Here is a 119434-nt window from a genome sequence, read left to right on the forward strand (position 1 = left end):
GTTAGACACACAGTGCTTCAGAAGCAATCCTTCAAAAGTCCTGTTCCGCATTGACCGAGCACCACGAGCTAGTCACCCAACCTCTGCCATTCTGCTTGACTGAATTACAACAAACTCTTAGTCCCCTGTCGTCCAGGAAGCCTGGAGGCTCCGGTCAGTTCATTGGACGATTGAGCATCTGTGCACGCGTGGAACTCGGTAGACACTGTGAAAGACACAGATCCATATGTCACAGACTGTCCTCAGGGAACATGATGTTTCTCCTGACATTTCCTTTCCCTTATTTTTTATAGTTTTTCCAATGAGTCTGTTATAACTTCCTAATTAGCAAGAGGTAATACTTTTCAAAGGAGTTCAGGTAAGAGGCGATGGTGACCTGAGCTCCAGTATTAGCCGTGGGGACAAAAAGCGGGACGGCGGTGGCCGACGCGGAAGGTTGGCTTTTAGGATCACAGCCCTGCAGCGTCTTTCTCCATGCGGACCAGTAACACGAGTCTGTTCTGGCCGCAAACGTTGCAACTGCCTTATGGGAGGGGCTGTGTGGACTCACGTTTAAGAGCATCTGCTTGGAGTCCGAAGGCTTGGGTTTGAATTCGATCCTGCCACTGACGAGCCTGGTGACCCCAGCCTCAGTTTCCTCATCTTTAACGTGGGGTTAATAATGCCAAGTCGCCAGGACTGTTGAAATGACTCCATGAGGCAAAGCATTTAACCAGTGAGCAGGATGCTTTCCACGTAGCAGGAGCTCAGCCCAGGCCGCCTGCTGTCTGGAGGATGATCGTCTTGTCCATCCTTTAAGCAAAGACGAGGAGGGAATGGGTGCCTCTAAGTGATGTCCCTCGGCCTCTGGGCCACTGACGGTGGAGACACAGCACTGAAGGGGACAGTAAGAACATGAACGACCAGAGCTACTTGCAAAGTGCCGTCAGCCCCTGCAGCCCCTCACCCGTCTCCGCACTGCTCCAGGTGGCTTCTGTTCTGGACTGTTCTCATGACTGGGCTGCACTGTCCGGACCTCCTGAAACAGGGGGACTGTGCGCTACCCACTGGGCAACCCATCTGCCTATGTCACACACTGAATGTGATGTCTGACTGTGTGTACATGACACCGGCCAGAGCCCTGGGACCCTGGCCTTCCTCGGCCTTCTCCCACGAAGCATTCCGTGTACGCAAGGGTGTTCTCTGTGAAATGGTAAGGCCACAGCCTTGTCTCAGAGCACGTCTAAGGGACGCCAGACGGAAGCATAATTCCTCCCCCTCGGGACCGTCTTGTGTGACAATGTGCACTTCAGGAATCAAAATAGCAGCTTTGTTTACTGCAAACTAAAAGCTGGCCGACAGGAAGTGCTGCCTCTGTATTGTGGCTTTCTGTGACTTTTCTGGATCATAGAATGTTCTACATTATTCACAGCGACCAAACAGAGACATTTCTGTTGTTAGTGTTGAAGGATTACGAGCTCTCTCTCATGGCATAGTACTGACCTTCATTTACCCCAAGGAGAAGTCCATCCCGTTTCACCTGTTATTTCTAATTCTTCTTCCCCATGATGCTGTCCGTCCTCCCTTGCTCCTCTCCAGGTTAATATCCCTCTCAAAGGCAGGAGGACTATCAAACAGGATAGCAAGGGATGAAAATAAATCCACTTTAAAGTGTTTACATGAGATCTCATACCTGCATGGAAGCCCATGCAGGCAAATATTTAGACTGATTATGCTACCTGCATGGTTAAAGGAGGGTTCCCTGAATCAGTAGATAAAGAAACTTATGGGGAGAGAAACTAGAAAAACCACCAACGGTCAGCAGCAGTTTGGCAGTTGAAGAGCCAGTCACGGAATATAGGACCCTCCCTGCTTATTCTGTTGAATTCTTTTTCCACACTTCCCTCCAGAGCAAAGGTAACACCGACCTTTCTTGGAAAGCACCGCGATCTTCAGGCTGTGTTTTGGAGCTGTTCAGGAGATGACAACATCAATAAGACAGGAGGCAAGAGACAGGCGTACGTCTACTGGTTGCTGTTCATGTTCCGGAAACTCCAAATGAAATACTTCTTTCTGGTTAGTGACTGCAGGTGTTGATCGAACAATGGTTTCCCAGCCACACAAGCTAGATGTACCCAGGTGACTTTGTGCTGGACATTGGGGGTATTTGGGCAGAGCTTGACCAATGATTGTATTTCCCTTAGTAAAGGCATAGAGGACTTTGACTTACTGCTCCAAATAGCACAACATACGTATGACAAATATCTCATATGTTGAGTTATGGCACGCCAGAAATCCCCACTCCACGTGACATGACCAACTTCACAATCTAAAGCACGTTTGTCCCAATACCCTAATCCATTAGAGGTGGTGGTAATCCATTAACTAATTAATCCACGCTGCCTCCATTTTCCACACTGACAATATTCTGCAGGCATGGAAACATGGAAAGGCATTCAAATAACAATTGCTGAAATAGCTACACGGAAATCTCATTGTGCACACAAGCCATGTTGATGTGGAAACCCGTATCTCCTCATCAGTCTGAGTAAACTATTACATAACAGCTCAGCTATAATAAAATCCTGATTCCAAATCAAGTCAGTCTCCCAGACTTCGAAAATGAGTCACCAACAGCTTTATAAACATACAAAATACTTGACAAGGAAGTCTCTGATAATTTTTTAGTAATTATGTCTGCAAATTGTTCCTCGCTGACATCACCATCAGAAATGGTTTCCCATAACTTTGCATTGCCTCTTCACATCTGTTCATTAATCACCGATGCTTTGAATGTTTCTATCATTATTAGGTAATTCACGGGGTTTACGTGATTCCTCAGCTCTCTCCTCAGTGGGATTTTTAATGAGTGGAATCAGGGTGATCAAAGCCAGTATAATCACGGTCGCATGTTCCTCGAAGTATTTTGCTAGTGCAGATTCGCAAGTATCGACACACTTGATCCTCAAATCATAATTCTCAAAGATGATGTAAGTTCTAAACATCTCTTTTAAAAGCACAAGGAAGAAAGGAGGGGCAGGGTGGCGGGGGGGAGGGGTCTCTGCCTACGTTGAAAGACATCTCGAAGCACCGGCGTCATCTCTCTATTCGAAAATGAGATTTGAAGTTCTGCTCCGACTTGTGGGTCACAAACCAGCCCGGAGCCAAATCCGAGTGAGAGGTACTGGGTTGCGCGTACTGGGTTGTCTGGCGGTACCGGCGGGAGAGGGCTCTGTCCAACAGCACCGCAGGTCTGGAATAAAGAAAGAACAATCATGCGCCCGGGCACATGGGCTCATCCCGGGCAGGAGGGCCACATGGCAGAAACTCTCAGCCCAAGACCCAGGAAAGCGGTTGGGAACAAAAGGAACTGTTGGCTTCAACGAGGCCGTTTTGGTGGACGTGACCCAGAATAAACTAAGTCCTTGATCTTTCTGTAACTGTACTCATCCAGTGATAAACACTGGCTCCCTAGAAGCCTGAGAAAGTACACTATTTAGAGGAGCTCCAACTCTGTCTCAGTGGGATTTGGATTTCTCCCTAAATGACCTGTGTGGTTGGCATGCCATCTTGCCACTGGAATGAAGGTGGTGGACCCCGTAAAGGCACGGGCACAGGGCTTCCCATGGAAAACTGAATTGCTGCCTCCGCCAGGTCTGAAGCCTTCCGGGTCACATACAGAATAAATACATGGCGCAGATGTTTTCCATGGGAAAATGGAAGTTCCGAGGGTAGGTTTTAGTTGAATACAAAAGAAAGTCCTTTTGCCCGGCCGGTGTGGCTCAGTGGTTGAGCATCGACCCATGAACCAAGAGGTCACCAGTTCTATTGCCGGTCAGGGCACATGCCCAGGTTGTGGGCCTGATCCCCAGTGGGGGGGCATGCAGGAGGCGGCCAGTAGATGTTCTCTCTCATTGATGTTTCTATCTCTTTCCCCCTCTCCCTTCCTCTCTCTCTAACATCAATAAAGAAAAAAATATTAAAAAAACAAAAACAAAAGAAAGGTGTTTTATCACAAAAGCTATCAAACTGGCAAAGCAGTTTCATAGCAGGAGGTGCTCTGGTAGATGCAGGTCAATGTCATGTAGGAGGTTCATTCATTTATTGATTCATCCATGGCATGGTGTTTACGGAGTGCCTGTTAAGCATAAGGTGCTGAGAACACAGATATGGATAAGCTAGAGTCCCTGACATCCAGCAATGACAGAACAGTGGGCAAGCCACCACCAAACAGAAAATTAAGGCATGACATAAGCAAATGGAGACCTGACAACCTGACCCAGCTTTGGGTCACACATACGACCTGACTTTAGAAGGAGCTGGAGAAATATTTCACAGGGCCTCTGATTGGTTGCTTTGATGTGCTTCCAAAAACATTTTTTTAAATAAACTTTCAGATCCATTGGTCATATTACTGAAAAAGAGAATGACACCCACCCCTTTAATGTGAAGAGAAGCTGTAAGTTGGTTTAGAAGAAAAGGAAGAAAATTGTAGAATAATCAGTGCTGCCCAGAAAAATGAATTGGGGGTGGGGGGGATGGTATCAGTAGACCCTTTAAAATCATGCTTTCTATGGCAAAAAGCTTATTCTCTCTCTTCTCTCTGATCCATGAACAAAATATCTTCTCATCGCCCTAATTAGGAGACCCTTCTGACTTTAGGAACTTACACCACCAAAAGAAATTATCTCTCTTTCTCTCTCTCTGTCTCTGTCTCTGTCTCTGTCTATCTCTCTCTTTCTCTCTCTCTCTCTCTCACACACACACACATCCATGCATATGAGCTTATTGCAACAGGCTAACCATAAAAATGATTTAAAAATTAATAGTCGTATAATTTATGACAGAATATTTGAAAATAATTTTCAAACCCAAAGAACAGAGTAAGTAGTAACAGGAAATCCTGTCCCCTGATAAAGAATGAAAGAAGACCAACTCCTTACTTTATACACAATCCCTGGGGATGTGGAAGTCTGAAGATGAGAACCATGAACGTTGTCAACATTTTGCAGGAGGATGAAGACTAGGGAAGGTGACAGAAGGTTGCAGGGAGAGAAATGTGGTTCTGGGCCCAGCTGGCCATGGCTTCACTGAATTAACAAAGAAGTCTTCATGTATTTCCTGCAGTGACAGCTGAGAACTTTGACTGTCCTGGGGAGAACATTTGACGAGCTAAGTTGTGATGTCCCAGGGGGAAAGATGAAGAAATGTGTACTGAAGGAACTGGCTGGTCGGAGACTTCAACTGGTCAAATGACTGTCACCTAAGTGAGGTGGTGATGCAGGGCACTTCACCTAGGAGGAGGACTCTCACAGCGACCCCCCCCCCCCATGCCCTGTTCCCGCGAACATAGTGGTCACTGAGTTAATGCCAGTGCGTGTGACTGCACAGACAGATGAAAAGAAAATGAGAGGGACTCCTGGTCAGTCGGTTACGAGAATTCTGTTCCAAAAGGGATTGTTGTCCATCTGGACCGAAGGGCCGACTAGCACGGTGAAATGTGCTCCCTACGGCGGGTCCTCCAATCATGTCCTTCCCCTCAAGGCCGTGCCGTCGTCATATTGATGAGATGCCCTTGAAGCTTAACGCTTGTTTCTGCCAATTCGCCCAGAGTAAATCCGGTTTCATGATGTGTGGTTTCCCTGCAGTTCCAAGAACCTGTCCGTGACGTTCCGTGTGGACGGACTGTGACACAGACAACTCTGCAGCTGATCTAGAAAAATACCCACTTTCAAAAGTAGAAATGGAGGGAGGTGATTTAAGGGGAAAAAACTTGAAAATAAGCAGAGTAACATCATGACACAGTGCCACTCCTGAAAGCCAATGTGAAATGTCAGTAGTATTAAAAGTAGGATTGAAGGGAGCCCAGCTGGTGTAGCTCAGTGGTTGAGCATCGACCCGTGCACCAAGAGGTCACCGGTTCAATTCCCGGTCAGGACACATGCCCAGGTTGTGGGCCCGATCCCCAGTGAGGGGCATGCAGGAGACAGCCCATGGATGTTCTCTCTCACCGATGTTTCTCTCTCTCTTTCCCTTCCTCTCTTTAAAATCAATAAATAAAAATTATTTTAAAAATACATAAAAGGCCCTGGCCAGTTTGGCTCAGCAGTTGGAGCGTCAGCCTGTGGACCAGAGAGTCCCAGGTTCAGTTCCCGCTAAGGGTACGTACCAAATAAATAAATAAATAAATAAATAAATAAATAAATAAAAGTACAAAGACTAAGGGTAGACCCTTAAACTAGGCGGATTTCAACCAAAGAACTTACATGCACACACGCATAGCCCATGGACACAGACACTAGTTCGATGAAGGCCTGGAAAGGTGTGGGGGTGGAGTCCGTGGGGAGAAAAGGGGGGACATCTGTAATACTTTCAACAATAAAGATACATTTCTCAAACATGTAAGAAGCATTTAAAAGAAAGTAGGCGGATTTCAGTGCCGCCCAAGGAAGACGTTTCTGATACCGAGAGCTGCGGAGCATGAAACGGGTTTTCCGGAGGGTGGGAGGGTGGAGGAGTGACTTCTTCCTTTGTCACTGCGCAGATCTGTGCTGTCCTGTACCATCGCCACTGAACCACATGCACCTGCTGAGCCCCTGCAGTGTGGGTGGTCCAAGTGATGATGTGCTTTGATTGTGTAACACAGCGGACTTGGAAGACCTGGTATGAAAAAGTGAATGTGAGATCTCATAGCCTGCATAATGAGTCCATGCTCATATAATGTAATCTTCGAGACCTGCTGAGGTCAATAAAACATAGGAATAAAACCAATATCACTTAGAAATGTTGAAGTTACATATGTGACTTCATTTCAGGCTCACATTCTATTGCGAGTGGACAGCGCTGGTGTATTGACAGAGGCCGCATAATCATGGACAGTGTGGAGGGAGTTGGCGCATTGGGTAAGAACTGGGTCCATCGCTGAGTCCTTCAGACTCCAAACTTCATGCTGTAAAGCTAAAAACTGCCCCTAGAAACTTAAAAAATATGAACGTGTCCTTGTTGAACTGCACATGTCTTTCTAGCAACTGTCATTCATTGAGAGAAGTCTTGCCGGGCTTAAACCCATCTCCAGAAACACATCGCACAAGCCTCTCTCAATTCTTGGCATTTTTCTGATAGGACCGTCGTGTTGCTCTCTGTAGTGATAGAATCTTAAACTAACACATCATTATCCTTTAAAATAGGCAGCTTTCATAATCGCATTCAAGAATTTTCTGATTCTTACTGCATCTGATAGATACGCCATTTAGGAGTTTAATGAATGAATGGGGGAAAAGCTTCAGGAAAGAACAAAACAAACAAAAAAATCATTCTTGAGTCTTTAGTCTGTGTGTTAAGGGACATGTAGGGGAGTGAGCACTATGTTCATGGATGGCTTTATAACAAGTGTGCTTTATGTCTCAAGGTTGAACTCCATGTCTCCTTAACTAGATTGTTATTGTCACCTTGAAATCGACATGAAGTGTGAGCTTTGCTCGAGAGATCTGTGAGCCGCTAGCCAGCTGCGTGTGGAGATCACAGTGAGGTTCATTATTTGGGGAGACCAGTTCATTTTCAGAGAGGAGTGGACTTTTCAGATAAGTCCAAGAAGCAATATACAAATTGATTTCATTTCAGATCACTGTAAATTCTTTTCTTTATTGATTTTAGAGAGACAGGAAGGAAGAGGGAGGCAGAGATAGAAACATCAATGAGAGAGAATATTGATTAGCAGCCTCCTGCATGCCCCTCAGTGGGGATTTGGCCCACAACCTGGGCATGTGCCCTGATAGGGACTCGAGCCGTCAACCTCTTGGTGCAGGGGTCGATGCTCAGCCACTAGCCATACCGGCTGGGCAGCTCACTGTAAATTCTAACTTCTACCTTCTTCCCTCCAGAAATCGATAAGCACATCCAGGAGTTTATGCTCTAGCTAAGAAGCCACCATCATGAATCACAGGATATTAGGGCTAGAAGAGCCAACCCTGAAACCTACAACTCCTGACTCCATTCTGGACGCCTTAAGTTCCGCCGGTGGGTTACTACCTAGTGTCTGGTATGACTCAGCGTTTTCGGGCCGGGGAGAGATGGTGGCTCGTATTGATGACAATCCCAGAATCGAAATCGTCTGCTTTTCAGTGCGTCGATCCCTGGCGATCTAAAAATTCTGACACAATTCCAGGATCCCAGAGCTCCGCAGTCGCTGTCATTGTTGTGGATTTCGTTTTATAAACTTTGGGCTCAGTGGAAAGCTCACAATGGGCACTGGAAAGTGCAAGGACCAGAGTAATGAAGAATAGCCATGCAGGATGATGTAAAGGCATCTCCATTTCAGACTGGGGAGAGCACGGAAATGTTCTACCTCCTGGATCATAGATAAAAATAGCTGCCCTCAGCTGGTGCCAGGTACTTTACACCGTCCTCTCGCTGACTCCTCACAACCGCTTTCTGAGATGGGTGCTCTGTTATTCCTGCTTCATGCAGGAGGAATCCGAGGCCGGGAGAGGTCTGGCTGCTCGTCAGATGTTACCGTGATCGGGGCTGGAACTGCCGCCTACATTCATCTGATTCCAAAGCCTGCCGTCTGTGCTGATGTGGGGGAGACCGCTCCTCCCAGCAGAGAGCTGAGACTGCCTCAGAGGAGCCCCTGTTTAGATCTTAGTAAACTGTAAATACTAGTTTTCTCTGATGGGGGTGGGGGGCTCCTGAGAGAGCAGGAGAGAGGGACGGTGAACAGCCAAGACCCAGCTTGGCCCCTTGGGGGAGGCGGTGCCTACAAAGTCCCCAAGGACACAGGACCCTGCCCAGAGGAGTCCAGGACCCCATAGCTCTACATCTGACTCAGTAGGGCAACTAAAAAAAAAAGTCACCTAAAATTGGCAGCACCATTTTAGTCTCAGTTTAATCCCTAACTCCCACCAGAAAGAGGCAAACCCCTAACTCTCACTTCCCAATGCAAAGGGCCTCTTCTGTCCCTGTAATTACTATGTTGCTCTTGTGGATTAAAACCCCTTAGGTCCTTGCTGCCTGTGTTTCCTGATCCCCAGGAAGCCATCAAATGAAGGACTCGAAGGACTCGAGCCACAGTCAGAGGCCAGGTCAAAAAGTGCCTGTAAACCCATCACTGAGAAGCCTCGGGGTCCTTAGCCCAACAATGTCGGTTCCTTCTCTCGGGGAAAGAGAAACCAAGCAGGAAAAACAAACAAACAAACAAACAAAAATAATGGCTTTTCTCTCAGAGACAGGAAATCTTCCAGAAAGGTGGGAGGACCCCATGTCATGGCCGGTGTAGACAACATCCCCCCTGCATCAGGCTCTGAACCCAGCCTGAGAAAGAGGAAGGAGGAAGAAGGAAAGATGGCAAACGGATTCCTTGCAGAAGGAAGTTCGAGAAAAACGTGACAAGGAAGGAAGCCAAAGAGCAGGCGCAGCTGGGCTACGGGAATGTCACACAGCGGGTGGTCTCACCTCTCACTGTCCCGGGCCGGGGAGCCAGTGGATTAGACCCACGCAAGGGTTGGGAAGGAAGGAGAAGGACACTATTCAGGTGCTATGATGGGAGGCGAGATCTCTTGTATCGCTAAGGAGACCGGAGGCCAAGGGGATGCCTTGGAAGACTTTACAAACATCTGCAGACCCTCCCAAGAGAAGACAATGTGGACCCCGGTGTGCAACCCGCTCTCCGAGGCACCTGAAGGGGAAAGGACCAGAGAAGAGGCAGGGAAGCCAAGGAGGGGACGAGCCCAGGCAGAAAGGCCCAGTGGGCAGCCAGGCGGAAGCAAAGAAAACTTAGTTCCCGGCTCTGAAGAGTTTATCTTTGCATCTTGACAGAGCCCTTGCCACCTGGTGTACTTGGAGCTACCGGATAGGCGAAGCGGTAATAAATGGGGATCTAAATTAGCCAGCGCTTCAAGGGAGAGTCTGCGGAAGGTCTGAATCACTCTGCTGGAATTCACCTTCAGCAGGAGCAATAACTCAAATGACAGGGCCCAGAAGGGGACAATTTGAAAAAGAATAGAAACTTTCTTCTTCTTTTTTTTAATGTAATTTAATTGGCCCTGGCTGGGGCGGTTCAGTAGTTGGAGCATCGGCCTGCACTCCAAAGGGTCAAGGGTTTGATTCCCGGTCAAGAGCACATACCTGAGCTGCAGGTTCAATCCCTGGCCCCTGTCGGGGCACATTCAGGAAACAACTAATCAAGGTTTCTCTCTCACATCGATGTTTCTCTCTCTCTCCTTCTCCCCCTCCCTCCCTTCCACTGTCTCTGAAAATCAATGGAAAAAATATCCTCAGGTGAGGATTAAAAAGGTTTTTAATTAAATTTTTATTCAATTTATGGGGATGATGACACTGGTTAAAGGATCATATATCAGTTTCAAGTTTACATTTCTATAATACATGACCTGTATATTGCACTGTGTGTCCACCACCCAAAGTCGAATCATCTTCCATCACCACATATTTAACCCCTTTACTCCCCTGTTCCCCCCTCCCTGTGATCACCACTGTCTTCAGGCAGTCAGGGGGGAGTTCAAAGCAAGGGACAGACATCGTAATTATCTCATTTCACGGAGTTAAATGTGTTCTTTGCCCTTGACGGGAAGGAACAGAACTCACAAATACAGCCAGTCGGTAATAACGCACTGCTTAGGGAAAGCAATCAACCCCATATTTAATATCATGTAAAGGTAACGGCTTCATGACGCGCGTGTGAAAATCACGCCTAACCTGCACCGTTATTATTATTATTATTATTTACTCAGAACAGCGGCATGGAACCCAACTTCACAGACGGAGGTCAGCCCCAGATGGATGACTCACAGGCTGATCTACATAAATAGCATGTGCTGAGGTTGCCATCTGGTATAACAATCTACATCACAAGTGTCCACGTTTCCTGTTACCCAGGGTAAGTAAATTTCAAGCATAAGGGAAAATTTTAGCAAGTTTCTCCAAGTACCTTTCCTGAGAGACGAGTGTGGCTTACGCAGGGAGGAGGGAAGGGAAACTGTGAGGTAAAGGTTATTCTCCCCTGCATCTCCCCCTGACGTCCCCTGCGCAGGAGACGAGAGACACCACCTTCGCAATCGAATTTGCCTAATTAGTCAACGCAGGTGCCCAGGCACGTGGGCGTTAGGTGCCCTGCCAGGCTGCGGGGAGACAGCTCTGAAACACCGTTAGAAATGGCCGGTCCTGCAGAGCATTATGCTCAGCGAAATAAGCCAACCAGAGAAAGACAAATACCACCTGATCTCACTTCTTTGTGGAAGATCATGAACAAAATAAGCTGATGAATGAAGTAGACCCAGAGACATAGAAAGGAGTCCGGTTCAGACGACAAACCTCAGAGAAGAGGGGTGGGGGGGATGGATGAGATGAACCAAAGAACTTACATGCATGTAAGTGTAACCAATGGACATAGACAACAATGCTGGGGGGGGGGAGGGATGTATGGGGGGGGATGTATGGGGGGGGGAAGAAGAAACATCTGTAACAAAAATTAATTAATAAAAATGGAAAAACAGCCCTGGCCGGTGTGGCTCAGCAGTTGGAGCGCCGGCCTGCGGTACAGAGAGACCCGGGTTCGGTTCCCGCTAAGGGCACGTACCTTGGTTGCAGTTTGTCCCCAGCCCTGGTTGGTCGTGAGGGTGGCAGCCACTCGATGTGTCCCTTCACATCAATGTTTCTCTCTCTCTCTCTTCCTCCCGCTCTATCTGAACAAAAAATGGAAAAATGTCCTCGGGTGAGGATAAAAAAAATAAAAAAAAAAAAGGAAAAACAAACAAACAAGAATTACTGGTATACATGTGCCAACCTTTCTCCCTTCCCTTCTCTCCCTGCACTTTGTCCTCCCCCTTTGGATAAAGATTTGCACACGTGTCAGGGAACCATCCCAGGGAAGCCGGAGCCCCTGGAGGTAACTCTGGGAGCTGATATTTCCCGTCCACACATCCACACCTGAAGTCCTCCCCTAACCAAGGAATGTTGACCAGGACTGGAACGCTGGGCAGTGCTCGCATATCGTGAAGGACAGTCCTGTGACCAGACGTGTGACTTCTTCCTCATCGCTGGTTATGGGGAGCCCGCACAAGCCAAAAGTCTGTGTGGAGAGAGAAGGAGCAATGCCCCGGGAACACGCCCCACGAGTGTGTGCCTGTGCACAGGCAGCTTAATTTTTGCCTTCCGGACCTGGTTTGTTTATTTATGTATTTAATCTTCACCCCAGGACATTTTTGCATTTATCTTCAGATAGAGCAGGAGGGAGAGAGGGAGAAAGAGAAACATCGACGTGAAAGGGACACATTGAGTGGCTGCCACCCACACGACCCCAACCAGGGCCGGGAACAAACTGCAACCGAGGTACATGCCCGTAGCAGGAACTGAACCCGGGTCTCTCTGGTCCGCAGGCCGATGCTCTAATGACTGAGCCAAACCAGTCAGGGCTATTTATTTATTTTTTTAATTAATCCTCACCTGAGGATACTTTCCCACTGATTTTTAGAGAAAGTGAAAAGGAGGGAGGAGGAGAGAGAGAGAAACATCAGTGCAAGAGAGACACATTGATTGGTTGCTGCCCAGAGCCCCAATCCCCGACCACAGCTGGGGACCACACCTGCAACCCAGATGCTTGCCCTTGATCGAGAATCGAACCCGCAACCCTTTGGTCTTTAGGCCCATGTTCTAACTGCTGAGCCAAACCAGCCAGGGCTAGGACCTCCTTTAACCTGACGTCATATATACCACTTCCACTTAATGAGGGAGCGCACCTTCACACATACAACTTCATGACCGAATGTGTGTGTCTTCACAGCCCACGATCTTCACGGCTGCGCTGTATGTGCAGCCCTTGAAGTTCACGACCGGCAGGAGTTGTTACATTCGGTATAGAAGGAAACAGCAGGTGACCATCCTTCTCTTCCACATGGCTGCAGGCAGACCCTGACTGCACTAAAGATGCTGCAGGTTTCAAATACGAAGGGGATTTCATGGGAGACCCCTCCCCCAACAACCCCTGAGAAACCAGTGACAGGAGATGCCTGACTTACACTCCTGGACATAATGACCCGTGACCAGTAACGATACAAGAGACGCGATCTCTCAAATTATACAGAATTTACGTTCTAAATGTCTTCTTAAATAAGTGCTTCTCCAGCTTCTGTTTGTTGACGATGCATTCCCGTTGCAAAAGAACGAAGTTTTCAGCCTCTTCTTAGCTCTTTCATTTCCTTCTCAGGTTTTCTAAAATAAAACGACAATTGCTCACCTATCCAGCGTTATGCCACCGTCAGCCTTAAAACCTGCTGCAGTATGTTCTGACGAATGTTGTCAACTACCTGATGTCTTTGGTTGTCTCTTGGGGAGGTTTATCGTTTGACTCAGGTGGACTTCTTTTAATCCTCACCCGAGGACATTTTTGCACTTTTATCTTCAGATAGAGCGGGAGCAAGAGAGGGAGGAAGAGAGAGAGAGAAACATCGACTTGAGAGAGACACATTGAGTGGTTGCACCCACACGACCCCAACCGGGGTCAGGGACAAACTGCACCCGAGGTACGTGCCCTTAGCGGGAACCGAACCCCGGCCTCTCTGGTCCAGGGGCCGACGCTCTAACCACTGAGCCAAACCGGCCAGGGCGATTCAGGCGGATTTGATTCCTGAATCTACACGGCGGGAGAAAGTAAAAAGAAAGTGAGAATTTACTTTGTAAAGGATGAGGGGTGTGGGAAGAACTGATTGCAGGAACCAGAGTGCTACCATGACATTGTAACAGCACAGTTTTGATAATGCCACTTCCTGACCCGTCATGGACAAAGGAAGACTCGGTGGCAGCAGCGAAATGGTGCACCTATGAGTAGAGAGATGTAGGCAGCCGACATTTCACAAATTATAATGTAAGATGGAGTGACTTTCTTTCTAAGAGCTCTGTAAGCATTGCACTTGCAAAGATCGAAGTCTTGAAAGCAGAGTGAGGCACCCCTAGAAATTGGAGCAAGAGTGTTCCTTCTGGACTTTGGGGGTCCCGTGCTCTCCGGGCTCCACAGCAGCTACACACCGGGGCTCCCCTCCCTTCCTTTGCATCCTGGGAATTTCTCTAATTTTTCCAGTGGTGATTGTGCTGCCCTGGCTAATATTGGACAGAAATGAGACACAAAATTGAAAATGCTTCAAGAAAAGAAGAAGAACAAAACAGAGAAGTGATGGCCAGGATAATCCAAGAGGTACAGTTACTGTCAAATGTAAGGAAAATGATGGTCCAGCTGAAGAGCATTAATACTTGGTGTGGGAATGGATCACCAAAGGTAGGGAGTCCTCTAACCGAACTCCAGCGAATCCTCAAACGAGTCTCTGCCCTGGGGATAGGCAACAACTCATTCTTTTGGGACATCAGCCTAGATTTAAGACTTTTCTTCACTTGAGGTACAAAGTGGACCATTCCCATCAATGAATGGAGAACTGATTTTATATGTTGAGTCGTGCGAAATGCCAGTGGGGTGAGGAAAAGGAAGAAGAAATACATCGAGAAGGAGGTACCTCTCCCACGTGCCCAGGTCCACGTTGCCTCCAATCAAATCTGCGATTCTATTCCCCACCCGAGCCGGGGCTTACCATAGCCATGGGTCACAAGACGAAATCCTCGATTCCCACGGCAAATCGCATTTGACAAAGATGCTCCACGCCACTAAGGTTTGTTGGGATTTTAATTTTTTCTCCTCTTCACATATGGCAATATTTATCTTCAAAGTCTTCCTCTTTGGCTCACGGCTGCTTTGTAAAAGCTGCTGGCCTTGTGTGGCCTCCCTGTGAGACGAGTTGTTGGGTGATTCAGTAGCCTTGTTTATTTGCACAGTGGTTCAGTGGGATTTATAAACTGCATAAGATCGCTCTGCTGGGCTTTCCTTCTATTAAGAAGCCACATTGGCTCCGACACTCATGACTGGGGTCATAATGAGCTGGAGCATTCAAGGTATTTTCATCCCAACTTCATCGGCTAATTAATGACATAAAACAAAACAAAACACACACACACACACACTCTTGCCTTGAAATGAAGAGATGGAGCAGAACATGGGAAGAGAGAGCTAGAGCGATGAATCAAGTTGAAATCCATCTTTGTTGTCCGTACAAGAGCTTGTTAACAAATACTCAGATGTAACTAATACAAGCTGTAAGTTATTTCTAATTAGTCCTGGCTGTTCTCAGGAAAATCGAGTCAAGCATGGAGTCTGTTAGAAAAGATTCCTTTTGCTATTCTTGGTCTGTCGCTGAGAAACCCTCAGTAAAAGGTCCCAGTGACTTCTCACACGTTCCTTTCATGATGAAATGTTCCCAGGACTGCCAGGCCTATAAAAAGTTCTAAGAGCAATTTGACCTTCCCAGTTAGATGCCTTTATTAAAAAGAAGCTGCATGTGGGGTTTGGGTGGTTTTTTTTTTCCTCTCCCGATCAGAATATTTCTAAATAAAATATGAATGAAATTTTCAAGGGACTTTGGAGGTTAAAAAAAGGATAATTCTAGAATCTGGGGTAGAACTTGAAATCTTACCATGATAAGATATGTTGAAGCTGTAAAGAAAAGCTTGAGGCAAAATAAGGACATCACAGGGGAAAAGCACATTAGCTACTGGTCAAGCATTTTCCAACATGGTGTTGCTTTGGTGTACTTTGGTCCAGTCTTGTTCTCTGTCTTTCAGCCCCACTGTGGACTTTAGCTGCAGTCAGAAACGTGGGAAGACTCATACCCGAAGTTCACTACTGGAGATTAATGTAGAAACCAGAAGATCAATTTACTAATTTATTATGGCAACTTTGGGTCCCTGAATTCTTGCTGTCCCATCTAAGATATCCCTCTCCATGTGCTGAGTAGCTAAGAATCCAGGTTATTAATCTAAAGGTTGCTTGGTTTATCTAAAACTCAAACACGTAGGTAGAAAATGTCTTGAGGATCATGTCATCAAAGCAAAGATGAGCTCAGGAGACGTTTCAATAACCTACAGGACGAATATGATCCTAGTCAGAGCAGGAGGCTTCGAGGACCAGAGTGCTCCCTCCTTACTAGATATGATGTTGCATGAGAACTTGACATCTAAACAGAGTGACAAACTATATCCCAATTACGGAACACATTTCAAAACCACAGTCTCCATAAGCAATGGCATTGCAACCCATGACATAAACCCTTTTTCCATCAGAAGTGCAGGTGAGCAGAAGTCTCTATCATCATCAACAGTCTCGCGTTGCCTCGAAATGCCCAGTGGAACACACCAGCTTGGAGGAAGAAATGGTCATCTTTGCACAATTTGTGCCTTTGCTGGAGACTCTGGGGGGACCAGGGAAAGGCCCTCTGGCAAACTGGCCTGTAAATATTCCATGAAGTCTTCAACAGGCTTATTGTCTCCCAAACTCATTTTGTAATAATTCTGGCAGGAAGTGAGGAGGCCCGGTGAGTCATACAAAAATACATCCTTAAAAAAAAAAAAAAGTAACAAAAACAAAACCAAGTTGACCTTTCCAACATGTTCAGATGTATACCGTTTTAAAATTCTGCTTGTTTCTAATTCGCCAAAACAACAACAACAAAAACAGGTACTGCAGGGAAATAGGGTGTTGGTCGGAGGCGACCCACCAGCCTAGAGGTGGGGGCCAGGAGAAGAAGGGACGTGGAGAAGGGCAGTTAATTCAGAGAGAAAACTGGGATCTCTCTGAAGCCTTTCCCAGCCTTGTTGAGTTGGTTTTAATGTTTTATTTTTTTTTTTTATTTTACTCCTCATCTGGACGGGGGAGCAGCAGTGCAGAAACAGCCCTAATTCAGAAAGTCTGGTCACCAGAGCTTCTGCCGGAAACAGAAGCACGAAAAGAATTCTGTGGTGGGAGGCAAGCTGGACATGTGAGGACCTCTTACCCTCGCCGCAGAGGAAGGCGGTGTCTCCAGTGCAGAAAATCAGAGTAGAAAGCAACTTTCTTCTTCCTGTTCAAACAATATTTTTATTGATTATTAGAAAGAGAGGAAGGGAGATGGAGAAAGAGATACACAGATGTGAGATCGGCTGCCTCCTGCACACCCCCTACCGGGGATGGAGCCTGCAACCTGGGCATGTGCCCTGACGGGGGATTGAACCAGCCACCTTTCGGTGCATGGGACAACGCTCAACCAATGGAGCCACACTGGCCAGGGCTCTTTTTTTAAATTTTTTTATTTCTTTAATATATTTTTATTGATTTTTAGAGAGAGGAAGGAGGAGAGAGAGAGAGAAACATCTATCTGCTGCCTCCTGCATGCCCCCTACTGGATCCTAGGCATGTTCATGAGGGGAAATCAAAACTGCAAACTTGGTGCACGGGACAATGCTCAATCCACTGAGCCACAACAGCCTGGCTCCTTCTCCTCCTCCTCCTCCTCTTCCTCCTCCCCCTCCTCCTCCTCCCCCTCCCCCTCCCCCTCCCCCTCCCCCTCCTCCTAGGTTAGGTTAGGCTTCAGATGGAAACATCATGGGGAAATATTCTCCCACAATTTCTTTCCCCCTCCACTCTCAGATAAAACCATTCATATGCAATGATTCTTTTACACCATAGACAAACGTGAAGGACAATTTTTCCTTTGTCTGAAATCTCTGATCTGCCCCTTCCTTTGACTCCTCTTCTTTCCCATCCATGACCATGGACTTCCTGAAGAAGAAGAAGAAGAAGAAGAAGAAGAAGAAGAAGAAGAAGAAGAAGAAGAAGAAGGAGGAGGAGGAGGAGGAGGAGGAGGAGGAGGAGGAGGAGGAGAAGAAGAAGAGGAAGAAGAAGGAGGAGGAGGAGGAGGAGAAGAAGAAGAAGGAGGAGGAGGAGGAGGAGGTGGAGAAGAAGAAGAGGAAGAAGAAGGAGGAGGAGGAGGAGGAGGAGGAGAAGAAGAAGAAGAAGAAGAAGAAGAAGAAGAAGAAGAAGAAGAAGAAGAAGAAGAAGAAATGCACTCACATCATGACGTCCTCTAGAATAGCTCCAAGAACTATTCTTGGACTGATCTATAAAGAATTTACTCCCCACTCCCTGTGGGATTAAGGAGCATTAACCTTTGGAGTACAGTCTTTGGGTGCAGGTCAGGGTATTTTTAAGAATGGGAAAACCCAGGCTACCGATAAACAACAGGATTCCAAAGGGAGGTTATTTTTAGACCTGAGATTCCGAAGTATATAAAGCTACAGATACCAAAATGGTTCTCGCTCTAGTGCACGGGCACCTCCTGTCACCTTCGCAGATGCTCTCTTGGGTCTGTCGCATTTGTACACACACACGCACACACGCACATACACACACACACCCCTCAGACCTCTATAAAACCCCACAACCCCACTCTCTAATTTCGATCCTAACCCAAACTACAATGAAACGATTTCCCAACGATCAAAGACCATTCTTGCTAAGTCTTCCTCCCAACACTTAAAAACATAAAAATAAAAAAATAATGCTGGGGTGGTTGCAAGTTCCCCCACAAGCATTTAAAGGCCGGTTATTTCTCCAAAGCCATCCTGAAGTCTTGAGGGTGTCATGGGAAAAGGCCCTGGATGGTATCCTTCCCGCCGTCACTGCCCACAGCCGGCCTCTGCAAAGCGGACAGAGAGGCCATTGAAGAGAATGGAAAAAGCCTCCCTTACGTGATACGGTGGGTAAACTTCGCAATGGAAAAGGGAGTCAGGGCCCTTGGAAGGGGAGCTGGCTGGTGCCGTTGCGGAACTCTTCTTAAAGGCTCCGCGCGGACGAGCAGAATCACAACCTTGTTCCCAAACGATGACTCGGTGCAAAATGTGGAGCGCACGTTAATGGGGCTTTTGTTTGCCACTAATCCAGGACACGGGTCACCCCTAAAGGACCACTGGGACCCGAGGACAATGGGAACTGTTTGCCCTATTCTTTTGGAAAGAAAAGCTGCCACCTGGAGGGAATCGATGATCTAATTGGTGTTACCCAAATTGTCTCGGTCTGTTTATGTTCCAGGGAAGTTGTACCGTGATGTTTAAAATCTTAGTCAATGGATACAATTCCTGGGATTTGTTTCCACAAATAACCAATGGGGCGAAGAAGAAAGTGAGCAGAAATGTAGATAAAACAGTTATTATGCCCAGCCAGTGTGGCTCAGTAAGAGGTGGCCGGTTTGATTCCCAGTCAGGACACATGCCCAGTTTTTGGGCCAAATCCCCACTGGGGGGTGTGCAGGAGGCAGCCAATCGATGTTCTCGCTCATCGATGTTTCTCTCTCTCTCCCTCCCCCATCCTCTCTCTCTAAAACTCAATAAAAAGAAGAAAACAATTTAAAAAAATAAAAACAAGACAGTTATCTCGGGAGAGAGGGGACATCATCATTTCTTGTCCTATCATTGCTATTCTTGTGTAGGTTTGACGTTTTCCATAATACGGAGCTTTTTAAAATTGTATGTCGCCATTCATTGATTTTCAGTATCAACCCTTTGAGTGCCTCTTTCAAAACAGCACATTTTCCCCCTTTAACTCCCACCATTAAAGCTCCAACCTAGCCCTGGGGAGGGAGACATTAGGGACAAGAGTCAACAATAAAACACCCAGCAGCCCCGGTCTCGCCTCACCGCTGACTAACAGACGATCTCGGGCAAAGTGGCTCAGGAGTTAATACATCTCCAGCCCCGACACCACAGGTGGGGTGGCTAAGTATGAGTTTGATTTTTAAGCAAAACCACTGATGGAATGAACATAAAACACTGAGTTTATTTCAAACTCCATGGATGCCTCTTAAACAGAACCAGTGTTCATTTAGGCACGTGTTCGACCGACACAGACGAAACACCTTTTGTGGGATTCGATCTGGGCTGGACACAAACAGAATCATACATGATCATTGCTTTATCGGGGATCCCATGGCCTAGTGGTGGACAGAAACGTACATGTATACAACCGGTCTGGGAAAAGCCAAAATAGGAGCATGTGTCCGTGGACATCCGGAGCTCCGGAGTGAGCGCAGCCCAGGAGGGGTCGCTGAGAGGTGAGCCGGGCCCCGGACGAGGACATCCTATGGACCACTCAGCCCTGCTCTGCAGCTTCCCAGGGAACCCAGCCAAGCTCCCGGCCAACCCGGTGCCTCCTGGCCATATCCGAGGTAACCACGACGCAGTGGAGGGGAACCAGGGTAAATACCCTCGGCACACCCTCGGCTTTTAGGACAGTCCCTCTGAACTATTAATAAACAGAACTGTTGGAAGGAACACAGCAGGTCAGAGGGTCCAGCTTGAAGGGCTGAGGTGGGGGACATAATGAGAGCCATGGAATGCAGACGTGAGAGGCTGTTTATGGCTCGTGGGGAGCCAGTTCAGAACCCTGAGGGCATCCCTCTGCCTTTGGTCTGGGGACAAGGAAGACTTGAAAACCCAACAAGACTGAAAAAGTTGGGCTGGTGGTGGAGCAGAGCAAAAGGCCGTCTCCACATAATGTGCTCCTCCTGTGTTCTGTGGGCACTATAAATACCGTCCTGAAACGTTACGGTAACTTCCTGAGTCTCTTTTAGGAAGCGCTTGGTAGTGAGTCAGCTCAGAACTATGTATGAAGCTGTGCACTCTGCCGAGAGTCTGTCCAACTCCTCTGCTGCCTTTTCCTGGGTCTGACTTGAGCCCCCGTTTCTGTGGCTCTGTGCAGACAAGCCACCTTTGCTGCTGGGGTCGCACACGCCGCAGGTACGCCTGCCTGGCCCCCGGGGACTTCCAGGAGAAGATGGGAAAGAGCCTGAAACCTGGATGATACCCCATTTTAGGAAGAGAAGGTAGAGGCTTATTTTAATGGACAAAATGTTTTCAGAACAAGCCCCTTTCCAGACACCAGGCAACAGACACGTGAGAAACGGACCCATGAATCAATGGAAGAGACTTGGGGAGACTGGACCATATCCCCAAATATCCTTGACTCACTTTCCTTTATTGTCCCTGCTGTGCACTGACCAAGCCTCCTGCCTCGGAAGCTGCCGGCACTTCCCCTCAGGTCTCATCCCCTCCTCGGGGCTCCCCAGAAAGTCAGCCACAGAAATCAAGCGCCCACACTGCAAAGCAATCCTGGCAAAATGGTTACATTTCCTTAGAAGAACTGAGGACCTCTGCAGTGACAAGGAGTTCTGACCCCCGCTATGACATGGGCAGTGCTCACTCATCTTAGGTTGTTGATGTCGTTGGATGATTTTGCCTTCTGAATAAAATTATTTGTCAGTAGGACAGTAATCCAGTAACCACTGCACCAGCTCACATGGTCCTGTCCAGTTTAATGAGATGCTGTATTGCTTTTCAGAGACAACAGACCCAAACTGCAAGTCATGCAGCGGAAGCATGTGCAGAGGAGACAACTTTGACCTCCAGCTGCACCCGGAACCAAAGTCTCACCCCTCAACCCCATCCCCACGGAACCAAAAGACCAGGACACAGCTGGAACTTGAACCCCGGAACCCTTTCAGAACCGTGGGGTCTGTTGTCCAGGAAGATCTGCTGCTGAAGCCCCTTAGCTGCAAATGGCCAAGTTCCAAGGCCCTCCAGTTAAAACTTGCCCCACCAGGGCTTCTGCACAGCTGTTCCCCCAACCCCTCGAAACCCTTAACGTAGTCAGTGAGCGAGATGGATGTGAGTCACCAGTAGGTCTCCCAGCTTCTCCGTGGTGCTTTCTCGATAAATCAACCTTTCCTTACTCTAAACTCTGACTTTGAGTTTTGGCCCTTCAGAGCATCAGGCACACACACCAATAGCAATATATGTTTACTGTATGAAGATTCTAAGGCCATAAAACAACACAGAGGTAAGAACTATTATCTCCCCCCTCAGACATAAGAACTATGAGCATTTAGGTACATTGTTTGCTAAATTGCACAGTAATTAAGAGTATAGAGTTAGAGACAGTTCTCTACCTTTTTAAGATATGTTTTTATTAATATTTTTAGAGAGAGAGGAAGGGAGAGAGAGAAAAACATTGATGTAAGAGAGATACATCCATCAGCTGCCTCCTGCACGCCCCCTACTGGGGGTCGAGCCCACAACCGAGGCATGTGCCCTGACTAGAAATCGAACCCAGACCTCTCAGTCCTTGGGACGATACTCAATCCACTGAGCCACACAGGCCGGCCTTACACTGTTTCTTGATCGGGATATTGGACCCAGACAACAGTGTGGTGGTTGCCAGGGGAGAGGGAGTGGGAGGAGGTGAAGAAGGGTGTGGGGGGATAAATGGTGATGACAGAGACTTGACTTGGGGTGGTGAACACACAATGAAGTGTACAGATAGTGTGTCATGGAACGGTGCACCCGAAACCTGTATAATTTTGTTAACGCAAACAAGTTCGATTAAAAAAATTCAAATGAGTACATTTTAATGACCTCACTGGCTTTATCTGGCGATTCACAAATCGGGCAGCACCCAGTTAGGCGACAGAGAGAAGAGAGCTCCGAAGGGGCATACAGTTTGAGAAGGTTTCATAGACTAAAGTGAGCAGGAACGAGGAAGCTTTGCTGGGCAAGATCAGACTGGTTATTGCAAGTTACTTTCTTAGATGGAGCAAAGGGAAGTCTTGGAGTCCTAGCAGCAGGCGAACCGAGCAAGCGAACAGGACTGGGACCCAGGCCCTCCTTTTCTGGGGAAATGAGCATAGAAACTTAGTTGTTTTGTTTGCTGCTATGAGGCTCCGCACGAGGGGTTCCACCTTGGGCCCAGTCTGGTTATCATTCTAACAGACAAAATGCATGAGTTCATTCCCCTTAAGAAGAGAACATGAATTTTAAAATAATGCCAATATTGTGTGTTGATTATGGTATCAGAAGCACTATCTTTCTACAAAGCTTAAAAAAATAAAAAGACAAGATTGCACTGAGCTTCGTAAACATACTCGAAGAATAATTTAAACTGCTTCATCAGCTGTTTACATACCCCAAATGGATGATTAAACTGCGCTCCTCTGTCTTCCTAAAAGTCCCTCAAAGCCTCTGTTATCCGGCAAGTTCTTTATCCCAGAATTGCTGCCCTTGAAATACTTGAGAACATTAATCACATTTTTAAATATCTCAGATTTAGATTTCCTATTCACTTCAACATCTGCATTGATCCTTTCCTATACTTAGAGCTGCAGAAACAGTGAGGGATAAAAATAGGTCCGTGATCAGAATCCGACCCCAACACCATCCATGCAACAGGCTTTCGGGGTGGGGGTGGGGGGGTGAATAGTGGGTTTATGTTGCAAAAAACCATAGAAACCTCAAGATACCATTTTCTTTGTGACGCTTGTCAACTAAGAGTTAACAGGATTTACGGTTCGACAATGACGTCACCCTTTTTCCAAGCGTGACTGTGGTTGACCCTGTAATTTTCGCACTTACCGGCGTATCAGATGACAGTCATGGTCACCATGATGGAGGTGGGAACCGGGAGATTCTTTTCACACCACCTGCAGGGCGCAGCCACGGTGTGAGGGCTGCTTTGGGGCTGACTGTGACCTCACGGGAGGTAAGTTCAAGTTTTCAACTGCTCGGCTCCTTGGAACCATAGCTGAGCTTTTGCAGGTTCGGCCTCAGGAGGGTCGTATCCAAGCGCTGCCCACCATCAGCCACGTGACAATAGTACCCAATAGACCCAGCCTTGGGGGAGGATTAGGCGAGAGAAATGGTGAGAGAGTCGATAGCCCAGCAGACAAGTTGAAGAACTTTCTACTCTCAGGCTCCATGCTTGACTCCAATTGGTTCCCTTTATTGGTAAAGTTTTTCTTTACGGGTTTTTTTTCTGGTCTATTGAGGACTTGACCAATAGCCCATGGAATGTGTCAGCTCTAATTGCCTGTGTGGATTGGCACAAGTTATGCCTCAAAATTGGAAGGTTGTCATATATAACATAGCCCTGCAGAGGGATAAATGTGGCCTGGAAAATGTTTTATGCAAACATTCCTTAAAAGCAATTGGGTTCTGCCCCATGGTAAGGGGCAGACACCCTTCACCGAACCAGCTGAGTGAATTTCCCAGGGTGCAAAGGTTTCAACTGTCAGGACACTGCCACCCCCCACCACCCCTAAAAAAGCAGATTTCTTCTTCCCTCCATGAACATCAGACAAAGGCCCCCTAGTTGCATGCTGGGGGTACTCTGGCAGAGTTGTAACGAGGCCAGCTTTTCCAAAATAAGTGGGTAATTGAAGAGGTACAAAGACAGACGAGGATCTATGGACCTGGGCTTGCTCTGGGGTGAGCCTCCTAATTGATGAGCGATGTACACACGTGTTGCCTGATTGACAGGTAAGAGCCGTCAAACAAGCCAAGACGAAGTTGCTCTTCTTATCATGAGAGATTGAGCTGATTGGAGACCCAGAGCAAAGCCATGTTGGAACAGGTTGGAAGAAAGCTCAGAAGCTGTCTGCAGGGCGGAATTTGCCACTAAGAACAATGCCACGAGGTAAAGATGGAATCCGACTGGGGAGATGAAGAAAGTTCTTTCTTCTATTGATCATCTATTAGGTGCCAGGCACTGAGCTGGCATTTTTACCCATTTTATCTCAGGAGGCCACAGGTCAAGCACGCACATTCTCAGACAGGATCTGTCTTCTGTAGAAATAAGTCATGGCCACCTGGCTCCCATGGACCACTGATCAGTAAAGACTGAGCAGAAGACAAATCAGCTTTTCACTTCTTTGTTCTGTTTCTTTCTGCACCTGGCAGACCTATGCGGAGGGAGGGAAACCGATGCTTGAACCACATGCTCTCACCTTCCGGGGAAAACATTCATTTCATACGTCATCAAGTCAGATAATGTTTCTCTTGCTGCAGAAACGCTCCTCGTTAAAGGTGCAGACCCCAAAGCATTATTGGAAAAATCAAAAAAGAAACACTAGTCACTTTGACTACCGAAGACTCATCAACCGGTTGAGTGATGGAATTGTTGGGAACATTAGCAAAACTAAGTTGCTCTTCTTACCATGAGAGGTTGAGCTGACTGGAGACTCCTAGCAAAGCCAGAACTCTGTATCAGTTGGGGACAATCAAGAGTTACCACCAGAGAAGGAGTCTACAGGAGAAACTCTCAAGAAAGTTCCCATAGAAAAAGTCGGGCCCACAGGAAATGTCTAGTTGAGATGACGGATCCCAGACCATCCCACTTCCCAAGCTTTTCTTTCAGGCACTGTCATGAGAAGAAACAATTCTTCTTGCGTCCTGGGATACATCTGTTTTGGGAAATGACAAGCTGTGGTCTTCCAAACATTTCATGTTGGATATTTGACATTTTCCCAAGAGACCCAACTCTACCCTCACCATGCAATCCAATGGAGATGAAGATGCTTCTTTTCTTTTCTTTTTTAAATGTTGCTTTTAGAGAGCTAGACAGATATACAAGCATCTCCTAGGAGAGAATGAAGCTGAGACTATCGAGGTCCCTGGAGATGTGAGGGTGAGTCTGTTACCACACGATGTTATTGATACTCATTTTCTGGTTGATGGTCTTTCACATATTTGTTGTGTCTGGAAACTATCCCTCATTGGGATGGTCCCATTTTAATGAACACTTTGTCATAAATGTATACTCATTTGTTTAGACAGTAATTGACAAATGCTGGCATTGGACGGTGTCAGGTTTGTCTGAAAGAGATGTCCCCCACCCCATAAAATCTCCTTCCCATCTCCAAAAATTATCTGATTCAATAGGTCTGGGTCAGACATGGGACTCTGTCATTTCACAAAGTTCTCTGTTGTGTACCCTGCTTTGGGATTGCCGAGTGTAGTAAAGTGCCCATCCGCATGGGAGGGGGAGAATTTGCTCTGCCCTACAATTGCAGACTCTTCAAAATGCCCTACAAAGGACACAGGGTAACAGAATTTGGTCTAATTTATTCCCATCATACTCTATTTTTGGCAGAAATATCTGACCATTAGCGGATTGGCCAAGTCCGTTTTGTGTACAGTTTATTGTTCCTTGAACTTCCCCGGGAATAATTAGTCACTCTCCTCTGTACTTCAGAGTTGAACGGGTAGGGGTTGAATTGTGTTCCTCAAAAAGAGACAGGATGGAGTTCTAACCCCCGGCACCTCAGAACATGACCTTATTTGGAGATCGAGTCTTTATAGAAGTACTGAGGTTCAAATGGAGTCCCTAGGGTGGTCCCTGATCCACAAGGTATGGAGTCCTTGTTTAAAGAGGAAATTTGGGCACCGAGACAGACATGCTTAGAAGGAAGACAAAGTGGAGAGTCGCCAGGACGAGACGGCCATCCTTAACAAGTGCAGAGACCTGGAATGGATGCTTCCCTCACAGCCATCAGAAAGAACTAACCCTGCGACATCTCGATTTCGAGCTTCTAGCCTCCAGAACTGTGAGACAATAAAGCTATGTCCCTAGCCGCCCCGTTGGCGATGCTTTCTTACCGCCGCCCTAGGAAACGAATACATCCCCACTCGTCATTATTTGGTGGCCCAGCCTCCATCTCCTTCCTGACACACCTCACTTCCTCCTGTGTGATCAGTGCTTCCCTAGTGTACGCAGAGTTGCTGGGAGGACTCACTGCAGCTCCTCCCACCCACAGAACCAAGGGAACCAGTTCTTCCTCTAAAAATCCCACGTGCCAGCCAAGGAATTGGCACATGACCAAAGTCCAACCAATCGGATGCTTTCTTCTGGAAATTTCCATCTTGAGTGAGGGAGGCACGGATGGAGAAGGCATTAGGAAGTCATTCTCATAACCCGCGCTATGTCTGCAATAGAAGATCGGTTCCTCCTTTCTGCCTCCAGCCCCTCCAGGGCTCCCTTGATCCCCACTCATCCCCAAATTGGGTCGCCTGTTGATTCTGTGAGCCTCACACCAGATGGTCAATGGTCAACCTTTTTTTGCTGACCTACCACAAGAGCAGTTTCAGATGGTTCAACCTCATAATTCTGCCAGAGTCATTTGCTGTCGTTACTGAAACCTTGACATCTCACACACAGAAAAGAATAACCTGCTCGAATCACTCGCATGTGTTCGTCTTCCCAACACCACTGTTTCCAACGCCCGTGGAATGCCTATCACGTCGTAGGTGCTCGATCAATATTCGATGAATGAATTGCTCTCCACGCCCAGATTGCGCTTGTTATTTGTATGTCTATCTCTTTCAGAAGGTTGTGAGAACCTGGTGCCCGGATATTGTGAGTTTCTCATCTCTGAATCACCAGAGATGTACAAAGTTCCTGGTAATATAAGATGTTGCTAAATGACTGTCCTCACCCAAAAGTTTATTTTAGAGCAAACATGGTCCATGTAGGTCATCTAAGTTCTCTTATTGACAGAGATTCTTAGTTTAATTAGTCATTTAAAAGTCATGCATGTAATTCTTCATTACAAAGGCAAGCACAGCCATCGTCTAGTAATCTTTGCTGTGTGACCGATCACCCGAAATCGGTGGCTTCAATTAGCAATAATTTATTATTATTATTTGGTAATTTTATGATGATCTTTTGTGGTTTGGGGTATTAACTGGACTTAGCTAAGCAATTTTTGCTTGTGGTTCTTTGAGCAGAAAGTCAGTGGCTGGGACTAGCACTTGGGCAGAGGCCTTTGGTTGGGACACTTAAATAGGATCCCTCCCTCCCCCGTGGTGTGGGTTTTCTCACAGCTTCAGGTGCCAGCAGCCCAGAGACAGGCCCCCTCTGACACTGGTCCCTGGTAACACTGCTTCGTCTCTTGTCCCTCTGCCTTAGGGGTGGCCCTAGCTTCCTGCTGTTGCTGGCCTTCGATCGCCTTCACGTCCCCTGATTGGTTTCTCGGCTCTTTCACCCCCTGGGTAGTCAGTTGGGTACATCAAATTCCTACCTCAAATGCTACTGGTTTTCCTTTTCCTGCCTGGACCCTATTTGATGTAGAAGGCCCTGTCCAAGTTCTGATGGTTCTGATGCACCCCAGAGGCCAGTGAAACAGAAAAGCACTTCAGATCTGTCATGCCCCTCCTGTAGGCCCCACAAGGTAAGGAGGCCACCCCCGAGAGCCACGTGCTACTCAGGGAACAGGGGAAACACAGTGGTGTGCAGATGGGACCAAAAACGGGCCGAGGGCTTAGCCAAAAGGGACAGCCTTCAGACCGAAGCGAGGTGGCTGCCTCGGCCTGGCTGCGTTGTCTGCCACCCAGACGAAATGAGAGGCTCCTGAGTTAGGTGGAATCGGCCATAGAAACATGAAGCGCCTTTGCCCGTATCTGAATACGCGGTCTTCACATGCATGTCGACCCCGTGGAGGGTTAAGGTGTGCAGTCTCTGTAATGGGAGTGTGCCGAAGGGCCTGAAGCATGGGCTGACATGTTCCAGCATTGCTTGACAAAGATCCTCTTGCTGCTGCGTGAAGAGTGTCCTGGAAGGGACAAGGCAGACCCGGTTCTTCTCAGAACAGTGTCAGCGGAGGCGCCCAGGAGTGGTCTTTTTTAAGGGTTCAAGCAATATGCAGTCTTGGGGAGGACAACGTTCTGTACCCTCCAACAAATGTTTCTGTTAATAAAGATGATGATACGACTCCCTTTTCTTAGTGATCAAGTACAGATCCCAAAACCATGTCTTTAAAGACTGTGAAGAAGACCGTGTAAAGATGAAGTCAGCCCTGCCCGTGTGGCTCCATGGACTGAGCATCATCCCATGAACTGAGAGGTCCCGGTTCGATTCCCTGTCAGGGCACATGTCCCAGTTGTGGGCTCGATCCCCAGTAGGGGGCGTGCAGGAGGCGGCCGATCGATGTTTCTCTCTCACATCGATGTTTCTATCTCTCTCTTCCTCCCTCTCTTTCTACAAAATCAATAAAAACATATTTAAAAAAAAAAGATGAACCCACAATCTAAGACACGGAAGCCGACTTTCCATCAAAGACCTACGGCTTCCGCTTTCTAAATCACACACGAAAGCAGACTTCACTGTAAGAGACCCTCTGGTGAAGGTCAAGGTCGATGTTTCCAGAGACAGTCTCCCTTCTGCTCTGGGTGAGGGTTCTCGTCAGTGTCAGTCACTCCTGACTTATGCAAATGTGTTCATGGTTCTTCACTGTCTTGTGAAATAACTTGATAGCTACCAAATGCAGATGTTTTTATCTGGATCCGAGCTCCTCCGTCTCTCTGATGTTGACATATTGGGAGAGATCGTTCTCTCTGGAGGGACCCTGTGCTGTGATAAGAACACTTGGCTCTGCCCACTGAACTCACCGGTCTTCCCTGACCCGTCACAACCAAACACGGCTCCAGATCCTGTCACGTGTCCTGGCTGGGACAAGTCAGCTGTGGGCAGTAAATCAAGACACACACGCTGAGTAAGTCGTGGTGATGATTTTGTGGGATGCTACTCCTGGCAACAAAAATCATGATAATAAAAATAATTTGGTTACGGTTTTTTTTTTTTTTTTTGGTTCAGTCCATGTGTCTTTCCATCCAAGCATTGAGCTCCTGGGGAGCAGACCTGGTTCCCACTGACCGTCGAGAAGGATTGTGGGTAGTAAGATGACCATCCGAACCTTTTCCTTCTCCACTCTCTTCCAAATCGTGCCGAATCGTGGCTCGTCGACCCTGCCTTCACTGGAGATGGTGAACCAGGTCTCAGGGTGTGACAGCATCTTCCAGGTTTTCCCTGGAGTGAAATCCCCACGCAAACGTAATCTACTGATTTTGTTCACTTTTGTGAACCTAGAACCTGAAACCTGAAACACAATCTGGTCTGTAAGATAATCTTCGTAATTATTATTTGTTGAAGGAATGAATTAATGAATAGATGCTTCTTGCTCCCTGGTACAATCATAGAAAAACACATGAGGGCAGCCTATGAATCAGAAGAAAGAGAAAACCATTACAAAGGGCTCTATAGATCCCTAATCCAACACATTTAGTTGAAAGAGACACCAAGGATGTTGAGTGATTTCTCTGGGTCCCGGACAGTAAATCATAGCAGAGTTGGGGCTCTAATCCCACCCCTTGTCTTTGCTTAACTGAATAAATGCTCATTAAATGGCCATGAGCTAAATTATGGACTAGGTGCTGGAAACAAGATAAAGAAAGAGTTCTCCAGAGTAGGAAACACGAGATTGGGGGGGCCCACTGTTCTGAGGAAGACCCGCGGGGTGGAATGCGACCCTTCCCCAAACCCAGCACAGTGGGGCAGGACAGAGAACAAAGAGGCATTTCTTCTGGTCACCTCACCCGTGCGGACAGCTCGTTGGCTTTCCAAGGCCCTAAGAAAGACAAGGGCCCAGTGGGATTCCTCCTTCAACTCTTTTGCCGGAGATTTAAGCCTGGCAGAGCAATTTGTTCTGTATTTCTCAGGACATTCGGTTAAGTTGCTTTGGTGTCATACACAGACATCAAACTCTTGACGAAATATGCCCTGCACAGAAAGTAGGTGCTCCATGCACCCCTTCCCTCCACTGTGTCCCCTCCCCCCTCCACTTCCATGGTGCCCTGAGTGTTCGCTGGTCTCATTATTTCACATCCCCAGTGAAGAGCAAATATATCGAAATCAATCCTAGCAGGCTCGACACACAGAGCAGGCTGGTGGTTGCCAGGGGGTCGCGGGTTGCAGGGAGGGGTGAGAAGGGTGAAGGGATTAAGAAGCACAAATAGGCAGTTACGAAACAGTCACAGGGATGTAAAGTACAGCGTAGGGAATACAGTCAATAATGTTGTAATGACTCTGCACGGCGCCAGGTGGACACTGGACGTATCTGGGGGAACACTTTGCAAAGCATACGACTGTCTAACCACTCTGCTGTACACCTGAAACTAATACAAAACAAAGTGGAATGTGCAATGTAATTGCAAGACAAACTCTTTAAAAAAAAAAAATCAATCCTGGTGCCTTTGGGTTGGAATTGCTTCCTGTGCTACACCACTGGCAATATTGAAATTTAAAAATTTCACTCACCCCCCCCCACAGACACACACAGAGGCACACCTCATTCCATTGCACTTTGCAGGCATCTTTTTATTTATTTATTTATTATTTTTTTACAAATGAAGAGCTGGTGGCAGCTCTGCAGCGGGCAAGTCTATCGGCATCGTTTGTTCCCACGGTGTTTGCTCCCTTCGTGTCCGTGGGTCAGGCACCCCCCAGGTTTGCATTAGTGTTCTCTACGCTTTTCACACGATGATGCACTCACCTGGCCACGCGTTTCTCCGACCGTATCCCTGCCAGTGAACGACACGTGTGCACGTGTATGTGTACACGTCTCTCCCTAGGGGAGTCCTACAGGAATAATTCCGCCCTGCTCGTGGTCAGAGCCTGTAACGAGCGGGCCGCATCCGGGGGGCAGCACCCCAGCTCCCACCTGGGTTTCTCCTTTCCCAGGCATCGGGACACCCCCAGTGGTTTCTTGGAGCACCGGGATCTGAGCTGGGGGAACATCTTCCACCAAACGAACCACCACGGCTCAGTTTCAGGTTCTGCTCAGATTTCTGTTCTGTTGAAGTTTGTTTTAAATGAAGAAATGAGTGTCCCACCCATACTTGACAACGAGCCCGACTACATGTGTTCACATTGCCTTCGGAGAAGAATTGGGGTGCTTAGCGTCGCAGCCTGCTTGCTCCCCACACCCTGAGACTCGGAACTTTCTATATGATTCAGAGCGGAGGTTTGGGCCTGGGCAGGTGTCCATGGCCAGGGCCGGCCAGACCTTCATGATGTCACCTGAGCGTCACATCTGTGTTTCTTTAGTTGGGCCAACATCTCCGGGACAGTCCACTTTGCGGGGAAAAGCCTGAGAGATTATTTGGGGCCTTTTTCTTTACCACGAATGTTCTGCCTTGCTGTTTAATTACGTCTGTTCGCGGAGGGGGGAGGATTTCCTCATTTCGATCACAGAGCACGGAGTCTCCGTCAGTACGTTCTGTTCCTTGTACTCGGTCCCTGCCCAGTTGTAGGAACACACTCATCCCTCCTCCAAACAGCCATGACTGGCTGAATGAAAGAAACCGGCTACAAAGTATCTCAGGGGAACACAGACACTCCAGGGAGAAACCAAAGCAATTCTTTCATTTGAAAAAGGTAAGTGAGAAAAGCATGCATTTGCAATTTCAGGTGACGCTGCTCATAGCGATTGAGCCGATGATCTAAAATGTTTGCAAACGGGTTGTCCCACCTCACAAGACCTACTTAGGCTGTTTCAAAAGAGGTATCCAGATGACATGTTCTCTGTTGCCTGTGGCCTGGCATGTTAGTAAAACCAGGGTCTTCTCTTGCTTGTTCAGCACAGAAGATGTGTTCGCAAAGACCAAAGGGCAGAGATCAGGCACGACAGATCGTGTAGATAAGCAACAGACATGGGATCTAGATTTTGCTAGAATTACAAGGTAAGTCCATTGGAAACACAGGCATGTGTTAGCTTAAAGCGCAGAGACCGGTTTGCAGTCTCGCTCGGGGAAGTTTACAGTGTTTTGGCTTTTAGCTTTTATGGGTCCTTTCTAGGGCTCTGAGTCTAATTTTGTACTTGTAATTTTGATTCTTAAAAAAAAAAAAAAAAAGAACCACAAACCCTCACTTTTATAAGCAAGCCACGAGTGTAATTTTAAATACTCGGGTAATCACTAAAAAAGTAAAATGGCACAGGAGAAATTAATTTTAGTAATATTCTGTATTTAATCCCATAGATCTCAAACAGTCTTGTTTCGATGTGCAGTCACTATGAAGATCATTGCGTCATTTTCCATGATTCCATGTTCAAAATCCGATGCGTATCTCATACCTCGGCCCAGCTCAGCTCAGATTAGCATATTTCTATATTTCAATTGCTCGAAGGCCACCCATGGCTAGTAGCTAGTGTTTGGACAAGTCATTCTAGACCCTCTTCTTATAAACAGAGTGGCCCTGTGAGGTGGGCAGTTAGAGAGACACGAGCAGAGGGAGCATGATGGGCCAGAGACAGAAGGTCACCAGGGTGAAACCCCAGGTGCCTAGAACAGACAATCGTAGGAAAGGACCTGGTCCCCAGGGTGAACTTTCCTCCCTTGCTTGTGGCTGGTCCTGTGGCTTGGACCCCTGACCTTTCAGATCGCTCATCATGACTCCTTGACCTTTCCCCCTAGAAATGACATCGAGGCCTCGGTTGTATTTCAGCTCCAGGCCCAGAAAAACAGCAAAACCAGACAAGCGAGGCCAGGCTGACCTCAGGACCAGCTGCATCGGATAGTGACCCTCTGCCCTGGTGCTGACCATCCAATCAGCGGAGACACTGACCCTGACAGAACACACCGGGAAGCTGCTGAGTAGTCCCTTGAAATCTTCCCCTGGGACCTCCCTAAACTCTCCACCCTTAAAACCCTCAGGGCGGAGGATCTGGATGCTCCTCCTCCTGGGAGCACGCTCTCGCCTGTCCCCGCCCCTTCCCCTCCCCCAGGCTCCTTACCATTATTTTCACTTCTAAGCTCCAAGGGCCCTTCCTTTACCTGTATAACTTGTGTCCTAAACCCATTTCTTTTATGGACTAGTTCTACCTCTGCAATTTTCCAAATAAATGTTCTCCTATAGTTGGAGTCTTGGCTCTGAATTCTTTCCTAGCCAGAACTCAAGTACCAAGGTTGCTGAACCCAGGTCCCATCTGACCCTCCCCCCCCCCCCGCCTGCCCCCAGGTCTAACACCTGGTGCCATTCCTGGTGCCCCAACACTTGGACATGTAATGTAACCCTTCTGTCTGCTCACTGCCGGTAAAAATTGAGTTTATATTTCTTCTAAATCCTACATCATGGGGTGAAATGGGGTTCACTAGGTCCACAGAGAACAGTCCCTAGTAGGTGCTCAGCAAACCACAGTCACCGTTAGGACGTGCAAGCCATATAAAAATCTTAGGCAACGGTCATCTGGCTAAACACTTGGCCTCTTTAATTTTGGATTTTAGTTGGTGGACTTAAGCAAAGTGTAATGTGAACATTTCCCCACTATGTTAAGCAATTTCTGGGCAGTCATGTTACCAAAAGGTTAACCATTAGGTCACGGAATATTCTCAAGAATAGCTGGTGGCTTGATCCGTTGAGGTTGAGGTCTGGAGGGGTTGCACCTTCAGTGTCAAGGTGGAAATCTATGGGCCCAGGTTCCAGCCTGACTATAAAAACTCACCACAAAGCCCAAAGTAGAATCGGATGGGAAACAGTGTGAAGACTACCACTTACTGATCATCAGTGGCAGCCCAACAGCCCAACACTAAGCAAAGTACTTTTTACATATACATTCACTTAACAACAAAAGAACTCAACACACAAAAGCCCGGAGAGCAGGTATTCTCATCCTTTTTTTTTTTTTTTAAATTAATCCTCACCTGAGGATACTTTTTTCATTGATTTGTAGAGAGAGTGGAAAGATGGGAGGGAGGGAGAGAGAGAGAAAGAGAAACATCGATGTGAGAAAAACACATTGATTGATTCCCTCCCCCACGTGCCCCAACTGGGACCAGGGATCGAACCTGCAACCCAGGCACATGCTATTGACTGGGAATCGAACCCGAGACCCTTTGGTCCAAGGGCTGACACTCTAACCACTGAGCCACATCAGCCAGGGCACATCCTCATTTTAAAGATAAAGAAACAGAGGTTCAGAATGGCTGACAAATTTGCCAAAGTTGATACAGCTGTTAGGTGACTCCTTCTATTACCCTGTGATGATGCCTCCTGGTCTCACTCAGCACTCACAGGTGACGTGGGCTGGGCTGATCTGCCTGGGCCTGGCCCTCTGCGGAGAAGCATGAACTAACTGTTGTGAAGGCAAACACTTCCTCTGTCCATGAGTTGAGTATAAAAGTAGAAACACAGTTTGTAGAAAAAGGGACCCTTGTCTAGTCTACCTAAACATTTGCATCAGCAGTTTGTTTCGATGTGATGCTTAGGCACTAGGTACACATTTATTCTCTCATTAGATAAAGCAAGGCAACCAGATGGAGCCATGACTGCTTTTTTATTAGTGCTATTTATTAAGAGTTTGGCAACTCACTTGCAGAGTCTGGTCCTGTAGGCAGCAGCCAGGGGAGTTGTGGGAGACAGGGTTTTTGGTGCAGCGGTATGGGTGAAGAGGGGAGTGGCAGACCCGGAGACCAACCCCAAAGAGCACGTGGCTCTTGTTATATCTGGCTGGCTCAGCAACTATCCAAGTTATGGGGCTTCAGGGGATGCTGTCTAGACCAGTTCTTTTGGCCCTGGGGTTGGCAGAACACAGAACCAGAAAGCCAAAGCATGGTCCAAGCGCTCTGCATTTTTTTTCTGGTAGACAGTCAAGCTGGATGGAAACGAAATCTCAAACAATGACCAAATAGCAATAAACAAGAGAAGACAAAGCCGGCACAAGACTGTCTTCAGTGCTTGATAGGCAAGGCCTGGCTCTTGAGCTAGAAAGCAGGTCATTTCTGAAGTGCGGGTCCTGGAGGGAAGGGCACCATGGTAAAGATGGTCTGGCCTTTTGCAGCTTGAGGTCCCTGGGTCACTGCGTAGAGGGTTCGCTAGCCTCGGTGACGGTGCCACGACAGGAAACACACACAGATGTGTAATTGAAATAATTTATTTACCACTAGAGCACCACAAAAACAGACATACATCGTGTTAAAATACAGCGTAATCAGTCATCAAAGTACAAAACAGCTATTCTTATATTCCATTGTTTTTAAACCATGTCAACCATAAAAGTGAACTGCTGCTTAAAACATTAAAAACTGCCCCGCCCCTGCCCCACCCTGCCCCGCCCCGCCCTGCATACTAACATTTCCCCTGCCCCTCCCCCTCCCTCCCACGGCAATATTTACTTATGGGAAATAAAGACCTTATAGAACCCCCAAACTAAAAAAAAAAGATTCAAGAGATCTTAAAATAGAGCATTTAAAATATTATCAGTGCATTCATGAGGAGAGACAAAATAATACAAAACAAAATGTCATTTCTATCTGAGAAGAAAATACCTGCAGATATAAAAAGTGATTTACATAGAATTCATAGAAAAGTGGAAGAGAAAATGATTCAACACACTCAGATCCGGGCCTGGGTTCCGTCCACCACGAGGGTTGTTTACTACGATGCCATTTATCTCTCGCCTTTCCAGTTTTCCAACTTGTAAGTCCAATTCGTCACTTTCATTAATGGTCAGGAAATTGCAAAAAATAAAGTTTACTGTGTCAAACAACTTCCCGTGGGATTTACTCTCACCGTGCTGCTTTTGAAGTGAAACTGCAAATATTCCATTGTTTGACCTATGAATTTTCATCTTAACGCTAAATAAGGGACAATTGACGTGTTCTACAAACTCTGACATGAGCTTACCTCCTCGGCAATGATGTAGCAAATCATTTATTAATTCAAAGTAAATTCTAACCTCAGATCTAGAGAACTCTCGTTTGTGGGGGGAAAAGTATTTTCTGATCACGGGAGAATTTAGTCTGTGACTGTTCAACCTTCATAGAACATCTATAAAAATCTTAACTTCAGTGAAATAAACTAGATGACTTATGCTGACCTGTTTTGCTTTTTCTCTCCCTTAAAAAAAAAAAATCAATGAGAAGGTAAATCTCTCCACTTCCCCCAGAACACCTAAAGACTGATTAAAGTAAAAGATGTTTCCTATGAACTGTCTACTTTTTAGTTACAATAGGATTCTGTGAAAATTCAGATTGAATCAAGTTAGAGGAACCTTCCTTAACTCAGTCATCAGATCCTTGAGCCATTGCTAAAATAAAAACATTTACCTCAGTGATCTCTGTATCTATAATATTCCCCAATTTTCCTAAAACAGAAGCTTTTTAATGTCTGAGTTGATTAGTGATGATGCTTTGAGGATGAAGGAAGACAACTGAACGCAAATATATCTTTTTTTTTTTTTTTTTTTGTAAAAGAAAAAAGGACAAGTGGACTCAGGTAGCTTATGTCATAATAATGGATAATTTATGAAGCACAGTGGAGCAAATACTATAAAACCTGTATTTTTAGTGCAAGTCAAAATCTAGGGTCTTTACTCAAAAATAATAGCCAGCTAAAGGAAACACACAATTCTGAGTGATCATTAAACAAAAAGCCCCAATTTATATCCAATCCAAATCATAGTTGACATTATTACAGAACATGAAAAATATGGTAAAAATTTACACATTACATGCAAAGTAGTTAATGTTTTGATTTAATAGTTTGCAAAAAAAACGATTTGCAGCTGTGTTTCCAATTACACTGGCTTCTACATCCATCTATTGCAATAACATAGGTATGGTTACATATACCGAAACTAAGAAGAACCTATAGCAAAACTATACAGCAATACTTACAGGTCTGAAGTTTGACCAGTATGTATCAAAACATGGCAACATTTCACTGGTGGGCTAAACTGACAAAGAACCATTTACCATTAGAAAGAAGAAAAAATCTTCCAGACTTATTCTGACGGAAAGTTTCCTTTATTGACAGGCATTTTGGCTTTGAACCTTACAACCAGCTTCCTTAGGCAGTTGGTACATAGTGTTTCTCAGGGTCTTTATCTTAACACAGACTTGCATGGTCATAGAATAACTCACCTGGGTTTTCATCCCACTCATATGACCTCTCTTTTTTTCTGGCTCGTTTGAGTTCAAATTCCTTAAACCATCCACGAGTTTCTGGCAAAGGATTTGGTCTCCACTTTATACACCTGTTTTATTTTCCAAGGGCAATGAAATGTTCATTATATAGTAACACACAATAAATAACTCACTGTTAACTCTAAGAGTGAAAAGGGGAAGGGTTTCTATTGCATAGCAATACAGAAAAATCAAGGGAGGCCCGGGACAGGAACGTATGTACAACTCCACTCAACGGGATTTTTCCTGTTTTGTTTTGTTTTTGTTTTTGTTTTTTTTTCTTTCACATAATTAACACTAACAAATTCTTCCAGTGTTTATTTTTTTCTTAAAAAAAAAAAAAAAAGGTTTTGCTTCTTGCCTCTCTCACTTACAGAGGAGGCGAAATGTAGAATAAAGCCTTCAACGTGTTTTTTGTGTTGTGTTGTGTTGTTTCGGATGCCAGTTTTAACAAACGGAACACCGACTTCCAAAGTGTCTGAACTAGTACCGCTTTTTCAAAGAATTTTTTTTTTAACACTGATGAAGCAAGGCTCTCTTATGTTTCTTGTTACATTGTTATTGTTGTCATATCATCATCATCATCATCATCATCATCATCCTTGTGTGATGATCATCTTGCCACTTTTCCAAGAATCTTAGCTGCATTTGCAAGACTTGACGATCATGTTGGAGAGCTGTTCGATCTTGGGGGTCTTGCCAATGTAGTAGAGAATGGTTAAGGGTTCTAAATCCTGGGACACACAGCAAGGAGAAGCAGATGCTTCTGGATTGATGGTGTTATAAAGGCTGAGAACCTGAAAGGACACGGGAGAGAAATGACGTCAACAGAGAAAGGCAATTAATTTTTTTTTTTAATCCTCACCCGAGGATATTTTTCCATTTTTTTTCAGACAGAGTAGGAGGAAGAGAGAGAGAGAAACATCGATGAGCAAGAGACACATCTATTGGCTGTCTCCCGCATGACCCCGACCAGGGCCGGGAACCAAACCGCAACCCAGGTACGTGCCGTTGACTGGAATCGAACCCTCAACTCTTTGGTCCATGGGCCGATGCTCTAACCTCTGAGCCAAATCAGCCACGGCAAGGCAATTAATTTTTAAAGAAACATTCCCTATTCTTATCATCAGTCATGGCCCTGAATGGGCAATTTAAAGGATTTTTGTTTACAATTTCCTTTTGCTTACAATTTCCCCAGTTATGATCAAAATGGTGTGTCCCTAGTAATCAGTGAAGTCATCATTTTCCTACAGAATCCTTTACTCATAGGAACAGACTGACACACCTCAGAGGGAAAGGGGGCGGGGCAGGAAGAGATTAACCAAATGCCTGATGCACAACCAATAGGCACAGACCACGGAGCGGGGGAGGGGTGTCCACGGGGAGAACATGAAGGAAATCCGTAATACTTTCAACTATAAAGATATAAAAACCCATTCACTACACTAAATACTGTCTGACAAAGTGAAGACATCCAATAAGTGAAACTAATTATTCTTAAAAATGGCAGATTGAACAAAATCGCTCACTTGACAGATTTCACAGTTTTCCCAGTATCTTCCTTTTGACCCCCATCCCGGGCCCCTAGAAAATGGATTTCTTGGTATTTGGGGTTGTCTCCACACTTCTATGGAACTCAAATTGTGTCACGAGTGTTTATTCTCAATTCTCGTGCAGAGAGAGAGTTCCCATAAGGTCAGGCACGCTTTTTTGTCATCATTGTTGTTGATCCTCACCCAAGGATACTTTTTGATTTTTAGAGAAAGGGGGGAGGGTCATTCACATGAGAGAGACACATCGATTGGTTGCCTCCCAAACTTGCCATGACCAGGGCCAGGGATCAAACCTGCAACCCAGGTATGTGCCCTTGACCCGGAATCAAACCTGCAGGCTGATGCTCTAACCGCTGAGCAACACTGGCCAGGGCTACGGAGTTTGTTTTTTACCTTATAGCCCTAGTAATTCTTGTCTGGGCAAAGAAGACTCGTGCTTGGTGAAGAAATGAATCCATGGATAAGTAGAAGAATAAAATGTCACAAGAATGCCCATCAGAGCTTTCATGTACCCTTAGGTGGAGAAAAAGACACCTGTGTGCAGTGTGGCATTTTCTATGTGGCCTGCTCAGGCCAAACTAATGTCACCCGAACTTCCATTTAAAAGAAAAAAAAAAGATAAAAGTATTTGCATTTATCATTGCTTTATGAATACAATGACATGAAAAGCAATCCACATTTTTTGTTGTTCACTTCCTTCCATTTTGCTTTAGAACAATAATAATAATAATAACAATAATCAGCCCTCTATTTAGCACTCCAGTGGCTAGCCAGACCTCAGAGAGAACGAGGAAGCAGCTCTATCGTTGGCCCTGCAGCTTTAACCCCGTTCCTTATCGGAGGGGAATGTGACTTTTACCCTTGGAGGCACGCAGGTTCCCCAGTGATGATAAAGTGTCATTTCTAAGGATGCATTAATGTGTTAGTCAAACAGCAAGTGACCTTTTCCTCGAGATTCACTGTGATTTTTTTCAGCCGAAGACAGAAGACCTGTTCAGTTCAGCAACACTGGTTACTTTATTGAGCTACCTCTGGGTTCTTGGGGAACTGTCCAAAACACATGCTTGTGACCACGACAGTTATTCTTCCTCTCTCCTTGAAAAACAAGCACGGTCTCTGCCTTCACACACTCCCTCTGTGTATCTGGGAGGAGGAATTATGTTTCTACTTGGCAACGGGACCTTGCCCACATTACAGCTACTGTTGCCACAGCCCAGATGAAGCTGCCTGGCTAGAGAGCCGGGACAAAGGGACAGGCATGAGCAAGCTTCCCTCACATGGCCAAGCGCATGGTCGGCTCCGAGTGCCAAAGGCTACGGGGGGAGGGGGGGTCTGTGAAAACGGCTGAGGGCAGGGGAGCCTAGCATATGTAGGCACTTAGACATAAACAGACTCCGTGTTCCGCTCACACATGATTTTTCATAGGAATTAAAGAGGAATTGGATGGTACGGATTGGCTAACATAATTGATAACCCTGATCCTCTTGAGTTCGGCTGAATGTGTTATGTGATCTTGTTGGCAGTGGATTCGTTTTCCTACCCTGCAGTGAAGGCAGTTTTTCTAATGCCTCTTTAATACGGGGATTTACAGAGGCATAACCCCGATGGGAAACCACACTTCAGGAATGAAACGCAGCAAGACAGAGCAAACGGAGACAAAGCAAGGAGTCTGCCTTCCAGGGTTTGGTTTGTCACCAGCTGTTGGATCTTGGGAAAGTCACCTATATGATCCAGCTTCCCCTTTCTTTAGAAAAGTAAACAGTCTGGACAAGATGACTTATACAGTCCTGTCCATCATCAGGCATCGGGAAGAAGCATCTGAACAGATATCGTTATTACGTAGAAAAAGTCTTTGCTAGTCTGGGTCGGGAACCCCTAGCATCTAATCTAGAGTTTGCCTTCTGAATTGGCCTTCGATCCTCATTGAGGTAACTTGGTGACATTTTCAGGGTCTCGTTCACTTTGGGTTATATTGGAAAAGACTTAGAGATACTAATTTTCAAATCATTTTCACACGCATCACCTTTTTGTTTTCCACATCAACTCTCAAGTTTGGCATTATTTATTCTAGACACAACTTTTAATGGAGACGTTCCTTTTTGCTGATAAGAAATTGAGTTTCAAAGCAGTGAAATGACTTTCTAATTGTCACGCGCTAGTGACTCACTCTGCCAAAGCACCTCCTGAAGCCCAGTGTTCCTTCGTTCAATGCTGACGTAGGCACCAGGACGGTGAGAATTCACCTGGAAATACAGTTGACCCTTGAACCGCGTGGGTCCACTGATATGCAATATGTTTCAATACATATACAGTCATCCCTCTGGATCCCAGATTTTGCATCTGCGGATTCAACCAACTGTAGATGCAGAAGACCAACGGTAGACACTGCTCTTCTCTATATTATATAAATGACTGAAGCATCTGCATTTTTTGGTATCCATGAAGGGTCCTGGAATGAATACCCTGCCAATGCAGAGGGATGGCTGCAATGAAGTTTTGGGGGAGTCAAAAGTTATGCGTGGATTTTCTATTACGTGGGATTTTCTATATCGTTCAAGGGTCAACTATTATCATCAGGTGTACATAAGCAACCCCAAAAGAGAAAAAGACAAGTCAACCAAATGCTTACCCTACTATGCTGAGTGTCTGAACTCCATAAATACGGGCATGCCCCAGCACAGAAGTTGGCATTGTACCCTTTGGGTTCATGGATCCATTTCCACCCAAGATCCCTCTTGAAATCAATGTAAAGTGGACGTAGGCAGCAATTATCCTGCACATTTCTGTGAAAAGAAGAGCAATGGAGATTTTAAAGCCGATTTCTCCCCTTGTCCCTTACCCCAAACCAGAAAAGGGACTCATGCCTTCATTCAACAATATCTATAAGCACAGATCAGGGGCCAGGTCTTCATGGTTTTATTGTCATTGAAGTGACTTTCATGGTGAGGTGTATGGTAATTTGCTAGGGTGACTTTCCCTTTTTAATTCTATACCCTGACCCCCTATCTGTGATCTTCAAAATCAAGTCTTACCCCTGAATGATGAGGTACAAGCAGAGAGGTGGTTGATGGAGACCAACCTCAACAAGCAGCACTGCACAGTGTTGCCAGGCAGCCTCTACTGCCCTTTCCAATACAAAATGATGAAATACAGCAGCTGTTCTCAAAGCTCCATCTAAGGCATTTTCCTCTGAAAAGGAACCCTTTCTTTCATCTCATGCTTCTTGAGGAACGAACTGAAGATCAAGAAACATGGAGTCTTGCTTAGTGCAAATACTGGCCCTGGCAACCCCAAAGGCCATGTCACTTGTGAACTCTGACACTTGGAGCATTTTGTCAGTGAGGACGCCTCACTGCCCCATTCTGGGAAGACAGAGTCTCTCTCTGCGCAGGCTTGATAAGAAACCACGGAAGAACATTCGCATTCCTCCTCCGTGAACTCACGTGGGAACGGGAGATACATGTGTGCATCCTCACTTCTTGCAGATTCTGCAGCTAAAGACATGACCCATGACCCCTCTTCCACACCTCTCATCTCTGTTACTGTGTCAGCGCTAGGACCATGGGCAGTCCGTGTAAGGACAAAGGTTTCCCACAGATGGGAGTCTCCCTAATTAAAAAGTCACCATCATGCCCTCCAAATAAGTTTCCACTGGCTTTAGGGAGCAGAGAGCTTATTTTCTTCTTCAGCCCCAAAGTGCTTCAGAAAGATTGGGGCGGGGGGGTGGTTCAGGGAGCTAGTTTTCTCCCTTGAAACTCCATTCACTGGTAGAGAGATGATGACTACAACACAGAAATAACTATATCGGGCCTCTGGGGGGAATGCTGTTAAGAAATGAGGCGGCCACACTCCTCTAGCCCTAAGCATGAGCGCAGGTCAAGTCAGGCTGTAGTCAAAGAATGGGCAAAGGCAGTCAAAGGGTAACCAGACGCAATGACTTTGTTTTCATTGTATTTTCTTTACCTAAAGCAATAGGCTGCATCCAAAGCACGCTTCTTCCGCCGGTTGGGCTGTTGTGACTCAAGTCTGTAGGAGGGTAACAACATTAGCAGGAGATGTGGGGTCTTCCCACTGTTTTTTTTCCTAGTGGACTTTATAGTTTTCTGATCACCACTGGTATATGTGGAGGTGCCATCAATACCTTAAAGAAATGCATTTGGGTAATAAACATTTAGCTTTACCTTCATCAGATGTTATCAGCCATATTTCTTTCTACGGTCACAAATAGCAGTGATGACCACAACGTCAGCCAAGCTGGTAACGGTCATTCCCCACAGTCCTGGCACAACAGGGCTAAGCAGGTGACAATGGACACTTCTAAATGGGGCTCTCGTCAGGAGGCAGTTCAGGTCCAAGACAGGGCTTGTAGGTTATGAAAGTCACTGCAGAAGTCTTTGACCTCTAGTCCAAGGGCAATCTAGGCAGTTAATTTGAGTCGATCCTCAGTTCAGGTTGTGTTCAAACCCCTCCACAACCGAACACACAGCGATAGAACCTGCCTTGTCACCCTCTGGGTTGCTCTCTTCTTGGGACTAAAACTTTCCTAATGAACATAAACTAAGACTTACACTAAATTGCAGGGAGTTCGGTTCAAATGAAACAGAAGTCACCCTTACCGAATGCTATTTGGGGAAGCTGGGAAGAAAGGGCTTTTTCATTTGGTTTATGGCATCCTCGATACTTTCCTGATTCCATCTGAGATTTAGAAACTCAAGCTCCCCAAAGCACGCTCGGGAGACTGCCAGTTTAAGCATTTAATCTCCACACCCTAGAGAATCATGATGAGGTTAGAGACTGAAATAAATCTCCTGACCTCTGGGAGTATTTTTCCATGGGCTAGGGCCACTATCGCCCTTCTGCAAGTGGATGGAGGTCCCAGGTGGTATCACTTAGGGATGGGAACTCGGCATCCTGACCTGGGGGTGCAGGGACAATGCTATACATGCAGCCAGCACCCACTTCTCTCCCAACCTCTCATCGCCCAGTGACGCATTATCCAACACGTCATCGGATGATGAGAGAGGAGAAGTCTCCATGATGGGCATCTTCTCATTCCCCTGGACGTTTGGCTAATTCACTAACAGGTGAGCCAGAGTCTGGGGAAGACCCAAACCTTGTGATGAGTTTGTAAACTATTATAAAAGTCTAATAAGGAAGATGCTCAAAATAATGGGCACCAGCTGGAAAAATAAAATGGTTCCCAGGCGTTTCAGGTTCAAGGGGCTGTGGGACGAGGGGACTTCCTTCTTCAGTTGTGGGTTCCTGACACTGGTTTGGGGGATTTCCTTGGATGCATGCAATCTTCTTCTCTGGCGATATTAGCATAGATGGGAAACCGGTTTGCTTAAATGGAGAAGAAAGAGCTTAACTATTTAATAGTTTGTGGGATGGTTGAGTCAGTCAGTTGGTATTGACAAGTCATTGGGCAGCAGAAACTAGGAACCAATCCCTTTCTTCCAATCCTTTCTGCTTTCAGTATCTTTCTCGAACCACATCTTTACCCCAACAAACGAAGCTCCCCAGGCCTCGCCAAACGATGCCATTTTCACATGCAAACTGACGTCATCACCCACGAGATGATCAACAGAGGCCCTCCCCTCCCCCACCCCGTATGACCAAGTTTCAATTACCTGCAAATCTTGCTTCTAGTTCTTCGCTTTTATTGGGGATGATGTAATTATTAGATGGCACAAAGGTGCAGCAGGGACAGTGTAAACTTATTTTAAATCCCAGGTTCCTGTCTGGAAAACATTAAGCCAAGGAGGTCATTCGAACGTGTGTCGATGCCCTTCCACCTGCAATCAACTCGCAATAATTTAGGGTCGCTGGGCAGCTAGAGAGGGAAAGAGAGGAGGATGGGTGTAACCTTTATGGTGCAGCCACTCGTGAACGGCGTCGGTGACGTCAAAGGAGAGCCACTCCCCCTCCGCTCTGGTTTTCACGACTTTGCTGTCGATGTAGCGCTGCATTGGAGACGTCAGGTCTTTGGATTTGAGGATCTGGAGGCGGGAAGAGCGAGAGAAAGCGCTCAGTTGGCCTACGGACAGCACAAGGCAACCGAAGCTGCGAACCGTCTTCCAGTTCATTACCCAAATTTAGCTCCGCGCCAGTGAAGCCATGTAGCTCCTCTCCAAAACATGGCCACACGCAGGAAGACAGAACACCAGGCTCTTCGCCATGAAAAACAGAGCTACTAAATCAGCTGTGTGTTATGATAGAGGTGACAGCACCCATAAACCCGGGTGTCTAAAAGAAAGTGACAGTAATTATTTTACTTTGCTGACATAAGCTTTGCAAGACTTCAGCCATAAATTCTATGCTATTAAGTTAATGGTTTTGTTATTCGGCTTCCCGGCTTATTTAATTTGGGGAGTTGGGATGTGGGGAGGGGTCCGGTTCAGAGGACACATGCTCACCCTCTGCGGGCCCCTGAATTATAAATCTCCTGGTAATAAAGAGAGAAAGGTCCTAACCCTGGGTCCTAAATCCACTGGCATTAAAAACCATGGCATGCCTCCGCTTCGGAGGTAAGTCTCCAGCTGGGATGTTTACTCTCGGCGTGACTTGTTAGGATTTATAAAGATATTCCATATCCCGCGGACTAAGAATGGATTGGGGCAGGAGAAGCCTGGCCCAGGGTGTCGTGAGAACCTGAAAAAATTTTAAAAATCAGCCTGAACGCAGATTTAGGAGAAGGTACTTGTTTCCAATAAGTAAAGAGCCATTGCAGTATGTTCCTGAATTTCTGCAGGCAGTCAAACCAAGATCCTCAGTCTCCCAGTGTTATAGTAACTCCCTACCCGGACCCATCGCTTCCTTCCCCCTTGGTGCAGGGGCTCAAGCCCTGTGTTTTACACAGTCACCCGCGGCCATCTCCCCCAGATGGCTCCGGTCTCTCCAACAGGTCGGTAAGCTTCCCCGGGATCGTGTCTCCAACCTCACGTCTTTCAAAGCATAGCTCTCCGTCTAAGTAAGTGACTAGCCGAGTGTCTAGAAGATTTATTTACTGTCCTTGTAAAACAAACACGCATCATCTCCCTCTGGTCTGAAAGTGCACTCCTCTGCGAAGTGTATGTGAGTGGTCTCAGGTCATTTGGCAACAACTGCGTCCTAGAATATTTGGCACGATAGTAGACTTTTCTTTTTTTTTTTTTTCTGGATTAAGTAAGTTTACAAAAGGCAAGAGATTCATACGATTGGACTCTGAGGTGCCGGCATGAATTTTAGACACACCCTACCCTACAGATCCCTCAAGTCCAACAAACCACACCGAGTGGACAGAATCGGATCATGGTTCCCCCAACAGGCAAGAGATGCTCTTTGTGAATTAAAGGGCTGGGCCATGCTGGGTTCTGGGCTCGGCACATGTTATTTAATTTCATTTAATCCTCAAAACATTGCTGTCAGTTAGATTACGTAGACTGAACTCCAAGAGGTTAAGTAGCTGGCCCAGTGTCTCGCAGGGAACAGGGCGGAGAGCAGCAACCCCATCATCTCCCGCGTCAGCACTGGGTTCAAGACCCAGGAGTGCGGAGTCGGGACTGGAATGTGGGTCGCCCTTACCTTCTTCCAAGAAATGCAGAACAGAATGACGGAGGCGGGGCTTTTGAAGGAGATTACAGTCAATGTCGGTACTGGGTGGAAATAGAAAGTGTGGAATGTGTACACAGTTAATGCTGACATGAACCTGTAACTTTAAAAACACAGCTTAACGTCCGCCTGTGGTCCGGAGAGACCCGGGTTCGGTTCCCGCTAAGGGCATGTACTTCGGTTGCAGTTTGTCCCCGGCCCTGGTTGGTCGTGTGGGTGGCAGCCACTCGATGTGTCCCTTTCACATCGATGTTTCCCTCTCTCTCTCTTCCTCTCTCTCCCTCCCACTCTGTCTGTACAAAAAATGGAAAAATGTCCTCGGGTGAGGATAAAAAAAAATAATAAAATAAAAATAAAAACACAGTTTAAGCCCTGGCCAGCTTAAGCCCAGCAGTTAGAGTGTTGGCCCGCGGACCAGAGAGACCCGGGTTCGGTTCCCGCTAAGGGCACGTACCTCGGTTGCAGTTTGTCCCCGACCCCGGATGGGGTCGTGTGGGTGGCAACCAGTTGATGTGTCTCTCTCACATCGATGTTTCTCTCTCTCCTCCTCCCTCTCTCCCTCCTCTATCTGAAGATAATGTCCTCGGATGAGGATTTATACACACACACACACACACACACACACAGAGCTTAACCTCAGCCAGTTGTCTGGAAATCAAACGTCGCTTGGAAAACTCTTCCAGTTGGACAAAGAAGACTCCACTTATCCCATTCAGAATAAATGGTATAATTAACTTAACCTGGGGTAACAATGATAAAACAATAGTCAACATGTTTTCAGGCATTTCCATCTGCCTCATCGCCTAAAAAACCACCAACATACCCAGGACTCATTTTTTTGTCTTTGAATTTCTTCCCCTAGATGACCTCCTGTAATGATGTGTCATTTTATGTAATGTTTTGTAGCACAGTGTGTATCTTATTCATGTTTCTATCCTTAACACTTAGACACACTGTCGCTAGAGCAAAACACTTTTTATTGTGAAATTAATTACATATGATACATACTAATATAGCTATATCTATCAGATATATACACAACATATAACTATAACTATAAATATAAGTATGTCCTGTCTCACTGAAGACACAGAATTTAAAAAACAAAACAAAACAAAATATCATGACCATTTTGACCAAATAGGCAATACACACACAGGAAAATCTATGGAGATTCTTCACCTCATAGGGAAGGAATCAATCTAAATTATCTTGCTTTTAAAGTGGACCAAAGAGACCCGGGTTCAGTTCCCACTAAGGGCATGTACCTCAGTTGCAGTTTGTCCCCGGCCCGGTTGGGGTCGTGTGGGTGGCAGCCACTGGATGTGTCTCTCACGTTGATGTTTCTCTCCCCCCACCTCTCCCGCTCTATCTGAAGATAAATGCAAAAATGTCCTCGGGTGAGGATCAAAAAAATAAAAAATAAAGTGGACCAAGGAGAGCAAAACTCTTCTGAAACATTTTTCTTTGTGAAATCCCTTTAGAAAGTAAGTGTGTCCTCAGCCACCTCAGCCACAGAGCCAACACTGGTAGGTTCTAACGACGGACAATTTTGCATTGTCACATGGGGAAAGGTCTCCCATATTTTTTTATTAGTTCAAGACCAAGCCCATTTAAACCACCCAAGAAAGACAGCTAACCAGCCACCTGATTGTGAAACGCGGACATGACTCCGGTCTGGTGGGTTCGCCGTCTCGAACTTTCTGGGCAGGACGTTCTCAGGCTGCTTCTTGCGGTCTACCTTCACCCTTGTCATCCAGTCCTGTGCGCAGACAGGACACAGCTGCTCCCCATCAGTCAGAGACTGTCCCTCAGACTCTCGGAGGCTATTATTAAGTCCTCCTCTCTAAGCTAAATAAACCCAGTTTCTGTAGCTCATACTTAGAGGGGCATTTTCCCAAACCTTTCATCACGTGGGTCGCTAACAAGGGTGAGTGATGCTACAGAAAAGCGCTCCTCCTACGGTTTCGTGAGTTTGCCCCAGAACTGGCTAGAAAACCTTCTAATCACATCTCCGAGTCTCGCATCTTGACTTCAAAGGTGTCTTCTAGCTAAGAATAGGCACAGCCTCCCTTGCCCCGGTTTATCTTCCATTTGTCACCCACGCTAATTTAAACTGTAAGGGAAGAAAACCCATCAGTCCCTGCTTCGATGCAAGAGTTTATACAAAAGTGACCAGGTCAGTCAACTTCCCCTTCTATTTTAGCCTTTATTGTCCCTGCCTGGCTCTCATCTCCCAGCAACACAGCCGTCGAGTGTTGACAGTTGTGAATATACAGCTGTTTTCTGTAGAAACACAGTTGGTTCTAAACCCCTTGATGTGTCTTTACACGACAGAGTAAATTTAGAGGGACGCTCTCTCCATTTGACTGGCCAGCTCCACCAGCAACCTCCCTTTGTCCCGAAGTGCACATTGGCTGATGCCCACTGGGTGCTGGGCCCCCCTGCTGGCAAGCTGCATGCGGCAGGTTCCAAGCCCTCTGCTCGCCAGGTGAGTTGTACGCTCAGCAGGTATCTACTGTATACGTTTCCAAACCTGTTGACGCTCGTTGGACTTGATATTGTAATTACACGAGTTAATGAAATGGTCTAGAAACTGACGAAATACGGGACCCGAAGGCCAGAGAGCGGTTGCTGATGCACACGCCAAGTGAAGTGCTTTGGAAAATCTCCAGAAAGACAAGTTGCTTTAACAAATTGGGGGGACGGAGGAGGGTAAGTCTGGTGATTCCTCAAAGAACAGGAAGCGGGGACTCAGGGACTTGTACACCAATGTTCACAGCAACATTATTCAGTGTCCAAAGGTGGAAACAACCTAAGTGTCCATCAGTAGATATACAGGTGAACAAAAGGTCATAAATACATACAATAGGATTTTTTTTCGGCCATACAAACGGATGACAGGCTGATGCCTATAACAACACGGCTGAATCTTGGAAACATTACGCTAAGGGAAATAACGCAAGCACGGAAGGACAAATACTGTATGATTTCACTTATCTGCGGTCCCTAGAGCAGGCAATGCGTAGAACTAGACAGTAGTAGAGAGGTCAGCAGGGGCTGGGGGTCGGGATAATGGGGAGTTATAGTTTAATGCACACAGAGTGTCTGGGATGATGGAGAAGCTTTGGAGATAGATAATGGTGATGATATCACTGTTATCCCAGGTTAAGTTCATTATACCATTTATTCCGACTGCGCTACAACATTGGGAATGTACTCAATGCCATTGAGTTGTATAGTCAAAAGGTAAATTTTACGTTATGCATATTTTACCGCAATATTTTTTCTATTTTTAGATGTGGCAGAGACTCTGCCATAAAAGAAATAGCAAAAGGAATAATATGATAAATGCCCAGAAGGATCCTGCATTCACAAGGCAATGGTCCTGAAACTGTTCTCTTCTTCAAAGAAAGTAAAAACTAGGAATTGTAGGTGGTGCACCATGGATGTGGGTCATGCAAAAAATACAAGGATTGGCAGTAGGCAGAGTCACAGTCAAGAAGTTGTTGGCGCCCTGGGTGGTTTGGCTCAGCGGTTAGAGCATCCACCTGCAGTCCGGAGAGACCCGGGTTTGGTTCCCGCTAAGGGCACGTACCTTGGTTGCAGTTTGTCCCCGGCCCTGGTTGGGGTCATGTGAGTGGCAACCACTTGATGTGTCTCTCTCATGTCGATGTTTCTCTCTCTCTCTTCCTCTCTCCCTCTCACTCTATCTGAAGATTCATGCAAAAAAAAAAAAGAAGTTGTTGGCCTTTTATAAAAATGTCAGTGTGTAAATTGTGTGTGTGTGTACATATATACACATATATATTTTAGTGAAAATATTTAAGATCTGCATTCTCTCTCGCTCTCTCTCTCATCTTTCTATAATCCCTGGCTTTAATTGACATTTTTTTTCTCTAAATAACAGACCAACAACCATTCCTTAGTGAACACGAAAAGAGAGCTTCTATTATATTGGAAATGAGATTCAGCTGTCTATCACTGAGCTACCACCCACAGTGATTTTAAATGTTACCTTCATTACATTATTGGTATATACACATTCTCTATGTCATGTGCAAAATACCCACACATCACCCTTGGCGCGGCTCTAAGCTCTTCACTGAGTTACAAAACTCCCTGCACAAAAGGGTCCATTCATCTCTCTACCACTGGGAAGCAGCCAATCAGGAGTGGAGAGAGGCAAAAGTCACCGGTGTTACCCAACAGTTCTGGGGCAATAAGTAAATAAAAGAAATAGGAGTCTAGATGCAAAAGTATAGCCAGAGGACATCTCCGTCTGCGAGAATGATGCCGTAAATCAACTCGGGATTGGGTTTGGCCATGACGGCGGGACACCTCTTCCACTCCCATGAGACACTGCAGAGTTAGAAGAAAGTGCTGGGACTCCATTTGCATATTCAGACATCCACAGACCTACCAGGGCCACGAGACCACTGCAACCAGACTCCTAATGCAAAGGGAAACTGAACATAGAGCTATAGAGAAAAACCCATACCAGCTTAGCTAGAGTAAGCCCCCTGTTACTATCTTCAAATGCATTTCATGTCTTTAAGTATTTAATGGGAATATTTGCAGTGACTTGCTGGGATTAACGAACGTTGAACTAAACGTTCAGTCTGTTGGCTGTGAGCACCATCCTCTCAGATCTGCCTGACATTGAGTTATGAACCTCAGTAGCATGAAATGCTAGCGTTAGAAAGACACCGAGAAGTCATCTGCTCCAAAGCAACACGATGTGCTCTCCAACAGCTCTGTCCTTGAAGATTTCTCGGGACGATGACCTCACTACTTTTTGAGAAAGGCCATTACTCTTTGGGACAATGTGTATGTCGCAATTCTTCTTTCTCTTGGACTTAACATTTCCATCAACTGTCCTGGTTAATAATAGTACCTCTGCCTCATATACATACCGTCATTTTAGTTTTTCAAATATTTGAACATTTTCTTGTTTTTTAGTTTTCACAGAAACCCTGTGAGGTGCTTCTCTACGGACGAAGGACAAGAAGCCTTAAGTGCTAAGCTGGGTGACCAAAGCCCTATAGGAAAAACCTGGGTTAACATCTTGCCAGAGAAAGAGAGAGAGAAAGAGGCACAAAAAGGGAGGGAGGGAGGAAGGAAGGTGGAATTTTCTAGCCCAGTGATTCCCTGAATTTAGCCTGCCCTGGAAAGAAACATCTAGAAGGCTTAACACACAGATCGCTGAGCCCCATGCCCAGTTTGTGATTTAATAGGGATCGGGCCCGAGAGTTTGCATTTCTGACGTTCCTGAGCATCCCACAAACTGCTGGCCCGGGGACTGAGAAGCACAGCTTTAGTCTATACCCAGTTCAGTGTTTGAACCTAAATGCAAATTACACCTATATCGTTAAAATTGGAACTTCTCCTTTGACCTTCATTTGGAGCCTTTTGGAATCTCTCTGAATCTGAAGTTTGCTATTCATCCTATCAGCTGTCCTTCCCAGCCACCCAGCCGCCATCATCAGCAGGTTGATGACAAGAACCTGAATTCCGTAGGCCACAGACATACCTGTCGCTGGGCCCCAGGTACTTCTTCCCCGGTTGCCCCTGTGTCTTCCGTGGACACTCTTACGTGGTACAGAGCAGAAAAAGGAGAACGTCAGTAGTGTCCGTGAGTGTGAGGGCCAGCCCTGCCCATCTTTACCAACTGACGACCTTTCATTTCCTCGGTGGTCCCGGAGATTCTCAGAAAAACCCACGTGCGTGTAGAAATCACTAGTGTCGTGAACGTGGATCCTGGGCTTCGAGGTCAGGCGATCGCGAACCGTCAGCCACGGAATCTGTGACGTTCTCATGTACGAAAGGGCTGCTAAAACCCACCTCGTGTGTTTTCTAGAGAATTGAATGACTCAGAGAAAGCAAAGCGCCTGCTGCATTGCCTGGTATTCAGTCTTCGTGAATTCTTATTATAATCGTGCTTCTTGACTGGTCAAAACCTTCCAGAGGCTTCTACAGTCTGGTGAATAAACTCCAGATTCCTTAGATCGGTATTTAAGACACCTGGCCACCAGCCTGTCACCCCAGAGGTGCCCAGTGTGGAAGCCGAGGCTAGACCCCCGTCCCTAAACTACGCAGTACATGTCCTCAACGCTGTGGTTGGATTAGTAGCCCTATCACAATCCTGCCTCCGCTGTTCACCTAAAAACAAAACAACTTTCTATTATTTCTTCAATCGAGCTGAAAAAATAAGGCTTAAAAAATTTCAATTAAAAAAAAAAAGTTACTTTTACTCTGAAGTCAGTTCCCTAGCAATTACTGGTGATCCGAGCGGTCCGGCCTCAGGGAGCCGGGTGATCCGCGTTGGGCGGTGTCGTGTTCACCTCTCTCAATGGGATGAAGGCTCCAGAGACAGAGGGAAACTGCGACATTTAAATCTCACAGACCCTGTGTTCGGCTTTGCTGACGCCGCTTCAAGAAGACGTGTTCCTTGACGTGATTTGGGGGGATCTGCCTCCCTGGCTTGAAATCTCGAGGATACAACATTTGCCCCTGCAGGCGGAGAGCCCACTCCGGAGGTGTGTCGTGGCTTACCCACGGGAGACACAACCGACCCTCCCCGTGTCTCCCACACGGCAGTATTCACACGCCGGGGAAGCCTTTGCCCTCGTGACAAAAAGACCACAAACAAACAACAACAACAAAAAAACCTACATCTACTGTAATGTTTGATACGCTCAACTCATTCATGTCGCCATCACTCATTCACAGAATAATCGCTGCATTAGAAACCCCTGGAAGGCTTATTCGAAGGCCGATCGAATGCACCTGACCCCTCCCTCGAGGGTTTCCTCTTTGAATTCATCATATAGCTCACTCCCTGCGGCTCGGGCCAGCGAGATCAAGCACCAGCGGCCAGCAAGGCACTGCTCCCGTGGCCCAGGACAGGAAGCCGGCCCCTCTCTGTCAGGAGTTCATGCTGGACTAAGAGAACTCAGACGTCTCGACAGAGACTTAAAATCCTGTGTTCCCAGGGCCCCGCGAGGTCACCGGGCTGGGGAGCTCGCCTCGTCTAGGGAGCCCAGGGAAGGTTTCTCTGGAGGCCTGAGAAGGTGGAAAGACAACGAGCAACGTTCGAGGAGCTGGCAGGGATACGGGGCACCCCGAGAAAAGGGTCCGGGTGCAGAGGGGTGCTGGCCACTGCAGAGAGAACCCATGAACCCATCCCCTTCCTCTTCTGGGCCCTTTCGTGCCTTCTTGGCTCTATGGGACTCAGGGAGATTTCCCATCATCAGGACACTGGTCATAGAGGATCAGGACCCCCCCACACACACTCCAGGATGACCACATTTGAACTTAACTAATTACATCTTCAACAGTGCTATTTCCAAATAAGGTCATGTCCTGAGGTGCTGAGGGTTAAGGCTCCAACGCCTATTTTTCAAGGGGACACAATCAACCTAGGACAGTTGGTGTTCACACATCGCGCTGGGCGGAATACGTTTGAAACACTCAACCTCCATGTGATTCTGCCAAGCAGAGAACGTTCTGACCCTTCCCCATTCTCCCAGGGTCTCTCCCCTCCTCTGTACACGGTCCTGCTGCACCAACAGACTCCATCAGAGAGACACACATGCTCAAGGACAAAGAAGCCCACATTCTACAGTGATGAGTAGAAACCACTTCTTGGAATTTTACATACATGTAAACACACGCGCACACCACAGAGATATTATATATATGTGTGTGTGTGTATATATATATATGTATGTGTATATATATATATATATACACTCTGTATAATATATATAAATAAATAACAAAAAGAATCACAGATAGCATAAGCCATTTTATACTGTATTTTACCCTTTGCAGTTCATCTACTTCATTTTGAAGTAAAAATTAGGGAGAAAAACCAGGAAAGAGAATTTCCAAATACTAGCAAGTGGGGCTTCCGGGGAATCAGAACTTAGCGGAAGGACTTTTCCTCCCCTGAGGCAGGAACGTAGCTCTGGGCTCCGGATCAACGGCAACCTGGACCGATGCAGGGTCCCTCTGGGGGTGCCGAACAGGCCGACACGCGGCCTGAGGACCCTCCAGGACGTATCTGGCTCCCCTCAGTGCCATGTCCTGTCATCGCCAGGGCTCCTTTGGAATTGCGCCCCTCTGAGAGGTCCCTCACAGGAGTCCCCCCACAGCCTGCAGAGTCCTGGGGGATACACCCCAGCTTCGAAAGAAAGACACGCGTAAAAGTACAGCCTCTCACCCTGGCTGGTTGTTCAGTGGTTATAGCATCAGCCCACGCACTGAAGGGTCTCGGGTTTGATGCCCAGTCAAGGGCATGTACCTGGGTTGCAGGTTCGATCCCTGGCCTAGTTGGGGCACGTTTGGGAGACAAGCAATCGATGTGTCTCTCTCATGTGAATGTTTCTCTCTCCCCTCCGCCCACTCCCTCCCTTCCGCTCTCTTTGAAAATCAGTGGGAAACCTTGCCGTGTGGCTCAGTGGATTGAGCATCGTCCCATGGACTGAGGGGTCCGGGTTCAATTCCCAGTCAGGGCGCATGCCCGGGGTGCAGGCTCGATCCCCAGGAGGGGGCGTGCAGGAGGCAGCCAATCAATGTTTCTCTCTCAAATCCTATTTTTTTAAAAAAAAGAAAATTAGTGGGGAAAATATCCTGGAGCCTGGGTGCCTCCATTACGATGTCACTCTATTAACTCTCTCCATGTAGCACATAGTTCCACATGGCGTCTACCCGTGTGCAAGAAGGATCGAGTGTGGCATCTAGACAGCTGTATGAAAATGTCACCAGGTGCATCTTAGACACACACAGGAAAGCCTCTCGGTGGTGATGAAAACACCTTGTAATTCTCTATTGTTCCTTCTCTTTCTTCTTCTTCTTTCTCTACAGACGGGCCTTTGTGCTGATGTCACATGCGCGCGAACAGGTGAGTTCCTTTCTGCAGGTCAAGGGATGAAGGGCCCTTTGTGTGATCAGAAGCCTCTTGCAAGCTGCGGCTCCATCACCTGCCCAAGACCGTGATCTGTACATCACAGGGCAGAGGAAGAGCCCAGACCGGCCGAAGTTCTCATCAGCGCAGGCAAAGGGGGAGGCGTCTGCTATGCCGTCGATGGCGGAATCTGAGGGGAAACTAAGTCAGGTCCCTGAGTCAAGTCTGTCCTTAAGGCTGGGACCGGGGACTTTGATAACGCCAGCTACTTTCTGCCATGAGGAGGTGGGGCGGGGTAGTCTCCTCAGCAAGACTTCAAGCTCTTCGGGGTCATATCTTCTGATTTTCTTATTTGATCTTTCCAATCCCACGCTGTGGACACTCACGCTGGGGAACTCACGTCTGACACCTTTTCCTACTTCCTGGCTACCAGTAAGAGTGTGGCCTTTCTGTAATCTAAGTCCCTGCTTACATTCAGCCGAGCACTTTGATTTAGGGGGTGTGACTATGGAGTAAGGAGTCTAAAAAAATGATATCGTGTCTGGTTTTTCTACAAACATACGGAGTGTATGGGTTACCCAAGAATATCAGTTTCGTTCATTTATTATATACTTTTCTTACCTACAGGATTATTCACTTAACCAACATTAGCTCTGAATAAATAACAGAGAATGTGTATGTGTGTGTGTGTGTGTGTGTGTGTGTGTGTTTCTTTTTCTTATAAATAATTAGATGTATAGCTTTAAAACAAATTGAGCAGAAATTCTAAATCTCAATAAAGGACTAGCCACTGCCCATAACCCTGCTCTGCTCCTCTGATAATGAGAAATGGGTCCGAGACCTTGGCTGACCACAGATGAAGGACGTCATTACGGCATCATGTCATAATCACAAGCCAGCTCCCGGGGAACTGTCGGCCGTGCTCTAGATGACAAAGCCCTGACAATCAGCCACCCCTTACACACCCAACATGCCAGACGCTGCATACTTTCCCTCCCGGAAACTCCTTCGACAGGACCGGTTATCAACATTGTACGATGGAAAACCAAGGCTCGGATTGATGAGTGATCAGTGAGACCAGAAAGCTAATATAAAAAAGTAGAAGGTGAACCTAGGACTGGCAGGGAGCGATGTTTCCTCTTCTTCGCTGTCTGGGGTGCCCACTGGCAACTGAATGAGAACATCACGTGCCCGTGAGTTGAAAATATGATTTAAGGAGAGTCTGAAGCAAACTCCTGGACAGCCCTGGAGACCCCCAGACCCTGCATCGGGCCACAGTGAGTCTTCATTTTTAAGTGATTTTTAAGTGATTTTGAGCAGATCGTACATTTAAGAGGCTGTTTCTTATAAATGGTTAAACTCAGTGCTTTGGAAACAGTAGTAGTAGTAGTAGTAGTAGAAGTAGTAGTAGTAGTAGTAGTAGTAGTAGTAGTAGTAATTGAGCCACATTCTGCAAGGAGTTTCCACGTATTCAATGTCTTACAAAATCCTTGCCAGGTAGGGGCTTTTATCCACATTGCTCTGGTGTGAAAACCGTCTCAGTGATGTGACTTTCTTAGACTGCGCAAAGGGGCAAAGCCACACTTAAATGCACACTGGCCCGACTCCAAAGCCTGTGCTCTATTTGCTAGTGTGTCAAGAGTATGGTCTCTGGGGCCAGACTGTCTGGGTTCAAATCCTGCCTCTGCCTCTTCCTGGCTACAGGACCAAGGCAAGTCCCTTAACGTGTCTGTGGTGTTCCCATCTGTAAGATGAAAATGATAACAGAATCCACCTTACAGGGTTACTCTAAGCACTTCAAATAGTGCGCAGCACACGGGAAACTGTGTCAGCAATGATTAGCAACATTGTTACTGAATCACATAGCAGAAAGGAACGCAGAATACTAGTTGCAATTGCAGGATTATGAACATGTCTTTGAATACAGTGTGGCAGAAGTACTGTTCACATGGGGTCCTGTCTGCTCACAGGTTAACAGACCCAGGGTAACGTCATACCCACTGCAAACGATAAGGATCCGATTTCCCCAGGAGGCGAGCCTGTCATTCGATCAGGTTGAAAAATACCTGAGATATTAATAGCCTCGTGCAAACAAAGTGTTTATTATACCTCATGGCTCTTTTTATTTTTATTTTTTTAAGTGGGTTACTGTACTGTGTGTGTCTCCAACGTGGGGCTGGGGTTAGGATCGGTATTAAGGAGATTGCATGCTGTAAAAGTCTGTATAACAGCACAGTCTAACTTTTTTTTTCCCCCATAGCACTTTCTGCAAAGTCTAATTGAACAGACAGTCGGTTTTCTTGGCTGACTTTTTATTTTATACGCCCTTGGGCAATATGAGAAATGAAAGCTGAACTCTGTGTGTGTGTGTGTGTGTGTGTGTGTGTGTGTGGCGTGCACACGCATGGGATTAAGGTTAGGAAAAGGGAGCTACTTTCATTAACACCATTAGTGCCATACTTCCCAAAATGTTAGGATCCCCAACCTTCTTTTTGCAGCAAAAGCAGCCCTTAAAAAACAGACCTACACCATCAACCTTGAATTTTTACTCTAAAGCCTTAGGGGTGTGTATAGTTTAAAATCTTTTGCAGAGAATATATGTGTGTGTGTGTGTGTGTGTGTGCATGTGTGTGTAAAATGTTCACTAAAGTGACGTGATTTGCTTCTCCCACTAAAATCTTTGTTTACTTATTTTACTCCGTAATCATCAATTCACCCTTTTATCCTCAAATAGGAAACATTTAACATTTAACATTCAGTTTGAAGCCACAAATAAATGAGTATAAACGGCGTAGGATTTAGCCAGAGTCTCTCTTCCTCCTCTGCCTTCATCCACCCGAGGGCCTTGCCCCTCATATGCCCTCCGATGCCCTATAGACTGGCTGTGCCTCATTCACACCCCAGTTCCACGTAACAAATCGGAGCCAGCCGGAGGAGAGCAGGTGTCATCTGACTGCCGTTTCCGAGTCCGGCGGACTGGTCTGTCGAGGGGAGAGGAGTGAGAACCCCAAGTCCCCTTGTCAGGAAACAGGTGCCTTGCACAGGCCCCGTGTCATACTTCTCCCAGGCGGGCGGATCAAAGGTACCCAGCCCTGGACAGACTCGTCACGGAAATGCTATCCTAGGTCCTTCCGGCCTCGGACTCTGGAGGTCGGACCTATCTCCTGTATGGGACGAAGTGACTCCGGACATGTGGGATGTGCCTTACATCTGGTTCTGACGGAAGGATGCGGACGGATGGCGTTGAAATCAGAGCTTTCTCAGACCACGTCTGCCCGCCGTCCGTGCCTGTTCGCTCCGGGAAGAATGAGTCTCCAGCCCAGGGGCTGTGGGCAGCCCTTCTAGAAGCTCCCCTAGGGCTTTCCTACGTGGGGGACTGCCTGCACCCACTTGTGAGCTTGTGTACACACACACACACACTGTCACACGCACACACTCACACACATACATGCACAGTCACACACTCACTCACACTCACACACTCACACACACACACTCACTCCTCTTGCTTAGACTCATTTTCCTGAGGAATCCCTATAAACCGTCCAACCCGTTCCCCCCCAGCCCTGCTACCGTCCTTCCCCGAGGGACTAGAGTGCCGACTGTGTGTAAGTGGCCGAGTGACCAGGGGGCACCTAGAAATCCCCAAGGCTTTGTTCCTCCGGACAGGAGAGCTCTCCAAACGGCTAAAGATCTGCCCATTTCAGCACCAAGCCTTCTCCCCCACCAAAAATACATAAATAACATTTCAGAAATTTTAGATATGAAACCCTCTAAAATGTGATTGCTTACATTTCGTTTCCGGGTATCATTTAGCCTCACCCTCCTAATTCAAGGCTCTTATCATGAGCATAGATTTCTGTACTGGGGCTGAAAGAGGGGTTCACTGCTGAAGCCTGCAGAGGCCTCCAAATGGCCGGTAAGTCCAGGAGAAATTGGAGAGTGGGACCCCAAACAAAGAGGCCACAGAGGAGGTCAGCAGCGAGACAGGGTGCGACAGGGATAAAGAACCGGGTAACCACAAACCGGGTAAGATTTGGGGAGACTGTCCACAACAGGCTGGCATTGAGAATGGGCAGAAGTCTCAAAGTCCAAAGGGTGATTTGCCCCTGTCAGCACCTCCCTCCAGGCCCCCACCTTAATCCAGGGCTTCTAATTTCGGGGGGCCCCGGAGAGAACCCGCCCCATGAGACCAGAACGCAGGGCCGGTGGCTGCCTCTTTGGAGCCGGCGACCTGATGCGTTGTGTCTCCTGCCGGGAGGTCCTGGGGTCTCTGACTTACTTTCTGGACCTCGGCTGTATTTCAGGGGGTTAGACTGCTGTCCGGCTGAGCTGCAGCCAGAGAAGAAGCTGTTATTCTTCTTCATTTTTCCTCTAAACCACCTCTGGATTCCCGTGCTCGGTGACCATGAGGAAGCCCACGCTCGCCCTCCCCAGAGAGTAAGCTTCCATCCTGGGTGTCCCTTTTCTGGGGGCGGGGGCTCCAGTCTGGGAAGATCTTGTTGCTCAGACATGGGGCAGCCAGTGACCTCTGAGAAGGTAGAGTCACTAAGAACTCACTAAGGTCCTCCAAACTGCCAGCCCCAGGGGACATGACACGCCCCCTCCCGGAGACCAGCCGGCCTCGGGGAGTCAGGCAAGCTCTCAGTAACCTCTAACGGAGGCCACTCCTCAGGGCAGAAGGTCAGGGCCGAAGAACAACAGCGACCGAGCAGCTCGTGTTACAGGCCAGGGGACAGCCCGTGAGGCCGTTGCCCGAACACAGAGACATGTCAGAGTGATTTAAGTGAAAAAGAAGAGAGGACACCTAATCATGGTTCTGTTATTTTTTAAAATCACCTTGAAATGCATCTGACTACCTTTTGATCTAGCTTTTTTTTCCCCCCCGAGAACCCAGGCTTTGCTTCCCTTCCAAATAGCACTCCACTCTCTGGCCCGCCGAGGGTTTAACATTTTTTCTTCCCTTCTGGCTGATACTGAGGCAGAGAGGGAGAAAGACCGGCCACCGACAGCATCGTGAGTGGTGGAAAGGGGGAGACAGGCGTCCCAGCCTTCGCTGAGTGCCCCTGGCCACGGAACTTAATTTCTGTGCGACTCAGCGTCTTTCTCTGTAAAACGGAGAAAAAGTCCAGCAGTAGAAAGAGGACCTTAAATGAGTAAAAGTGGTCACAGGCACAAACTTCCAGTTAGAAGAAAAATAAGGCCTGGGATGCAATGCACAGCATGGTGACTCCAGTTAACAGCACGGTACTGGGCAGTTGGAAGTTGCCGGGAGTAGGTCTTACGAGTTCTCATCACAAGGAGGAAAAATGTGTAACGACATGAGGTGATGGGTGTGAACTAGACTTATCGTGGGGATCACTCTGCAATACGTCCAAAATCATGTCATTATGCTATACACCTAAAACTAATGGGATGGTCCATGTCAATGGCATCGTAATACATGTGGAAACGTAAGACGACTTCATCATGCAAACTTCACAGTACGGCTGTGAGTGTTCACTGGGGCAACAGCCATGGAGTGGGTACCAGCGGGGCTGATCCTCTGCTAGGCATCAGGAAGCTCCGACGCCACCTGGGTCACTGCGCCACGCAAGGTGTTCTCGGAGAAGTTCTCCAAGGCAAGGTCCTTGAGGACTCGTTTTAATAAGCGAGAACTATTTCTCATGCACTCGCGTGTAAACTGGCCTTGGAAAACTGTTTGAAACCCTGAAATGTCGTGTCTGAGGTCTCGCGCACACAGTGTTTCGCATGGCAATTCATGCTCGTGAGAAAGGCAAAGAACGTTCTCGTCCAGGTTTCCGAACGGCTGGGATCCAGGACAACCAGAGGTTTCCACGTCCCGCGTCCATTCCTTTCTTCCCTGGAAGTAAGCCCACTCTTAGTGCGCACTGTCGTACATGCCTACTCCTTGACATGGGGGCTCTCGGGGGGTCTGTTCTTGATCCCCTTTAGTCTCCCTGGAGGGACAACCGTCTCCCCATCTCTCCTCGCCCCTAGACACTGAGTATCCCTTCAAGACCCTGTCTCTGTCCAAGCTGTTCCTTCCGCCAAGCGCCCAATGATCCTGTCTAAACAGACTCTTCTCGAGGCCCCGCCAAGTGTCGTCACCACCCTCAGTGCTTCATATTCAACACTGACGCTGAAGTGACCTGCTCACAGGCCTGCCTCACCCCCCAGGCTCAGGGCTGCCATGCGCACGACAGTCACCTGGAGGTCTTGTTAAAAAGGTAGGTCTGACTCAGCGAGTCCGGGTGGGGCCTGAGAATCGGCATTTCTCACAGCTCCCGGGTGATGCTGATGCCTCCGCCTCGCTGATGGCTTCAAGAACATCTCCGACATCTCAGTCCCTCGGCCCTGGGTCCCTGTCATCAGCTTTTGACACCCCTGCCCAGTGACTGTGTTAGGGAGATGAGGGAGAGGACAGGGTGGGCCGAAGACAGGAGCAGACAGAGGGTGTGTGCGGGGTGGACAGGTGGAGTGGGCTGGAGAGAGCGGGTGGAGTTGGGATGAGGTCAGGGAAGAGAGGAAGGAAAAAGAACGAAGAGGGAGAGAGAAGACAGTAAGAAGGAAGATAAAAGAAGAGGAAGGGACCACAGCCATTGGACCAGAAGAGGAATGTCACTGACTTCCCTCCCCCGGGTGCAGCTGGCCCTACGTTTTCTGACTTTCCAGAGGAAGAGGGTGGGCCTCTGCACTGAAGCCCTCCCGAGGTGGGTGCTGCAGTCTTTCATGCCACTGAAGAAATGTGCCCAGCGTCGCCACGCCTTTCTAAGGGCTCTTCCTTCCCAAGGGGTGGAGGAAGAACGAGGGACGGACTGCACACGTTTGGAAATGCATAGAATGGTTCACATCAGCTCCGAAAATTTGAGAGAAGAAGAAGACTTCCACCCCCAGACTCCAAGCTGACTGTCCATTCCCACAACCCGAGGGAGGTTACCTGGTACAGCTCGATGCGCTGTTCGGGCACCCGGGCCTTTGGGTTCTGCAGGCGGAACACTCTGAACTCTGCCTTCACCAGGTTGGAAGCGTTTTTCTCCATGGCCGACACGTCGAACCGGACGATCCTGAAGTAGGGTCTGTAGAAAGTGGGCGGGATGGCATCTGTGAAAAGTTAGGGCAATCGTTGAAAAATGATAAAAATCCACTGTTCTCTCCAAAAAGAAAAAAGAAAAAGAAAAAACCGTGTGGCAGAAGACTGTCTCAAGAAACCATAAGGAACATATCTCCAGAACGACTTCCTTTTCAATGGCCAATTTCATACCATTAACAATTGAACTAGAAAAAAAATAAAATAAATAAAATAAACATGTGCCTTCAGTTACGGGAGTAGCGGATTAATGGAGATTAACAGACCACTTCCACCTCCTTTTGCGGGCGTGCAGCTAACCGCGTCCTTTGAAAGCCGACATCGCCGTGGCGAATGCTAGGCGGTCACGAGCGGGAGCGTGCTCGTGACAGCTGACGCCAGGGAGAACTGTAGACCTGCGCACGCCTGAGTCACACGTGCCAAGAAAATAGCTCCTAATGGCCAGCAGTTTGCCCACGTATTTTTTTTTCCTTGAAATTTTGGCATCCGAATGTTCTACTCTCTCCAGGTCCGTGTATTGCATCTTTTTTTGGCTTCGATCGCTTTGGTTTTTCACACACATGTGACCAAATACACCCTCTAGTTAAGTCAGGATGAGGAAATTTGAATTAAAAAAAAAACAAACTATACCCACATATTGGCTATACAAGGCCCAGTCTTAGAGATCTTTATCCAGGATAATGTCCCTTGGTGGGAGGGAGTCTTGGCAAATGAATCCGCCCAAATTCCTTCAGTTCTGAGCCAGGTAAAAGCACACAATAATATCAAGCTCACGGCTAGCTAGAGCTAGGCTGTTGCTTTGTAGTCATCTGCCATTGCTTTGAAGATGCAATCGAGGTCATACCAAAAGCAAAGCAGGTCCAAATTCCATCCCCATGCATCCTCCATAATACCCACTTAACTGACTGGGAAGGCCGCTTGGTACGGATTTACTACAATCCTCTTCCAAAATCTCCTGCAAACTTTCCTGCATTACTCCGAAATGCTCTCTCCAGCTCTGGTGGCGTCATTACTCCGTTCCACCCTCTCCGGAAGCACATGGCTGCATCGCAACAGAAGCAGCCGCTGGCTGCCAGCTAGGCCTGGCAGATGTTCTTGTTACTTCTGCGCTGTGTTTGTTTGCTGCGTGCTCCCCCATGCCATTTTAAGAATCTCGAGGGCAGAGACCACGTGTGCCAAGTCTTTCTTCTTCTCTGCATCCCTAGGACAGGGATCTACCCTCACACAGTTTACCAAATATCCACTGTTTGCATACGTGGTCATCCACAGAGCCTTGAAAGACTCGGGCATCTGGCTATTGGCAAGGCTAAGTCCTTATTAAATAAAAGAGCCATCGTGCCTGGCTGGTGTGGCTCAGTGGTTGAGCATCAACCCCTGCACCAAGAGGTCGCCGGTTCGATTCCCATTCAGGGCACACGCCCAGGTTGTGGGCCCGATCCCCAGTGGCCACTCGATGCTCTCTCTCACTGATGTTTCTATCTCTCCCTCTCCCTTCCTCTCTCTCTAAAATCAATAAAGAAAAAATATATATATTTTAAAAAGTTCCATGTCTTTTAAATAAATAAATAATAAATGAGCCCTCTTGCTGATCTTAAAGCAGAAATAAACACCTTTCGCGATTGCTTGATAAACCCACACCCCGACGATTACACTGAAGGAAAAATAAATAAAAAAGTGCTGGGAACCCAGCAAGACGTCCTCATCCGAGAGCTTCACACTTTTGCACCCTCAACGCCTGAAAGTCCGGTCCCCTCCCTTGGCCCCGGCCGGGCTCTCGGGAGCAGCTCAGGGAGGCCTGTGGGCTCCAAGCCGCGCCTGGCTGGCCCGCTTCGGAAACAGTGTGTGGAGGAGGCCCTGTGCTCATGAGCCCAAAGTCTCAGAAACGAAGAAGCAAACAAATAAAAACAAAAATCTGAAGCATTCAGATTTCGGAGAAAAGAAATATTTACGGCCCTGGCCGGTTTGGCTCAGCGGTTAGAGCGTCGGCCCGCAGACCAGAAAGTCCCGGGTTCGGTTCCCGCTAAGGGCACGTACCTCGGTTGCAGTTTGTCCCCGGCCCTGGTTGGTAGTGCGGGTGGCAGCCACTCGATGCGTCTCTCTCACGTCAATGTTTCTCTCTCTCTCTTTCTCCCTCTCTGAACTCCTGCTCTATCTGAAGATAAATGCAAAAATGTCCTCCGGTGAGGATTTAAAAACAAAAGGTATTTATGCCGACCCAGTGATGGCCCACTGACTATACCATAAAATAACTGGTGAGCAGTTTTCAGGTGGGAAAACATTCACACAGGTGGGGCCCCCAGCACAGCAATTTGAAAAGGTAGCTGCTCAGCAGAAATCGATCTTTCCTTCCCTGAACATGCCCACCCCAGGTCGGCACCAGCCTGACCAGCTCAGCTGAAAACAGTCGGGTCGCCCAGGACCAGAAGCCCGGGCGGGGCGGGTGCCATGCTCCCTGGCTGCGCACCCTCTGTACCCTGGCCAGATGCTTCCCGGGCCTGGCGGCTGCGCTCACCGTCCCGTGGCCTCCCCGTAGGCAGCAGGCGCTTCAAAGGAGCATCCTGCAAGAGCACAGCGCGCGCAGTGAGCTTCCCGTCGTTAGAAAGCATAAACATCTAGTTCATTCCCCCCTGCCTCTCCACGCAACCCCGCAGCCCGCGCCACCAACACCCCTCCTTCACACCTACCCACTCCGTCTCATCCTTGCATCAAGTGCGTCGATAAGAGCTCTTGAGATTTATTTTTATTCTCTTTTGTGTTTATTAAACTTTGAGCCGAGTCCCCCCCCTTTCTGGTCTTCTGCCCATACGCGCTCTTTCTTTTTACGGCTGCCTCGGACCACGAGGTCAGTTTTGTTTCTTCTTCTTCTAAGCAGATTGGCCAGTGATCCTGTCCTGGGTTCTGGCGCCCTGGGGGGCGTTTACAAATATTTACAGGAGCAGGCTGGTCGTGAGGGGTGCTGTGCTGTTCTGCTCCCTCTGCCTGGCCAGCAGCCCCCCGCCCCGCTCCGCCGGTAGAACCATTTGGGCTGGTTCTAGTTCCAGCGGCTCTCAACACAGACCCGCACTCTGGGATCTGGTTTTACACGCGCAAGCGCTTAACGCCCGAGGGGAGCCGAGGGCTGAGGGGCTCCCGCCAGCGACTCTGCTTTGGTCCTGTGACCACGGTGAGGGGACCTGGCCTGGAGGGAACAGCAGCCTCCCCCATCCCTGCTCCAGCTGACTGGTGAACTGGTGACCGGTTCCAAGCCTCGGTCCCAGCTGTCCCCTGCTGTCATCTGCAACAAGTCACCAGCCCCCTGCCCGGCTGTTGAGCGATTTGACAAATGTTTCTGCACTTGGGGAAAAACAACCCACAGCATATTGCTGTGGCTTGTTCGGTGACTTTGGCCTCATCTTATCAAAACTTCTGGATGGGTGGTGTGGGGAGAAGCAACGATTTACATGCCGCAGCCTGCAGCAGGCTCGCTCCCTGGACCAGGGCGTCAGAGCGGCAGCCTGGCCCCGAAAGGTTCCTGCAGCCCTGGTCCACCCACGCTCCCGCGGGGGGCAGAGCCTTTCCTGTCTTCTCCAAGGGCGCACTTAGAGAGCACAGGGACCCCCTCAAGTCCTCTGCAAGCTCCTTCCCGGTTCCGAGTCCATCGTGCTGCCCTTGACCTTGGCCGACTTACCCACACTCACATCCTGGCTGACTCTTTCCTCTCCATTTCTGACCCACTTTTTGGGGGGATTGATTCAGGCCACCAGGCCGATTCTGCTCCTCCTCCCTGCTCCCTTCTGTGCCTTCCTCTCAGGGAAAATCTAGAAGGTCCCAGAATGTTGTTCAGTGAACAGTGTTCCCCTCACCTCAGCCTTGGCCACTCATCTCTGCTGATTCAAACTTGGGGCAATGGGCGGTGGAGGGGGGTAGAGAGAATGAGAAAATCGAACTAGTTATTTATCTACAAAGTCACAGCATACAGAAAGTCTAATGATAGCACTTAATCGCAAGCTGGTTTATACGCATTATAAGTTGACTTATCTGTTCGTTCACTGTGTATTTTCTCTTCGTAAACACCTAGAGCAGTTCATAAACGAGGCTGTACTTCTAACCCCTCTGCAGAGACAAACGACAGTCACCACTATGTTCTCATAGACGCCCACCACCAGCCTGGAATGTTTCACTTACTTCACAACCTCTGACCATCAGAAAGGGTGACAAGAGAAATCTACTGTCCCCCAGACATCTCTGCATCAAGCAATTCCAACTCTCACCGTGATGCTCAGATTAGCACTACTTCCAAAATAGAGTCAGTGAAACACAGACACTAAAGGAAGGTCTTACGACATCCCCAGTAGGGGGATGAGCTCTGACTGAGAGCGCAGATGCGGGACCTGAAAGGAACCACCAGGAGACCTGGACCTCAGGCCTTAGAGGGGAGGATTCAACTCTCTACCTGCTGTTTATGCCCCCAAAGGGCCAGGTCAGACCGTATGAGACAGATGTTAGACTCCTGGGTCCAGGATCTCTGGGTATTTGTGGACCTACAGCATCCGCCTCACCTGGGAACCTGTGACCAGCGTCAATCATCCAGGGGAGTGTGATGCAGCCTGGGGTACGGGAAGTGCCGCGCTAAGGGTATCCCTTGACTCCTAGCCGGAGAGGCCAGTGAAGGTCACATACTGTACAAGCAGGTAGGGAGAGGCGGGGGATGAGGAGAAAGAGAATCTGGCAGGTAACAACAGTTTTTTAGGAGCCAGCATGGACCAGAATCCCCACGGGAAACTGGGCACTGGTCTGTGTCCTTGGGGAAGTTCCAGGACGAGGCAGAAGGTCCGTGGCTCAATGGGAACAGCAGAAGGTGTGGGTAGGAAAGGCATTTAGAGGCCTGGAGGAAGGGGCTTACCAAGAGTGGATGTATGGATGCCATATAGCAGGCGTGGCTAGGGCCTGGGGTCTGCATTTCAGCCAACTCCTTGGGAGAGTCTTACATACCCTAAACTTTGAGAACGACCGAAGTAACAGACAGACGAAAAGAAATCCACAGAGAAAGAAGGATAAGGAGGCGTCTCTGATGTGCTTATGTCTGCAAACACGGATCACCTTCTCTCGTCCTACAAAATTGACTTGTTTAATTAGTCTGTTCTGAATGAGTGTCTGTCTCCTGCTACTAGAAGGTAAACTCCATAGGTATATTTATTTTGGTAAATGGAGTAGCCAAAGTTTCTAGGAAACTACCTAGAACACAGTCGCAGCTCAATAAATATTTTTGGATGATTAAAAAAAAAAAAAATCAAAAGGAGCCCGCTCAGAGTGCTCGGTGGATTGAGCTTCGTCCCATGGACTGAGAGGTCGCCAGTTGGATTCCCGGTCAGGGCACATGCCCAGGTTGCAGGCTCGATCCCCAACAGGGGGCATGCAGGAGGCAGCCAATCGATGTATCTCTCTCATTGATGTTTCTCTCTCTCATTCCTTCTCCTTCCTATCTAAAAAAATCAATAAACATATATTTAAAAATAAAATAAAAAGACAAAGGAGTATCTAAACGTTTCATCAGGCATTCCACATAGAAAAAAAAATAAGACAGAGAAAAGGGATATTGCAGAGACACAAGAACTCTGAGGCTTTCGTAACAAAAAAGTAAAAGTGCCCATGATTTACATGAATTGCCTCGCTTGACTGCACACTTCAAACTGAAGAAGTTTTTTATTTGTAAAATATATATATTTTTTCTAAATTTGTTTTTCAAGTATAGTTTTCATACAATATTCTATTAGTTTCAGGTGCACAACATACTGATTAGACATTTCTATATCTTATTAAATGATCCCCAATAAGTCTAACACCCATCGACACCACACAGTTATAATATTATTGACGATATTCCCTATGCTATACTCTACCTCCCCGTGACTGCTCTTACGGCTGGTAATGTGTACTTCTAACCCATTTTACCCTTTTCAAACTGAAGAACATTTAAAATACCTGTGCCTGGCACCCAGCCCCCGAGAGTTTGTTATATTGGACTGGGGTGGACTTTGCTAAGCTCTTCCGATGACGCTCACGCACAGGCTGGCTGAAGAACCCCTCAGAGAAAGGAGCTGATACATCTAGTTTGAAAAAGAGGCAACTGAGAGACATCAAATCCCTTCAGAAATTCCAAATACTTCATATGAAACGTTATTACTTTCTGTAGAGCCGAGGAGATATATTTTGGCTCAATAGATAAAGAATATTCCGAATAATTTAGAAAAGTTAAAAAGAAAACAAGGAACACATTGTCCACGAATGTTGGGAGCACCTCACTGGAAGAATTCATGTCTTTGCAAGAGGTGTCTTGTCCCCAAAGAGGCAGCGGGTGTCTTGAATCTGGGGGCAGGTTGAGTGGGATGGCCACCCAGCTCATTCGTAACTACCGTTACATCATCCTTGTTCTGATCCTCGCCCTAGGAGAGCTTCCAAAAATTGGTTTTCTGCCCTAAATTCTGTCTTAGATGATTGTCACTGGGCGCCTGCACGGACTCCCCCCGCCCCCGGGGAAGCTTACCGATAAGCCTGTTACCTGGCTCCATCCCAGACCCGCAGGGTGAATTGCATGTGACTGTCTTGCACTCAGGTTTGATAACGTCCGCCCTAGACCATGGTCTAACCACAAAGAACTTGGCCAGGCTCCCCTCCCCCTGGATCCTCAGTGCCATGCACTAGCGAGGGATGAATACGGTATCTCCATCCCACCGTCCACACCCTACGCGGGACGGCCTGGTCTCTTGGCAGCCTCCGACCCCCGCCCATGCTAGAACAGCTTTGCATACTCTTAAGACAGAGTTGTACACCCCCATTTCACAGATACAGAACTTAAGAGCATGGAGAATAAAATAACTCTTGGCTCCAGTCAAGGTGAGGCAGGCCTTTCTGTCAAAACTGTGGCTTTGCCCTACAATGTCCTGCCTTCTGCACAGAGGAGCCCCCTGCGTTGAAGGCATGAATACCACCCCAGGCAGAAATACAACCTCCGTATGGAGCCCTGCAGCAAAAAAGGGGTTCCATTCTTTGTGGCCCTGGTTAGGAGCTCTGGGGGGTTGCTCAGTGCAAAAGTTTTCCCATCAAAGGCACTTGGCTAATACCAGCCTTGCCCAGCATCCTTTGGGCGCCCCGCATAGGCTGGCTCTTACCTCTAAGCTCCTCGAAGGAGCAGAAAACACTTTGTTTCTCTTTCCAGAAATGACTGGATTTTTCCCGTCGCTCTACAGTAATTGGCGTGGACTTTTGACATGCTTAATGGGTGCGGTGGCCCCCCGTTCCTGACATCCCCAGCTTGGAGGGAAGCAGTTTGGGGTTCATTAGACATCCTCCCGAGGGCGGCAAGACCAGCAGCCCACCGGACGGTTGGAGGGCAGTAAACCCGCCTGCGTGTGCGCGGACGCAGCCAGCGAGAAACCAAGACAATTGTGTTTCGGGGTTTCCTGAAATTTGTCTTGGCACGCCGGAGATGGATTTTATTTCACGACCACATCCCAAACACTGCTGACGTTCGAGTCACAGCAATTTCACACAAAACGACCGAGAAATAAACAGCGCATCGGCCGTGGTTTCTGACGCTCCCTCCTATTAAATGTAACTCGGCCCCGGAGCATCTGCGATGGAGAGAGCGTCTCCACGTGGGGGCCGGGGTCACACTTGACGTGCCCTTGGCAGCGGGGAGTCTCCCTGCCTCGGAGGAGTCAGCATACGGGGCGTGGCCTTCATCTCGCTGCTATTTGAGACGGGGCGGACTGTCGGCAGGAGCCTTTGGGCCCCTCTGACACAGGGCAACCAAATAAAACAGCAGCGGAGGCGACTCAGGGGGGCTGATTTTCTCGAGACGGACTCGGGGTTTCTAGTTTCTACGGCCAAGTTCCTAGCACCCTCGTAAAACCCAGCGACAGCAAGACACGGAGTCCATTTCAAGGCCTCTCCATTTCTGCTCCTGCCGGGACGGAGGCCATCTCGGGGTGGGGGGGCTGCATTGTAGCAGTCACACCCTTGGTTGCAGAAAGGGGTGTGCCGAGATGGCAGCTGGGAGGCCGTTGGCGCACTGAGGGCGCGGCAGGGGCCAGGAGCAGGCTCACCACGCACGTGACATGCCCCTTCCAGGGGCCTCACAGTGGCAGGCTGTTCTGCTGGTTGCAAAGGCCACGGAAGCCACTCTGCCCTGCCACCGTCTCCTTCGTCAGAGTATAGAACCTCTCTTGCTTTGGGGTTTCTTTCTGTTTCTCTCTGCCTTCTGATCCCTTTTCCCGTGCTCCACCTCCTCTAGTTCTTCTCTTCAATAAGTGCTTCTTTTTTTCCCCCTCTACAATATCCAGAATAGTCATGTTTTTGGTCCACTACTGGTGTTTGAAGAGGCCAATGAGCCCACGACATTGCTATCATTCCAACCATTCCGGAACCCCGCCAGGGCTCCGACAAGGTCAACGGCAGAAGGCGATACAGGTGGATTCCGCTAACGCAGTCAACTTGGAAATTTGGAATAGCATCTTTAACCTCCTAATGAAGCCCGTTGTATTCTTAACCTCTCTCTACGGATTGAAAAACCGAGGAGTCGGATCTTTCCAGGATGATGCGAAACACTGGTGAAATCAGAATGAAAACGGAATCTTGGACCTTCCCGCTCATCCCAGCCAACAGAGCATTTTCATCCCAGAATAAGCGAACTGCAGCATCCCCCTTCCCAGCCACGATGTGCATCCCTGCAGGTCTGCAAGGACTGGTGTGGGCCTCTGACACGCCTGGTGGGTGTCGTGAGTCCGTGGCAGCTTGCACGTCTTTCTCTAGCTAGTCCTTCTGAAATGATAGCAGCGATGCAGATGGTGGCCAGTGCACGTCTTTGGCGTGCTGGGAGCTTTGCTCAGTCTCCAGGCAGCTCCTTTGTAAAGCTTCCGCCTCATGGCGTTGAGGCTCGATGCTGGTTTGTTGCTTTGCCCTGAAGCTAAGCTCATAAGCAGCAGGGCACACCCTGCTAGGGCTGCAGCTACTTACCAGTTTAATCACAGGGCACGGGCTATGACTACTAACATTTTACGTTTGGGTTTGGGAGTAAATATGAGGAGGAGGCGATGGCTGGATTATCCGGTTTGAGAGGGAGGAAAAAGCAAATGCAGCCAATATTCAGTGTCTCTGAAACTCCTCACTGCATTTAAAAACGAGAGCCCATAAAGGGGTGCCTGGCAGGTAATCGGTACTCTGTCCACGTTACTGGCACCGAATTCCTCTTATTACAGTTTGTCGACAAGACAAGACAAGACAGCTTCTCCCAGAACTCCCAGGGAATTCAGAACTCAGGCAGACGGCCCACCATGGCCTCTTCCCTGCTTGGGCTCAGATGTGTTTACCTACGAGTCTACCCAGCAGGTCTAGCTCTGCCACACAGGATGACTTATGCCCTGTCCACGTGGCCCAACTTAGAAATTCAGAAACTAATTCTCACGTGCCCCAGCCCATCTTTTTCATTTTCTAAGCAAACATCCCTACTTCCTTGCACTATTTTTCATAAAATCCTTTTCCTTTTGTGGCTATTCGCTTTGCTCCGATCTTGAACGTGGACCCGTAACCTGAACATAATTCTCAAGGCAGAGCAGGGTAAACTCTCACCTTCCTTATTGTGGAACTTATGCTTTTATTAATGCATCCCATCTCTTACTCTCTCTCCTCTTTTTTAACCTTCGCACACATGTCATATATTCTGTTTTGAACGCATGATAAATGACAAGACTTTGGTCTTTTCCACCCAAACTATTTTATAGATGTCATTATCTTATACTTTATATCCCGAGGCTTTTTGTGTGCAGAATGTATAATATACCCCATTCAGCGAGTCCTACGTTGACTTGAGTCCTCATTTTGCACAGGCGGAGATGGAGTTGAAGTCTGATCTGGTAACCCTGCACGTTCCCGTGTAAAATAGGATTGCAGAGGACAAAGTCAGGAAGATCCTTCGTGTCTGTTTCATTCAATCCCCTCGATTCACAGATCACGACCAACGTTCCTGAGATTGGTTTCCATAAAGACAGACCTGAAACCATGCCCGAGCGTCTTCCTTCTGAGGAATGACTTTGACCAGCTCAGGTCCCACACTGGCACGCTTTCTTCACGGTGGACGAGCAGACCAGCTGTGTCCTACTGAGAACCCTCAAGAAAAACGGCCGAAGGGCCAGGGCCGAGGGGGCTCCGCACCCACCACGTCCCGGAATGCCCATCCTCCATCCATCAGCACTCTGGGGTTAGTTTCCAAACAGGCCCTGTGGGGAAGCTGATGGAAAGTCTGAATTGTTCTTTATGCCGAATGCTGGCCCGGACAGGGGACCAGAAAGGTGGAGGAAGGAAGAGTTGCTCTGAAGGAATGTGTAGTTATTAGCATTTCAGTAGACGGCCTTACCAACACTATTAGAGTTTCAAAGGACGGTGCTTTCTTCGGGTTGGTAGACGTATTTGTTGAGGGCGTGTACTCCTGCCCCATCCTGTTTGCCTTGGCAGCGTGGCCATGGCAATTAAGATATGGGCACAGGGAGGAATGACAGGAATGCAGATGGGCCTCGGCACCGGCACATCCTGGAACGGGGCGCTGTGCTATGCTCGTTTTAAGGAATCACGTTCGTTTGGGTGCTAAGCAGCTCTCTGTTCAAGGTCAGGCCGCAGCTGATGAGGGGAAATAAAAACGTCTTTAAAGTAAGACTGTGCACTGCACAGCCGCAGCTGAGCCCTTCCAAATGTTTGCGTGTGTGTGATTTTTATTGAATTATCTGAGAGCGAGCCCAAGAATCATCGTGTGAGCTTGGTAGACAGCGGCTATGAAGTGCACCCATTTCCATCCGCTCTCGGGACACCGGGGGAGAAACTGAGGAACCCTGATAGCCCGCACGTCCAGAGTTCAGACAACCCGCTCCGGTTTATTGTATACCCCCGCACAGGAAGGGAGGGCGCTGTCGTTTTGAGAAAAGAGAATTCTTAAGAGGAAAAAAATAATGAGTTTCTTCTCTTCAGGGAAGCGTCAGGTCTGTCTTACGCCCCCTCTGTTTTCTTTCGAAGTTTTCAGAAGCCTTTGCTGTGGACAGGGGTCAACTTAGGTGGCTGCTGAGTTTCTCTGCACAGACAGCAGTGTAGACGGGACAGACAAACGTCCCTGCAGTCCCAAGTCAGCGGCTCGGCTCTGCACTTCCCAGACAGCACCCAGTCCTCCCTGAACAACAGCTCCGGGGGAAGCCAGGTGCTTCTTACAAGGGCCAGGGCGTGAGCAGGACCAGGGCACTGCAGTGGTGTGTGCAGACCACATACACACCCCACACACACCACACACACCACACACACACCACACACATAACACACATACACCACACACACCCCACACACACCACACACACCACATACACACACCACACACACATCACACACACCTCACACACATCACACACGCCACACACACCACACACACCACATACACACCCCCCACACACCCCACACACCACATACACACACCACACACACCACACACACACCACACACACATCACACACGCCACGCACACCACACACACCACATACACACCACACACATAACACACATACACCACACACACCCCACACACACCCCACACACCACATACACACACCACACATACCACACACACACCCCACACACACCCCACACACACCACACACACCACACACACACCACACACATAACACACATACACCACACACACCCCACACACACCCCACACACCACATACACACACCACACATACCACACACACACCCCACACACACCCCACACACACCACACACACCACACACCCCACAACCAGAGTGAACTAAGGAGCAAACTAAGGTCAAGGGACAGACAATCCCCACCAAGCCAGCACGGGGCTGCCCTACCTGTCCTCAAGGACACCCTAAAATCGCTGGAATAGCTTTGACCGGGACAGGCGTGTAGGTTATGTCATGGAGATGTCCCCTTCTTGTCGTATTACATTTCTATCAGACTACTTTTCCTGGGCTCCAGGGGACACACATCGTGGTACTGGTTTCCAGGGTGTCGTGTGCCATTTCACACGCGATCTGGGCCGACAGGCGGGGCGGCGGCGGTGAGGCTATTCCCCAAGGCCGGCAACTCAGCTGAGAGGGTTCCGGGCATCGGAAAACCAAGAGAAAAGCCAGACCCATCATGTCATCGGAATAAATGTTTTCAGCTCCCGTGTTCACAGGTGAAGGGCCAATAAAGAGCATATCCGCTGTCCAGCCCAGCGCCACGTGACACAATCCTGAGCACACCGACGGTCACAGGAGTCCTGACCGGGCCACTGGGCAACTCCTCGCACATCCTCTCAGCGGCTCTTCCACACCAGAGAAGACCCTTCAGCAGGGAGCCGCTGTGTGCGAGTTAGCTCCAGCCCGGACCAGAGATCCGAGGGGCAGGAAGAGGCCCCCACCCATCCATGTCACCTCCCGGGGACGCCCTCTGGGAGACCTGGCCACGCTGAGCAGGGGACAACACTGGGAACAGGCGCTCTGTTGGGGGGAGGGGTCTTTGTAAGTTTCGGAAGCTGACTCTGTCATGTTCCCAGTCCTGGGTCCCAGCTCCATACCCAGGACAAGGCCTCCCAGCACCCAGTAGATGCTCAATAAACACAGCACGAGGAATGAACTCCATTCCCAAACAGCTCAGTCGCTGCCAGCTCCCACCCCTTACATCTCCAGGTGACTTCGTTCACACGGTCTGCCACGTGTAGTAAGCACCTGCGCCGATAACCCGGCCAACCGGGCAGCGTTACCCCACTACACTCCTGGGGACGCCACCACCGCAGGCACACTGGCGTGACTGCGGCGATCCCCGACTTCCCCGAGCTGACACGTGCTGGTCCTTGGACACCAGCTCAGGGGTAGAAAGGAGCCGGTGGAACAACCCTGTGATTCTGCAGCTTGAGAGAGACAGCCACCTGGGGATGAGCACGCGTCTGCCCACCTGGCCCTGGGGCTCTGGTTTTCTCCTCGTTGTTACTGCGACCAGCTATCCCAGTGCCAGGAGCAGACGCATCTGCAGAAGCCTGAGGGTGACAGAGTCCTGAGAAAGTGATCGCTACTCTGGCAGCCCCCTCGGGGCTCACGACACCCCAGGGCCTTCTCTGTAACTGGTACTTTGGGAATGACCTAGAGACAAGAAGCGGGAAGCGTCCAGGTTCCCCAGGGTTTTGGCAGGGGATGCAAGATGTCTTTAGAACAATCTGCTCTTTTTTCCGTGGTAGGGGACGGGAGACCGGACCACAGGCGGCTGGGGCGGTGACTCGGAGATGCCCTTTGACTGTCACCTTTAATGACCAAATCATTTCTCGGTGTTCAAAGAGTCTCCATGATTGCCCAGGAGTTTGTAGCACTTTTACAGTTTCCCTCTGCGTGCGGGACACCAGCGGTGGCCTCTCTCCCCCAAGACGGCCTCACAGAGGCCACTGGGCCTGGACAGGCCAGCAATGCAGCCCAGACACAGAGGGACCTCTACAGACCCCGCCGACCCCATCGCTTCCAAGTTGTGAAACCAACTGACCATACCTGACTTGTTTATTGTAAGAAGGAAGATGGGGATGGGGCAGGGGGCTCAGAGAGGCACAGGTGCTTCTCCATAGCTCTGCCTAACGGGGCGCTATGTGTGACGCATGCCCACTGCTCGGGGTGCCCCGTGTCCTCTAACTACAGCGTCTAAGCCTGCAGGGCACACCAGGTGTGGTTCGGTTCTGGTGGCCTTCTGGGCTGCATTCATTTCTATGAAGAACGGCCCTGATGGGCAGGGCACTCGGGCCAGAGGGAGGACACAGACAGAGATACACATCACGGGGGGCTCAGCACCTTAGACTGTCTCAGAGCAGGATCTCGGGAACCCAACAGCACCTCACGAGGTGGAGCCACACACACAGGGAGTCACACGGAGTCAGTCCTATGTCCCCAGCCCGGAATCACCCACCTTGTCTCCCAAGTCGAGGGTCAGTGAGTAAGGGACGTGGCCCCGAAGGAAGGACCCGGGCTCCTTTGTGTGTCTTTCAAATGATAACACTAACCCTTTCCTCTAAGAATTGCTAGAAAGGGTGAAATGAGGTCATGAATATGAACACAGTGGAGACTCGATGGACGTACGTTTCTATTATTAACAGGCCTCTGGGGACGGAAGGGGACGCTGTTCGGGTCTGGTGCCAGTAAGACTCTCCCAACCAGGAGCAGAGAGAAGGTCACGTCTGTGCAGCCGGCAGCAGTAGCTGACGCTGGGCTCTGCCCTGCTCCTCCGTGTACAACCACTGGGCACTGTGGGCAGGAGACCCTGATTCAGGAGGACGTGTCTTACAGAGCCGGCCCCACACCCACGCCATGTGTCCACCCGCCGGGTCGCTCGCATACACACCAGGTGTAAAGGCCACCTCGACGCTTTCGCTATTAGCAGGACTCGCACCCACATCCGACTCACAAAGCGCTGAGTCATCCATGCACGACCTTGGTGACATCTCACAGAAGTGCTAGCTCAAGGTGTTCCCATTCTACCCCACCACACGAGGCGGCTTCAACTATGCATGAAAAAGATGGTCCCTTCTAATGCCACGACGTAACGGATGACAGGGCGCTGTCCTGGAAAACAGGACACGTGCTCCATGCATTCAGAACCTTTCCAGTACTTACAGGACCTTTTTTCTCCATTAAACAAATAATAGATCAAGATGTTCTGGAAGAGAGAGGGGGAAAACCTCGCTAATAACTTGATAGTATTTAAGTCAGCTTTCTGTCCATCTTATATGCACAGAACACACCGCCACAAACTCGCCACGCGTGACAAAGGCCGTGATGTCGAAATGAAGGGGGGAGAGTGAGGGGGAGGCGTCCCTGCGTCATTTCACAATCTCGGGGAGGCTCTGGACTGAAAGGCAAACCAGCAGGCCTGCTATTGCGCTGCAAAATGTTCCCGTGTTTTCCTTAATGTAGATTCCTGTTTCCAACAGACGACATATTTTTTAAAACAGACACATGCGTTCCTGCCTTGCATTTTGGCCCCTTCTAAAGACCATTTACCAATCCCTTGGAGGTTATGCATAAAAAAAGAATCCAGGGTTCAGAGCCTGTCCAAATGTGAGTCCCTTTTGGCACGTGGCCTTCCGATGAAACCCCTGTTTCCATCCTACCCCGGGTTCTGCCGCTGTCCTGGGGTACCCGGGGGCAGACTCTCCAAGTCTGAGGCTCCCTCGCGTGGTTTTCTCTCCTCCTGGTTGGGAACTGCCTTTCCTTTGCTTTGCATTCTTCCCCGAAACGATTCCTTATCCTCTAGTGCTTCATTCCAAACCTCAATCATTTCCAAGAAGATTCTACAAAACATCGACTCTACTACTCGTGCCATGGGACCACCTCCTCACCCACACACGTATCTTCAAAATCCGAGATGAACGCTCAGTAGAGAAACCACCCACCACGCCTCCATAGACCACTTGAAAAGGAAGAGGAAGGAGGTCCCGGGAGGAAGCCAGAGGTGGCGTTTGAAGGTGGGGGCAGGGGCTGGTCATGGGAGGCCTCTTTCTCAACCCAGACTCGTGCGTCTGATCCCCGGCTACTCTCTACGGGCGAGTCGTCCTGTCTTCTGCCTTCAGTTTGAAACGATGGAAAATCATTCTCTGGATTCTGTCCCTGTGCCCAAATGTCCAATGGGACACGGGGCACGGCAAAGCCAGCAGAGAAAACAACGGGACTTCCCACAGGGAAAGGACCCGACTACCTGCTTTCATTTGGACAGGAAGCCTGGCGTGCTAAGAACGAGTCACTCGTCGGTCTGGCGTGGGGATGACTCAGTGCCCGCTCCTGTCTGGAGGTGTGCCGGGAGCACACTGTCTCTGGGCTGGGGATTTTGTGTGGCTCCTGGCAACTTCATTTCACACCTTCGCTTTTATAATTTTCCACCCTCCGCTACAAATACTGCTTTTGGGGTGAGAGTCAACCAAAGCATCATCTGTTGAAGCAAAGAGCAAGGCTGTGGCCGAGGGCCGCAGGGCAAGACGCTTCTTCTGGTTTTATTGTTATTATTTATATGCTTTTATTGCCCTGGCCGGTTTGGCTTAGCGGTTAGAGCGTCGGCCTGTGGACCACGGAGCTGCGGGTTCGATGCCGGTCAGGGGCTCATACCTCGGTTGCGGTTCATCCCCAGCCCTGGTCGGGGTCACGTGGGAGGCAGTCAGTGGAAGTGTCTTTCTCACATCAATGTTTCTCCCTCTCTCTCTCCTTCTCTCCCTCCTACTCTATCGGAAGATCAACGAACAATATCCTCGGATAAGGATTAAAAAACAAAAATGAAATATATTTTTATTGCCTTTTTTTTTTTAGAAAGAGAGGAAGGGAGAGTGAGAGAGAGAGAAACATCAATCGGCCGCCTCCTGCACGCCCCCTACTAGGGATCGAGCCCCACCCAGGCCTGTGCCCTGACCGGGAATCGAACTGGGACCTCTCAGCCCACGGGACACGCTCCATCCACTGACCCACACCAGCCAGGCTCCTTCTGGTTTGATTTCCAGCCTCATCACAAGACAGCCCTGAGCATTTCAGGGTGGGGTTGGGGGGCTATTTCTGACACCCTGGCTCCGTTTCCACACACACTCTCCCCCCAAAAGAAACTGCAGCTCTGTTGAGGGCCCTCAGGACAGGCCCAGCGGGGGAGGGCAGAGAGGACCAGGGCCAGTTTTCACTGTCTTCCTTTGCTGACCCTGGGTGTCTTGTCACCATCTGCTCCCCAGATAGAGTGAAGATAAAACTAAAATATGGGCCATGACACGTGCGTCTCTGGCACCTGGTGAGGTCTTCCTGTCGAAGACAATCCTCCGGGCTCCAGCCTACAGCTTCCCCCCGGTGCACACGAGCACGCGAGTATCTCATCCGCTAGCTCTGTCCACCGGCGCCCGGAGCTCCGCACAGCTGCCTGGGGCTCCGCCTCGAGCCCCGTGTCTTTCAGGAACATGACAACACTGCCCTTGTCCAGAGGTGGAGGGTGTGGCTTCCTCCGTGACCCGGGCGCTGGCACCTACTGAAGGTGTGGTGCTGAAACCCAGAGAGATTCCAGGTCTGGGGTTCAGGAGGCCCAGACACACCCCTGGCTTTGCCACTGCAAAGCTGGCCTTGGGGGGAAATCTCCGCACCTCCTTCGGGCTCCGCTGCCTCCTTTGCAAACTGTGAGTGACACCCACCTTGCCGGGGGGTTGGGACGGGCAGAGGAAGTGAGAACCAACAGAGGACGCCGAGGGACTTGGCTCATTCCGGCCTGACTTGGCCACTCTTATCCCTTCTCCAAACAAGTTTCACTAAAGTGAAAATCAAGACAGACCTTGGAACAGGACCTTGGGCAAGCCACTTACTCTCAGAACTGCATTTAGCATCTATAAAATGGGGACCATACAGCCTCTACCTCAGAGACGGGGGGACCAAAGAGGAAAAGCAAGAGCAGCGAGCACCCCGACATTTAGCCCCTGTTATTCTTTTCTTAGACTCTCAGTTGCCAGCAAAAAGGCCGTTTCTGGTGAATCGCTGTTCACCTTCCCAGCTACCTGGTCACCAGGGATTTCTCTGAACTCGGAGCTCCCTGGTCAGCCGCCCGACCCAGCCCCCACCCTGCTCTCCATCTGCAGATGAAGCAAAACTCTGGGAAATATCACACTACAAGGTAACAGGTCTGGAATGCTTGGCATCTCAGGCGCAGTTCAGTTGCGTCTTGGCACCAGACACATATACACAGCAGCCCAGGGCCAAACTACATTTGGCTGCTCCGTGCAATTCAAATGAAGATATTGAAAAATCCTACAGCTCTGTAAACATTCGTACTGTTGGCTAATCAAAGGGATTCATGTGCGTGTGTGTGTGCGTGTGTGTGTGCGTGTGTGTGTGTGTGTGAAGCCATCTACAGAGAACATGGTGAGCGGGTGGTTCTTTTCCGTACACACACTAAGGAGCACACATGTACACACACTGCCTCAGTTTGCAAAAGATAAACGATTCATGTATTTCAGGCCAGGTGGACTCCACTTCCAGAGAGGACGACTTTCCCCCAAACAAACAGACCTGGGCAATTGTATTCTGGGGGTTCTGTCCCTACCCATTCCACCACACTGCCACGTCACATGACTGGTGACGGACTTGAGCTTCCAACAAATGGGAAGGTGTCATGATGACAGCGGCCGCGGTGGCGGGGGTGTGCCCTGTGTCCCTGTGTCTACCACGTCACAGCCACTGACTCTGGGCAAGCTCCTCATCTCTCCGGTGCCTTATTTTCTCACATGTGAAATGGAGAGAAGAATACCTATCGATTATGGCCAGATCGGTGAATCAGCATCTCCATCACGCTAAGCATACCGGGAGGGTGAGAACCACTCCAGAAGAAGTAATCGATATCATTACTGTGGGGACTGTTCTTGTTATTATCCAGTAAGTGTGGAGAAAAGAGGTAGATATAAGTCCCTGGAGCAGGTGAACTTGTTCCTTAAGTCAGAGACGTTACATGCAGGGGGACTTCCAGGCCAACCTTTCTCCACCAACTAAACGCAGGTGGAGAAAAACGACAGAGAAAGGTGATGTCCCAGCCAGGGACTTAAACGTTGGCCTTCAAGGATTTAGACGCCGGGACGGCTCGTCTCTCCCTCCCAGGAACAGGGGCTCCCCGTTTTCAGTGGCTCCGTCTCATCTTCCAGCTAGCTAACCTTAGGCTTTGTCCACGGGGCCCTCCCCAGGGCACCCCTGAGAACAACGGGAAAGCCGACCGAGCACCGGGAAGGAGGAAAGGTTCGAGTTTTCCCACGAGTACAGAAAACAGAGCACGCTCTCCTGGTCTGCTTTGGCAATTTAGGGTCCGACTGAGGCCGCACTGCCCCCGCAGGTGGCAGAGGGCCCTGTTCTGCGGAGGCCGGGGTGACAGCGACAGTTGGCAGACAGACCCCCGAGTGGCTTCGCCAGCTCTGGAGAGTGCTGCTCACGCGGCCCCAGGCCCAGACAGCAGGTAAAGGCCAGCTTCGTGTCTTTCCAACCTGCTTTCCTATTACCCTCCTTCCTCTTGGTCCCCTCGGTCCCCTGGGTCCCCTCAGAGCCTCCCCTCTGCATTCCCAACTCATGCCGTTCCCTGGGTCCTTCTGCTCAAGAAAAGGGGAAGAGAAAACACGACAATATGCATAATGAGCTGAAACGGAGCTCATGGGAGCCTCGTCTCAGGGTGCATTTCCCAGAAGTGACAGGAGAAAGCAAGGGTAGTGACAGAGAGAAACGCGCTCAGCAGGGTCTTTGGGGACCTCCGCCTGCACCCTGAGTGAACCTGCAGACCCACGACACCGGGCGGAGTTCCTCCCACCCACAGCCAGCCGGCAGCAGCACAGGACCGGGCTCGCCGGGGGTCAGGAGTCGGTCCAGCGGCACAACACAGGGACGAGGAACAAGCTCAAGGGGAAGACAGCACTGGAGGGACCCTCCGTGCCCCTTAGGAGAAGGAGCCCCGAATTGAATGAATCACCCTGCTCATTCGGGGCGGGGTAGGGGCGGTGGGGAGGGATGTCCCTGTGCTTAACTGCATTTTACTGGGGCGTTTTATTGACGGCAGTTGCGCTGAGAGAGACATGACTCAGACACCCCGCATCCAAAGGCGTAAGGCGCTGCGTCCTGATGGCATTTCCATGTACCAGGGGCGCGAGCTGCACCGTAAGGGGAAGAGCCTGCTGTTTGCACAGACGTGATCTGCTCTGTCCTTCCTACTTGCCTTCTCCCTGCCAGGCCGAGGCCCCTGCCGCTCAGGCGCACGCAGGGGCGTTGGGGTTCGCACCTCTGAAAGGCTGGGAGTTCCCGTTGCCCTTTGCTGGTAAATCTCGCTCAGCAATTTTTTGGTTTGTTTTGATGATTCTGCCTTGGGTCAGGCAGTTTGTTTACAAGTTGGCTCCCATAAAGAGGCTGTAAGCTACCTGAGGGCAGGTATCGTGTAATGATAATGGTACAAAGAATAGAAATAGCCCGAACGGCATGGCTCAGCGGTCGAGCGTCGACCCTGCACCAAGAGGTCACCGGTTCGATTCCCGGTCAGGACACATGATCAGGATGTAGGCCCGATCCCCAGTGGGGGACGTGCAGGAGCCGGCCAATCAATGTTCTCTCTCATCGATGTTTGCATCTCTCTCCCCCTCTCCCTTCCTCTCTCTCTAACATCAATAAAAGAAAAGAAAAATTTTTTGAAACAAAGACTAGAAATAACAAAAGCTGTATTGCTAGTTTAGAGGGACACACCACGCATCCTGTGTACCCACGGGAACAATCCCATTTCGGTGGAAGGTAAGACACTGAGGCTTAACGAGGGAATGTGCCCAGTCCGGTGCTCTGCACCTGGAGACAGGGAGGCCCCCACCCGTCCTGGGTGTGGGGGCCCAGGGGCTTCTTCTGGGCTGTTTGTGCTCTGTCTCCGGGGAGATCCCTCCCTACCTCACTTTTATCCACCTCTGTGACTCAGGCACCAGGCCCCAGAGGCAAAAGATGCTCAGTGGATATTTACGGAATTAAACGGAATAAACCAAAAATCCCCGCATTCTTGTTCTCAGGGGGGATCCAGGCAGGGCTGGGAGGGAAATGCCAAGGCAGAGAGAGGCAGCGCGTTGTTGTAGAAATAGTTGCTAACACAGCTCGCCCATGCGGGTGGGTTCCGGGAGCTCGGGGCCCCACCCCGGTACGACAAAGAGGGCCGCTCTGCTTTCGTTACTTCCGTCAGTTTTTAAACACGGTCTCTGATGTGACTGTCCTCTTCCAGAAATTGGTACCATTTGTAATTTTTCCCCCCTAGGCTTTTAAAAAAATATCACTTGCTTCATCTCAGTGTATGCCAACTTGATATTAAAAATGTGGCGTGGAATTTCTGGCTTTCTGTGATTCTCAGAATAGGGAAGCAAACATGTTACAAGCTTCCCTGATTGCATTTACGTGAGTGAGTGAATGAATGAATGAGTTTATTCAGTTCCTACCCTAGGAACTACCCTACGTGTTAGATCATTTCTTTTTATTAAGTGCCAAAAAGAAGTAGATTTTTAAAAATTAATTCCCGTTTTAGAGAAGAGAAAAATGAGGTTCCGTGAGGGTGACTGACTTGCCCAATGTTAGCCAGTCAGGATTTCCCCTGGGGTTTTCCCCAAAACCCCTATTTTCATTCTTCTCTATCACAGACTAACTGTCCCTCTCAGAATCATCTTTGGCTCATACATGAGTCACTTTCTTGGCTTATCAACAGTAGGTTGGGATAAAAAAACACACACACACACACAAAAAGCAGAAACAAGTGTTGACATCCTCAGAAAGTTGAAAGAAAGGGACCACCGTCTGTTCTCACAAACACGAGAAACAGAGAGGCCCGTTATAGGAACCCTTCTGTCTAGACAGATGACTAAACAGGGTCTCTCCAGGGTTAGACTTGAATTTCCTCTGTTCAGCCTGTTGGATACTTCACAATAAAAAATAAAAAAAACTGCTTAGAGGCTGCCGTACCGATCGGACCCTCCTGCACTACCAGGAGAGCAGTTTAAAAGTCATTCCGGTGCCGTCTGTCTGTGTTAGAGCTTCAGGCAGAAATAACAGAGAGAAGAGAGAGGGCCCCCAAAACACTTGTGTTACTTGGCTGAGGACCCCAGTCACAAGCCTGGCGGTCCCTTTCTGTCTCCAGAGGGAGGCGGGTCCGACCCAGGTGTCCCCACAGGACTCTCTGTAGCAGGAATGGGTCAGAGTTGGGCTTCTCTTTCCCAGGGGCGGACAAGTAGCTTGTCCCCTGTTCTTCGAGGGCCTTGGGGACTTTGAACATCTAACACATCAGATGAAAATACCGAGCGTGAGGAGAACGTCAATAGACTTCAGTAAGGCTGAGAGCTAGAAGCAGAGGCCGATGCTATGATCTTTTCAAAAGCTATTGCGCCCTGGCCGGTTTGGCTCAGCGGTTAGAGCATTGGCCCTCGGACCAAAAAGTTGCGGGTTCGATTCCAGTTAAGGGCACGTACCTCAGTTACAGCTCGGTCCCTGGCCCTGGTCCAGGTTGTGTGGGAGGCAACTAGTTGATGTGTCTCCCTCACATCAAAGTTTCTCTCTCACTCTCTCTCAATCCCTCACACTCTATCTGAAGACACATGGAAAAAATATCCTCGGATGAGGATTTAAAAAAAATAAAAAGCTATAAATATTGTTATGCTTAGTTGACAGAAAGTTCCCCCAGGTAGGCAGTTGGGGGTTGGCTAGCAGGTCAGGTGGCCCCCTGGGAAAACTGGGGACATGCCCATGGACAAAGACTTCTTTCCTTTCCCAAAATGTCCTTCACAATATGCAAAGCACTGTGTCTGTGATGGTCCTTCTTTGCAAAATGCATCCACTCCCTCATTTAACAAGTATTTCTTGGGGTGCCTGAATTGTTTCTTCATATATATGGGGTCAAGTAGGACCACTGGGAACTGAACACGGCATTTCTCAGGGTGTCATTAGGATGTCACATTGCACGCTGCAGTGATGACCCCGTCAGGACAAGAGAGTGATTAAGAATGCACCACGTTTCACATCCACACCTCTGTGCTCCCCGTTTCAACTCCGCAAATGGGGAACACAGAGAACAGTTACACTCAGAGGCTACCACCTGGCTTCAACCCCCGCAACCTAGCCCTTGGGTTCTGCCGTCTGCCTTGAACTTCCACAGGTTTGTAGGCGAGAAATACTAAATTTAAAGAAGAAAAACAAAGACATCCAACCATCTCTTTTGTTCCTTTTCCAGAAAAGGATTTCCCAACCATCTAGACCAGCGATTTTCAACCTTTGGCATCTCATGGCACACAGATACTGATTACTAAAATTGTGCGACACACCAAACAATACATTCTTCACAGATCTGACAAAAAAATTGGTATAATTTGGATTCATTTGCACTGGACAGCTATTGTTGTGTTGGTTGTTGTCATTTTTAAATTGGGAAGGCTAAGGGGAAAGCAGTCAGCGGCCCTGGCAGAATAGTCAGGTATTACACGTTTTAAAAATGCTTGCAACTCATTGGTTGAAAATCACTGTTCTAAATACATATTATTCTCACTCAGTGGATTCTCCTCTTCTGACTCTCATCCTTTCATGCAAAACTTTCTTATTCGTATTGAAGTTTCTCATCTTAGGGGAGTGGTTTGGAGTCAGACAGACCAAGTTCAAGTTCTGGCTCTGCGGGAAAATTACATGATGTCTATGAGCCTTGATGTCCTCAGCTATAAAGCTGAGAGTGATAATAGCAGTTATCTTGTAAGGATAATATGGGGATTAGCATAGTGCCTAATATAAATATTCAGTAACCAGTGGCTATCGCTGTTATTCATTTTATTTCTAAAGACAGAATCCATCTTCTTTATCCATCAACACTCCCACCCAAACACATGCATTTGCTTCATGGAGAAGCTCACTCATATGAGAATATGGATAGCTAGACAAAAAAAAACCTCTCAGTTTTAGCAAAAACTATATAAACCCCAAAACAGAGGTTCTCGACCTAGTAGCTTAGCTGGTCTTGGTGCTTCATTTGTCCAGTTTCTCAAAAACAGTCCGCTCTCCCCCTAAACAATAATACCAGAGCAAACAATTTTTGAAGCCACGGTGGCCAAAGTTCCCCAGGGAGCTGCCCTCCCCGCCCCCTCCCTGTGGACAAGGGACGAGGTAAGTAGCAGCCGTGGGAAAACAAGCCACACAGCCCGAGGACATAAAGAAGCGACTCCTGCTGTGGATGCGAAAACAGATGAGTCCTCTCCGCTTTGGAGCAGAGACACAATCCAACCGAATATGAGAAAAATATGGTCTGACCATTTTGATTCCACAAGGATCCAAAACCAATGTAGACTCCGGTCGGTGGACAAAGTTCACATTCGACAGAATGGCTCTGGGAGCTGCATGATAACGCACAACAGGGCGATTCAGAAATGCAGATGTCCCACCATGTGCAGAACAATGCTGTCTTTTTCCTGCAATTTCTCACCACTGACCCCACGAGCAGGATGCAAAACCTCAGCATCTGCTGCTACTAAGAATAGGCTGTGGAGATGATTAGGAACTTGCTAGCATGCTCGGGGGTCATCAGCACGGAGGGGTGGCTGTCACTGCGCGGAGAGTCACACAGGACATGCCCCGTGCCAGGCAGGGTCACTCTAGTTTGCTCACCGGACACAGCAAGGAGGAGCATGGCTCTGACCTACTGATAGGTCCGTGTCAGGAGACCCAGGTTGAGGTTAGACAGGATTCTGGAGAAGCACACGGTACATGATGCTAAAATCACTACCTTTGCGTGAAACTCACACGGAGAGATAAACAATAGGAAAGTCACGCTCCTCTCTGCTTCCAGCAAACAGTTAAGCAGGCAGACTTATACTCTCCTGCAGGCTCGGCCTGGGTCCTTACCGCGGACGACATCTACCAGCTCCTGTTGGGCATGTCAGGACCGGGGTGGCAATAGGCGACCCTCAGGCTAAGGGTGTCCCTGCATGTTTGGGAGGTGAGCCTGAGTTCCAGAGTTTCCCTGACATACATAAATTTCACACAACATATCAGGACTTGCTTCAGAAACCCAGTGCTACCAACCCACGGTGCCTCCGACACCAGCTACGTTCACCTCAGCTGAAGGAGCGAGTCACATCGAAATGGACGACAACGACATTCATGTCTGTCTTACAAAGTCAATCGACTGATTACTCAATAAACCTGCATGATAAAGCTCCTCATAATTCCACAGAGAAAACAAGAGTGTGGATGCGATCACGTCACACCCACGACACAGCAGCCCACCCCCCTCATCCACAGAAAATATCTTCCAAGACCCCCAGCGGATGCCGGAAACCATGGAGAGCACCAAATCCTACATATACAGGTTTTCCTACACATCGGTCCCCGCGATCGAGTTTAATTTATAAATCGGGCACAGTCGTGGATTAACAGCTGTAAATAATAACAGAATAGAACGCCTGTAACAACATACTGTAAGAAGGCATGCGGAGGTGGGCTCTCTCTCTCGTAACATCTTATTGCAACTGCACTGATCTTTCCACTTAAAGGAGGCTCTTCACGGACTCCCTGGACACACCCAAGTTGCCACCACCACTCTTGATCTGTGGGACTACCATGAGGTCAAATAGGGGTGACTTGAACACAAGCACCTCGACCCCTTGACAGTCAAGCTGATAACCAAGACGGCCATGGGGGGACGAATGGGCGGGGAGCGTCCACAGCGTGCAGGTGCTGGACAAAGGGATGGGTCCCCTTCGGGCCAGAGGGATGGGGATATCGAGAGATTTCATCATGGCACTCGAGTGGAAACTTATGAATTGTTAATTTCTGGAATTTCCCAATTCGTATTTTTTGGCCCGCAGTTGAGCGCGCACACCGAAACCATGAAAAGTGAAAGTTTGGGAATAAGGGGGGACTATTGCAGAGAACGTTTTGTACACGGTGACATCTTTCTCTTTCCCCCAACTCTTCCGCTTCCACTGTGGTAGACAGCATCACTTGTTCTAAATGCCTGTCCCTGTCCCCTGGGCCAGGACTACTTAGTCTCGCTCTTGTGCCGGCTTCCTGTGCTGGTGGCATGGGGTCTGGCCATGAGGTCTGCATGCCCAGGGGACAGGCTGCTCCCTCAGCCTGGTCACAGAGCAAAGCCAGAGCCAAGCCCCAGTCCTTACAACAGGCATGAGATCGATCTCTGCGGCAGGCCGCCGAGGTGAAGACAGAGCTCTAGAGAGCACCCCTGAGCCTGTGAAATGATGTTCTGTCCCCCACAGTCCCATCCTACCACGGCACCTCACGGCAGAATTTCACGCGCGACCGGTCAGTGACATCCTCGGAATGCACCCACGTTGAATAACCGATACCTGGTATCACAACCGTGCCCCGTTCTCCAGCCTCAGTATTTCAAAGTGGGTCTCCCAACACATTCGCTTTTTCAAAGGACCACACTAAGTGCTTCTGCTGTTTTCTGAGCAGCCGTGCGAGGCCACGGAGGAAGGACCCAGCACAGAAGGACACACTGTCTCCTCCCCCAAAACATAAGCAGCTTCCTATTGCTGCTTCATGAAGGCCAAGCTACACTTTCAAAGGTCATCTTTCTAGCAGCAAATATCACCTCCCCCAAGAAGCCTTCCTTGACCCCTCTGGACCAAGGTAAGCAAGTCCTCGACACCTTTCTTAGAAGCAACCACGTGGTGTCGGCGTCTGGGTTTTGTTGGTTTGGTTTGGTCTCCTGACCGCCTCACTAGTTACAGGCCCCTGGGGGCAGGGTCCACGCTGTCCTCTGCCACCGACTGGCAGGCAGCTCTGGTTCGGATCGGTGACGAGTGACATCAGCGTCCCAGGGGAAAGCCTCAATGTTCAACACTTCAAAGTCAGAGCGCAAACTGGCCCAACAGAAATGCTTTTGGTGGTAAGAGGCACCGTTTTGCAAATTCCTTGGCTTCTGACCTCCTTTCAAAGTTTAGGCAAAGGCACCACTGGACGGATCCAAGACCTTTCTAAGCCCGACCCTCTGCTTTCCTTGGGAGAGGTGGTCATTCTCCCAGGGCAACGCGTGGTCACCTACCAGCTCAGCACCACGCGTCCCTGGCCACCGCGTGGAAGCCGGCTGTGCCCGGGTGTGGCAGCGAGTACAAACCCCGACAGCTGTCATTCGCCCTGTCAGCCCGAGATGGGAGGCCTGAGAGGCTATTTTCATACCCAGACGGGTGCCAAGATAGCTTCTTTCCAGAAAGAAAGGGGGTGGGCCTCCAGCCACTCAGGAGTACTCCTTGGAAAGCATCCCCCAAAACATAGGCCACATACAGAAGCCACGGTGGTCTGTCCAATCACGGGCTACAGGAGGAGCTCAGGTCACAGGGGGTCTGCCTGGAATTCGGGGCACAGTCTACTTTCACCCCGACACGCAGCAGCAAAGTGCCACTCCAGGCTATTGCAGAGACTTTGGCACTGTTCTCAACGTGACAGCCTCAGGGACCCCTTGGCTAAAACCACCCTTCTCCCCACTTTTGCGAGAGGAAAATCCCAGCTTTATGAGGGCCTCCAAGGCTCTGCATGAGCCGTCTGTCATGACTTCTCTAATCTCATCTCCCAGGACACACCTGGGGCATGTCAGCAAGGGCCCCTCCTGTCCCCTCTACCGGAAATGCTCTTCCCCAGAGAGCCCCAGGCTGTTCCCTGACCCCCTCAGGTCTCTGCTCAGAGACCACCTCTCAATGACCTTCCACACTGGCTTATTTAAAATTGCAACTCCCCTCCCCTTCCCCCATCCCTGCTCACTTTTCTCCCCCATAACAGTTATCAAAGCCTACCATTCCTTATCTTTTTAATTAATTGTCTATCTTCCTCCTCCAGAATGTGGAGTGCCCCGGAGGCGAAGTTCCTGGCTGTTTTATTCACTGACAGCATCACTAGTGCCCAGAGGGGCGCCTACCACATGTCAGACACTCAATAAATACTGCTGAACGGACTCATCTGTCACAGGGATGTCTTCTCTTTGCCTCTGTCTTCCCACGAGCTCGGCCTGCACTGGACATTCATCTTTAAAAATCTCTGTGTGTAGTCAGTGCAGACACCGCCTTTCACGGAAGGCTTGTTGGCCAAGAGAATTACACCGTCCGTCGTTCTCCTCATACTTCAGTAGCCCCGGGGGCTGCTGGGTCATGCCAGCCACGCAGAAGTGGGCATTTCTCTACCCGTTGGATGCCAACAGCACAGAGTAGTTACAGAATATCCGCCCTGGATGGCTGGGTTTCAAATACTCGGTGGTCCCACACCAACATCAGAAATCAGGAGGTGTACCACTGCATAAAGAAAACACCAACCACCTCCTCACTAACTTTCTCCTGAATAGCCAGGCGGATTTCCACCTGCTCTGAACCTCTGGCGGGAAGAGACACTCTGGAGAGAGAAGGCTGCAGTTCCGCCACACTGCGTTTGGCCGAGATAGTGGCGTTTACATTCCAGTGTTGGCTAGATCCTTACCCCATGGAATGTCCCAGAACAGGATTTGGGCCATGAGGAGGTCGGCAGTGCTCCGACCAAACACCACCTCGGGGAATGAAACCGTATCCATTGACTTCTACATTGTAAAACATGCATCACTTAGACATGACGCATTGGGTTTGAAAACCTTCTCGCTCCACGGTTGCCCAGTTGAAGGCCCTTGAGTGGAGGAATCCACTCCCATGCGTCGCTTCCAAACTAGGCATCCACCCCTCGCCCCTGTGACTAATTCACTCCCTTGCAAACGCCTTGTCCCTTCTGGGTGAACAGGTATGACAGCTGCGAGTAACAAGTCTCCTTGATATGTGTGTGCATTTGGGAAAATGGACAGTCCAGGGTGAGAACGTGTCTGTGCTGTGAACTCAGGGCCCCACACTTGCGGGACCGCTGATGAAACAGTCCCCACCGGGGCTGAACCCTTCTGGCCGGGCCGGGCCTGAACAGACCTGCCCAGGGGAGCAGTCAGGTGGGAGTGGCCCGCAGTGCCACTCAAACGTGCAGGCCGGCGGCCCCGCCCACCGCAGCCCAGGCCTCTGCAGGTCCAGGCCACCGCAGGAGCCAGCAATGCGGCCACGCGGGGAGACCCGCCGCCTGACATCGACAGCGCGCACCCCAATGCCTCTCACTCCGTAAATACTTGGAAAACACACCAACCGACCCGGAATCGCGTTCATGACTTTGAATCCGTTCATTTCTGGAGAGACTGTGCCTGTTGCTTATCTGCTGGGTTTTTACATCTTATTAGGAAATCTCGCAGGCAGACCAACCCCATCCTCACCCAGACTGGGCGTGGGGGGGGTCGTGACTTGAAAAAGGGAAACCTGACTTAGCAGCCGCAGGGCCTTGGGGAGCGGGAAGAGTGTCACTCTCCAGGGGGGTCCCTGGAGGCTGAGGAAGCCTGGGAGCCCCCAGTCCCGTCACCGGACTCCCCAGTCAGAGGGAGAAAAGCAGGAGGCTCCGGCCGCCCGGCTCCGTGGACAGGAGGCGAGGGTCACGCAAGGTGACGGGACGGCGCTGGAGCCCTTGGCGCGGCCGGCGGCCTGCACTCCGCACGGGGAAACTCACCCTGACCCCGGCCGCTTGCCACTTGGCACCGGCTCACTTACATTTTTACTGAATTACTATTTCTAAGAACAGGGACGACAAAAAAAAAATTAAAAATGCAGAGCCCCGCCGCTGGGCAGTCTTCCAGGCAGGTCTGGGAGGGTCTGCAAGGGGTTCCCACAGGCCTGGGGCGGCGCGCGGCGGGGCCCCGCGAGAGGGATGTCTGGGTGCAGCCTCCCGGAGCTCCCCTTCCACACCCTCAGAGACGCTCCTGGTTTTCCCAGACTCTCTGGAGCAGGGTGGGTTTCCAATATTTTTTCATCAAAGGAGGAAGCTTGTAGCCACGAAGTGACCAAAAGTAACCCCCAGGGAGGCGTGTCTGAGAAACACCAGCACAGGACCAGGGTCGGTCTCTCCAAGTGTTTACTATGGGGAGAGGAGTTGAAAGGAAGTCAATCCAGAGGAGGAGGTAAAAATAATAATAGTAATAATAATAATAAATATATATAATTGAGGAATAGGATTCCCAAGGGAAAGCAAACACATAAAGTTTGGGGTCTCTGCAGTGCAGTGGGGGGCATGGAGGCCAGGCCTGAATTTAGGGTTCGGCTCTGCCACCAGCCAGCGGGATGAGCGAGGCCCAGGTACTGACTCTCCAAGCCACCGATTCCTGAAAAAGGGGCATGGATAACCTGATCCTTCCCAACTGAGCGACCACCACTGGGAGGGCCAGGGGCTCTGCCAGGAGCATAGGGGGCGTCCCATAAATGTTTCCCTTCTCTTGTTCCCTCCCCTTTTCTTTTCTAAAAAGCTATTGGGGGAAAACATCAGACAGTTAACTCCTTGGTTATTAAGACAGTGAAATAAAATGCACATAGAGACAGAGTATAACATAAAATTCACCCCCCAAAAGAGAACTGTGAACCTGGATGAAACCTTTTTGTTCACTTGGCAGCGTCTAGTTAGCCACTCTGGGGCTTTCTGGACTAAAATAAATGTATAATCTCAATAAAACCAGGTTTTGTTGTTGTTGTTTTTAGGAAATCCCAGCGTAGGTCACTGTAAATAAACCATTTTATTCCTTGATCCCTAAGAAGCAAGGGTAAGCATGATACATCGCAGCGTAGGTCATGCCAGTGAATCAGACATCTAATAGAGTGATACAAACATTTCTTTGGTTCCTATCTGGGACCCTTGCCCACATTTAGAATCAATATAATCCAAACCTCCTCAGAGCCCCAAAATGCAGAGGGGACCAATGCCAGGATCACAGGCCACGCCCTCTCTTCCTGAGCATGGCTGAATGGGCCCCCGAGTTCTCCAGGGTCGGGAACATCTAAATCCCATTCTTTGCTGTGGTCTCATTGACCAGCATACAGTAGGCTCTCAATAAAAGTGGCTCAATTGATTAATGCTCCAAAGCAGAGTGGAGCGAGACCTCTGGATTTGGTGTTCCCAGCCCGACAAGCTCCCAGGTCCAGTCGGCTGGCATCCTGACTCATCACGACCCATGTTTTCATGTAACCCAGAAATGACAGCATGGAGGTCACACATCATGGCATCAGCATAACTCTCCCACAGGCCTCCCTCTATAATGTCAAAGGAGAGCGGAAAAAAACATCTCCTCATTAACTGAGCAACTACTATGTGCCAGGAATAAGGACATAGATATAAATACATTTTTTTTTTAAAGGACCCTTGACATTCTGGTCATATGGTTCAGCCTTCCAGAGAGTATCCTCCATGGGGGCGAGGAGATCAATATTTCACATCACTCTAGAACCCCTGGGACACATCTCTCATACACCCCACAATCCATCCTGTCACATACAGCGATCAAGTCACCATGTGATTTCAAAGCTATTCATGAGTGTTTGTCATAGGAAAGGCTGCATTTCAGAATTCCATGTGGCCTCTGCCACGTTCCCCACCGGAGACAGACACTAACGATAAAGCCGACAGCACTACGTCAAAGGAGGTAGAAAGCAGACACGTGTACTCACCAAGGTACCCACAGAGCACCTGGGACTGTCTGGAGCACCAGCTACCCACTGAGCCAGAGGGTGTTGTAACAACTGGGCAGACAGCTAGGAGTTTTAAAAAGCACAGTCATTAGCTATTTTACTGATGATTTGCCTTGCACAGAGCTATACAAAGACTCAAAGTAGAAGAGGCCCCCAATGAATGCTCTTATCATTTCCCCCAGAATGATATATAAGGTCCCTGCTATTTGGGGCCAGGAGATTAGACACTGAAAACCTATGGGGGTTTCTGGGTTCTGGTCCCAGATTTTTGGCAGCCCTTAACCAGCTGGGAGACTCCTGAATTCAGTGTTCCCTTCAACACGCTTTGGTGTTAAAATAACAATGTACAATTTATACACCGAGATGTTAAAATAAATACCTTGACTTCTATTAAAGATGAATAGGAAAGGCCTTGACCTCCTTTGATGAAAGACAGCCTACCTATTAAGAATAAAAGCCTGTTTTTCATTTTGTTGGCCTAGATTTGGGGTTTCTTAAAACCACCTGTCGTCATTTCTCACCCGCACGTGAAAACTCCTCTGTGAATGAGTCAAAAATACAAGTGTGCATTGGTCTGGGGCTGCTTAGCTACAGTTGAAACACTTAGGGCTCCCTGAATGGGATAAAATGTATCTTCCATGATCGTTATTACATCCTGAAATTTGCAACTCTGTTGCCTTTAAAGTAGCAGCAAATAGATCTTATATATGGCCCACCCCATTCTTATTTTAAAAATACACCAACATTGGAAGAGAAGACACTGCTAAGTGTTCCAAGGCTGTCCCTATTGGTGGCAGAGTCCATTGTCAATACAGGGTTTTTGCATGAAATGATGTAGATCTCGTGAACCTTAGGACAAGTCCCTTGATTTACCCAGACCCCTGTCTTTATAAAATAAAGTGCACAGAATGCGACCCTTGAGGGTTATTAGAAGATCGAAATGAGATGATATATTTAAAAGAGACTGACACATAAAATGGAATCGAGGGATGTAATAAATGGGTTACCTAACTAATTTGACACGGGAATCCCCGAGTGCCTTCTAGGCCTGGCATGCATGTACTTCTGTCCCAGCTCCTGACACGGACTGAAAAGCCACGCTCCTCGCCTTCACCTGGGGCCTGCCTGTCTACTAGAAATAGCTCTGTCACTATTCAGACCTGCCTGGAACACTGCTTTGGACAAAAGACAGCAGCCGTATGGATTCCTCAGTCGTGTTTTGTCCAGCTGTGTGCCATTTATCTCTCATCTTGCAAATAGATCGGAGAGACTTTTCCCATCCCCTGTGCCTTACCATCACCCACATCAGCCCACAACCAAGATCCCCATGACATACTTTCACACGTGTGTGGATCCCACCTCCCAGTTGGAACCTTGAATGGGGGCGGGGGGCTGGGGACTCACGTGGCAGAAAGGAAGCCACACCCAGGCTTCTCCAACACGCGGCTGTCATGCTGCCTCCGTGTGTCTCGCCAGCCCACCTCTGTGCACGTGCTCACAATAAGCAACCGCGCTGTTTATTTTTAGACCCTTCCCTGCCTCTCCCAGGGAGCAGAGTCCCATAGTTAACCAGTTGGCAAGGACAGGAAGCTACCCTGGACACGCACGGTTTGTTACAAGATTAGCAAGTCCACCAAAGTCTTCTCACGTCTACCTGACCTCTGAGAAGAGATGCTGAGAGTTACCGTCAATAAAAACCTCAGCACCACCAGAGAGGCGGAGGAGTGTGCGACACATACTATTCTTCCCACTGTGGCCCTATGCATGTCTTGGGAGGAGGGGCGGGCTTAACTCCTTTACCTGGGAAACAGCACCTTCTTCAGGCCAGTGGATGTCGTGGGACAGTTCTGTGAATGGGACCCAGGTCCCTGAAATGCCAGGTCACCCAGGTCTCCAGTCACCCAAGTCCCAGGTCACCCAGGTCAAAGGAAGGCTGTGCAGGAACAAGGCGGGGTAACTAAGGGTCGTTTGTAGTTTCCGCCAAGCAGTTCTCCTAGATGCTGCTGTTCCCCTTCACTCTACAAAGCTGCGCTGTTCAAACCTTCTCTTGTCTGGCCAGTGTGGCCCAGTGATTGAGTGTTGACCCACACACCAAGAGGTCACCTGTTCGATTCCCGGTCAGGGCACCTGCCCAGGTTGTGGGCCTGATCCTCAGTGAGGGGCGTGCAGGAGGCGGCCAATCGATGTTCTCTCTCATCCATGTTTCTCTCTCTCCCTCTCACTTCCTCTCTCTCTAAAATCAATAAAGAAGAAAAAAATGTTTAAACCTTCACTTTCCTTCATTGTTGTTGTGTAGTTGTTATGTCATTTTGTTGTTGTTAATCCTCACCCGAGGATATTTTTCCCATTGATTTTTAGATAGAATGGAAGGGAGTAAGGGAGGGAGAGAGGGAGGGAGGGAGGGAGGGAGGGAAACATCAATGTGAGAGAGACACATCAATCGGGGCTAGGGATTGAACCTGCAACCCAGGTACATGCCTTTGATTGGGAATCGAACCCACAACCCTTCGGCGCACAGGTCAATGCTCTAACCACTGAACCACACCAGCCAGGGCTTTACTTGTTTTGAAGCCAGGCCAAAGGATATGGTGCTCTGGGGCTGATCCCGTGCCTCGAAGTAAAACCCATGATTAGACGGAGATATAAATGATCTTAATAGTGATTATTTAGGTTAAAGAAACCAATTCTTAATTGTTTTTCTAAAGTCAATTTTCAACGATCTACCTGACTGAAGAGGCCCTGTGGCCCCGATGCATCTTTTTCCAGGCCAGTGAGACTTTGAGTACATGGGAAATGCTTTTTAAAATGTAAAACCCTAGGAAACATCTGAGCCATTAATAATCTTAGAGAAATAACACTTTCTAGAAGTCCTTGGGCACTCATTCCGTTACAATGGGGGCCTGTGGCTCACCTAAGTCGTAAGATAGAGACGGTCCCGGAATGTACGTGATTTACAGTGTAACTAAAAGACAATGACGATCATATCAAAGTAGTGGGGTTCACTTCGCCCATGACGACACAAGTAAGACATGAAGCACAAGAGCGAAAATACATAGTGTTTCTAGGGAGGGCTTCTGAACCACCTGCTGGAGAGTCCCCGGCCTGAGAGTCCCCTGACCTGAGTCCCTGGCCTGAGAGTCCCCTGACCTGAGTCCCCTGGCCTGAGTCCCCAGCCTGAGAGTCCCCTGACCTGAGTCCCCGGCCTGAGAGTCCCCCGGCCTGAGGGTCCCCTGACCTGAGAGTCCCCTGGCCTGAGAGTCCCCTGGCCTGAGTCCCCGGCCTGAGAGTCCCCCGGCCTGAGAGTCCCCTGACCTGAGTCCCCTGGCCTGAGTCCCCGGCCTGAGAGTCCCCTGACCTGAGAGTCCCCTGACCTGAGTCCCCCGGCCTGAGGGTCCCTGGCCTTGTGTCAAGGTGCTGGTTTCTGGAGCCACCTTAAAAGGACTAATAATAATCTGGAGGGAGAGGAGGGGACACAAGTTGGGGAATCTGTATCTTTAATAAGCAGCACAGGTAAAACCTGAGCACCTTTTGTGAGATCTCATTAGACCTCAAAACAATCCAACCAAGTGGATCAAGGAACAATTATCCGTCACCGGGGTTACTCACCCTGAGTAAGCAGGGCTTTGAGGGGTGGGAGAGTGTCCATGGACAGAGGGACAGTCATTCTTTCTGCAGTGGCACCTCAAGCAGAATTAAATGCCATTGGAAATGCACCTGGGCCCTGGCCGCATAGCCCAGCTGGTGGTAGCATTGTCCCCATGTGCAGAGGTTGTGGGTTTGATCTCCGGTCTGGGCACATACAGGAACCACCAATGAAGAGAGAGGGAGAGAGAGAGAGAGAGAGAGAGAGAGAGAGAGAGAGAGAGAGAGAGAAACATCGACGTGAAGGGACACATCGAGTGGTTGCCTCCCGCATGACCAACCAGGGCCGGGGACAAACTGCAACTGAGGTACATGCCCTTAGCGGGAACCGAACCTGGGTCTCTCTGGACCGCAGGCTGATGCTCTAACTGCTGAGCCAAACCAGCCAGGGCTTATTGACTGATTTGAGAGAGAGAGAGAGAGAGAGAGAAACATCGATTTGTTGTTCCACTCATTTATGATTCATTGCAATTCCGTGAGCGGGTCCCACCATCGCTTCTCAACGCTGTCCTACCACGAAGTTCCCTCTCCTGAGAGATTCCCAGCAAACGTCCCCAAGGAGGGCAAAGTGCGGATTCCAGATGCACCATGACTGGGGGTCAGCTTGGCTCAGACCCACCGGGGCCCTGTGAGGACAGCCGGGGCCCTTCTGGAATCTGGGGACCAGCGCCAAAGCATTAATGAAATCAGACACGGCTCTATACACACAGCTTCGCTGTTGACGGCGATCCTTCCTGAGAGAGGATTCTTCTGAACGATATCTCTCTCCAAGACAAACTAGCCCCAGTCCCCTCATTCTCTGGGGGACAAAGGCGCCAGTTAGGGGAGATTGGTGGCCATTCAGGGCCCGGCTCTGTCCACGTGGCTGTCCCTGTCTGAGCCACACCACACTGACAAATACCACATCTGGTGACTTCCGGGAGCACGCTCGACAACCTAAGGCCTCATCCTCTGAGGACGTACAAATGAATGACTGAGTTATTATTCAAATCAAGATGACTTTTGAACAGACATATTCAAGGGCGGCGGTGATGCGGCAGGGCCTGAGGGATCAGCCAGAATTCAGCTTTGCTTCTGCCTGGGCTCCTCCGGGTACCAGACAGAGGCCCGGCATCCTCCAGGCTGGGCGTCCCTCTCAACGTCACACCCCAAATGCCAAGCCATGAGCTGCCCTTGGGAACACTGACCGAATCATCCATCTTCTGCAGGGAAATGTCCTCAGTCTGCGATATTTTTTTTCCTTCTCAAGTAGACTCAGAATAAGCCATTCACTTTTTTTGGGGGGAGGGGGCGCTTTTCTCAGCTGGTAACTGAATTCTAAGAGTTTATGACAAAGAAACACAACGTCAGTGGTATTGTCGTTAAGATGTCAAAGCCCAAGTGAAAATGAGGGTAGGTCAGTGGATAGAAAAATCAATGACCGAATAGGAACAAAACCCCAAATGGAAAGAATGATGAAGTTACTGTCCCTTATGACAGAGAGAGAATGAGCCCTGATGAATTTAGTCAGAGAAGCGTTAACGATACTAATATGAATCCCAAACTTGAAAATGAAGTTATAGCCCTGCCGGTGTGGCTCAGTGGATTGAACGTGGTCTCAATCTGAGAGGTCCTGGTTCGATTCCCAGTCAGGGCACATGCTCAGGTTTCAGGCTCAATCCCCAGTAGGGGGCGTACAGGAGGCAGCTGATCCATGTTTCTCTCTCACATTGATGTTTCTCTCTCTCTCTCAAAAAAAACAAAACAATAAAAACATATTTTTAAAAATCTTTAAAAGAAAATGAAGTTATATACCCCAGAAAATTCCCATTTATGTTTTGGCAACAATAAACAGTGCTTTAACATGCATGAGTCAATACTGTATTTATTAGCTTTGCAAAGACCAGTGGACTGCTGGTCACCTCAGGGTCTTTACCAAAAAGAAACTTGGCGTCCTCATTCCCGGCAGAGTGACAAACGCGTGTTCCGGCCTCAAGGGACAGAACAGCTAATTGTGAGCTAGAGTCAAGCCAGATGTGGTATTTATTTGTCAGCGTGGTGTGGCTCAGACAGGGACAGCCACATGGACAGAGCCAATGTCAAAGTTGCTGCATTTTTCTTTTCCTTTTTTTTTTTTTTATCCTCACCCAGGACATTTTTGCATTTATCTTCAGATAGAGTGGGAGGGAGAGAGGGGAGAAGAGAGAGAGAGGGAGAGAGAGAAACATCAATGTGAGAGACACATCGAGAGGTCACCACCCACACGACCCCATCCGGGCCGGGGACAAACTGCAACCGAGGTACGTGCCCTTAGCGGGAACCGAACCTGGGACTCTCTGGTCCGCGGGCCGACGCTCTAACCGCTGAGCCAAACCGGCCAGGGCCACCGCATTTTCTTGTTCTTTCAGGAGGCAGCAAAGGTGCGACCACATGTCCTGAAACCGGCAACATCTCCAAGAACAAGCAGTCTATTTCTCCAACGGCGGTTCCCTGGCTTCATTCAGAACCACGACGTCTCTTTCTGGGGAACACCCTGCTTCATCCGGACCCACAGGGGGCGGCACGGGGGGCCTGAGGGAAGGAGGACACCCTCCCCCCATCAGGGACCTGTGACCAGGTCATGTGAGAGCAAACAGCTGCCTGTGGAGCCTGCAAATGCACCCAAACTACTTCCAGAAGGTTCAGGCCTCGCGATGTCCAGACAGCTTTCTCCGCTGGCCTTCGGGTCCTCAGGTGGTTGTGGTGGGAGGAACCCCTGAGCCCCACATTTCTGAGGATCCAAGAGCTCATGTGGGAGGAGAAGGGGTGCCGGGTCACCAGGAGGCCTTCCCGCTGTCCAGTCAACTCGGCTCCTCTCCGACGGCCGCGCTGTCTCACACCGGCGAGGTGGGGTCCCTGGGCTGGTCCACAAAAGCCGGGACACTGCCTCCCGCGGAGGACGCCTCCCCGACGTCACCTCCCCCTGCCCTGGCGGTGACCCTGACGACCCTCCCCTTCCGCTCGTCCACCTTCCTCTTCGACACCTCCACTCCCTGATGTCATTTTGCTGCTGAAATCTTTGGGTTTTTTCGTTTTCTTAGTGGATGGCCTGAGACTGCTGTGGCTGGTACTTGGTTATGGAGGTGGAAGGAGATCTGCCCAAGTCCAGCTGCAGTCGCTGAGCTGCCCCAGCCTGGGCTCCCCGGCCTGGCTTCGTCCTCACCAGACACTCGCCAGGGGTGGCGAGGGGGGCGGGGGGGGGGGGGCGGCGAGGCGGACAGGGGGCGGCGGGGCGGCGGGGAGGGTAGGGGGGCGGTGGGGAGGGCGGGGGGGCGGCGAGGAGGGCAGGGGGGCGGTGAGGAGGGTAGGGGGGTGGTGTGGAGGGTAGGGGGTGGCGGGGAGGCGGTGGGGAGGGTAGGGGGGCGGTGTGGAGGGCAGGGGGGCGGCGAGGAGGGCAGGGGGGGCGGCGAGGAGGGCAGGGGGGCGGCGAGGAGGGCAGGGGGCGGTGTGGAGGGCAGGGGGGCGGCAAGGAGGGTAGGGGGTGGTGTGGAGGGCAGGGGGTGGCGGGGAGGCGGTGGGGAGGGTAGGGGGGCGGTGTGGAGGGCAGGGGGTGGCAAGGGGGTTGGGGGGGCGGTGTGGAGGGCAGGGGGGCGGCGAGGAGGTTAGGGGGGTGGTGTGGAGGGCAGGGGGGCGGCGAGGAGGGTAGGGGGTGGTGTGGAGGGCCGGGGCCCTGTGAGGAGGGCGGGGGGGGGGGGGCGGCGAGGAGGGTAGGGGGTGGTGTGGAGGGCCGGAGCCCTGTGAGGAGGGCGGGGGGGGGCGGCGAGGAGGGCGGGAGGGTGGCGAGGAGGGCAGGGGGGTGGTGTGGAGGGCCAGGGCCCTGTGAGGAGGGCGGGGGGGGCGGCGAGGAGGGCAGGGTGGTGGTGTGGAGGGCAGGGGGGCGGTGTGGAGGGCCGGGGCCCTGTGAGCGGCTGCACTGAGCCCGGGGCACCGGCCACAGACCCTCGCCGTGCATGTGGGGACGTGGTGGAAAGCACCACTTAGTCCTGGCTGGACTCCGGGCTATGTGCCCGGAAGACAGCGAGCTGAGGGCTCTGTGGCTCATTCAGAGATCAGGGACAATGTCACATTCCCCCTGGAAATGTATATATCCTGTGAAACAACTGGTAACATCTTGAGATGTCCGCCCCTCCCCCCGCAAAAAACGATCAAAAGTGGAAATGAATTCGCGGACCGCGCGCAGCAAGGCCCCCTCGCTGGGCGCCCCCCGCCCCCCACGGCGTGGGCTTCGGCCTGGGACCCAGGGCGCCGGCACCGGCTGCAGCTCAGGGTCAGCAGCAGGAACGTTTCCCGAGGACAGCGCCGGCCCCGCAGCCTGGATTTCAGCGGTGCGTCGGGGGTGCCCAGTCCGTGGCGCTTCGGCTCCCCACGGCGTGTGGTGTCACTGCCCCCGCAGACCCCTGTTTCAGCAGCACCAGAAGCCCGAGGCTGGCACCAGCAGCGGCGTGTCACGATCAGCGGGTGGCGACCTCCCTTCCGAGCGGCATATGCAGAACCGAGCGCCTTCCAGTCGGGGGTGTGAGGTTCAGTGACCAACGGCTGCCATGCAGAGTAGGCCAATGGGGGGCGCTAGGTACTTCCTCCCACACGTAACGGGCACCTTGACACCCCCAGGGAGCAGGAATTCCATCCTTCACAAGTGAAGGAGCCGAGGTCAGCGACAACCCAGCTGCACAGCCAGTAATGGGGGAGCCCCGATCGGAACGTGGCAGGAAGCGGCTTCGGTGTCAACGGGGTAGCCTTAATGACTTGCAGGGACAGAGTCAAGTGGCCAACCTAAACAGGACCCATTTTAACAACTGCCAGAGTTAGGCCCAAGGACTGGGGCTTCCTGTCTCTGATGTCACCTCCTGCCTTTCAGCCTCCGAGACTTTCTTTTTTTGTGTGTGATCATTTTTCTTTTCTTTATTGATTTTAGAGAGAGAAGAAGGGAGGGGGAGAGCGATAGAAACATTGATGAGAGAGAACATCGATTGGCCGCCTCCTGCGTGCCCCCCACTGGGGATCGGGCCCACAACCTGGGCATGTGTCCTCACCAGGAATCAAACCGGCGACCTCTTGGTGCAGGGGTCGACGTCGACTCAACCACTGAGCCACACCGGCCGGACCAGTCTTATTCTCTAAAGGGGAATACTCATTCATTCACCAAGCATTTACTGAGAAAATACGATGCGCTAGTTTCTGCAAGAGTACGAGCAAGGCTGAGCCGCCTCCTGTTGTGAGGCAGCTTACAAACCAGCGAAGAAGACAGGTCAGAACACAGCCAGACCTTACCAGCCGCCAAAGGCAAGAGACGGAGCTGGAGGTGAGTATCAGTGCTGTAAGCGCACAAGAGCTCATCACATACGACGAGGAGAACAAAAGAAGTTTCACAAGGAGGCAGCCTCTGACTAAACCTCAAGGGTGCTTGAAGGTGTTGAAAGATGGAGCTGCTAGTAGGAGAAACGGCATAAACAAAGGCCCAGGGGCAGGAATACAACAGGCCCGTTGGGGGAAGGCAAAGAGGCTGAGGTGGCTGGAGTGTGGTTTCCAAGCAGAGACTTAGCGAGAGGTGGGCTGGGAGTGGAACCTACAAGGAAAAGAAAGAGATGACGGCCCCAAGACATCCCAGGCTAAAGGGAGTGTCTTCTAGAATCTCCATTTCCAATCACATTTTAGTGTGCCTGAAATACCTCTTTTCACATCTCAAAATCCATGGCATGTCCTGGTAAAAGAGTTTCCTTCTTCGTGGCGCGTAAAATAATGGTGCCTCTTAGAACCCACGGCGCGCGCGATGCGATGAATTACAGCTGCCGTGCCAAGTGGGCCCACCAGTGCCAGACACGAGCTCGGTGCTCTTCCTCCCTGCCACCCTGTCCTCCACAACCCCAGGACGCGGGTCTCTTCATCTCTGCAAGTGAAGAAACTGAGGCCTGTCCAGGAAGCCGACCACCATCCATGCAGACATTCCAGAACAGGGAAGAACCAGGAGCAATACAGAGATCGTGGGGAAGAGGTCAACGGGGTGTTTCATGCCCTGTCGGGGCCACCAAGCCAGCCCAGGAAGCAAGGTGGGGGTCACCCCACAGCACACTTCAACACCCACTTCCGGTTACCAGGGGTGAGGAAGAAACAGAAGACAGCGATAACGACGACTGATCCGTTTGTGGCCACAGCCTGATCCACACTCTGCTCAGATTCCTCCTGACCGAGGGACAGAAGGAAGCAAGCTCTGCAGTCTCCACAAACCCATCCGCAAATCCTCGCTCGCTATTCGACTTAAAACACCCGCAGCACGCGAAACTCAAAATGATCTTGGTTTAAAGAATATTGAGAACGAGAGGCATAGCACATGGTTTCAAAGTGACCATGGGGACATTCGTGTATCTCTGGCCAGAGGCACATTTCGTCAAGCCGTTCAGCATAGGAAGAGGGGAACCCACCCTCCTGCAGAAGGGCTGCCTAAGGAGAGCGGGCACGTCAGGGGAGGCCAAGCCCTCTCTCCAGGATCCCTCCGAGCCTGCAATGCCACAGCTAGACAGATGGGGGCTTCCAGACCCTTCCACCGTCTCTGCATGCAGCTCACCTTCCTATTAGACCTACAAGGAGGGGGGGGTGATGGGCAGGGGGTGTCGGGCCGGGAGTCCCAACTCCGCAGTGGGCCTGTGATCTCTCCCTGGACCAGGTCCCTGCACTCACCTAGAACTGCACCTGGAGTGTGCTGTCATCGCTGGGCCGAGGCCGAGGAGCCAGTGACCTCCCCGGTTCTCACCCAGATCTGACGGTGGATCAACAGTGAGTCATTGGCCCTTTTTTTCACATCTCCGTTTCCTCTAGGAAACACATCTGTCATTTCTTCATATCTTTATAGGAAAGATGCCACGGCGGGCTCACATCAGCGCTCTTGCACCAAGCAGAAGCCGGCATTCCAAGGGTACAGCTCCTGAAGTCGACCCCAGGGAGACCCAGAGGGCTCCAAGTCCTGCTGGGAGGTCCCGTGCTCCCCACCTGCGCCTGCAGCTGCAAAGCTCCATGGGGTGAGGAGTCCTCAGGAGAGGCTTGAAGCAGCCTGACCCCACTTGGCAACCCAGACAGCCCCGCTTCAGCTCTAAACAGTGCGTTTCTTTGAGGGTTTTTCCTAGTCCTTGAAAAGTACAAGAAAGAGCAGGGAGGAAATCCTGACAGAGTAAGTGGCCCAAGCTAAATGCAACCACAATTGGGCACTAGAGTTAGGGCAGGCAATGCTGCAGGAAAGGTGAAGGGATTAAAGTTGGTCTGTTCGCTAATAACTGTCATTGCGAAGCCATACGGTTCCAATCTCCGATCTCTCTGTCTCTACCTCTCTCTGTCTCTGTCTCTCTTTCTCTTTCTCGCACACACATGCACAGAGAGAAACGTGAAAAATAAAATCTCTGAACATCAAGCAAAACTACTACTACGTTCCAGCAACGGCTAATATCTTCCTTCCCTGGGCAACTGGCCCACAGTCCAGTAGTTCATGCACAGAAAGACCTATCCCTGAACAGAACCTTACGTCGCATTTCCCCCCAAAACACAGTGCGATTGGGATTTATTCTCCGTTCTGCGATTTCCCTTGGAAAGTGACAGGGGATGTAGGAAAGGACAGTGTTTGGTATTGAATGTTTAACATTCACGTGAAACAATGACAAAGGAAACCTCACTGCGCTGTTTCGGGCTGTATATTTTGGTTCATCTAATTCAATATGACAGAATAAACCAACACGATTATTTACTTTCTTTGGTTGCCTAGCTTGGAGGGCCCACTTTTCATTAACATGAATTGCTTATTTTCTCTGCAAGGGAAACCCAAGATAATCTGTCACTTCTCCCTTTGTTCTGAGGAACACCACTGGCGGATGACAGTTAGTCATGGGTGGGACCACATCATTCCTTAGGCTAGCTGAATGGGACCATTGGATGCCTCTAATTTAGATGTTTTAAGATCATCATCATAAAGCATATACTATACCACATGGTCCAATTCGTGCTCCTATTTAATTGAGATAACGTCCTGTTTATCTTTCTATTCAATGCTCTCATTTTAATGTCCTTTTGAGCATAAAGATACTTTATTTTCATGGCGATCACTTTAAAAATGTTACCACCAACAGAATTCAGTACCCCAAAATACAGATCGGGGTTATCAGGGCTTCTCAACTGACACTTTGGGCCGGATTGTTCTTTGATATAAGGGAGGGGGGTGCAGCTGTCCTGTGCATTTTAGGAGGGTCAGCAAAATCTCCACCCACTGAATGCCCACAGCACCCCTCCAATGCCAGTCAGGACAACCATAAATGTCAAATGCATCCTGGGGGCGGGGGCTGTGTGTGTTAGAACCACCACCAGTACCTGATTGGTTACCATGAGAAAGGGAGAGGGAAGCTAGAAAATGCAACTTCCTGCCTCTTCCTTTTGTTGAGTGTCCAATTCTCTGCAGATGTTAATTGTCCATTATTTGACACCTTCTCTGGTTAAGGAAGTCACTCTTGCTAAGTCTCTAAAGCCTGTGCAATGTCGTTTCAAGAGCTGTGTCTTGAACTTCAAATGGATTATTGTCCAAAGGACTAGAAATCCACCGATTCCCACTGGGTAAACGATCGGTACACCCAAGCATAACTCCACTTTGAACCTTAAACTAACAGCATGTGAAAAGATCAATATGAATAAATTCAAAACTAATCAGACCCCTTCTTTAAATGTTGACACAGTATTATTTATATCCCATAAATACCTTTCTTGACTAAAATTCATCCTAGGAGATTGGCAACGAGCCAGTTCTATTCATATTTACTGTATTTATATAGTGTGCTGGGCCAAGGATAATATTTAACACAAAATATGCCTGAAGGCATATACAATATCTCTTATATTTTTACTTTTAAATTTCCACATTGCTAAAAATATTTAGTCTGAACTGTATAAAATGTCCCACAGAGGGCTCTCAGAGATCTGTAATGATATATAGCTCATCGAGTATAATTAGAGCATATTTGTAATATTTGAGCTCGAGTCCCTCCCTGAACGCTAATAAGTTGGTGGTAAAAAATGAACCAGTGAACTTTCCCATGCCTTGGGCTCTGCGGCTTCTGACCTCACCGAATTCACTGCAAGAAATGACAGGCAGGCTCCCTCCCCACAGCCACGCGCAGGTCCTAAAGGGGAAGGTTGGTATAGAAGCCAATGCTGTTACTTTCAATTTGCTCTTTAAAAAATATGGTGGAGTGATTTTTCTCTTTTCTTCCGCCACCCCCCACCCCCCTTGGAAAGGTTTACTATATTGCAGTATAACTAGAAAGTGCTGGAAAATCAGTTAACCTACTTTCTATAAAATTGCTCACAGCCCTTGCACAGTAGGATCACATCTGCTGCTGGCATGGTTTTCTGCTCCGAAGCTTTGCATGCACAAGACAGGATTGGAGAAGCCTGTATTTCTGCATGCAAACTGACAGTATGTTTTTCAAACACTGGGCTGATTAGAAGTTTTGATTTATTTCGTGGCTAGGGGCGGAATGGGGAAGAGTGTCCACATGTTGCCATACCCTCTGAAGTCCCAGCGAGAATTTTTCCAGTTTGGGGATCACTACGATCCTGGGCCAGGTCATCTCAGCCCTTTGGACCGACTTACACAACAAAGAACAAAAAACGAACACCCTCTTGGGTAACCTGCTCTCCCTACCTATCTAAAGATGAATTCAGACCTCCTCTGTTAAAAAACACTGGCAATTCATTAGCAAGGTAAGCACACTAAGGGATGGCATGTTCAGCGTCTATATAACGAACTTGCCCCTCTGCCCAAATACCAGTAGAAACATACATGTGCTAGAAAAAGCAAACTGACTCAGCCCCATGTTCGGTCTCAAAGGTTTTGGACTAATTACAATGAACTTTCTTGCCTAATATCTCCTTGGCTTCTCCCCAGACAGAAAGCTTCGCTTCCCGCAGGGAACAACCAGGGTGGAGCGTATTTTCACCAGTGTGGTGGATGGTGCCATCATTACAATAATAAAACCATCCCACTGGCCAGGATCCCCTGCGTCTGCTCTGCTCTTGAAGAAGAAGAAGAGAAGCTACAGCAAAAGAGAGGTCGCCAGGAAGGCTGGGGTGAGCTACACGGGCGGACGTTCTGCGACCATCAAGGAGACAGGGCAAGTCACAGAACTGCCCTTGTCAAACTAAAAATAAATATTAAAAGAGAAAAACTCCACCCTACAGCTAGAACCTCTAGGATCGAATGATCAAGATGGCCATATTATCTGTTTAGGAGCGACACAGGACTTTGTGGAGGCAGCCAGCAAGTATATAGGGCATGGAGAGAGGTGGAGAGAACTGGGCAGCCAATGAAAAGTTTACAACTTGGGGTTTGGACTATGCAAATGTCGAAGTTCTTTCTCTCTCTCTCTTTTTCTTCTTCTTCCTGGTATTTAACCCTCTCAGGTATCACGGGATGCTTCTCTTTTCTTTCTTTCTTTTTTTTTTTTAAAGAATTTGGAACTAATTCTAAGATAACTGTCCTTCCCCCGCCCCCCCCCCCAGGAACTCCCCAATAAATCATTTCACTTCCATTGCTACTGTGTGCCAGCTGGTTTTGAGGACACTGCCCTCAGAAAAGCTAGTTTACTAAAAAAACAACTCAGCGGTCTTCTACTCTATCTGAGTTTTAGGAATGCACCCAAGTAACTGCAGGGGCCCAGGGCTCAGGAGGGAGAAGGATACACGCAGAAGAAAAATGATCTGCTACCCCGAGAGCTTCAGAAGACAGGTTTGAGGGGATTCTGGAAAACCCGTGCAAACCCCCTTCGACACCCTCAGGAAAGAAGTCCTTCTCACCACTCCAGGTGACAGCAGAAGGGGCCGTGGTTACAAGAGCTGGCCTCTGGGGTATGTAAACACCTAGCTGTGGCAATAGGTTCAAGAACCGGGGGTTCGGAGGTAGGTTTTTGGAGGGGCTTCACCAAATCGGGTTTGTCTTGGCGATGCTGACGTTTTGGGGGGAGCTGGAGACAATAGGGAAGCCCGGGGGAGCCTTTTGATAGGTCCGCACCAACAGGGGCGCCTTCCGGAGAGGCTAGCTTTGGGCCACTCTTTTTTTTTTTTTTAACCCTTCATGCACCAGCTGGACAGTCTCCACGCCCGTGGGGCCAAGAAAAGAAACCCACCAAGATGTCCCTGCTGAACTCGGCCCCAGGAAGCGCCTCTGGGGGGTGACAGAGTGGAAACCGACTTGTAGCCGGTGGCCGAGCAAAGAATTTCGGGGGCGAGGAAAAGAGAAAATCGCCTTGGGAAGGACCGAGACGCTGGGGGGAAGGGAGACATGGAGAAAATGCAGTCGAAAGGCAACGTTTTCAAGCGTAACGTTCAGAAAGCAGCACAGGAGCGGAGAGGAGGTGGGTGGGACGCGGGCAGGAGGAGAGACGAGCGGGAGAGACAGGGAGGGTGATCCGGAGGGGTGGCCGTCGGGAGCCTCGGGCAGCGCTACGCCTGGGGTGGAAGCAGGGAGCGGGACTTACTTTCCGAGGGGAAGGAGGGCGGCATGTCTATCTTGTACACCTCCTTGGCGTAGTACTCCTCGTCGCTGCGCTCCCGCTCGCAGGCGGCCGCCCTGCGGCTGGCCTTCTCCTGGAGCAAGTCCCTGGTGCTGTTGTAGATGGAGATCACCTCCGGGGGCACGTCCTCGGGCTCGGGGTAGTCTTCTGGGGGGCTGGTGAGCTTCAGCTTGCTCAGGATCTGCCCGCGGATCGCCTCGATCCTCTTGCGCATGAACTGGTCCATGTCGAGTGTGCTGCAGGTAGAAAGGCTGAGCGCGGCCGTGACCAGATGCAGGAGCAGAAAGGCGCTCAGCACACAGCAGTGCATTTTTTTTTTAAAGGTGGAAAAAGTTAAAAAAAAATAAAAAAATAAAAATAGTAAAAAATGGTATAAAAAAAAAAAAGAAACCAACCAGTCTTAAAATACAGATCAGGTAGATTTTTTTTAAAATGTGAAACTTTTGCAAACAACCGAGTCACTGTCCAATAGGGGAAAAAAAAAACAAAAAGGATATCTTGCTCGAATTCCTTTAAAAAGAAAAGGCCAGTAGTTCCCGAAGTGGAAATATGAATGCACGGTGGGCAGGGGGAACCCTCACTCGGGGGAGTTAGAAGAAGTTTTCCTGGAGCGACGAGACGGGGACACCACCAGTGGCTATTAGGCAGAAATGGATTTCAGAGGAGGACACGGAGTTCAGTGTGTCAGTTTCGGGTGCGGAGTGGCGGATCTGAACTCGGCTCCTCCGGCCAGAAGGGAAGAGATGAAAAGGTCCCGGGGCTGGCAGCTGGCAGGCGGCGGGAGGGGCGCCGCGCGGCGGTAATTTATGGATTTAAAGCCGGAGAGGCTCGGCCCCGTCCACTGCGGCGCTGGGAGCTGGGGCAGCAGCAGCTGGGAGCGGAGGAGCGCACACGTGTGTGAGTGTGAGTGTGAGTGAGTGAGTGTGTGTGTGTGTGTGTCCGCGCGCCCGCGTGTGCGCGCGCTGGGGGGAGCCTGGCGCCGCGGGGAGGCGGCTGCGCTGCGCTGGGCGCTCGGGACGCGCTCGGATCCCGCGGCGTCCCGGCGGCGGCGAGGGCTCTGCTCCCGGAGCCGCGCTGTGGCCTCCACCCCGGCCGAGCGCGCCGACCCGCCCGGCTACTCCACGTTGCTGCCGCCGCCGCCGCTGGCAACAGCGGCCAGCCTCCAGCTCCCTCCTGCGCCTCCCGCTCTCGCGCCGAACGCCAACCCGGCAACAGACGACCGGCCGGCGGCCGCCGTGGCTTTCACCCCGGGACGGCTGGCGGGCAGCTCACGCCGAGGGGTGCGGGGCTTCCCTTGCACTCGCACCCTTCCCCGCCCCTCCCGGTGCCTCTGCCACTTGGACTTGCTCCTTAGGGGAGGCCGGCACTTGGCACCCGGGCACCGACCCTCCTGCCTTCTCCTTTCTGCATCCAGGCAGCCCCTTGGCTGGATCCCGAATGGCTCCCTAGACCGTTATACTAGGTTCTCATCCCCGTCCCAGCCTCCTTCACTTGCGCCCCATCTCTCTCTCTCTCTCTCTCTCTCTCTCTCTCTCTCTCTCTCTCTCTCTCTCTCTCTCTGTCTCTGGGCTCCCGGAGCTCCCCTCGAAGCGAACCCACTGCTGCCAGCAGATAACATCGCGGTCTTGCCTGGGAGGAGAGATTTATAAGTTCCCCCTGAACCACGTGTTTGCCTTCAACAAAGTGACGTGCTAGGATTACAGTCAGAAGCCCTCTGGTTCACTTAGACCACGAGCGCCCTGAACCGCTGAGGGGGTGTGTGCGGGCAGGGAGGGGGAGGTGGAGTGTGCGCCCTGACAAGGGTGATTTACAGTATTTACTTTATATAGTCACATTGGACGGGTCTGCTGAAGGACACGCTATCAAGCCTCCCGTTTGGACTTAGTGGGGCTCACTCACAGCCTCCCAAATGGAATCGCTTGCTCCAGAATGGAAGTCCTTACTCCTGTACTACACACACACACACACACACACACGCACACGCACATGCACGAGCATTAGTTTACTCTGGGCCAAGCCAGTCCTGAGACGCGCCTTCCTACCTGAGAGCCACCTCCTACCTTTTTAGTGGGCTCAGTGACTGCTGTACCCTAACACTGTTCTAATGCCTGTATCCTACAGCAGAATCATTATAGTTTGTTACAGCCTAGCCCTCCATTCGCCTGTGAACTGCTCCAGACAGACCTCCACCTTTCTTACCTGGAGAATGAAATGTATTTGTTTTACTGTGGGAATGAATGGACATCTCAAGTTGCTGCCTAAGCCTCCCCTTGATACGGCTTTCTCTTCTTCTCCGGCTAGACATTCACCACCAGCTTCATTCTTTCCATCACATACTTCCAGGAAGCTGGAATTTTTAGTGTTTGATGTCTACCGTTATACATTACACCTACCTTGACATTTTCTCTTTCAACCCAGTCCAACTTCCATGAGTACAAGAAGAGTTCTTGCCCCTGTTCGCTTTCTCTGACTTGTATTTCACCTTTAGTTACTCAAAGTCAACATTTGCATTTCATCATGACTGTATCCGCACTGACTAGGCAGATGATTTAAACTGGAAACTCTGTTGCGTTTTCCCCCAAACTCAAAGCCTCTATATTATTCCCTAGTTAGGTGTTCCTTTTCCTATAGAAAGGTCACAATGAACTTTCTCTAACTTTTGAAATTGACATGGCCGTGGGGCCTATATTAGTAATTGGAGGGCTGAACAGTTACAATAACAATAGCTAATACCTATTACACACAGTGAGATAGAAGGGCCGGTGTACATGGTCATTTAACCTTCATAACAACCCTATAACGGAGGTATCATCATCGTCGGCATCACTCTTTTACAGACGAGAAGACTGTGGTGAAGGTTAAGTCCCCAGATCAAGACGGCAGTAAGTGGCAGAGTTATGGGCAAGGACGTGTCTGTGTTCTTACCCACCCTGGGCTTCTAAGACACCCTGGTACCAAGTCCTACACGCATGGTTTTATGGTGACGTGAGTTTGGGAGATACTGGGTACTCTGTTACAGATTCACAATCCCCATCATGATGTTAAAGGCGGTAAGAATTTTGCAGAAAACAAAACCGTTCAACTCTTTTAAGCCAGCATGTGCCAAACTCCGCACATGACATTTTTGTTCCCTATCGATACACATCGGAAAACTCTGGAATAAAGGGACTGTTCCAACCACTTCTGAATAACTGTGAAAGTTGTGTAAGAATCAGCGTTGGTGGCGCCTTCTCTGGAGGCCAGTTTCAGACGAAAGCAACTTGAGAGGAGGTCGATAACGGGCCACCAGTCCAACAGCCAAAGCAAAATATACCAAGAGTGGCTAAAACTTCCATGAAGTTATTGCCCATCAAGTTCAGTGTGAGAAGTACAAAAATCTAGCTACACACACGGGCAAAAGTGACCATTGTCACCGCTGGGCCAGTGCTGCTGATGGGGTTCGGCCTCCCCTTGATCCACGGAGACCACCTTCTTGGGAGAGACACAAACATACCTGAGGGTAAGTGGATGCAGACTGGAGTGTGCACAGAGCAGCAAAAGTCCATCTAGGTCACTTCTGGGAAAACAGCCTGGGCCATAAATTCTTCTGCAAGCCCCCCTTCCCAGGGTAAACATACACACTTTTGTCCGTGATACTTAGTTTCTTGAACACCACTGCTTACTTTACAACGTCTTAGACCTCTCGCCTAGTTATGAGCCTACTTTTAATCTCCCCAAAGCCCAGGAAGGTAGGGCAGGGGAGGGGTTGGTGAAATCTTCTGAGAGAGAAGAAGGGAGCGGGAGAGATAGAAACATTGATGAGAAAGAACATTGCTCGACCGCCTCCTGCAGGCCCCCCACTGGGGATCAGGCCCACCGGGAATCGAACCGGTGACCTCTTCTTGGTGCATGGGTGATGCTCAACCACTGAGCCACACCAGCCGGGCTGGGGGGAGCCCTTTTTACCTCTCAGGTGAGCACTCCTTTGAAGATGAGACAGGTCAGACTGTGAGGACTGCCCTCCTGGTAACTATAGGCAGACTGTTTCTTATATTAAATAATTCTTTCATAGCCTTTTCACCTCCACATTCGAGAAGTAAACATTCACGACATTTAATGAGAACTTAGTACGTGCTAGGGCTTTAAACAGCCTTCCTGGTAAAGGGTATTTAACCCACAAAGACCTTGATTACGTCAAGGAGGCAGGAACACATAGAGGTTAATAGGGTTAGCTCCAGAGTCCAGTTTGTTTGGGTTCAAATTTCTGTCCCCTTCCAGCTTTGTGATCCTTGGCCAAGTTACTCTGACCTTTTGTGTTAGTTTTTTTATCTATGAAATGGGGATAACCTATAGCCCCAACAACATAAGATTATTGTGGGGATTGAACTACACAAGGTGCAAAGAGCATTTCTAACACAGCCTGGCACCTAGTATGTGCTCATTAAATGCTCTTTACCATTTTTAACATTTGCTCTCACTTCTTCATCGTTGCCAGAGAAACATAATGAAACACATGGTCTCCACTCTTTCTTAGATACAAAGAGAATGAAAAAGCCAGGGAAGACGCCAATAAGAATTTGCTTCGTGGTTATACCTCCTAGCAGTTTCTGTAAGTACAAGGTCATTCCATGAACTTCTTTTAAACATTATGGTGGGGGGGGGGGGGGGGGGGGCGCAGATTATGGTATTTTGCCACCAGTAAGTGTAGGAAGAAAGGACAAGAAAATACACTTTTGGTGAACAGAACTCTGACTATCCAAGTCCAGTTATGCCAAATGGAAGATTAAGGTCTTTTATCAGTGAAGGCCCTAAAATGGAATTCTTTGTTTTCCAGATCAGAGGAGAGGGTGCAGCTGTTTCGACCACTGGCCCTTCTTGGCTCATTAATGGGTTCTGCTCACTTAAGTCATGTGGATTCCCACAAGAGGCTAAACAAATGTTTGCTAAGAGACCACCTGCTCATCCCTGTCCTGGAGTTTTATTCCTATGGATCAAAAGCAAGAGTTTATGATCTAACAGGTCCTTCCTGACTCCCATAAAAGAATAACTTGACATAGAACAACATTGAAAACTTACCACAATGGTTTCAAGCATTAAAAACCAGGGGGTGGGGAAAAGAAATATAGAGACCTACTGTAACTGATTACATTTTACTCCAAATAGTGACACTTCACTTGATAAATACAATGTAACCCTTTAATATGAAAACACAGCAAAAGCTTATGAAGTGCGCCCTCATGTTTGACATTTGATACAACTGGAAAACAATGTTTGGTCTAGAAAGATTTTTATCTCATGTTCTGAATGCATTTATACAGGGACACGCATTTCTGGTTTCAGAACAATGAAGTGGCCAGGCTAGTGATTTGTCCAAGAAAAGCCTGATTATTATTTCCATTCTGTGTCTATAGGTTAATCGAAGAAAGAAGTGATGAGGAGAGAGGAGGGGGCAATGGGCAGGGAGGAGAGAGGCTTACAGAGATCAGAGATAGTAAAGATAAAGGGATAGACCCCCGAGACGGGGCCAACAACGAGGTTTTGAGACCTCAGGGACACACTCCTCACACTGGTAAAACACTGTGGGGACACTGATCTTACTCTTTGGAGCTGTACGAGCTGGTGAATTACCGGTTATGATTGTTGAGCCTTTATGTCTCCACAGGTCTGTACCCTTCAGAAGGAAGTCTGTCTGGGAGGCATCTCTCAGTGGCTGGCATTTTGTCAACCCAGGGCCCACTGAAACCAGTTTCAGCCACTGGTTTCTTTCCCTGATAAAATTCATCCATTTAAGTCCCTTTACCAATGAATAGAAATAAGCAGCATTTAGGGACTGACAAAAATAAATGATCACTGTGGGGACAGCTGTCAGACAGTACACTCTGGGGACGAGCTTAGTAAAATGCTCATGTTCGTAAGCAGCAGCCGGCAGCCGAATTCTCCTGTTTCCGGGGCAGTGTTTGACACCCCCTTAGAGAATCTCGACTCCGACTTCACTTAGCGGACCCCCCGGAGTCCGCAGTCACATTTCGCAAAGCAAGAGCCAGAATCAGGTGGCCGGGGAGGAGGGGGCAGAGAGAAGTCTGCAAAGTAAGAACGAAATTGAGGAAGGGAAAGAAAAGTCAAGACAGAAGAAAACATCATGTGTCCTCGTAATTCAAATCGTGCGGCGTTAACATCAGTAGTATGACAACATGAAGTGGAATTGTTTAAGATACGTAGTCTTTAAATCAATGTCGCTGCCATCATTTCAGCAGGCTGCCTAGACTGGGGAAAAGTCCAATGAGTACATGTCCATAAGCACAGTCACCGACCTACACTTCCAACTACCTTGCCTTTCTGCCGCCTCCACCATTCTGCAGTTAAAAAATGAAAACAAAATAAAAACCCAACAGGCAACAGTAACTGCACATGAAGACGAAACCTGGAGGTAGTTTTATGTCAGAAGAAAAAAACAAACAAACGAGTCCATACGTAGTTTAAGAAGCAAGGCTCTATGGGTTGTTCTGTTTTGTCCAACTAGAGACTAACGGCCAGGAAGTTTTCATAACAAGGGTGAACAGAGTCGATCCCACAAACCTGAGCTCTTTCAATGCCGAAAGCGAAACGATTCATAAATACACTCATCGGGACAACAGGGGTGACCCAGGACTGTCCCTCCAAGTCCCTCAATTTAAAATGAAGCCACTTTAAAACTTGAAACTGTAAGCTGCAATGTCACTATCAGAGGACTAATTTTAGAGATGCTTACTGTATAATTCCAGTCTTTACATAAACAGGCAACCCCCCAAAACTGAAGCCCCTACGAGGTGCCCGGTGAAAGTTCTTTGGCGCTCCCCGAAAGCCAATCACCCACGTGGGAAGAGAGAGGGTACAGATAATAATGACTGGGGATGAGGAAGCAGTTCATGTGTTCTGTGTTCAGCCAAATACGTTTTTAAATGTGGGGAAACGAACAATCGATTAAGAATCCAAAAAGTGACCGCCCCCTTCCCGTTTTAGGACGGAAAGAACAGAATGCCTCCTGTTGCCGGTGGGACTTGCGGGTCGCCCAATATCGACGTTTCGCACGTTGTCCCCTCCGGTGTACTACACAGTCAAGGCTATGCCGCACCGGGGACACCTGGGAAGTTACCTTGAACATTTCTGTGCTCAAGATCCTTATCATTTCTGGGTTTTTGTTTTTTAGATTATTTCAGTTACATCTACGTGTCCTGTTAAATACAAAAGCAGTACCTTTACAGTTCCAGTCGAATGCCAAACTATGCACTATAAACCAAAGAAATAAATCGAAAAATAGGTGTGTGCTACGGCCCTAGGAGACTTCAGCAATACACAAAAATGGTTTGGCTGCCTGGTTATTCGAGGTAACAAGCTTTTTTGCTTTTTTGGTGATGTTAAGTTAATTAAGATCCTTAAACAACAGACTATTATAAGATCAAGCTGCCTATTTGGCCAATTGTAACAATTAAATCGAATCAATGCCATGATGGTACTGATGGTTCAGATACTGGCCACTCATCCCTTGTGGGGGGAAAGAATTAAATCAGTTAATTCAGTGATAGTCTAAATCCCGCCACCTGGTGGGCAGCGGTGGTGTTTACAGCTTCCTAAACCAACATGCTCAATTTTCTCTGGGTGTCTTCATCACCGCTTATTAAACAATCTTACAATGTCATTTTGTGGTAAAATCTTCCTTAAAACTGTAATGAACAGTTTCACCTCAAGAATATATATCCCACTGATTTGTGTGTGTGTGTGTGTGTGTTTTTTATCCAGAGGAAAAACACTGTATAACAAAACCCCCTTTACACAAAAGGGAGGCTACAATTTCACATAAAGATGGGAAAACATGCAGTTTTAGAGAAGATCCCAGACCACTAACAATGGCACTTCCCTAACTATAAAGAGTTAGTCCTCTGTTATTTCGTAGCTAATAACATTCTAGGCTAGAGTCCAGTCTTCATTTATAAAGCATGTTTAGAATACCTAAATTCTCAGTAGCCAGAAACATCAGCACCTACATTTATAAGTTGTATCATTAAGTGACAAGCAACAGTGCATAAGGACAACAGTGTCCCAACAGACAAAACCACGAGCCGCTCCCATAGTTACAAAGGACTGACAATAGCAATCATCCACCTGCAGACGGTACCTGCTGCCTGCTTCTCCCTTCACTGGCCCTGGGCTCCTGTCGTCAGTACACGAGACAGAAATGCAACGGGCCCATCGGTTTCCTTTTCCAGAGCCAAGTTCAATGTCTAGAGTCTCATTTTCTGTAAGACAGTAACGGCATCAGAAATGTGAGGAATCACAGTGGGACAGAGCTGCTCTGGGACTTGAGCGTGGACTTGACCGTATTAGCTGTGTGGCCTTGGGCACGTTATTTAACCTATTGCTTGTTTCCTCAACTATATGTTGGGGACAATAACAGCCCCTACTTCAGTGGGTTCTAGGAGCAGTGACCATATGAACTAAAGGCATTGTAAACCCCTTCAATAGTATCTGGCACATAATAATTACTATATAAACGCTTGCTGTCATGACTGGATCTGTTCCAAATTTTACTTGGACAATTAACGAGACTATCAAAATAAGATGGTTGAAAGTAAAAACAGCAAAAAAAAATTTTTTTTAATTGTTTTCCTTTATTGATTTTAGAGAGAGGAAGAGAAAGGGAGAGAGAGAGAGAAACATCGATGAGAGAGAACATCGATTGGCTGCCTCCTGCATGCCCCCCACTGGGGATCAGGCCCACAACCTGGGCATGTGCCCTGACTGGGAATCAAACCAGCTACCTCTTGGTGCATGGGTCGACGCTCAAACACTGAGCCACACAGCTGGGCACAAAATTTTTTTTTAATAAATCAAGAAAATGGGTCTATTTATTTTTAAATAAAATTTTACTTCACAAGAGATACAAAGAAACAGGTGATACATGAGATGGGACAGAGTCCCTTTTTTTTGGTACATGACCCTAGCGGGAACCGAACCCAGGACTCTCTGGTCCACAGGCCGACGCTCCAACCGCTGAGCCAAACTGGCCAGGGCCAGAGTCCATTTTTTTATGTTCAACATTCAAAGCTAGGTGATTATTAAAATTGAAAAGAAAAAGAATTTTGCAAATAGCTCTCTTCATACAGTCACCTAATGCTCGTCCCCATCTCCACCCGTGGTGTCCGATAAGACAGAGTTTAGGGTTCGGGTTCTGAAAGTCTAAGTAGGCAAAAATGGTTTTATTTTATCCTCACCCGAGGACATGTTTGCATTTATCTTCAGATAGAGCGGGAGGGAGAGAGGGAGGGAGAGAAACATGTGAGAGAGACACATCGAGTGGTTGCCACCCACGTGACCCCAACCAGGCCGGGGACAAACTACAACCGAGGTACATGCCCCTAGGGGGAACCGAACCCGGAGGGCTCTCCAGTCCGCAGGCCGACGCTCTAACTGCTGAGCCAAACTGGCCAGGGCAAAAAGTAATTTTAATAGTTAGTCCTTTCGTACTCAGTGTGAGACTAGATTTTGCAGACTGTCAAAACTTATTTTCCTGAAAAAAACAATGCGCTCTTCGGTTCATCTAGTGAACTTTGGGCATTTAAAAGTGTCCCGGTACCATCCATGGTTTAATCATACCCACAGTGACATATTATTGACGTGTCTGACCAGTCTCCGCAGACAACCGTCCCTTCCAAGGGTCTCAGGGCGGCGCAGTCACCGGAGTCGACGCCAAGTCCACATCGCTGGGCTTCCGTTGTCTAAAACTTCCTATTCAAACCAATGCCCAACGCTGTTCACTGAGCACTTGTATTTTTTTGCAACGAGGATCTTCACCGTCTGCTACCTGCCAGACTTGAAACTTCTTCATGTAGAAGAACGTTTACAGCTTCGCAGAGCAGAAACGAAGGACACGTGTACATCACAGCACCCGACCCTCCAGATGCATCAGAGAACATTTCTGGAGCCCCTACAACGCATCAGGGACCGTGCTGGACACTGTGCACACATTGTTCAAATCCTTACAAACTGGAGCAGAGGCAACCCCAACCCTGATGGCCACGTTGGTCTAAAAGTTGAAGACATTGGTCAAGGACACGTAGCTTGGACGAGTCCACACTGAGCTCTGCACGCTTTTCTGAGTCCAAAATTAAGCCCTGCCATCTAACAAGGGCTGAGTTGTCCTAAGGACCAAACTACTGCAGCCACGCCTTGTCACCCCTTCTTGGTGTTCCTCCTCTTGCAGAGAAGGCGCATCGCCCTGCACCTTGGGGACTCTGAGCCATTATAATACACTCGAGAGCCTTGTGTCCTTGTGCAAGACAAGTGTGACGCAGAGGCCCTGTCGTGCCCGGTGCTCCTCGGCGCTGCGGGGTGACTGCTGTGCAGCCACCTCGCGGGGGATTTGAGGGCCTTTGAGGGCCGCCGACCACCCCGCCGGTTGCGTCCGTTCCGTGGGCGGGGACGCATTTTTCCCGAAGCCTGAAGCCCGAGTCTGCAAGCGCAGGGCAGCAACTGTCCAGTAGCCAGAGGGCGAGCCGACAGCTGCCCAGGTCTCAGCTGTCT

At 49.1% G+C, this 119434-nt stretch overlaps 1 protein-coding gene across 3 annotated transcripts; it reads right to left on the bottom strand.

The window, feature by feature from the left end:
* Positions 1–36740: 36740 nt before the first annotated feature.
* Positions 36741–109792, bottom strand: TGFB2 (transforming growth factor beta 2). Of its 3 annotated transcripts, XM_036277677.1 has the most exons (8): positions 108863–109248; positions 93678–93761; positions 62453–62616; positions 44878–45010; positions 44642–44752; positions 42975–43152; positions 41641–41794; positions 36741–38255 (listed from the first exon to the last, which is right to left on the bottom strand). In XM_036277677.1, exons 1-8 carry the CDS (start codon positions 109206–109208, stop codon positions 38097–38099), a joined length of 1329 nt encoding a protein of 442 aa, XP_036133570.1. In that variant the 5' UTR covers positions 109209–109248; the 3' UTR covers positions 36741–38096. The 3 variants fall into 3 exon arrangements, with proteins under 3 accessions (XP_036133570.1, XP_036133568.1, XP_036133569.1); XM_036277675.1 differs by lacking the exon at positions 93678–93761 and having other exon boundaries at positions 108863–109792; XM_036277676.1 differs by lacking the exon at positions 93678–93761 and having other exon boundaries at positions 38115–38255; positions 42975–43037.
* Between the last annotated feature and the right edge of the window lie 9642 nt (positions 109793–119434).

Source organism: Molossus molossus, unplaced genomic scaffold, assembly GCF_014108415.1.
Source record: "Molossus molossus isolate mMolMol1 unplaced genomic scaffold, mMolMol1.p scaffold_m16_p_23, whole genome shotgun sequence".
NCBI lineage: Eukaryota > Metazoa > Chordata > Mammalia > Chiroptera > Molossidae > Molossus > Molossus molossus.

Coding starts and splice junctions, on each gene's coding strand:
- TGFB2 (XM_036277677.1), bottom strand. CDS start 109,208: ATGCACTGCTGTGTGCTGAGCGCCTTTCTGCTCCTGCATCTGGTCACG. Junction 93,762..108,862: donor GCCCTCCTTCCCCTCGGAAA/GTAAGTCCCGCT, acceptor TAAAACTCCTAG/CTGTCTGCCCAGTTGTTACA. Junction 45,011..62,452: donor AGCGCATCGAGCTGTACCAG/GTAACCTCCCTC, acceptor TCCCGCCTCCAG/ATCCTCAAATCCAAAGACCT.